Below are 144,179 nucleotides of genomic sequence, written 5' to 3'. Positions count from 1 at the left end.
ATGACGTTCATGATTCTGCCCAAGGTCTCAGGACCAGCAGGAATTTTGATTGGTGCACCAGAATCCAGGACTTTCTGGCCTTTAACCAAGCCTTCTGTACCATCCATGGCAATAGTCCTTACTGTGCTCTCTGGGCCACCTCCAAAACCAACCTGGTCTCCCTGCCTTGCACTTCCAGGGCATTTAGGATGGGTGGTAGTCCCTCATCAAACTGGACATCCACCACTGCACCAATGACCACCACGATACACCTGGTGGCAGCGCCTGCTTTCAGCGAAGGAGATGTTTAGGTGGCATAGTCTCTGGCAAGCTGGAGCGCTGCCGGGGTGGCCCGCAGTAAGACCTGGGCTTGGGGTAGCGGCGCTGAAGGGCCGAGTCCCCCCAAGGCCCCAGAGGCCAAAGTAGCGGCCACACGACCCACAAGACCCAACATGGTGGAGCCCGGGTGGAGACTCTTTCCTTTATTTCTCTATCTGAAGCCCCCATCAGTTAGATATTAGACATTTTAAAGGGTCTTTAAGACTCTGTTTCATTTAATCATGTCTTCTATTTGTCTTGTTGTTCTTGTATATTTGGGGAAATATCATTGACTCTCTTGTTAAATCAAGAGATTTAATTCTTGAAATCCAGAAATTCCAAAAATCATGTTTTTAATCTTTGAGAACTGTTTTATTTTAATATTCTGATTTTCTTTTCATGGAAGACTCTTCTTATTTAGGTATACTTTCAACTTCTCTGAATCTATCATTTGGAATTTTTAAAGTTCTTTTGTTTTGTTTTGTTTTATCTCTTTCCTCTGGGATCAGCTTTTCTGTAGATTTATCTTGGTCTTTTATGTTTTGGTGTTTTGGATATGCCTTATGATGCTACATTTTCCATTTATATTTAAGGAAGAAAGATTTGGGTCACTGCTTTGGCTCTCTGGACTGTTTTGTAAATCACTTTCATTTCTTCCAAGTCTTCGCTTGGAGTAGAAACTCTTGGAGCTCCATGTGAGACAAGATAAGGAATGTTAACTAAGGGGCTACTGGACTGGGAGATCCTCACATGTCAGAATTGAGAACAGCATCATGTCATATCTTAAATGTTATCCACCCCCAGGTTATCCCAGCCATCCATCCCTTTCTTTAGAAAGGATGCAGCTCCTATACTAAGGAGCCCATTGTTGCACAGGTGATAGAGGGAGGACAGCATGGCTGGTTGCTGTACGAGCTTCATGAACAGAGCTCCCATGAATCCCCTGGCTTTCTTCTCTACTTCTCATCCTCCATCTCTGTCCCATCTGCAGACTAGACACCTAACACCTCTCCAGCATCCATTACGGAAAGTCCCCTGGCTCCTCCAGGGTGCTCTCTGAGTGTATCTGGAGGGGCAGGTTTTCTTTGCATTTTCCTCCTATCAACGCATTCCCTTATATTTTGTTTCTCTCATAAATCTTTCGAAGTTTCTCCACTGTGTGTGCCCTTCATTTTCCTTTGCTTTACTGTCATAAGACTTATGTATTTTTGTATTTCCATACTTCAATTTCAGTGGCATCGTGGGTTTGATGAGAGGGTACACATGTACTCAGTCCATCATTGGGAACAAGAAACCCAATCTATTATTATTTAAAATGTGTTTGGGAAAATGATTCTCTAAAAATATGGCCCTAATTCAATATAAAATATATTTGCAGTTGGGGAGGTTTGCTCTGGTTATCTAATTGTATGCATGATACCAAACATCAAGTCAAAAGTAAAAAAAAAAAAAAAATCAAAATATATGCAGTTACAACCTCTGTTTTCAGAAATTGAAAATTATCAATAAACTGATCCTATGCAGTATGAAAAAATTATTAGCTGCTTAGGCTTAGTAATCGGACCACCTGGATTTTAATCTTGTATCTGCTACTTGCTTACTATGTAAGTGGCAAGTTTCTTAATTTCTTTGTGCATTGGTGTCCTAAACCGTAAAATAGGGATAATAATTCACATAAGATTGGCTTGTGTATTAAATTAGTTGAGGTGAGTGTTAAGAAAGAGCCTGACGCATGCTGAACACTCAGGTAAATATTAACTGTTACTATTAATTTCATCTGATGGTACAGGAAGTATAAACTCAGAAGATGAGTAAGTGAAGGAAATTAGTTTGCTGGATGCTTTTGGCAAGTTTGTTTGAGTTTTGTCTATAACAATAAATTGTCATCCTAGTCAGGATTATGATTATAAAGAGCCTTTCATTTGAAGTAAGCACTACTTAAACAACTGTTTATCTCCTATCATTTCAGGTGGTTTACTGGGTTCTTTTAGGCAGTGCTGGAAATGTAGGGGGAAATGACAGAATGGTTTGCTCAGAAGATAAGATCATGAGTATCCTGAGAAGCAAAATAAGAATAATTTATGACCAGATATGAACCCCTTTCATTAGCTGCCTATGAAACCTTGCCCAAAGTTTTATATTTTATTTTAACCCAGAGAGAAAAACAATGTAGCCTTAACAGGAGGGTGAAAATATTCTGACTCAGCAAAAAGTTCAGGAATCTTTGATATTTTCATTAATCCTTAAAGTTTACTGCTATGGTATTCTGTATATGTTAATTTGCCAGTTAATACATTAATTGATTGACAATTACAATAGTCATTAAGGGATAGCACTGTTTGCTATCTTACTGATATATTATTTCTATATTTAATCGAAAATACCAAAGTGAAATGTAAGTACTCAAGATTTACCCTCAAACCCTTGGAGCTTTTGACTCAGGACTCTGCTATTTCACAGGAATTTAGTAACTAAATCCTAGATGCATGGCAGCAGTTTTGAGCACAATCTGGAAACATTGAGTGAATATCTTTGAGAGTGTTGTGAAAAAAAAGTATATAGGAAAAGAGCTAGTTACAGTTTTTGAGAAACAAAAAGCTACTATGGAAATACCACTGAATAGTTTAAAAATATTTTTTAAATTTTAAAACAATTCTGAAAAGCATTATGCCTTTGCTCATAAAGCCATTTGTTTATTAGCATGAGTTTTAGAAGACCAAATCCTATTTCAAATACTTGTTTGGAGTTTGTGTTGAAGTTTTCCAAGGGCAGAGTTTAACCACAGCAAGAGATTATTACATCTTGCACTTCAGTTTGCATTCATTAAGATGCAGTTCTTAAAATGGTGGTAAGGGGGGATGTTTCATTAAGTTCTTTCCTGCTACCCATGATTTCATGTTCCTGCAAACATAATCTATACTTTTCTAGTCAAAGGAAAATAAAAGAGGATGGGTGACTCTCAGTCTACCCATGTGACTTCTAGATGAAGATTTGTGAAATAGTGAGAACCAGATTTCCCAGAATTGGCCCTGCCCCTACCCACCCCCATCAAGACTGAGTTTATGCACTACTTGATGTAGTTGTCATGGAGATGATTCTTGTTTGTTAAATAAATGAAATAAATAGTTACAGAAAAGCTAGACAATGTAAACTCTACATGTATAAATAAGTTATTTCCTTTCAAATGCCAAATGCTCTCTCTCTCTTTCTCTCGCTTTTGAGCTCTCTCTAATTATATAGACTCATAGTTTTCACTGACAATTTTACTCAGTAAACCTCTGGGCCATCTATTGTGTGTAAAACACTATGAAACATGTGGAAAGAAGTCATATGATCCATACGGGTGAGAACAAAAGGAGGTGATGGGGGGGTGGTCCTAGGTGAGATGACCCCAGAAGAAAGTTCTAGAAGCCAGAGTATTTTGCAACGTAACACGTGATAGTGAAGTCTAATTGAATAGATTTGCGTCATATCCTAGAGGACAGAGTTCTAGAAAATGATATATACTGGGAATCCTAAATTGAAAAATTGGTTAAAAAATTAAATTACCTCATTCTTTTATATGTTCCCTATTTAACTTAGACAAACATGGGACTAGACTAAAACTTCATTCTTCTTTGGTGTTTTAAGCCATTTGCCCTGGGCCATCTCTGTGATGAGAGTGAATTAAATACTTGAAATGGCATTAATTTTCTAATTCAATCACACCTTCTCAGTTTCCTGAGGTCAGCCACAGTCATCTCTTGCCTGGGCAGCAACCGCTTCTTAAATGTCCCCCTGACCACAATTTTGCCACCTCTATCCATTAGGCCCGTTGTATAATGCTTGATTTTTCTAAAATGTTAATCTGATGAGATTGATTCCCTGATCAAGAACCTCAGTGGGTTCTCAAACATCTTAAAGTCTACATGTTCCATAAGTTTTTACTCAGAACTGCTTTATTTTACCATTATTTCAGTCTGAGTCTTTCGATATCAAGGCAAAATTCAAGCATTATCTTTCGTTCTGAAATAAAAGCTTCCCTAACCCACTCTTCTAAGTGCCCATGCCCTACTTTAAACCCCGCCCTAACACTGCATATCTGTGCAGCACCTATAACACCTGACTGAGCCCAAATTCTTGTTTACATGTCTGTTTCCTATGAGAATGGGCCCTCCTTTTGGCCAAGGACCTCAAATTACTATCTTATTTTTAACTTTAGCGTGCACTAAGCATGATGAATGTTTACAAAATGAATGCCTGAGGGAGTGAGTAACTGAATGGATGATTGAATGAATGAATTGGGGAAGAACCTTCGTGTTAGTGTTCTTTAGCATCTACAGTTGAAGGTAGCTGCGGGAAGTAGCGCTAACAGTCATGGGTGACAATATGGCTACCAGTAAAGTAAGTGAAACTGTTGTTTAAAGGTGTCTCTAACACCAAGATCCACTCTTTGAAGTATAATCCACAGAAATTTTGAACTAGAACAATGACCAACAGGAAAGAATGTAACAATATTTTTTAACAGCACAGATTAAGACAGATCTGGATTTAAACATATCTCCACTACTTAAAAGCTTTGCTGGGTCCATTCTTTTACTTCTATTAACCTCATTTCTGCATACTTGAGATTAAAGAGATAAAGCCAGGGGCATGCCTATAGCTTTATAATAGGGGCCATGTGACTCACATATTCAGATAAAACTGATGAAATGTTTTGATTAGAAGTTGTTTTTGACCCTGAGATAAGTTAATAGAATCTCTCATCTCAGAGCCACTTACCTAAACATTCACATTTAAAATAATAAGTTTTTGGCAGTTTTCTATATAATCAACTAAAAAATGTTTTCAAAGGCAAGAAAACATTTTTTGTGGGTGAATACATTTATACTCCAAATTATTGAAGTCATTGGTACCTCCCTGTGGGATTTGAATACATGTGGATACTGCGGAAGCAGTCAAGATTTTTAATACCCATGACTTGATATTTGAGGATTTTAATGTCATGTTCAACCATTCTTTATAGGGGGGTGATATGGGATTCACCACCCTCAAGAATCAGTCCTAGTCACTGGTAATTGCAGGGAACAGGAGAAAAATAGAAAAGGCTCTTAAAACAGGTCTGGCTGTCATAATATCATCCTTGGATTTCTTCTTGGTCTGAGACCAGCTTGTTGTAGCTTTCAGACAAAGCAATGAACTCAAGACCTTTTGCCTAGATCTTGTCAAGCTCCATGATTTAGTGATGTCTCCAAGATAAGGCAGCAGCATCCCATGTTACCATGAAGGTAACTTCTTACTTCATGAGAGCCCAGCTCTTCAGTGTATTACCTAAGAATGAAGAAATATTTACTCACTAACATCAATAGGGAGAATTGAGAGATGGAATGTCTCCTTAGAGTTCCATGTTAACTTTTCCTGATTATTTTCTCTTAAACATATCATGATTGTATCTACAAAGAATCATAAGATCAGTATGAGAAATACACAAACCTCTCAAAATGCCTTTTGCAACAATTGGCAGTGATGTGAGCCCCCTCAGCCATTTAATATCCTCCCAGTTGATAGATGGGTCTATTAATTTATTTACATATGTAGCAAGTCCACTGTTGTCTCCAAAATTTTCCTTAGGAGAAAATGCTAAATCATTGGTTTCAAAATTTTTCATTCTGAAATAAAGAGATACATAAAATGAGAAACTTCTCAAAGTTAGAGATAATTTTACAATGACTCATTCAGTGAAAAATGAAATGTCACCCTTTTCAAATCAATTAGATGTTCCTCAACCATCTATAGGTTGGTTGCATGCATATTTCCTATGTTCTGGTGTAAGAGTCCAGGCTAAATGTGACAATCAAGTGGACTTAATTGGTCACTTAAAGTTTATTGTGCATCTTAGGCTATGTTTATATAAAATAAAACAGTTTCAAGGAAAAACATATGGGCAAGTTCCAATATCTCTACCTTTTTAAGCCAGTTTATGAATATAGACAACAGATTTGATGCTATTTTCAGCCAACAATGCATATTAATTATAACAATGGACATTTGTTTGGTACATTACAATTTACAAAGGACTTTCATAAACGAATATTATCAAAATTTTTAAGAAAACTTTTAGAAAATAAAATTGATACTTTATGATTCCCATTTTATATAGAAAATAAAAACAGAAGTGCAGAGTAAGATGTTCCCACAAATGAAATCAGCGTTTGGGCTCCAACCTGGGTCTCTGGACTCTTAATTACATTCTCTCTGCTCAGATCTCAGTTGCACCTTGGCGATTGCTTTTGACTTCAGGAAACTTTCCAATGTCCTTATACAAAATTCTAGAGGAGATTGGAACTGCAGTAACATCAGTTAATACCTTCTGTCTGCTGTGACTGTAGATGCTTTCTCCTGCCCTACTGTTATGGTGGTGGTGGTGGTGGGCACAGGGAGAAGTGGGAAGTGTTTCCCAGCAGATGAGTTGTCAGCTCTTGCTTTTCCCTCCACCATTTAGGTTGTTTTCTCTGAGGCTGTCTGCCTGCTGACTCAAACTTCCCAATCTTTCAGACAATCCTGGCCAGGGCTTGAGCTATCCAATTACTAAGATCTTCATTTCTTTGCCTGTGATATGACCGTTAATTTGTGTGCCAACTTGATTGGACTAAAGGATGCCTAGATAGTCAGTAAAACATTATTTCTAGGTGTGTCTGTGAGGATGTTTCTGGATGAGATTAAATCGTAGACTAAAGATGATAGGCCTCATTGATGTGGGTGGGCATCATCCAATCTGTTCAAGTCCTGAATACAACAAGAAAGTGGAGGAAGGACAAATTTGTTCTCTGTGCTTGAGCTGGGACATCCATCATCTCCTGACCTTGGACATTGAACCTACTGGTTGTCAAGCCTTCAGATTTAGACCAAGACTTACACTATCATCCCCTGGTTCCTGGGCCTTCAGACTCAGACTGGGACTTACACCATTGGCTCCCCTGCTTCTCAGGCCTTAGGCTTTAGACTAGAACTACACCACTGAATTTCCTGGGACTCCACTTATAGACAGCAGATTGTGGGACTTCTCAGACTCCATAATTGCAGAAGCAATCCTTCCAAATCTGTGTGTGTGTGTGTGTGTGTGTGTGTGTGTGTGTGTGTGTGTGTATACCCTATTGGTTCTGTTTCTCTGGCAAATCTAATACATGTGACTTTCTCCTGCTCCTGAAGTCTGAGTAACCACCCACACAACAGACTTGAAGTGTCAAGGATGTTGGCATATAAATACCCCAGCTCCCTCACCTCTATGAGGGCTAACTCTGAGATAGGTTATACCTCCTCTCCAGAATTTCCCATCAGATTTAAGGTTCAGTTGCCTGCAGTTGGAGCTGTCTTGGTAACATGCCCATTGTTTGCTGCCTTCCTTCCTTGCACCACTTCCTCACTCCTCTACCAGTATCCCCTTCATCTTCCAAAGGAACTGCTTGCCTTTAAATCACTGGCTCACAATTTCCTCCTAGGGGAACCCAAACTGAGACACAACCCCATTGAGTTGCTGCCTTTCCTGTGTCTAATTTTGTTGACCCAACTTAGACCAGGATTTCTCTAACTTACTTGTAAGATTCTGCTACTGGCTTACTCTACATCTGAAATCTTTTCTCTTGGCTTAATATCCTGATATCTTGACTAGATTTTGGCAGTTCCCTGAACTAAAAACAAAGTGTTTTCTGCTTGCACCTCTGATCACTAACTGGATAGATGACCATCTGGATACGCAATGGCATCAGCCCTGTGACTTAGCTGCCTACAGAAGCAAATCCAATTGCAAACTTCGTTTCTCTGAAATGCTGTCTTTGAATAATGACAGTGACCTGGATTCACCTTGCTTTTCTGCACATTATAAATTACTCTGCTAGCCAATCTCCAACTTGGGTAAAAGTACAGCTGTATATTAATCTCTGGTTTAGTCATAGGTCTTTCTTTGCTTCTACTAGCTCTGTCATTGAACGTATAAAGGATTTTGGAGTAATGACTATAACAATTCTTATATAAACCTGGAAGTACATAGGCACACTATTTTTAATTTTTTAAAGACTTACTTTAATACAAACTAGATTTAATGTTTTTAGTATACTTTCAGCTGACACAGCTGGTTGTGTACCTCAAGGGGCATATATTACCATAAGGGCATGACCATTCACATCCCACCAAATTCTATTCAAGCCATTGGCAAAGTTTTCTCAATAAGTATTGAAGGGATGCCTGGTGGCTCAGTCGTTAAGCGTCTGCCTTCAGCTAGGGTCAGGATCCCGGGGTCCTGGGGTCGAGCCCCGCATCGGGCTCCCTGCTCAGCGGGAAGCCTGCTTCTCTCTCTCCCACTCCCCCTGCTTGTGTTCCCTCTCTCGCTGTCTCTCTCTCTGTCAAATAAATAAATTCTTTAAAAAAAAATAAGGATCGAACAATTTGTCCTATAGTTTCATTGACTCGGGTGGCCATTAAAGATAATTCTAAGAAAATTCTAACTTCATGAAAGTCATACTGGTCCCCATCTATTTGTTAGCTTCAGTTCAGATTTTAGCTGAAATATTTGGGCATTTCTTTTTATCAAACCGTTTAGGCTTGTACATTTTATCACAGCCTTTGGTATTCTGTGGTCGTCTTAATTTGAATTAAGGTACGCTTTTGGTCAATAAACATATCTTTATTACCTATTCCATTACCTAGAAATGGTTTTAAGTGATATTAAATACCAAACTTTTAAATAATATTGTTAATAAGAAAAAGGTTCAGTCTGTCTATCCTATAGCAAGACCAGGGGGGCAAAGAAGAAAAACATCTGTATGTGTATATACTCTGCATGGCACCCCACCCCCATCCCAAACAAGCTACAGTGTTTCAGCAGGGGCGGGGTGGAAGGGTGAAATGGATAGGAAAAAACAGAAACATGGATAAAATTATATAAATAACTGTTGTTATTCTTGGATGGTGAAATGCAGATCAACACTTGAATGAATGTTGCCTTACAGAAATTTCAGTGCACAATGAAGCCTTGTTGTTACTCTAAAACGTCGTTCAAAGCCAGAAGCCAAGAGAAAGTTTTCAGATATCTTGACAGAGACCCACGATGGAGTGTTTTACCAGTGCTTCTGAAGGAAACCCCCATGAATACTATTTTTATTCGAATTATGACACATGCACAAAAACCCTTAAAGTGGCTGCTGATAACCAAAGTATTCCATTTCTTGAGGAAGGAAAAGAGCCACATCAAAATAATAACACAATGACTTGGGACTTAATGCTCCAAATCCCAAGCTGTTTAATAACCCAAAGGCAAGGAAAAGAACCGGCCTTGTAAGGACCTCATTGTGCCCTGAATGGCCCCCAAATATACTTTTTAATCTAATATAGAAATTATTTTAGCTTTTAGTAAGTTAGCATCATAAGAATAGTAACAACTACTAAAGAAAGTGAAACATCATTGAATAACCAATAGTAACACTAATGATAATGAATATTATTGAGAAATATATTTTATTTACTATAAGTATTGATGATACGACATTAAAGACAAAGCTATGTGTCTCCATAATGGGAAACAAAATATAAAACAATAACCAGTAGAGCCCATGATATCAACACAATACGAGAAAGGAGGAGAGAGAGAGAGATTCATAATACATACAGAAATTGGTGCGTGGGCCACCAGCCTTTAATGCTGATTAGAAAACACTTACATTGAGAACATAGCCCTGCTAATTTCTTCCTCAATGTTCTGGGCTGTTAGAAGAAATGGTCAGGGCATGGATTTTAAGTTTGAGCTCAAAATCTTGTTTAACATTTTAGTAGTCATGTTTTACTGGGTAAATCTCACGTGATCTGGTACATTTTTATCTACTGATTCAACATCACTTCTTGAGCACCTACCATGTGCCAGTGTTTTAGATGTTTAGGATATACCATTAAGTAAAACAATCAAAAATACCTGGCCACCTAGGGTTGACATTCTAGCAAGGGGAGACAGCAAATAAACAATAAACATAATAAATAACTTATGGAGCATGTTAGAACATAAGTGCTATATAAAATAAAGGAAAAAAGTAGAGCAGAATAAAAGGATGTGAGCCAGTAGAGGCTGAACTTGAAAGTTTAAGTATCATAATCAGACCAGCCCTCACTGAGAAGCTACCTTGTAGAGGAAATTAGCGGAGCATTGTTACCATATTTGTTTCCTGTTCCTGCTATAACAAATGACCACAACCTTTAAAATGACACAGATGAGGGCTTTAAAATGACACAGATTTATTATACTACAGTTCTGGAGGTCAAAAGTCCAAAATGTATCTCCCTGGACTAAACTCAAGGTGTTGATAGGACTGTTTTCCTTCCAGAGGCTCTAGGGAAAAATCCATTTCCTTGCCTTTTCCAGCTTGTAGAGACCTACATGCCCTGACTGCTGATGATATCCCTCCAACTTCTGCTTCCAGCATCATTATCTCCTCTGACTCTTGACACTCCTGCTTCCCTCGTCTAAGGACCCTTTTAATTACGTTAAGCCTACTGGGATAATCCAGGATAATCGCCCCATCTCAAGGCCCTTAACTTAATCACATGCAAAGTCCATTTTGCCACATAAAATAACATATTCATAGGTTCCGGGGATTAGGACATGAATGTCTTTGGGAGGTCGCTATTTCGTTTAACACAATTATATTGTGAATGTTTTCCTAAACCAAACAATTTAGAGGCTGTTGGCCCACGTACCCAGTTCTTCTTCACAAATCTCTCTCTCCCCGAAACCCCTGCCCAGGGTCCCCATACATATTGTATCTCTATTCTGATCTCTACTACTTATTTTTATTTCGGTTTCCCCCTAGAAATACACGTAGATCCATCCTTGAAGTCAAAGCCTAAAGGAAGGGAGGAAGTCAGTTGTGCATGGATTGGAGGAAAGACGTAAAAGGCAGAGGGAGGAGTCAGTTCTGAGGCTTTCAGGCACCAGCAAGCCTGGCATGTTGAAAGGAGCCTAGGGTAGCCCGTGCAGCTGGGAAGAGTGGATGGAGGTGAGGGTGCCAGGTGGTAAGGATAGAGAAATAACGGGGTCCTGCTCACAGAAAGCCCCACAGGCCACTTTTATCACCAGAACTCTGGGAAGACAATGGCCGTCTGATATTTTTCTGTGTGATCTGTTCTGGCTGTCATGATTAATGAATCATTTCAGGGCTATAGGGCTATAGGCACGCAAATAGTTTTTGGTGTCATGATTTACTTTGATCTTAGTCAATGATTGGAAATGCCTTTTCTTCCCTTTCAACTGCCCTGGTGCTCCACGAAAGACCCAAGTCTTTACCCAGGGTAAATGAACAATCTCCATGGGGTAGAGAGAGAGGAAAAAGGCCCCTGCCTCAAAGCCTGAGGAAATAAGTCTAGGGAACTGGCCTCACTCCTTGCTTCTTCCAAGAGCAGATGAGAATTTCCCTTACTCCCCCTCAGTTTCAGGAACCTCTGTGCCATTCATAATACACACATACATGTGTTTTGCATATAGACCAAGCAGAGACTACCACACTCCTGAACTCTGGCTGGTCCCCGATGCCGAGAGTCAGGACCCTCCCCCGCCCCGCTTTTCCCCCCTCTCCCCAACTCCCCTCTTTCCAGGCAGAGGAAGTAGCTAGGCCTGGAAGGAGCCACTGCTTTACAGACTCATTCTTCTCTGGATTTCCTGCCTCTCCCGCCTGCCAAACCTCACTTCTGAAAAGCCCGGCTTCACCTTCTATGAGTCAGGTCAGTTGCGGAAAAAAACCTGATTTCATATCAGGCTGTAACAGATGAGCTTTTTGGTTGTATGTGGCCTCAAGCGGAAGCCTGGGCCTCCCATTAGTGCGCTCTGCCTTCGGCTGCTGAATGTGGGCTGCTGAGGAGGGGACCAGAGGGCACTGGCCTGCCCTGAAGCCCATGAGGACAAACAAGGACAATGTGTGCTCCAGGGGCCCGGGACACCAGGCCGTGGGGTGTTTCCTGTGTTCCCTGTAACCTGGGTATGTTGCTCATTATTTGATCATCTTCAGATGGGAGATGTGACAAGCTGGGGAGTCAGGGCCACTCGTGAGCACATCGACAGCTGAAAAGGGCCTTTGTCTCCCTACTGGTCCTTCTCGTCATCTGGGCTGGAGCCCAGGAGCAAAGGAAAAGGGGAAAAAAGCAGATCAACCTTCCAGCTCCTGACTGAGTGACCTGGCACAGATGACCTGTGTCATCTCCCCTATCTGAGTAGATACCACTGTGAAACACAGTTTGTTATCCAGAACAAGAAAGTGCTTCTTAAGCCACAAAAAACCCTACTGTATTCTTTGTTATTGTTGTTGTCCAGAGTCGTAGTAATGAGAGGAGGAGAAAAAGGAATAGCAAATTCTCTTTCAAATGTCCAAAGGGAAATCATGAGGAATGTTTCCTGTCAGAAGCCTAAATAGTGTGAAACTAATTATTTTAGAAAGTCTAATAAATAAGGTAACCAAAATAGAGAAATAAGGTGAATACAGATTTCATATTAGGGAAATTTGAAGCCATCTACTTTGGATGAATTTGGCAAGAAGTAGGAATATGTCAGGACTTTTGTTTTTGTTTCTGTTCTCTGAGAAAGACAGGGTGTTTGGGTAACCCAGTGTCTGGGATACATGGAACAAGGTTATTGACAACTCTGTCAAGACAGCATTCTCTCTTTTGTCATTGGGTTATTGAAGGTACCACATACACAAATAATATCCTGAACCCACCTGGAAGAATCACAGAGATAGCCTCACACAACTAATTTACATATGGTTCAATGGCAAGATTTTATGCACAATAGTTTATACTCAAGTAGGTGTATACACAGCAGAGCTATATAATAGTTCTATGACACTCATATAAGACTGTATATGGACTTATGTGGTGGTTGAGATACATGTCACTCTATAATATACATGGAATTCCTATCTTCTAACAATCTTCTTGTCCTTATATGGAATGCTGATTTGCTTTTGAAATCTTTTGGATTTGGATCTTTTCACATATAGATAGAGTAAGCAATGGCCCATTGTAAAATGAGGTCCAGGATCCAAGGAAAGCATCCTTTATCATTTCACATACTCTGATGGATGCTTTGAAATCCCATCATCAAAATGTCCTTCACTAAAACTAAGATTTTGATTCTTATTCAGATAGTTTTATCCCTGAAAGCTATTAGTAACATACTGGCATGAAAAACTCAAGAGCAGATTTTGGGGGTAACTGGGGGAAGGCAAAAACAAAGGGGGAAAAATAGGGAGGTGAGGGTCTTTCTCAGTAAACTTCCTGAGTTCCTAGCTTTGACACAAGATGATTCTAGTCCTAAAATATTACAGGGAAAAGGATAGTTCCTTGCTAATGGACAGGCTGAATGACCTGATAAAACCATCACAGTTCCATTTTGATTACTAGATACGCTAAGGTAAGTGAGTGAATGAGTGAATGAATGAATCTTGACCCATGGATGAACCACAATGAAAGAGGAATATTGCTGAAAGAAGAAGATAGGGGATCAAACATGTGGCTTCTTTTGTCTCTATTCTTCCTAGACACAGTTGTTCCAAATACAATTAAAAATAAAACTAATAGGTGGCTCTTCGATTTCAACAAAGAAATGCACTTACCTCTAGAACCCAGAGCCTATTATTCCTAAACAAGGTCCCTGCCAATCACACTTCCAGACCAATGTTTTGTGAAGAATCTAATTCCCCATGGCACCCATGTGGAAACTGGGGGGAAAATAACCTTCGGAGCTGGTACACGACAAGAGTGAAGAGAATTAGAAGAAGAGCTCAGGGGCCCAGGTGATCAGAGACCCATGGTTACCTGAGTTGAGGTGGTAGCTTGAACCTATTACGCACATCGTCAAAGCGGTTCCCCAGGTAAGGAGTGTCCACCGTCAAAAATATGGCCTTGTAGCCCTTTCGCTCAGCACGTTGCACTAGTTGCTTAGTGATCTCACGGTCCTTGTAGATGTATAGTTGCAGCCATCGTAGTGTCTCGGGACTGGCCTCTGCCACTTCTTCAATGGAGGAGGTGGACCATGAACTCAGCATCATTCCAGTTCCCAGGGACCTGCAGGCTGAGGAAGGAAGGAGAAGATAAAGGCGAGCCTGGCATTTTCCCTACTCCAAAGCCTTCAGGTTGTGGTTCAAGGGGTAGAGACATCTACAAGGGCAATCAGGCAATAAGTAGTCAATTCTTGAAAAAGTTATAAATATGCATTCCTTTCTACACTCTGACTTGATCTTAGAGACAAAAGTGAGTCAAATAGCCAAAGATGTGCTGTGTGTAAGGATGAAAAAATTGGGAACAACCTGAATCTCCAACCTTAGGGGATTGCATACACTGTAGTTCATACACAAAATGAAAGATACACACCCGTTAAAGGTAATATTTTTGTGATGGTTAATTTTGTGCATCAACTTGGCTAGGTGATGGTTCCCAGAATTTGCTTGAATACACTGGATGTTGCTGTGAAGGTATTCTTCAAAGGAGATTAACATTTAAATAAGTAGATTTTGAGTAAGGTAGATTGCTTTTTGCAATGTGAATAGGACTCATCTGACCAACTGAAGGCCTTCCCTGAGGGTTCCGTTAGCAGATTGCCTTCAGACTCAAACCACATCAACTCTTCCCTAGGTCTCCAACCTGCCAGCTTACCCTTTAGATTTTTTTTTAAGATTTAATTTGTTTATTTGTCAGAGAGAGAGAGAGCACAAGCAGGGGGAGCAGCAGACAGAGGGAGAAGCAGGCTCCCTACTGAGCAGAGATCCTAACGCGGTATTCGATCCCAGGACCCTGGGATCATGTCGGAGCCGAAGGCAGACGCCCAACCGACTGAGCCACCCAGGCACCCCTACTCTTTAGATTATGGACTTGCCAGTCTCCACAACTGCATGAGCCAGTTCCCCAAATCAATCCCCCCACCCTCACCTCTCTTTCTCTCTCTCTCTCCCTCTCCATATATGTACATATTCTGCTTCCAATTATTACAGTTATAAAAGAATATTATTATTTGTGGACAAACAAAGATTTTCAAGATATATTAAAAAAAACAAAAAAGTCTACAAAATGACACATACAACATAATGCCACATTTGTACAAATGTGCTTATTGGTATATAACCCTAAACTGATTGCTAATGATAGGTCGGAGAATTATGGGTGAGTTAAATTTTTTTCTTCCTTTTTAACTTCTAAAATTTTATCTTTAAAAATTTTGTTCAAGGTGTATTCTACCATTTCTGTTGTATTTTTAAATTTTATAAAATACATATGCTAGATACCCCAAGTAGACAGCTGTTCCCTCACAATCTTTTGAGCAAGATATCAAAAAATGAGCGCAGTGAAAGTGAAAAATAAGTAATAAATTAGATTCACCCACGCATTGTCTTAGAGAACTTGAAAGAACATGGGTGATAGGCTTTTCACCAAAAATAGGTAAAAGGCCATAAAACTGGGGTCGGCTTTAGTGGAGGAGAAACTGATGTAATGTTTATATGCCAAATTCCAAATATGGCAAGAGACAATAATAAATATATAAAACTGACTAAATGACCCTGAGTCATTCAACTTAGCTGTTGCCTGACATATATCAAATGGCAGTAAAAACAGTTGTCCAAGTGACACTCATCAAGTGATGCTGAGAATATAGCGATGTGTTATTCAAGACACTACTTTGAGAAGCTAAAATGCTTCCTTGCTTCTCAGACTTTAAGGGACAGCCAGATCCCCCTGGAGCACTTTTGAAAACACAGTGTGCAGACATCCTCCCAGAATTTCTGATTCAGTGGGTCTGAGATATGACCTGAAAATTTGCCTTTCCACCTAGTTCCCAGGGGTGCTGATGCTGCCTGTCCCTTGTACCACACTTTGAAATTTAAATAGTAGCAGTATCATTTGGTAGTAATTCTCTAAGTTCACATGGCAATAAAATGGATTTTGTTTTTGATAAATGTTTCTATTCCTATGCATTTGAAGGTGTTTTTCATCCCTGTTGTTCAGGTGACAGTTCAGATAGAGAAGACCTAAACTGGGGATGATCTTGTCCACAGGTTGCTAATCTGTCCCCTCCGAGTGGGCCTTTGAGAAATTCTCTCAAGAGACTCGTGAATTACAAAATAGTGTCTAAAAAACCACATTTTATTAAGTAATAACACATATGAACATCTAGACCATTGTCTGATTTTCATTAAGACTTATAAACATGGAAAACAACTCCAGGTCATCTACTGCTGTTTGGAAGGAATACCAGGGGACATTGATCAGGTCAGGATTCCTTAACCAACAATTTATCGTAACGAAAATATGTCCCGAAGAGGATGTGACCTAACTAAGGTCCCACAGAAATGGAGAGCTGAGTGGGATGAGAACCCAGCATGTCTGACCATTCCTCCAAGGCAACAATCTTTCTAGAATGCTCAGATGCCCACAAGACTCCCTGGTATCAAGCATAGATAAATGCACTCCCTTAATCTTTTGGGGCCATGGCACCCAAAGGGAATAGGTTTGCAACATCCCTCAAGGATGCCCCCGTGCCAATAGCTCTGGGAAGGCAAGGAAACTGGGACCCTGTGGGTGGGACGTGCTACGTGCCGCCTGGGCAGGGTGTGGCTACACAACGGAGTTCAGCTAAGAGGACCATCAAGTGATGGGACATCTTTTTGTAGTTTACACAAAGGCATCCATCATGTAGATGAGCAGCTGTTCTGTCAATAAGGATCAAAAATCCTCAAAAAGATCTCCTTGTAGGGGTGCCTGGGTGGCTCAGTCGTTAAACGTCTGCCTTCGGCTCAGGTCATGATCCCAGGGTCCTGGGATCGAGCCCCACATCGGGCTCCTTGCTCCGCAGGAAGCCTGCTTCTCCCTCTCCCACTCCCCCTGCTTGTGTTCCCTCTCTCACTGTGTCTCTCTCTGTCAAATAAATAAATAAAATCTTAAAAAAGAAAGATCTCCTTGTGTTCATAAAAAACACTTACAGACACTCTACAAAGACCATTAAGATCCTTAAGCTATCACTCTTGCAGGAGGTGTCAACTTTCACAAACATTTTGCCCACTTCTCCTGGGTAGGCATGTCCAGAGAAAAGCAAGGCCAGCCGATGGCATCTATTTCCTGAGTCTCCTGGCTCTGGTACTAATGACTCCTGATGTTACTGGTGCTCAAGGTTTATTCTTCAATGATTAAATCATATGGGGCTGAAATTTTGAGTCAAGGATCCTCAAAAGCCTAAGTTACCAATGCTTCCAGTTGTAGGCATTTAGTAAATGTTTGGTGATTTAATGAATTTACTCCAAGAGAGTCTCCTAGATGCAAGAAGAATATCAGAGTCTGTGCTGACATTTTATGAGTTGAGGCTAAGATATTACTCTCAGGAGAGAACAGGAGCAAAACTTAGAAGGCTTCATGTTCCTTGGAACGTATATTCCTGACCACTGTGATCCCCACTCACTTGTGATTATGTGCCGTGATAAAGGCAAATTACTGATGAATTACATCCATGGTTTTCAACACAGCTTTATGTGAAAATGAGATGAGGGACCCTGGGATTTTGCAAGGACCATTCCGAGAGACAATCACAAATTTGCCTGTTAAAACACTGAAGCACTTCCATTCCAACTGGTAAATAACCATGGCTCTGAAGTAAATGACTCTCCTTTCTGAGTCCCTTCAATGTGGCATCACTCCCTTCTCTCCTCATGGAATCCCTGGACCCCCCTCCCCCACATGTACATTCCAGAAATTTAAAGGTCAATGCCTGGCAGAGCTGGGGGCATTCGGGATGCTGTTAGAGCACTAGAAATGAGCCTCTGAGCATCTGTTCTAATCGGTTAAAGGGCTTTGTTGTACTGGTTGCTAAATATTTCAAATGTCATTTTTGCCTGAGAAATAAACGTAATTCCCTTCTAGCTCACATTACTCTTCTAGGGACAAAAATTGCAGGCTTGATTTTATAAATGACTTGGCATAGTCAGACTTCGTTAAGAAAGTCTAAGTAGAGTTATCCTAGTCCAGTGCTTGAAAGCACAAATGTTTCTGAAGTCCATTTTCTCTCCCTATTCATTTTCCACAATGAAACTGACCTCTGGCTTTCAAAAGCAGCAACTCTCAGATTTCATTTTAAAGGGACAGCGGTGCACTTGCATGGTATGACGTAAGACTCCGGTGCATGCTGCTTTTCCACAGCTCCTAGCAAAATGGAGATCACATCTGAGGTAGCAAAGACAAGACCGGGCTCTTGCCCCTAATGTTGATCCAATTCTAAAAATCTTGGCTTTCATTATAGTCAGCTTATCCTAAAGATAAAGTATCCAGGAAGATACACCATCAAGTAAACACTGATCCCATACGACATCTCACAATTCTATTTCCTTATTTCCACTCCCTCCTTCTTTTATCATCCCTAAGATATATTTTCAAGAATAAACACCTAAGAGGTGCCCAGGGTGGCTCAGTTGGTTAAGTGTCTGTCTTCGGCTCAGGTCATGTTCCCAGGGTCCTGGGATCGAGCCCCGCATTGGGCTCCTTGCTCAGTGGGGAGTCTGCTTCTCCCTCTCCCTCTGCATGCGCTCTCTCTCTCTCTCTCTCTGTCTCAAATAAATAAATAAATAATCTTAAAAAAAAAAAAAAAATCTAAACTTTTAATGCTCTAGATGTATTCAGATTTTTTTTTCTCTTCTTTATTTAGGGACACTAGTAATACATTATTGCCATTGCTATAAAAAATGCATATGAGATACATGCACGCACCTTTCACTAAAAGAGACATGAGTAAGGTTGTGGACATTAAAGCATTGAAGATAAAGCCCTAGAAATGACCTAGGTGATAATACATATCTCTTGAATAGACAACACGATATAATGGGTTGAGTCAGAAGGCCTGAGCGCCTGCCCCAGCCTTGCCATCCGTGAGGCACATTTCATCTGCAAAATATCTATAACCACAGCTGCCTTCTTGTCCCCATCATGGCATTGCTGGACAGTCCACTGAGGCAAGGTTTGTGAACATTTTCTGCGTAAACTCTGAAGCCATGTAACTGTAAAGGGTTAAGTGAGAGAATGCCTAACACCATTTGGAAAAAGAAGTCCTAGATAGCCTTAGAAATTTAGAATTTTGCCAAGGACCTGGGTTTCTTATCATTGCTCATAATCTTCTACACACCCAGCCTTTCCCTGCGTTGGTTTTGATCAACATACCCATTCCTCTTTGCAGAGATAGCGTCAAATGCTCACTACCTTAAGCAAGAAAGCTCTCAAAAGAGAGCAGAACCTTCTCCAGGCCAAGGAACTCTGTGATAGGGCTGATATAGGAAGAGAATATCAAAGCAGAGAATCCCTACGTTCCCGGGGTACACATTCCTTTGGAAAGCCAGGGACAAGACAACAGCAAATAATCTAAGAGGTGCGACAAAAACATGCCTTTCCCCACCCCCCACCTCTACCCCTTATCTGTCTGCAGATTTCCAAGGAGGGTCTGCAGAGTAGATCTGAGTAGATCTGAGGGACTGACTGCATTTTCTTATCAGCCATCAACAATAATATCTGGGATAAAAATTTTTTAATTCTCACTACATTTTTTTTGTTTCTCTACTTTATTTGCAATAAACTGTAAGTATAATAATATGGATATAAATGAGTTTAATATCATTGTTTACTATCACCCACAATCCTGCCCTTCCCACACACCCCAGAACGGGCTATGGGTTACTGGAAAATATTGGTGCATTCTGTTTAACAGAATCCAAGTTATCCTGGGACGCACCCACGACAAAGTTTTTTATTAGAGTTAAATCACATGCGCTAGGGTGGGGAAATGCTACAAGGGTCTACAATAATCTGCCATCAGATTAAATGTAGTTCTGCCTCCCCAAACTGCCATTCAGTAGAGTTAACTCAATTTTCTACACTATGGAAACTGTAATCAACCACTGAGATTTACATCAACTCATCTTAGATATAAATGCAACCACCTCTGGAGTCAATATAAATCCTAAACTCCAATGCACAATGATTCAGCTGGGCTAGAACAGGTAAATAGGTTTGCAAAACAGCAGGAAATGGCAGAACGCCCCCTATGGCTAAGAAAGGCAATCGTGCCTCTAGATGTTGGCAGGGTCTCGTTTTCCATCAAGCCTTAATGAAAACATTTCTCTCTTTTTTTTTTTTAAGATTTTTTATTTATTTATTTATTTATTTATTTATTTGACAGAGAGAGAGACAGCGAGAGAGGGAACACAAGCAGGGGGAGTGGGAGAGGGAGAAGCAGGCTTCCCGCTGAGCAGGGAGCCCAATGCGGGTTTCGATCCCAGGACCCTGGGATCATGACCTGAGCCGAAGGCAGACGCTTAACGACTGAGCCACCCAGGCACCCAGAAAACCAGGACCTTATAGCAAATTGACCAGGGGCAGTAAGGTGGGGACTGACTGGCTCCCAGCTTGCCAATTGCCAGTCACCTCCTGCCGATGCCTCTGTCTGTCCTCTGCACTGGTGTCCCTTCGAGGAGGGCACAGGTAAATGTGCCACATTTTCTTCTGTATCAATTCTTGCTAGTTGTGAAGTCAAGGAATTAAATCGCATTATAGTAACAGCCCCCGGCACATTTCACCGTTAGCAGACGTATTTTATAACCTTGCTTATCTAGAATTTGCCCAGCTTCCTAGAGTTTAGGTTAGAAGCAAAAATAAACAGCAAAATAAAAATAAAATGGCAGAAGATGAGGGAGAGAGAAGTTTCTCAAAGCTGAGGCAGCGCAATTTACCGATTATGAAGTAGCTTCCAAATGTTTAATGTCCAGTCCAACACTCTCACACATATAAATAAGATGTCGAATCACCAAATAAAACTGAAGTTTATCATGCCAGGCTTGACAAGGAGGGGAATGATAATACATCTGAGAATGATATTCATCCACAGCTACCACCATCACCACCACAACAGAGGAAAATATAAACCCGTAGTTATCAGTGGGAGTAAATGTCTATTATTTGAAGCATTAATTCGTGTGGGTCAAATCATATTCCCAGATTAGAGCAGAACGATTAAGCAATGTGCTACTTTGGGCCCAAATTATTTCCTTGAAAATAGTTCTCCTTTATGGGAAAGGTGAGTTAAGTCTCCAAAATTGTGTGTTTAAAGGAAAAGGGGGCAGGCATGATGAAAGTGTCTAAAGTTATTTATAGGTGCCTTTGATTAAAAAACTCCTGCAAAACTTAGTCACCAAGACAGCTGTGCTGTCTTGTGAAAATTTTGTTGAGAAAATGCATTCTGTCCTCTGCACAGGAAGTCATTGTGCAATGGGGAAAATATGCAATGACAAAGTACCAAGCAGTTGTGTGGTTCGAAACTCAGCGTCTGACCCACTAAAGTGTTTGCATAAATGTGCACCCTAACGTCCACTGGCTGTATCATCCTTTCTTCACACAGGAACTGCCATTTACAGGCTTATTAAAGAGGCGGTGAATATCATGGTCTGCATGGCTAAAATCACTCTTGTGATTACTTAGAAAAATAATGTTGTGAAATTTCCACTACAATTCTGCGTGAAATACTTAGAAGCGGTCAAACAAATCTTAATTTATGATTTAGAGAACCAAAGCAATTTCAACACTTCCAAGAAAGACCAGGAAACCAGAGTTCATCTTTCTAGTGCTTTCGAGATGGTCCACTGTCTGAATCAGGAGCAGTTTAACCTTGAGGGATCACAGGGTCACTCACTTGCAGAGCTATTTTTGATTGTATGGAAAGATATGCAAGAAACAGTTAGTCCCAATGACATCTGTGTTCTCCCTTTCTTGCATCCACTTTGTTTCTGGGGCAGAACTCTGCGTTAGACTAAAATATCAGCTTTACTGTAATGATCCCCAGGTTATTATTCTGTCATTTTATTAAGTTGTCAGATCCTGGCATACCTGGCAGATCGCATGGAGACCACACCATAGTGAGATGTCTTTTATGATGGGTTCGAGGAAGATCAAGCCTGCCCTTGACCTCAATCAACCTCCCAAAGTATAACAACCTCAGTGTCAGGACGCACCAGGGAGCCTCTGACTTCTTGCTGTCATGCTTTAATGTCATCAGGCACACCGATCATTTGAGAAGAAGCGATCTCAAGCTCTCAAGATAGCTGCCCAAGAGCTTAAATTCTGGTGTGAGATACTAGAAATCGGACCATTTGATGTTGGGCTTCAATGTAGTAAGAGTCTGATTTTTTACTAGCTGTTTTTGATTGATGAAGTTTGTCTTAGTGTGAAGTGATTTCAACACTGAATCTATCATTTTTTGGAAAATTTTTAGATATAAGTGACCCATTTTTATATATATCTCTGCATATATACAAAGAAGGTCCATAATCCTTTAATATATGTGTATGTGTGTGTGTATATATATGTGTGTGTGTGTGTGTGTGTCTATGTATATGTACTGTATGTGAGTTGTGTATGCAGAAAGAGAGGGTCCACTGAATTTGAACTGCTGGAAAAGAACGTCCAAAACATAAAGTTGAGCTGAAATAGGTTGAAAATAAAGACGAAAATAAAAGAATTGATTCTTTTTTACTACAATGAAACCAAGAGGTATTCCTTTCCAAATGTTTAATGATGTAATTTGGACAAAGTTTTAGCAAACTGTCCTTTCTTCTTATTCCTCCTTAGCTTTGTTTCTTTTCAGTGAAAATGGATAAAATAATGGGATGAAGACAAATAACTGGATCAGACTCCAGAGTGAAACAGATCTTGGTTCACACCCCATCTTGATCATGTACCAGCCCTAGACTTTGGTCAAGGGCGTCCTTGTCCTCCATTGTCAAATGAGGAGAATGATAAACGATAATTACCTCACAGGTCTATTGTAAGGATTAATGACAGGAATGTAAAGTCCAGCATCTGGTGCATAAAAGGCACTCATTTCAGAAAAAATAAAAGTTTCATTTAAGGCAAATCTCATGCTTTTCCTGGATTTAGGTAAAATTGAGAATAATGGGGATATTTTCCTCATAGGTATGCTGAAATGTATATCTACTCGGTCACCTAGTACAACACATAAATATATAAATCAATAAAGCTTTCAGAAATACATCATTTGGGTCTGGAGCAAAGGAAATGACAATTTTTCTTGCTGAATGGTCTTTCACTCAATGTTAAAGTCGATCACTTAATCTTGGAAAATCCAGAAAATTCAACAGCTAAAGCTCTCACCTACACCCTAATTCAGTTCTATGGGGTCTGTAAGGCTCTTTGTGTTACTCTGCAGTCTGTTCCACCTGCACCTTAATAGGTGGTCAAGTCAGCCGAGTCCCAAAACTTCACTTTGGAATGTTCTGGCCTTTTAGGCTCAAAAAGAAAGTGTTTAGATTTAATGGTTTTATGGCCCATCAAATCCTGTGTGGTAGCCTCTAATTGCATCCAGGGGCAGGAATTTCTTTTAAAATCTTTTTTTTTTTTTTTTTTTTGACAGTTTACTAAGAATTTGCTAATACGCTGAGCATTCCTGGAACGCGTTAGGTGGGTTTTAATTTTTCTCTATTTGAGGTCCCGGCACTCCCTCGTGTGGCGCTTGCGCACATAACAGTCAGAAGCAAACGGATGAATTAACACTTAGTCTCTTCTCTTTCCTCTTGATTCCTCATGTTTAAATGAAGCAAAAGAGCTCATGTAGTTCCATGGAGGCTGAAATAAAATTTCATTACAGCCGCAGTGCCTAACACCAGAGAGATTTCCATGATAATGTCCTAAAAGCCTCTGTGGTATAATAAGCATTTTGTTTGTTCTTTGAGAAGTCAGCGATGCTTTACTTCTATTGCGAGATGGAAATTTCACCTAAGGATGCTACCTGCTTTATATGGCACTGGGGTTCATGCTTATCATTGATATTTCCTTCACCACGCTGAGTATTTGTAGACATGATTCTGTAGTCATCCCTGAAGCTCATAAGAATAAAACATAAATAAAAAAACAATCTAATAGAGTTTCAAATGGATGTGCCATTATAAGTAAAGGCATTTATATGGCTCCGTAGCTATTATAACAGTTGTCAATTATTAAAATGTTAACTAAATCATCTAGTACAATAAATGTCTTCTTATTCATAACATAGTACATGGCAAACTGCTCTCCACTCAGTGTTTCTCAGTTAGTTGCCTTCCATCTTTTTTTTTTTTAAGATTTTATTTATTCATTCTTGCAAGAGAGAGAGAGCATGAGCGGGGAGGAGAAACAAAGGGAGAAGCAGACTCCCCGCTGAGCAGGGAGCCTGATGTGGGGCTCGATCCCAAGACCCTGAGATCATGACCTGAGCCAAAGGCAGATGCTTAAACGACTGAGCCACCCAGGACCCCAGTTTCCTTCCATCTTAAAAGACTTTTAGGAGTTGTTTTTATTTTTTTATTTTATTTTTTTAAGATTCGTTTATTTTAGAGAAAAAGAGAGCGCAAGGGGGGGGAGGGGCAATAGGGGAGGGAGAGAGAATCTCAAGCAGACTCCCTGCTGAGCACAGAGCCCAACATGGGGCTCGATGGGGGGCTCAATCCCATGACCCCGAGATCATGAACTGATCTGAAACCAAGAGTCAGATGCTTAACCGACTGAGCCACCCAGGCATCCTTTTAGGAGTTTCAATTTTTGTTTAAAATTCAAACCCCTTTATTTATGCTCCTGAATTTTGCTCAAGGCCCATATTTCCTAATGAGTTTCATATTCTGTGGCTTATTCCATCCTCTCAAAACTAAAGGGATAAAACTATAAAAGCATAGAATGTTTGCAGTTAATATTCCAAGACTATAACATAGAATTTGCCTTAGGGTTCTTGCTGCAGTTAATGATACTTGGAAATATCAGTTACTGACCAGGACCTTATAAGCAGCATTGCACAAGTAATTAATAACCCAGAACAAGGTATTTATCTTCTGCAAGCCTCAGTTTCCACAAGCAAGGAGTTGGAAAAAGATCCTTAGGGCTTTGGATTCACGTTTCAAGATGGGTAAGACATAGATAAGTTAATAAATGTAAATTGCCTGACACACATTGATTGCCAAATAAATGTTGGCTATCATCATTTTTCATGAAAGTTAATTTGTGTGGCATAAACATCTATTTGTGTTTTCAGCAAGATCCAGAAATAAAAATGTCTTCTTGTTTTCCTCTATCCCAAGCATGCAGCTATGAGAAATGAAAATCAAAAGCATACAAATGTTCATTCCAGCATCTACACTCTCCAGGACTGGCATGGAAGGCAGGGGGTAGAGGAAAGGGGTGGGATCTCAGAAGGGCAGTTGTCTACCTTGAATGGTTTCTCTATTTAATTGGAATCTTAAATGGGGACAAAATCATTTATTTATACCCTGAAAAAAAATGGTAAAGATCATCTTCCTGTTGGAAATTTTCTGGTTTTGGTTTCCAACGTTTTCTCATTGTGGAGATTTGGTCTTTGTTCTTGCCTTTGTTAGCAGAACTCTTTCTTTAAAGAACTGTCCTGTCTGTCCTGCCGAACCCCAGCATGCAACAGGAGTAGCTCTGTGCTCAGGGACACACCTAGCTTCCCTGAGAGCCCTGGGGAACAATCCTGACCTCCTTAGGGCATGGTAAGTAAACCTCTGATCTTGCTTAAGCGGCTGACTTATCAGTGAGGAAACGTAATCCTCCTAGAGAGTGAAAATGACCTGCCACAGAAGTGAAACTAGTTAGTGGTGAATTTCCACATAAATCAGGTGTCCCAGCCTGACAGCCCCGGGGACACTTGTAGCCCACAAAAGTATTTGCTTTGGCCCACACATTGTTGCCCCAAACAGTGTTTTAGAGAATTTTTGATTTATTTGCCAACATTTAAAAACCAGGAGATTACACATAAAAATCAAGGTTTCTGGCTTCTCTTGAAATGTTGGAAGATTTGGCAACCCCACATCCTCATTCCCTCGGGGCTGCAGTTAGCTAGCGCTGAAATGCGGCTGCCCCCTTCCGCGGAACCTGCAATCTCCACCACGACCGTCTCACCACTGAGCCTGCATTGTTGTTTTCCTAACTTCATCCCTCTTTGGATATTTATGTTACCAGTCTGACCCTCAGAGCCATTTTTGAGGTTCCTGCATAAAGCTTAAAACAAAAATATCTTCAGCAAAGTAAAAAGGGTGACTTTCACTCCCATCAAAGTGTGAACAGAGTGTATTTTTCTGAAAGCAGTTTTTTAATATGTGGAAGAGATTTTTGGGACCCTGAGGGGCAAATAAAAAGTGCACCCCATTTTGAGAATTCACACCCTCAAAGCTTTGGTTAACAATTGTCAAATGATTTTCTAGAGATACGATTCCACTTTACGGTCTTCCTATCGGTATATGAAAATGCACATTTTCCTTCCACCCTCCACACACTGTATAATCTGAAAATAATAACTTGATATTCAGAAAATAAAATGTATAGTTATAACTTAACATTTATTTGACAGCTAGGGAAAATGAATACTTTTCATATGTCTATTGGCCGTTTTCAGGTGTCCATTTATGAATTTTCTATTTGTCTTTTTCCACTTACATCTTTTCATCTCTTTGGGGTTAGATGTTACTTCGTTATTCAAGTATAAGGGCTCTTCACACGGAAAGGTCCTTAACACTTTGCAGCCTCATAATTTTTCAATTTGTTTTGTTTGCCACTTGTTTTTTCAATTTTTATAGAACTTTGACAGCATGGAAGTTTCTGGGGTTTGTGTTGATTTGTTGGCTTTTGTTTTAATGGTTGTTATCTATGGAATGCTTGGGAAGGCCTCTCTCACCCCAACTGTAAATGGAAAGATACTGGTTTCCTTCTTCTTTTCCCCTTCTCCCTGCCCATATTTCAGGATTACCACAGACAAATGGCTGGGGCCCCAAGACCACTTCTCTGTGTGTGGTCCTAGAATTAAAAAAGTTCTAGACTCCAACCTAAGTCTGTCCAGCACAACCACTGGGTCATGCTGATATCCCTGGCAGAATTCTGTGGCAGACATTTCAAGAAGGGAAGTAAATCCTTAAGATCTGTGATACTTTGAACTAAAATGCTTTAAAATAGTATTTAGTTCCTGCTCTTTGGGCCTGAATTTCCTTCCCTGCTTAGCATCAAAAGAAGTCAGATAGAATTCATTACCAACTTTTATATGAGTTTCTGAAGCAGGGTGGGGAGATTTCTCACTGTGCATACCTTCAAATGTTCGTAGTTGCTAGGGGACTGGGAAGTTAATAAATTAGCCCTAATGAGGAATTTCTTTACATCATACTTGAATTTCTCATCTCTCTCTCCTAAGGCAGAAATACTCTATTGGGAATATAACCCATTCGTAAAACAGAATAGTGGTCCCAAACCATGACAGAAAACTCAACCAACCGGGTCTCTGCATCTGCTGTTTCCTTGAGAGAATCAAGTGGTTTGGGGAAGCAGGAAGGGCTTTGAAATCAGGTAGCTACGAAGTTGAATCCCATTTCGGCCACTACCAAGCTGTATGACCATGGGGGAGTCAATTTCTCAGACCTCCATTTTCTGAAATGTGGATATTAATACACATAATATAACTAAAAGCTATTGAACCACCACTCTGTGCAAGGCACTATTTTAAGCACTTTATATGTGTGAGCTCATTTAATCCTGGCAGTAACTCGGAGATGGGTACTCTTTTTATCCCCACTTTATAGCTGATAAAACTGAGGCACCAAGAGTATCTTGCTCAGAGTCCTAGAGGAGCAGAATGTGCAAGAACAGGTATTTGGACGGCAGCGTCAATGAGCTTAATTTTTGTGAGTGTAAAAATATCCAGGGAAGTGTTTGCTTGATGCATACAGAGAAAGAAGTCACTAAATGTTAGTCCTGTTCTGTCCCTTTGGGTGAGACTCTCTTCTTACCTCGCACGGTTGCAAGCTCCCCATCCTCATGAGCCATGCACTGCATGGCAGTAGCCCCAGCGCATATTGGCATGCTGACCCTCTGCCCCAAAATGGAAGTCGACAGGTCTACTTCGGCAACATTCCGGAGCATCCGTGGATATAGCTTCCATCTAGAATTTAAAAAAAAAAAAAAAAGTTTTAGAATTCTAAAATCATCACCAAAGCTTTGACATTTCATTTTAGTTAGAAAGAGAAAATATCCTTTTATTTCTCCCATTTGGCAAATTATTTTACAAGGTTAAAGAAAAGGGGCATTTTTAATGTTTGTGAAGATGGCAAGTTAGCCATAAGAGAATAACAGATTTCACAAGTTATTGTTCTTAGTGAGGTGTAATTAACATATGGTAGGATTTGACACACGCATGTGGTTGTGTAAGTGCCAAGACAGTCCAGAACAGATCACCATCTTGAAAAATGTCCCCATTTCCTTTTGCAGTGAAACCAATCCCCTAACCACCGCTGATACTTTTTCTGTCCATATACTTTTACTTCACAAGAATATACAAAAGGAATCATATATAATGTAGCATTTTGAGTCTGGCTTCTTTCACTGAAAGCATAGTGCTTTTGAGATTCACCCATGTAGCCAATTCGTCCATCATCGGTTCCTCTTGGTGGATGCATAGTATTCCGCTGTACAGAGGTCCCCCAGTCTGTTTGCCCATTCCCCAGCTAAGAGACATTTGTAACATTTCCAGTTTGAAGCAATTATGAATAAAGCCACTATAAACACTCACTTAAATGTTTTTGTGTGAACATAGCTTTCATTTCACTTCCTCCAAGTCATTCTGAAGATGGTATACAAAAACATGGAAGGCAGATATACTATGTCCAGTTTGTCTTTTTATATATATATACATAACAGACAGTAATTGGAAGTCGACAGTAATTCCTTAGGTAATTACTTTTAAAATTATAATGTGGTTGGGGCGCCTGGGTGGCTCAGTCGTTAAGCGTCTGCCTTCGGCTCAGGTCATGATCCCAGGGTCCTGGGATCGAGCCCCGCATCAGGCTCCCTGCTCCACGGGAAGCCTGCTTCTCCCTCTCCCACTCCCCCTGCTTGTGTTCCCTCTCTCGCTGTGTCTCTCTCTGTCAAATAAATAAATAAAATCTTTAAAAAAAAAAAAAATTATAATGTGGTTTCTTGGAAATCCTTAAACTGAAGTCAGTATTCATTGAAGTATGGTGATGAGGGGAGATAATTTTTTTTAGTTTAATTGAGCATTTTCCTCAAAAAAGTTATTTGGCAGAAACTGGAGTTTTGGCTTGAAGAATTTTTGACTCCTGAACATGATCTTAAATGACTCTTCCTGAAATTCTTTCGTGTTGCAATGAAAATGATCAATAAACCAAGAACCAAAATTTTAAGAGTAAAGTTTACAGGAGAACAAGTTTTCTTCCCTCTTAGCAAAATTTCTATGTCCTATTGGTTCAGGATTATTTCTCTCATTAGTCACTGATTAGAAGGGAAGGAAATACAGCCCTATTTCTAATGAGCACTAAGACAATAAACATGTGTATAAGACCCACATACATACCTAACCAGCCCTCAGCTTTCATTACCTAGATTGAGCTCTGCTTCCAGAGAAATTGAGATTTTTAGTTAATATAGCGAAGTGTGATTTAGAATTGGAGTAACCAAAATAAATCGAACCTCCAAAGTCTTAACTGCAACCGACTTCCTGTAGTGGATGAAGAAATTCTGCCTTCCTGTGGCTTTGGGTCTGTAATCTAACCCTTCTTCACATAATAAAGTAAATACATCCAGCCCTTGAAATGCATAATAAAGAAGTTTTATTGTGCGATTTCTCTGTAATTCCTTTGAACATCATAATTGTCATTATTTTTTGCCACACCATGTGCCTTGCTGCTGGAAGTCTTTTCTTTTGGACTGACCCTGACAACATGCTTCTTTGATCTCCATTTTGGGGTGGAGGAGGCAGAAGCCTTGAAGAGAGTTTTTATTACCAATCATCTCTAAGTGTATTATTAGAATGAGAGAAAAAGGTTTTAATAGCCGTTGGCAGGCTGGCCTTGGAAGGCATTAATATTTACTTAGAGCTGAGGAAACAATGAGCGCTTTTACAAAGGGCACACACAGAGCTGCAGGGCATCGGCTGTGTGTGTGTGTGTGTGTGTGAGAAAGAGAGAGAGAGAGAGAGAGAGAAAGGACATTGTTTAATGTTCAGTTCCTACATAGAAGGCAAGGCTCAGTCCTTCTATCTCCAAGCAGTAGCTTTACGCTTGTCCACGTGGTGGCGCAGTCCCTTTAATAACTGTGTGTTCTCCGCCCCCCCAACACTACTTTCTGTTCTGAGGGTGACACTACAGAGACTCACCAACCAGTGCACGAAATGCAATTTTCACACAAAATTAGGTAAGAACAATGGAGTGGAAAGTGTGGGCTCTCCAAAAAGTTCTCCACATTTTGATATTTTCTGAAGAGCCATTACAACTAACCTTGTCAGGTAATTCTAATAGCTTTCCAAATCCCACCTAACCCCACCCCCAATTTAAATGATTTTTTCCACAATCTTACATAAAATCGCAGCCGACTATAACCTTGGACTGTGCTCTTATAGGACCTCCACTTTGGAAAAAAGATATGAAGATCGGCAAAACAATTCAACCAATTGAATAATAAACCTCTTTCAAAGGATGGAAAATAAGATGCCTGAGCAATGGAAGTGGGGTAGAAGGGGCGATCCTTTCTTAGGGCTTTTGACCCACTCACATCCAACAAAAGTCTCACATTTAATTTTACAAAAAAATCTGGTGATGTCCACACTCTCCATGATGGGTTACTCTATTTGAAGGAAGACACTGAACACCCAGCTTTAAAGTCATGTGCTGTTACTGAATCCCATCAACTGAACACAGTGAATTAATGTTTCATAAGTCCTGTAAGACGATCTTATTGCATCCCAATTTCTCCACATTAATTTTTTACTCTAAGCATTTACATCAAATGAAATATATGTAAATACATATATCAAATATATAAAATAGCACAATTTTTGTAATCTCATTTTTTACCTTTCATTCTTAATATCGTGAGATCTTGAAAACATTTAATTGGATCACTCTCAACCTCTGAGGTATTGCGGTAAAGGAGTAAGGAGGGAAGGGATCTAAGTCTGAAGAAAACACTGCATAGCAAGCATATTTAAATAGTCAAGCCAGTTTTTGAATGCCTTGGTGTGTAAATGGGTTTTGGAAGGCCTGTGACCCTCCTGACAAGGTGTATAGTTGTGCTTGTGTGTGTGTGTGTGTGTGTGTGCACGTGCGTGTATAGATTTGCCAACACTTGTCTGGATGAAGAAGCCACAGCTCTGAGGTCCAAGATAGAAAGAGGAAGCAGAGGAGAAAGGGAGGACAAAGAAGAGGATAGGAGGAGGAGGAGGACAGAACAGAGCTGGGATGTGAGACCTTTTTCCACATGAATCTTCAAAAAGAAGAGGCAGTTAGCTACTTTGCATAACGCAAGAGCAAAAAGCAGCTTACTCTACTCAGCTGTCATGGAAACCATCTTGTGGCGTTTACACCTATGAGGAGAATACTTAAAATGCCGCAGGTGAGTTTAGACTGCTTCTCAAATATTTTTTTTTTTTAAAGGTTTTATTTATTTGACAGAGAGAAAGACAGCCAGAGAGGGAACACAAGCAGGGGGAGTGGGAGAGGGAGAAGCAGGCTTCCCGTGGAGCAGGGAGCCCGATGCGGGGCTTGATCCCAGGACCCTGGTATCATGACCTGAGCCGAAGGCAGACGCTTAACGACTGAGCCACCCAGGTGCCCCTGCTTCTCAAATATTAAAGTGAGAGAATGTTACCACTTGTCCATCTGTTATTTAAAAGAAAATCATGCCATTTTCAGTGTGAGGAAAGAAAGGAGCTTCATTTTCTAATATCATCGGGACTTCTAGATGCCCCAAATTGTAGAATTAGTTTCCACTAATGATAATTTCACAAGAAGCCACAAAGTGTGGACCATGATTGAGAAGGATACACTAAGTTCATTTGTAGGAGAAATAATGTACTGTGTTGTTCTTTGTTTTTTTTTTTTAACCCCAATCAGGTCAGGCCAAGCAAAATGTAGCAAGCTGACATCTGCTGTTCGCTTCATGTTCCCAATAGGAAATTATGCTCTTCAGTCTGGTTCCATCTATTTGACTTTATTTGTCCTTTTGCATTTTATTTTATTTTATTTTATTTTATTTTATTTTACTTTATTTTTATTATTTTTTGGTTACAATAACATCAGAGTCCCAAGTCTTACCCCAGAAATGTTTACAAGCAACTGCGAGGTCACATAAGTAAGCCAGGTCCCCAGAACTTCAAACCGCGGTTGTCAGAGAGGAGCACAGAGATAACAGCGGTCACCGTGAATGACACTTTGTTGTGCTTGTGGGAGGGGGAGGCGGATACCTTTCATAAATGTCTTTAAAATGCCCTGACACTGTGTCACAACGGGTTATCTGAGGTTTGGTTGTTTTGCAGTCTTCATTTGAATCAGAATGAGAGAACTCAGATTGATTTGCTTCATCCCATCAGCCCAAAGCCCCCAGGACCCTGGCAGGAAATCTATTCTGAGCTCTACATCATCAGCTCAATGCTAGAAGGTGAGGAATGAAGGGTCACAGGCAGTTACACGACAAAAGAGAAATTGAAGTAGGCGATGGCCCCTAACGTTTGTTGCAATATAAAAACTCCTCAAGCAGTTGATAATAGCATCAGCCGACGTCCAGAGTTGATTAATCCCCATTTTTTCCCTTTCAAGCTGAACAAAAGAGAAAGGTCAAGCTTCATGGAAAGGATGGCATTGCAAACTTGTTCTCATGATCTGTGTTCTGTCCTGAAGTTACTTAGTACATGCATAGCCCGGGAGTATTCAACTGGAGTACCATGTGACCCGCACAAGCACGAGGCACTCCTCCCCCCACAAACTGGGAGTCAACACTGTCTTCTACGCCTCACAAAGTTTCTAGAATTTCCCGGCTGCAGAGGTGTCTGTATTTGCTGCAGCCCTTTGCTCCCTCTTTAAGGCCTCTACTGGGTACATTCTGGGGACACTTTGCATCTATTCAACCCACCAGCGTTATGGAGGTCAAAGATCAATGTGAAGGTAAGCTCCCATGAATAGAACTTTGTCTGGTTCATTGCTCTATCTTCGGCACATAGTACAGAGTCTAGCCCACAGAGATTCCTAATAAATGTGAGTTAATTAACTAAGTAGCATGAGGTGAAGGGGGTTGAAGGGTGGGTCAGGAAATAGGTGGTCACCTGAGCATTATGACCTGAGAAATTCAACGTGACACCAACCTGTCAGAGGCCTGAGATTTCCTTGGTTAAAATGACCTATTTGGGTTAAAGTGTTGTTTTCAGGAGACTAGTAAGAGGTAAGCCATATTACCTGATGAATAGAACCACTATGGGCCTAGGAAGGGACATCTTCCAAGAGCAGAAAACTTTGAAGAGGCCCAAAACATTAAATGATTGAAAAAAGATCATACAGAATTTTAAGCCCCTCCGTTCTTAGTCAATTTTTCCTTTTCTTCCTCTTCCCGAATTTGTGAAGCTCATGTGGGTTCCAGGGAAGATCGGAGACAAAGTCAAGGCTTATGAAAGTTTGGGTGGGGGAATCCCATCCTTCACCCCATTCTCAGGTTCCTGGGGGGTGCATTGGTGCTGCTTGCCAGGGACCACTTTTGTTAGAATAATCTCCTCTCTCCTAATGTACATATAGAAAAGTGATTTCTGAGAGATTTTTCTCTAGACTGACGAAGCCAAGAAAGAAGGCAGAGTCTTTCCTCTGGATATTTTCTTCCTTTTTTCTTTAATTTATCACCATCAATGAACACCCGCAATATTCGCTGGCTTTTCTAAAGGCTATGATGTAAGATGGATGAGCCTGAAATCGTATAGTGTACCGAGGGCTCTCCTCCCCTACCCCAGCAAATAAACCATTTCATAACTGCTGAGAGAAAAACACTCCTCTAAAGTTATTTTGTTTCTTATTTTTATTACAAAGAGAAAACATAAACCATGACACCCACCATGTTGTGCTTTAAAATATGAAAGGCAAGGAAAACTAATTTGGGAATAGAGGTAGGTGAATCACTTTGGATGAGGGATGAAATAGCCAAGTTGAAAGATTAATGCTATGGAGACAAATTGAAATCTAAAGTGAAAGTTTAGACAACAGTAATCAAAATGAATGATAATGGAAAGGCGGCAGGATGGGAACATTTGAGGCAACAATCTGATCTGGTTCAACCAGATACGATGGCTTTCTTGCACTTAATGCTAACTGCTTCCTACACCATGAGCTATGACCCTCCCTCTTATACTCAGAGAAAAAGAATAGAGAGTCATCAGAATGCATCACTATTTTTATACACAGTTAAATTAAGTATCCACATAATTCCATGTGAGGCAAATTAGGGTTGGTTTTGTCAGTCAATTGTTTGAGATTCCCAGGCTTGGGATATTTTTAAAACAATTTAATAGCCCAAGACTTCTCATGGCCCCAAGAGTTTTTTATCTCTCTACTAAGCATCCATCTAGACAAATAATTTCACATCATCAACATTAAAACTTGGATATCTTATTTTGGTACGATGTCCTCATATAATTTTAAAATTATAAATAAATTTTCTTACCTGGAAAATGCCGCAACATTATCAGCCAACGTTTCCTGGTCATTTGCCCCGGAAATATAATAGTCATATATAGACTTCGGAAGTATTGATTTAGCATGTTGTTCATAATCGCTGATACAAACTAACCGCGTAAACATTTTCACAGGTTACTGTCACCCCAGGTTTGGGGGGTTTTTTCCCTGCCTAGGCTTCTACATCCTGATAATTCCACTATTTGTCAATTATTAATAGACTTTTTCCAAAGTTCAGATTTACTTCTCTGTTGCTTACATTAAGTGAGCAAATATATGCTTAGATTTTGCAATTTCACTTGCATCTGTCTGCCAAAGAACAGCTACACCTAAGCCGTGAGAAGGTGGGCTTGGGGAGGCAAGAGAAGGGGATTAGTTGTCTGTCACATCAAAAATTTAGGACGTAGAGAAGTACTTGCATGAATCCACTCTTGGCTCAGTTCTGGCTAAGGCTGCTTCTTCTGCACGGTATGTGCGTTTGCTTGAAACCCCGAATGGGCTGCCCACTCATTTTTCTTCCACATTTGGACCATGAACATATCATGTGACAGAGAGCTTATGGAATGAATGAGGCATCCAGTAAAAGCGGGGTCTCTATATAATATAAAATTCAGCTGATTATAAACATTTGGCTTTAACAAGGAACATTAAGCCCAAATTTACAGCTTATTCTTAAAGAGTCTTGTCTCACTCTGGGGAGAATATAGGGAGGTGCCATTCCAAAGACCTTGTGGTCTCAATCTAAAATTTCACTCAATCATGGAACACTTGGGGGAAGACTTGTATTATTAAGACATGATTCACAAAGCAATGGCTTTGACATCAGTCAGACCTGGGTTTCAGTCTAGGAGCCTCCACTTGAAGCTGCTCACCAGCCATTCGGCAGCTGAATTCTAACTGCCTACCTCTGTACGAGAATGTTCTCTTCAACTTGGACCCTGCTTGTCCATCCACTTGGCAGACCACAGTGCTAAGGAGTCAATGCTCCAGGGGACAGCCCTCCATCAAGTCCTCAACCAAGGACTCAAGGGAGTTGGTGCATAAATACGCCAAATCCCCCACTTCCCTAGTTCTCTCTTGCCACCTTCAGGTGCCCGCAGTGTTAGCTGGTTGGTAACCCAACCTGCGGGTTAGCTGCCTTCCCTTCCGATCTCACTTTCCTACCCTTTAATCAAAAAGCTTTAAGCTGTCAGGATTGGCATTGAATTAAACACAGGTTTATTCCAAAAGTTCACAAATGCTTACTTTTTTGCATCAGTGTGATAATAGGTAAAATGACATTAATATTGCTATTGGAATGTAAATATCTGTTAAAATATTCAGGGAATCTTAAAAGAAATAACTCAGTTTTACAGTTACCGAAATCACTGAGAAAGCTGATCTAAGGAATCTTAATTCTGTGGAGAACTAATTCAAAATTTGCAGATTAAAGCATGACATTTTCATTTGCAACTTTCATAATTGTTAAAACTGTCAGCACCTTGCAACTAATGTAATTTTGGTGCAGAGGCAACTTAATATTCTGTAATGAACCTTAAGCAGACCAAGTTCTGGTGAAACTAAGGAAGATAATAAGGCCCAGTGCTTCTCATAATGTGGCCCTGGACCAGCAGGACCAGCAGCGGCAGCCTCACCTGGTAACTTGTTAGAAACGCAAATTCTCAGGCCCCCACCCCAGTCCTGCCGAATCAGAAATTCTACAGCTATTGTACCGTAACAAGCCTTCCAAGTGACTCTGGATGCACAAGATTGTGTGAGAACCACTGCTTTGGCAAGATGGAGAATAAAGGAAGATTTTGTTTTTAAAGGCCTGAACGAAAACAAAAAAATCCACTCTCATTCTATGCAATGGCAGCCTGGCAGCTGATTTGGAGTACCACGTTCATGAATAAACTATAGTCCCCACTTTGCTTAATTAATCTCTTGGTGGAAAGAGCTAAAAGAAGTGGTTGGAGCTTAGAAAGCTTTTGTTAATTTGTGATAACTACATTGTTTCAATACCTTACATTCTCTGAGAGACACACACTCCTCTCTAAGCCTCTGTGAAGTGAGATGCTGAGGGTAGAAGGTGACAAAACAAATTCAGTCTTTGTTCAAGGTGTGACAGGCTGCACTTGCCCACGTGATACCCCCCTTCCCCCCCAGTCTGGGGTCAGGACTATAAATGCCATCGTAATAGCACCTGCTGGATTTGGGCAGTCTCGTTCACAATGGCCAAAAGATAGGGATTTTTTTTTCCTTGTACTAGACTCAGTGAAATCTTAATGTTCTTCCAGCTCTTCAGACTATCCCAGTAAAATGTGCAGCAGAACCATGCTCACCATCTCTACAACCCTTGGACACCTTCCAAATCATGCGGATCTTTTCTGCCTTCATTTCAAGGACAACTGCCTGAGCTGTAAAAAAGCGCCATATCCTCAACTGGGTCTTCACTCAGACAGAGGTCTTAAGGTGTGATTTAGACGATTGCTTGGAGAACGTCTTATTTCCTGTTTTTATCCTTTTTAGAGGCATTTCATCTTCCCTGAGGTGTAGGATTGGTGCAATCTCGGCCCCTCCACTACTTCTAGGCCCCAGGAGGGGCCGTGTTGGTGGCATCACAGGCAGCAATGCCGGCAAGAAACCAACCTGCCAGGAGGGCTGGAGAGAGTGCCTCTCACGACGGCAGAAACTATTTCATGGCGGTTGTACTTTGTGTTCTCCTGCCTACTAATGAGTTCGATAATCTTTTATAAGCATATTCATTGGCCTTTTATTTTTCTACTTTGTGAAACGTCTGCTTGTGTCTTTGGCAATTTTTTTTTTTGTATTAGATTTGTTATTGTGACCTAGTGGCAGAATTTCTTTATATACTTTGGAGACAGATCCTTTGTGGGTGTACGTATATAAGGTACATTTTTACTAAGTTCTTGGCTTTCTTTCCTACGGGAAGATGCCAATGTCAGTAACAAAGCTGTGTGATGGAAAGAACGTGGTTAGATATTCTCCAGTTCCTTTCTTTTTCTTCCTGCTTCACACTTTCTCTACACCCTTCCCTTCTCTCTTTCTTGATCTGTGTCATCTTCCACTCAGTTTCCTTTGTTGTCTTCTTCTTCTTCCCCTTCTTCCCCTTCTCCACTTCTTCCTCCTTCTCTTCCTCCTCCGTCTTCTTCCTCTTCCTCCTCTTCCTCTTCTTCTTCCTCTTCTCCTTCCTATTATTCTCCTTCCACTACCTCTTCTTCTTTTCTTCCCGTTCTTCCTCCTCCTCATTCTCTTATTATTATCCCTCTTTTATTTTTCTCTCCTTGTTCTAATTAGAGACGATTCCTAAACAGGCAAGTTACCTAGAGCTAGGTGGATTTTTTTTTGGGGGGGGGTTCATCCACTAAATGTGTTACCCCTTGAGGTCCTGGTTTTGAGCTGGGATGAAAGGGTGTGCAATCATTAGAAACTTTTGGAAAAGTTTCCTCTTTCATGCTATGCAGGAGGGCTGACCTTGCAAGCAGTCATATGGGGGCGGTCTGAAGATGGAAGTGAGGGGTGTGAAGATTTTACTTGTGCTTCTCTATTGCCCTGAGTCAACACCCTTTTGAGTGTCCACATTTTAAGTGGCATGGTTTGTTTGCTGTTCCCCAAGGTCCATGGGGTTCTTAAAATAGAGCTCCAATACAGGGATCAACATATACCTTTGGGGCATAAGTTGCTCTGCTTACTTCTCTGGGATCTTGCTTTCACCCAATATTTGGTCTGTTTATTCCTGATTATTTTATGAACATTTTTATACCATTAGAAATACCTGGATTATATTTAAAATAACTATAAATTATTTCCAGCAGGATGATTGAATTGACATGTTTTAGATCACTTAGTTAGTAGGAACCTGGGTGACAACTCATTTAACTACTAACTGGTAATCATGAATTATTAGGTCAGTTTTGTTTTTCCTACTTTACCTGGTCCAGGATGTGGAAACAGGGACTCCCCTCCCCTCCCTTCCCACCCCCCACCCCCTGACTCACCACCACTATCCTTTCACTGAGGGTGTGGCCCTTCAGGTTCCTATCTTAAAATGGGAGTCTCCGTGGCTCTGTGGCTTCACAGCTCCGTGGCTATTTGTCTCCTCACCCTGCACACTCAGACTCTCAGTGGACAGAGCTTCGCAGATGTCCTTTGGACAACCTTCAGCTTCAGTGTTGTTTACCAGACTGTTGGGCTTTTGCTTGGCTTTGAGTTTTTATCTTTGTGCTTGTTTTTGTGTTTGTTTACTTGTTTGGCTTCTCAAGGATATCCATTACTTTTTTGCCATTTCAGCAACACATTGTAAAATATGCTTTTAATATTTTCTCATATCTATAGGTGTTTTGTGAAAGACTTTTTCTTTAGAAAACCAAATCCACAGTATTTTCAAAAGCCGGAGTCTATGTTTTTTCTTTAATTATGGGTCTTTTATTGTACAGAAATTTAAATTTTATAATGTAATCAAATTTTTCATTAGTTTTACTGATGGTTTGGGCTCTTTAGTCTCATTTACAAAACTCCCCTAGAGGTCATCAAAGCATTCTCCTGTATTTTCTTCCATCTGGAATTGATCTTTGTGCACTGAGCTTGTCATTACTGCTCTTTGGCCAGTAGGTCTCTTTGTCTTCTAAGCCCATCTTGGGATTGCATGACCTGAAATGTCCTGGTGCAGTTGGGCCGCTAAGACCTGTTCTGGCCAAGGAATCATGGGTGGAAGTATAGTTTATCAACTGAGAATTTAATTGTTAACTGAGACCCTCTGGGACTACCTTTTCCTTTGCCACAGTAACTACGAATATTCCAAATTCCATCAGCCTGAGTTCCCAAATGTGAGTATCATACAGCATAACCTCCAGGCAGACCAAAATGACTACGTAGTGTGAGCAAGAATAAGCTTTTGTTGTTTTAAGATACTGAAACTTTGAAGTTTTTATTGCTGCAGTATAATCCAACACACTCTGACAAACTTAAACCATAGAATTAGAGAAAGAGTCACCAAAAAAGAAAAGAAAATTAAGTATTTGGTTAGGGTGAGTGGTAGGAAACCTGTTGAAGGGAAAAAGGATTAAAATTCATGTCATGCAGTGGCAAAGCCATTATTATTCATGTCATTTGCAGTAACTCGGAGGCAGATTATGTACTTAATGAACATGTACTATTAAGAGAAGGAGTTGGAAAGCACAATTTGCAACATGAATTGGCTACTATTGGCAGCATTGGGTGAATTATTACAAGAAAAATAAATAAACTCACAAAGGCTTGACTGCATTATAGACAGGGGGGAAAAAGATTCTCCAGTGGAAAAACACAAAAGAGTCTCCAAAGAGAGAGTTCAGAAATTTGGGGATTTGAAAAGCTTGGAGAGGCTAGTGGTTCCCAAACCCTGTCAATAAAATATAAAATTTAAAAGACGTTTGTGTATAAAGGCCAGTTCAAATTTAGTTCCGTGCAAGGATCAAATCTAGGACACTGTCCTCACGTTCCTTATTAATACAACTGAATATGTTAATCCATTTCAGAGCAAGACCCAAATAAGAATATGATACTCAATAAATCTTTTCATATGAATAAGACAGCTTGGGGAAAAGAGTAAAATCATGTGGCTGATATACCCAAGGTATGCTGCTCCAGATATCCAATGCTGCATGGCAAACCATTCCAAATTTAGTGACACAAGGCAAGATCCATTTTGTTATGCTCATGGATTCTGTACGTAAGGAATTTGGACAAGGCAAGCAAGGATGGTTTTACTCTGTTCTGTGCTGTGGGATTCAGTTGTATGACATGAATGGATGGGGTTAGAATCATCTAGAGGCTAATCATTCACGTATCTAACACCTTTGCTGGGATGTCTCAAAGGCTAGGGTCAGCTGGGACTGTCATCCAGAGCATCTGCTACACGAAGTTTCTTCACGTTGTTAGGACTTCCTCACAGCGTGGTAGCCTCAGGTGACTGGACTTCTTACATGATAGCTTAGCACTCCAAGAGTGAATGTGCTAGCAAATAAGGCATAAGCTACATAACTTTAATGACCCAGCATCAGCAGCCATGTAGCATCACTTCCTCTGCTTTTGGTCAAAGCAGTCTCAAGTCTACCCAGACTCAAAGGGATGGAGACAGAAACTTCAACTCTTAATGAAATGACTGTCTAAGAACTTGTGGCCACATTTTAATCAACATATACACACAATGAGGTCAAAAGAGATAGAACAGCATAGGGGGAAGAAAGTAAAGAAATGCTTCCTCTTAACTAGCAGGAATCCCTTCCTGAAAGTCAGAAATTCTGCATGAAAATAAAAATTGGAAGTCTACTTCCTATTATTTAAGTGGGGAAAATTTATGATACAATAAATGTCAACATTCAATCCTCAACTAATTTCCTAAAAGACAGAGTAGGACATCTATCTGTAAGTTCTAAGCTATGTCAGGATATAAAATGCTTAAAACATCATTTCCGATGATCAAACAATTTAAAATGTTGTTAAACAATTACTTCGTCTTCTCTAAGAAGGCCACACATCCCTGCAGACCCTCAGCACACGTTTCAAAGCATCCGCATGTGTTTCTGCCCTTTAACAAATGGTAATCAGAATGTAATGCAAGACTTACCCACATAATTTTATTTAAAATGTTCAGTTGCATTTGGGGGATAAAAATATACATTTTGACTTAGGAAAATTGTTCAAATAAAAAATTGAAATTATGTGTGTTTTAATTGTGAATATTAAGAACCAAAATGTGTTGTATCAAAAAGCAAGAGAGGACTTCAAAACTGCTATAGAGAAATGCCCACAGAAGGCACTCATTCTTCCTCCTTTATAGTGGTTATTCTGTTCCTGTTTTGTCTCTATACACTGTGTAGGATGGTGCTTTGTGATCTTTTATCACAATCACCTGGGGATTAACCATAAGTTCCTAGACTCATAACTAGCATTTCTGATTTCTGAGGTCTGAGAATTTGCATCTCAAATATTTGATAATGCTGGCCCACAATTTGAAGAATTCTTCTACAGAAGCTAGGAAACATTTTTTTTTTTAAGGTTATAAGTCTCCAGATAAAGAGAAGCCACATTCTGACCCAATGCAGAGACCCTACACATCATCTCTGATCTCAAAACTCCCACCCATCGAGGAGTGGGGAGCCTGGGCTCTGAGCTGAATGCCATTTTATTAAAGGAGATTTTCTATTCCTCTCTTATGGGGAAGGAATGAGTTCATTTTGCTTTAGGGGGCAAAGTGGGCCAAATATTTGATTTAACAGATACATCCAGTTCCTCCCTTCAAGGTTCATCATGGTGATAGTGCAGGTTTAGATTCCCTTGGGGAGGAGGTCCGCTAGTTCTGGAACATAGGATTAGCTCTAGTCAATGAATTGTTCATGGAAGTGATGACTGTCAGTTTGGGGTGGAAACATTTAATCACCCATGTAAGACCCTCCTTACCTCTTTTCCTTGTCACATCAGCCAGCGAAGTTCTAACAGTGGCTGCTTTGTCAAGCTGGCTCATGGACTTAAGGCAACGAAGAGCCCCAGGCAACACATAATGGGAACACGGTGTGATCACAAATTATACCGTTGTTGCTCTACGTCGTATACCGCATCCCAATCTTATGGATATATATAGGTAGGAATTAATTTATGTTTTCAAATAACTAATCAGTTGTCTCACTGTCACTTATCAATAGCTGATCTTTCTCCACTCTCAATAATATTCTGTAAGACAGAATATGTCATACTATGCATATAACCTAAAACTTATTCTTTTTTTAAAAAAGATTTTATTTGTTTTAGAGAAAGAGCGTGCGTGGGCGGGATGAGGTGCAGAGGGGGAGGGAGAGGGAAGGAAAAGAATCTCAAGCGGACTCCTGGGCGGGGAGCCCGAGGCAGGGCTGATCCCATGACCCTGAGATCATGACCTGAGCTAAAACCAAGAGTTAGATGCTTAACCGATTGAGCCATCCATACACCCCTAAAACTTGTTCTTTTGATTAACAAAAAACTAACTTGGGGTGCCTGGGTGGCTCAGTCGGTTAAGCGTCTGCCTTTGGCTCCGGTCATGATCCCAGGGTCCTGGGATCGAGTCCGACATCGGGCTCCCTGCTCAGCGGGGAGTCTGCTTCTCCCTCAGCAACCCCCTCCCCACTCGTGCTCTCTCTCTCTCTCTCAAATAAATAAATAAAATCTTAAAAAAAAAACTAATTTTATGCCACAAGTTTTTTCTGTAGCTGTAAAGATATTCCCAAGGTCAATGATGAAACAAGATGGATAGTAAGCGCTAGCAATTATGCTCTCCGTAAGCAGTGTACAGAAAGGTAAGCCAGCAATCTCTGGAGGGCACAGTTCTTAAAACACAGCAGCATGGGGGCTCCTGGGTGGCTCAGTCGTTAAGCATCTGCCTTTGGCTCAGGTCATGATCCCAGGGTCCTGGGATCGAGCCCCACATTGGGCTCCCTGCTCAGCGGGAAGCCTGCTTCTCCCTCTCCCACTCCCTCTGCTTGTGTTCCCTCTCTCGCTGTGTCTCTCTGTCAAATAAATAAATGAAATCTTTAAAAAAAAAAATATAGCAGCATGAGGAAGCGGTGAACGAGAGCAGACTGGCTAATAATGAGATGTCATGCTCTCTGATTTAGAGATTAAGAATCAGAATCGAAATGACCTGAACCAGTGCAGTTTTGTTTAAACTATCGTCTTGTTCTAGGAGAAAAAGCTCTGGATATTGAAAACACGACGTAATTTCTGCAAGGAGATAATTTGAAGCCAGACAGGAATGAAAGCTCTACCTACAAGCCCATGCTGAAAGGAGATTGCTGCACTTAGACTTGCATCCTGGAATAGAGTCTCATTCTGCAGGCACCTTGTCTAGAGGGTGAGACTGAGATGCCGGCAGTCCTCCTGCACCTGTTCAACTCTATGACTCTTAAGAGTGTTCCTGATAAATATTAATTAAGCATGCTTCATGTAAATCATTCCCAGTCACTAAAGGCTGAAAGTCACAAATCCGTGTACATGTCAAATGAAAAACTCCTGTTAGCATATTTGACAACTGGAAAATTGTTGGGGCCAACATCTTTTGGAAATTGCTAAAATGAGAGAATATTTTTACAAGAAATGTGTGTGGGAACCATGCAAATTTATTAAAAGCAAATGGATTTGGGGAAAGGAGCAGATTGAACGAATTTCCAACCTTCCTTCCTCGTTTTGTTGATAGTGGTAAGGGTGATGGATTTTTTAAAAAAATAATAATGACCCAATTTTTAAAAAGAATTATAAAGTGCTTTTGTATATTTTGATACTTCAACTCCGTAGGCTCTTCAACTCAATATTGCTGGCAATAACCCTTGGGGCAGGGTAGTCGCCCATCCACAAAGGACAGCATAGGAAGAAAGAACATTTGACTTCTAACATATTACTAGTGAGGAAATAGTTTGGCAGAAATGTCATGTCTCCTATCTGCTTTGGGATCGGGTACAGAACGGTGCAGTGTGAGGTTTCAGGCCAACATAGGTTAGTTACACGAGGATTGATTCTCAGCTTTTTCAAACTCTACTGGAAGTCATACATTGACCCATTAGGCTTTAGAAGCTACAATAATATAGTCTCTTTGCTTTTCACTATAAATATATTTGCTCAATATAATATTATATTGATGTGTATTGTATATCATCTACTATATTAACATGCATCATATGATATTATTTTATATAATATATATTATATAATATATAATATATATATTATTATGATAAACTTGTTGATCAAAAGTTATACAGATCTTAGGCTAAGGCAAAATTGGAAAACATTAATGATTACTTATGAAAGGCAATTTCTTTGTGGCAGTTACTTCTCTAGAAACACTGGGTCCCAGTGTGAAGGGGGCTAGAAAGAATCGATGAGGCCCCCTTTCCTCGGTTGCACAAAACCGGAAGTACTACACTGCTCTGTGTGGACAGTGGTTCAGCAATATCCTCCACTGTAATTCCACTTTTGGTACAGCACCAAGTAGTATTTGTTAATTAATATTAAATACAGGTGCCACAGGGACCTTTCAAGTATTTCTCTTTTTTAAAAAAAAGAATTTATTTATTTATTTGAGAGAGAGAGTGAATGAGAGGGAGAGAGAGAGCACGAGAGGGGGGAGAGTCAGAGGGAGACCCCCCTGAGTGGGGAGCCAGACATGGGGCTCGATCCCAGGACCCTGGGTTCATGACCTGAGCCGAAGGCAGATGCTTAACCGGCTGAGCCACCCAGGTGCCTCTATTTGTCTCTTGCTTATCAAAATTTACATGGTCAGGTTCTAGGAAACAGAAACGATGGGTAAATTTCATATCAGTACACTGTGCTGCCCAAGTGGTATGTGCTCTATGTGTTGAAAGAAAAACCTACCACCACCTTTCACCTTCCCCACGGCCTTCCCTTTTAAATACTCCTCTAGGGAAGATAACTCAGCTGCTGGATCCATTCTTTGCCGTCCCTACCTTTTCTCCTCTATTCTGCTTAGAAGTCTCCAGCAGCTTGGGCGCCTGGGTGGCTGAGTCAGTTGAGTGTCTGCCTTGGGAGTCCTGGGATCGAGCCCTGTGTGGGGCTCCCTGCTCAGCAGGGGAGTCTGCTTCTCTGTCTGCCCCTTCCCCACTTGTCCTCTCTCTCTCTCAAATAAATAAATAAAATGTTTAAAAAAAAAAAAAAAGGCTCCAGCAGTCATCTGGGGACAATGAGGTAACCCAAGGATGAAGACCAGAGCTAAAGGTGGCAGGGCAGAAAGAGGCAAGGAACCTGGGTCCTGAGGCCCACAGAGCCACCATGCCAATGCTAAACCATCTGCTTCCCAATGTCCTTCATATAATAGAACATAACTCTTTATCTTATTTAAGTTCTTTATATGCGGGGTATCTTTTGCTAGAATCAAAACACAGCTCCTTACTGACCAGGACTCAGTTCATCAGCATGCCCAGGAAAGGATGCAATAAGATAATAATAAGATATATAACATATTATATATACAAATATATACACACTTATACTATATGTATACACATACACAAATATTTTGTATGTATATAAATATATGAAATTGCAGTTTATATATATACAAGATTAACTGTAAGTTATAGTTAACTGAGAATTAAATGTAATTTAATACATAATCTACAGAACTCAAGATATTAGAAGTCATTACAATTAGTTTTACTGAGAACAATCCCAAAAACAATCATTAAAATGTTGGTTCTTGTTGTTTTCTAAAGATTTATTGGGTTGAACAAAGGTTCATATGTGTGTGTGTGTTGTGATTTTGACCTTCAACATTAACAGAAAAACCTCAGTTTGAAGATTCTCTTTTGGACCTTATCAACTAAAATTTTCCAATATAATCAAACACTATCAATGAGAATATTCATAGTGCCCAACTGTAGTTTCTAAAACCACAAGAGTAGAATGATTGATTCCTCTCCAGTGCCCTTTTAAACTACTTTTTAAAAAGCTATGTGCCCCTAATCTGGAGGACCTCTTCTTAGGTTGGAAATGGATAAATTATCTCAACAACCACTAAGCCAGGGCACTGGGCTTTTAGAAATCCCAACAGAAGTTTAGATTCACTCTGTATAAGAAGATAGATAAAAGACATATATTCTAAGCCTGAACCCTATCACCCAAGGTGGACATTAACCCTCAGAGCTGAGGCAGGGTAGCGCTAATGGGATTTTGTCCTGAGTAATGGCCCTTGTTTCTTTCTTTTTTTTTTTTAATTTAATTTTATTATGTTATGTTAATCACCATACATTACATCATTAGTTTTTGATGTAGTGTTCCATGATTCATTGTTTGCATATAAAACCCAGTGCTCCATTCAATACATGCCCTCTTTAATACCCATCACCGGGCTAACCCATTCCCCCACCCCTCCCCTCTAGAACCCTCAGTTTATTTCTCAGAGTCCATAGTCTCTCATGGTTCGTCTCCCCCTCTTCTAACAGACCAAAATATGCCCAAAATCTAATGTGTGTCATGATCTATTCACCAGCCTGATCATGTTTGATCATATTCTTTTTGTTTTTTCTTTTTCTTTTCTTTTTTTTTTTTCTCTTTTTTCTTTCTTTCCCTTTCTTTTTCCCCAGTTTTGGGTCTCTCATGGCCCTTGTTCCTTAATGAACCCTTCAACAACTGCCAAGCTCAGAGACTCTTCCAGTCTGTTGAAGGAGACCTTTACTATCTCAGCTCTCTCTTCAATAATAAACAACAGAATGTTCCCAAGGTTCTGAGGGTAATTACAAATTTACCTCATGCCAACAGCTTCATAATCGGGAAAACAAAGGCTGCTTTCAACCTCCATGCAGCCCCTGAGTGAAGTCTACCGGTCAGCCCGTTACAGAAAGTCAGCCTGTTATAGAAAGTAAAAGTGGAGAATTTTTTCAGGTGACCAAGGTGGCCAGCCCCTTGAGTGGAAAGACAAATCACAGGGGTTTTTTTATGGCTGGCTTTCCCCCCAAGCTAGAATGAGATAATAGTATAATGAAACCTTACAATTCTTTTTTTTTTTTTCTGAGCCATGCTTTATCCACTGAGGAATATCTCCTGAAGGTTAAATATATGTGTGTTTAAGAATCCTATTGTTACCCTTTGTTTGAGAGAAAAATCACAAAGAAGGTAGGAATTGTTGAAAAGAATATGGTGAATTTGTAGCAGAATGACAATTGAAAAAAATCTATCTAACATTTTCTCTGTCAAGTGGCTTTCACAGTTGTCCCCTGGGAGCACTTACGTCACTTCTGAACACAATAAGGATAAATTAGCCTGTGTTTTCTCACAAGTGCTCAGCACACCCATGTCTATCTACCTTTTTCTCCTCTGAGTATCCACAGTCATCCCTGCAGTTCAGTTAGACAACGGTGGGAACCGGGCCAGCTCCATAATTCTCAGCCCTTTATCTTAATAGGACTTCCGAGAAGACATGTGGATACGGATCATACAAATTATTCTGCCTTTTCGGCTCTCAGTAGCAGGAAAGTGTCTGCTAATGAGATTTCAGTATTGACAAACAATCAGCATTTTCCAGAAAGGAGATGGCATCATTTTCAATGTGCAGGAAACAATTTCTCAAGTTCAAAAAGCACAGGAAATGTAAAATGATGGATTTAAAATTATGGTCCTATGGGCAGGTTATTTATTTTTGGCCAATATTTCTCAATAGAAATAAAGTGTCTTTTTATTCTTTTTCCAATCTGGAGTCACTACTTACTGCTCCAAAAATCAGTATCTGATAATGTTAAATAATTCCTGCCTGTAGAGTAGCAGGACCTAAGTTCTCAAAATGTTTGGATACATACAAAATGAGCAGTACCTGGAATTCAAGTTCAACTAATGAAACACAATCTATCTTGTATTTGCCTTTTTTCATTTCCTGTGATCAACACGCAGAAAGGCAGCAGCTTCTAAAGTCATTTCCCAAAGTGGGTTCCGTTCATCCTTAGTAGAGAGTCCTGGACAGAAATACTCATAGGAACAAGTACGTGCCTCAGGGAAAACTATTAACTGTTTAGATCGCAACCTTCCAGGTTATTTGATTTTAGTCTCTCATTGTCTTTGAGCTGTTTTACAACACTGTAAGTCATAGGCATCTGATGGAAATGCTCTATCATTCTTGTCTATAGACAAGCAGACTCAGTCCTCTGCTGTAGAAGAGCAAGAGGCTTCCCTTCCTGTCTTGTAGAAACATCGGTATTGCTTCCATATGCACATTCCTCTTAACACTCCTGATCTAGAAATGCATCAACCTTTTCTGTCTGGTTCTTTCATTGATTATGAATTCAATAAAATCTTTAACAAGGGTGCCTGGGTGGCTCAGTCGTTAAGCGTCTGCCTTCGGCTCAGGTCATGATCTCAGGGGCCTGAAATCGAGCCCCGCATCGGGCTCCCTGCTCAGTGGAGAGCCTGCTTCTCCCCCCTCCCACTCCCCCTGCTTGTGTTCCCTCTCGCGCTGTGTCTTTCTCTCTCTCTTAAAGAAAATCTTTTTTTTTTAAGATTTTATTTATTTATTTGACAGAGAGAGGGAGAGAGACAGCGAGAGAGGGAACACAAGCAGGGGGAGTGGGAGAGGGAGAAGCAGGCGCACCGCCGAGCAAGGAGCCCAATGTGGGACTCCATCCCAGGACCCTGGGACCATGACCTGAGCCGAAGGCAGACGCTTAACGACTGAGCCACCCAGGTGCCCCTTAAATAAAATCTTAAAAAAAATCTTTAACATATATTCATTGTTATATCTGTCTGTGAGTCATTTTACCCCCTGGTGAAAATTATCTTTTGACATGTGTATATATTTTTTAGAAAAGATACTACAAGTTTGGGAAAGGCTAGTAACAGGACAGGCCACTGAGCGGAGACTCTGAGACCTGAGTCCCTTCCCAGACTGCCCTTAACAACAGGATGGCTATCTTTTAAGTTTCTATTGTGGAAAATTTCAAACAAATTCGAAAGTAGAACAGCGTGATGACGTTCCTTCCATCTAACCACTACACAGCTTTTGCAATTTCCAACTCATGGCCAATCTTCTCTTCCATTCTCTCCCCACAACCTCCCGTGGGATTATTTTGAAGCAAATTCTAGACATCATGCTATGTTGTGTATCTCTAAAAGATAAAGGCTCATTTTTAAAAAGTCATAGCCACAATACCATTATCATACATAAAATCTAACAAAAACTGCTGTAAGTCATCAAATATTCAGTTGTCATTCAAATTGCAACTTTCTGACAAGTCATCTTCTGGCATCTTCTGTTGATCTCTGTTATACTATTTGAAGGTGCATTTTTAGGGGTACAGGTTTCCTCCACTATCCAAAATGATGGTGTTCCCATGAAATCTTCGAAAACCAAAAGGCCATAAAGCGAAGATGCAATTACCATTTTATATGGAAACATTTTTGAGTGTTTTCAGAACCCAAACATAACTTCTTTTAGGTTTTTCTGATACCTTAGGACCTTGCTGAGGGATACACAAAATCAGTCAAGTACAGATGCTCACATGCACTTCAAAGCTATGGCAGCTTGATGCTGAGATGCTGAGTGTAGGTCCCCGGGGGGAGGAGCTTGGCGGGGCCACTCTCAGTGCTTGGAGAATGAGCTGCCTTTACAAGAGCTTGCTGCAAGACAAACACTAGAAGCGATTTGTGCATTCCACATTTTTTTAAAGCAAAAATCATCTTTGAATTTCTTTTGGTTAGAGAAAACAGGTATTAATGTAGGTCTTTCATAAATGCACCTCTGCTCTCTGGGTTCCACTGCTCTAGACCAGGGCATCCCCATTCTTGCACCCACCCATGGCCGGGAGGGCCAAGGCTCCGTGCTGTATATTTAAGTTTAGGGGCCAGACTCTTGGGCACATAGGTAAATAAATACTCTGTCTGCATAAAAAATGAATAAATAAATAAATGCCAAGTGGCTTAAGGTAGACTTCCAAAAAGGTGGGGGATATCTGTATCTTGCTGAAATATGGCACCTCTGAAATATTGAGCACCTCTGAAATATTGAAATTTTAGAAATTCAGACCCTTGTTCAAATGCACCACTTTGAATTACTACTTCAAGAAATTGAGCAGTAAATAGTTTTGAACGAGCCTCTCCCATTAAGGTGTTTGTGTGTATAGATTTTTAAGTATCAGGTTTCTTAAAATGAGCCATTCCTTCACTATTTATCTACTTCAACAAGTCTTACAAAATGATGATACGGCTGACCATTGAACAGCGTGGGGCTTAGGGGAGCTGAGCCCCTGCACAGTTGAAAATCTGAGGGTAACTTTTGACTCCCTAAAAACTTAACTACTAGTAGCCTACTGTTGACCAGAAGCCTTACTGATAATGTAAACAGTTGATCAACACATAAAAGCATAAGCAATTACTAAATAAGGTCTCTGAATTTCTCTACACGTTCATGAATGTAAGAGGCGTTCATTTCATATCTTTAGATTTGCCTCTAACATATAAGCTAGTAGAAAGCACTCTGGAATTAAAAGTTAATTGTCTTCACTATTAATGATTGGGAGGTGTCTTAGTCAACTTGGGGTGTTATAACAAAATATCACAGATTGGTGGCTTCAACAACAGAAATTTATTTTTTCACTGGGGCTGAGGACTTTAAGATCAAGGTCCTGGCTGCTTTGGCCCCTGGGAGAGCTCTTTTTCTGGTCTGCAAATAGCTCTCTTCACTGTGTCCTCCCATGGCAGAGAGAGGGGAGGGGACAGTGTTCTGGTGTCTCTTCCTCTTCTTCTAAGGGCACTAGCCCTATCAGATTAGGGCCCCCCATCCCTATGAAGTCATCTAACCATATCACCTCCTCACAGGTCCCTTTCTCTAAATACATTCACACCACGGGTTAAGGCTTCAGCATATGAGTTTGGGGGTAGGGGACACAAATATTCAGTCTATAACTATAGTTTAATCCAAAAATTTCATCTTTCATGAATCATTCATTCATTCAAGTGCTCAGGCCAAACACCTAGGAAACGTTATTAATTCTTCTCTTTCCCTTTCACCTTCCACATCCAATCTAGTAGCAACTCCTACTGGCTTCATATTAAATTATATCCCAGTTCCCATCACTAACCAACACCTGTGTTTCAATCACTATGGTCTAAGCTACCATCTTTTCTCACTGGACCTGATGACCTGAAGATGAATTTAATAACAAGTCAAATCATGTCACTCCTCTGCTTTCAACCCTGCAATGACTTTCCATCCACTTGGAAGAAGATCCATACTTCTTTCCAGGTGGTCTTCAGGGTGCTACATGATTTGCCCACTCCCACCACACACACACCGACTGCTTCATCTCCCAACTATTCACCCTGTATTTATGTTTACTTAAAGACATCATGCTTATTCTAGCTCCAGAGCCTTTGTAATTGCTCTTCTTCTCCAAGAAACAGTTATCTTCTAGATTTTTCTAAAGCTGGCTCCTTTTCCTTATTGAAGAAATCATTCCAACGGTGCATTTTCAGAGCAGACTTCCTTGATCCTATTTAATTGCACCCTCCTTCCCTAACCCTGCCCCTTATCCTGCTTTATTTTCTTCCTAGGACTTACGAGAATCTGAAATTAAGTCTTTTGCCATTTATTAGTATTGGTGCCCCCACTAGAATGTAAACTCCTTGAAGTCACAGGCTCATCTCTCTTTTCCACAGTGGAGTCTCCTGTGTCCAGAATGGAGCGTGCCGTATAGGATGCTATGGTAGGCTGAATGACTCCCCCCCAACCCCCTTCAACATGTTCACATCCTTATTCCTGGAACCTGTGCATGTGTTACCTTGAATGGCAGACGGACTTTACAGATGTGGTTAAATTAAGAATCTTAAAATGGGAAGGTTATTCTGGATTATCTGTTGTGGGTCCAAATGTAATCGTGAGTTTTTATAAGAGAAAGGTAACAAGGCCAATAGAGGAGAAGGTTGATGTGGTGGCAAAAGCAGAGATTGGAATGATGTGGCCAGGAACTAAAGAATGCTGGCAGCTTCCAGAAGCTGGAAGAGTCAGGGAAATGGATCCTCTCCTGGAGCCTGTAGAAGGAAGCATCTGGCTGACACCTTGATTTTAGCCCCTTGAGACCCATTTTGCACTTTTAACTTCCAGAACTGTAAGAGAATAAATTTGTGTTGTTTTAAGCCACTAAATGTGTAGTAATTTGTTACAGCAGCTGTAGGAAATGGATATAGACGTGTTTAATAGGTATTTGCTTCAGGAGTCAATTCCTTGCAGACATGATTGAGAGCACAAGCTGTAAACGAATACTCTTTCTGTTCATATCTAATCTCTTAGATTAATGAGTGCATGTAAAGCACTTTATACAATCACTCAATAAATGGAAACTGTCGTATTATTATTGTTTTTGGTCCAAAGAGAAACCCTAGCCTTGTGCTCCTTAATCCACTTCATGTTAAAATCACTCAAAGAGGTTTAAAATGCTTGTGCTTTATCTCCCAAAGGCAGGCCAGCTACATAATTTGCAGGACCACTTATTCATACATTATTAAGAATTTCAAAACAGCAGCAGCATGACATTTAAAGATTTTTATTTATTTCAGAAAAAGAGTGAGTGTGCAAACGGGGGGAGGGCAGAAGAGGAGGAGGAGGGACAAGCAGACTCAGCACTGAGCACAGAGCTGCTCTTGGTGCTCGATCTCAGGACCTGAGCAGAAACCAAGAGTCAGGCGCTCCACCCAGGCACCCCAACAAGGTGACATTTAAACTGAGCTTTGGGCCCTTCTAAGCATGGGGCCCTGTACGACTGTACAAGATGGATCCCCATGGAGCCCACCTTGTACGAAGACTGAAAGAATTTATCTAGGGCAGTGTTCTGTTGTCTGTAGTATTGAAAAGCCAAATCATTCTAGTATAAACCCACAGTTGAGAGCCTCTGATATAGTCCAACAATATCATTTAGTAAATCAAGCATGCTGGGGCCCATGTCCAGAACATAACTAAAACAACCTCTTGATAAGACAAAGTTGAGTTCATTGCTTACTCTGGTAAGGCAGAGCACTACCTCAGCAGATTCTTAGTGACATCTCGGTGGGGGAAGGATAAACTTGAGCTATTAATTCAAATTTGGAAGTCCTGTTTAAGGTAGTTTTTTCTCATGAGTGAAGGCAGGCTTGGTTGGAACTGGGTAAGAATCAGAATACAGTAGTTCAGGGTCAGTGAACACAGTAAGCCAAAAAGACTTGTAACGTACCATCTGATACCTTCTACTGAAAAGTCTGATGGGCCTTTTAGAAAGTTTCTGGAAATAGCATAAAGTTATTTGTAACTTCTAACTTCCTGTGCAAGTGTTTCCAGGAGTAGTAAAGTTAAATTGATGAAGACAATAGAATAATAGTCATATTAATGTAGACAATAAACTGTGTAGTCTGAATCCTTACCCAAAAGTGTTAAATGATTTGCATAATATCACATAAGGAGTGAGTCGAAGCTAGAACTTAAAGGTTCTGATTCCACAGATAGTGCTCATACCACTTTTTTACAGGCTGCTTCTACAGAACACATGGGAGGTACAATCATTTAATTAAAACCTCCCGAGTTACACTCAGAATTCTCACAAAACATATTTCAAAGACAGTATCTGCTATAATAGGTATTAAATGTCCAGGAAAACTGTAAAATAATAACTTCCAATTAGGTTTTATTTTTTTAAAAGATTTATTTATTTTGAGAGAGAGTGAGAGAACAAGTGGGCAGGACAGAGGAAGAGGGAAAAGGAGAGAATCTCAAGTCGACTCCATGCTGAGCGCACAGCCTGAGACGGGCTCGATCTAATGACCCTGAAATCACGACGCTGAGATCAATCATGACCTGAGCTGAAACCAGGAGTTGGACGCTTAACCAACTGCATCACCCTGGCAGGTGCCCCCTCCAATTAGGTTTTATAACAGAAAAGCCTGAAGTATTAACTTTTCGTCATTAAGAAGATAATATTTTTAAATTTAAAGGTAAATTATGAGAATGATTTTTGAGGATTTTGACATTGTTATGCACATATGAAATGTATCTGTAAATCTCCTAGTTAAGTGTGTATCAGGGAATACTGAGTTGGTTCAGGAATCAGATTTGAGCAGGTACTATTTCATGGCTGTTACTGTAAATGGAAATATATCCCGGTCTTTTAGTCTAATTGCCTTCCTTTTCTTCATATGATGAAGTGATGGATGTTTTAGTAACTTTTATGAGAAATCCCCATCTTTCCATGATCACTGAGTTAGGTCAATAATAGAAGTCTGTTGAATTTTACCTAAATTAGAGAAGTTTTTGCAAGCTTTCACAATAAATTCTAATTTCCTGTTGGGGTTATTTTTCTAAAAGAAAACTAATTAATAATACTTCCTTTGATGGAGAGCCTGTTTCCTTGAGTTGACAATGGTGTCATGCTGAGAACTATGTAGCCCTCTGGAGAGGTTTTTACATATAAAATTAAATTGCATACAGAAAAACAAACAAACAAACATTAGCATTGCACACTCTTTGCTGGGAAATTATGATGGTGACAGGGAGGGAAGGAGAGAGGCAGAGGCAAAATTTTTCCCACGCTTGAGGCAGCAAATATGAGATTCTCTTTTTCTACAGCCTAATTTACTTCTGAGCAAACGAAAAGAACTGAATTGAATTACTACCACTAACTTGGAACTCATTAAAACATCTTTCACTCAAATGTGAAAATTGCTATAAGTAAATGTTGGGGAAGAAAGAACAATTGTTTTATTTCTAGTTTTAGATTGAAGACTCAAAGTGTCAAGCTCAGAGAGAAAAAAGGGGGGGTGGGGAGGAGGTGGGGGGTGAAAATACGGTCCATAGAGGAAACAAATTATATCAGCTGTAATTTATTATTATCTCATTGTAATGTGACAGGGATAACGTATTAATTTATGAGTATTTGATGATTTCCCCTCAGCAAGGACCAGCTTAGCTATATCCCATTTCTTCCATTGTCTTACTCCTTCCCCCTAGACTTTATTATACAAATTCAAAGCAGTCAGGTGAAGAGAGGGGCCAAAGGAAAATAAGAGATAAAAAGAGAAAAAAAATGAGATTTGTGAAAAGTGAAAAAAAAAAAAGAGACATGGAAGGAAAAGGGAAAGTGGAGTTAAAAAACAAGAGTTTATATAAAAGGAGTCCAGGGAGAGGTTTGTGGGGAAGAGAACGAGCAAAGGGGTAGAAGGTGAAGAGTAGTCAAAACAAAGAGATGGAGTGGGGTTTTTAAAAAATATTATGGATAATGAATTGGACTCTCCTTAGTATTTTTCCAGAGATAGAATTATTTGTGTTTCTGGTTCCTGGGCTGTGTTGTGTTGGCTGGAAAGACTGAACCATGTAGAGTCACTAAATTTAGCTGTGTTACATTTTTGGAGTGAATCTCCAAGTCTTTGGATTTTGTAATGTGCTATCCAACTGCACCTTGATTTAAATTGTCACCTGAGTCAATGGTGCATTTTGGTATGAAAGCCAGACTTTTGGAACAATGAAATAAAGGAGAGGGACCTGAAGAGTGGGTTTTTGAAGTAACTCCAGAGAGCACAGCAATGTGGTTGAGGCTTTGCTGAAATGAAAACTGCAATTGGGAGGGCAAGAAGGGAAAGTAGCTCCAGTTTGGAAATCAGATTTGTGAAGCAAATATAATGGATTAAATTGAGATTGTCTTAAAACAAAACAAAACAAAACAAAACAAAAAAACAAAAAACTTCCCCTATGAAATTGCAAACTGGACTTTGGTTTTAAGACAGATTCAATGGACATCTAACTTCTTAAGAAATTATATTCCTTTCTCAATAGAAAAAGAAGGCCTGCTTCAGTCCTGCTTGGAGCTGTCAAAACCTGCCCTGCTCCACTGGTGGTGAAGATTCATCTCCCCAGGGGGATCTGGCTGCTGCCATGGAAGTTTGGAACAAATGGAACAGAATAATAGCTCCCAGAAACTTGAGAAATTTATGGGAAATGCCATGCAAAGAAAGGGCCAAATAAAAAACCATGAGTTGATGTGATCATCCACCAAAATGATACAAAGATGCACAGACACAAAAATAGAGATGCTAGCATCTACCATCCTCCACCAGGGATGATTTACAAAGTCAAAGCTTAAAAAAGCCGCCATTAATGTTATGGATGGTTTTGAAAGGATGTGCCCATTAGAAGTAAGTGGCTGGAAGAATTCCTAAAGTGGAATTATGGAATGATGGAATGAGGCTTGGCAAATCTACTGGTTGGAGCAAGTAGTTGAGTGAGCTATGGTTTGCTGGGTTTTAATCCCAAAGCAAGAGCCTCATGAATTCTCACTACTGGTGAAGCAGACCTAGGTGGAGGAGGATAAAGAATGAATTGTAATGGCCTTCAGGATCACCTAATGGGGCTGGCACAAGAAGTGTTGAGCAGATATAGGAAACTAGAAGTTATAGCAAGGATACTCCATTTTATTCAATTCTTCCCAGGTTTGAGCTAAATAGGTTCCAAATCCTAATCAGGGATGCTGAGAGACAGCTCTTTTTGCAGATTGGGCACCAAATTGCAAGTAGGTTTCCTATGGTGAAAGGAGATTTGAAAGAACCCAGCAAGGGTGAGTCCATGTAGGGATCACTCTTAGCCTGCCTGGTCAGACTCAGAGGACTGGACATAGCCAATATTTGCTTCTGTTGTGAAACATCTCATGGTAGTCTCTACCTCAAGGTGTCTATTAGATGAATAATGTTTCATTATATGAGAAAGGGGAACTGGAGGAGAGGAGGGGAGATTCTCAGGGGCTGTTAAATACTACATCTGACATGTTGGCCATCAGGGAGTTTTCCCACTCTCTGCCTCCAATGTTTGTGGAAAGGACAATGATTAGTTTTGGCAGAGGCAGCTGAACCTGACAGTTCCTCCTGTCAGAGATACCTGACAGGGATTTTGTTCTGCCCAGAATAAACTAGAGAAGTTGGGGGCAACAGATGGAAAGTGTCATAGGCACATAGGCACAATTTCTTTTGACACATGGGCATTCATGGCCTCCCTCCCACCTCTCCTCCCAATCAAGGAGAATTCTGGCAATGTCATTTTGGTATTTATTACTTTCCTAGAGCTCTGTGGCCTAACTGTGCAGTGAAAGAAACTTGTGAGCCAAGATGGGTTAACTGTATTGGAAAGGATCTGTGGAGGAAGGGTCCTACTCCAGAAAGGGCAAGAATGGAGAGGTAGTAGGTAAGAGGAAAACGGAGAGGGAAAGGCAGCAATTAATGCCCACATTTTGGAGATACCATGGATAATTTTTCAGGCATATATAAAGAATAAAACAGGCAGGTAGTGCTGGCTTGGGGAAGGGATTGCTTTGGGGCCTAAAAGAGGCAGATAGTGAAAGGAATATAAGGAAATCAATGTTTATTTTTGATTGCTCGATGATGGTCTTTTGGATGCAACAACCCACAAAGACAAGGCTATATAAGCCCAGGATTTATTTAGACTATGGAATCCCACCTTGCAGCAAAGTAAAAGAGGCAAGAGAACTCACCAGTTAAGAAGAACTCAATCATTACCAAATTACTTCCTCCCAGCATTAGCACTTGCTTCCAGGTTCACCTCCTCCTGTTTTCAGGAGCTGGGCAGATCATAGCTGAGCTGTGGGGCCTGCCTATTCCTGGTTCATCCTGATTTCTAGTGTGAGTTCTTTCAGAGATCCAACCCAAACAAGGAGTTTCATAGGCCTCCCACCCTCAGACAATCCCTGTTCCCTCAGCCAGCCAAAGTTGTCAAAAGCAACACTCAGCCTCTCAGCACACTCTCTACCCCTGCCCCTAGAAACAGCAAATGCCCCCAGAAAAGCAGCCCTGAACACCAGCATGGCATTTCTACCTTTCTATCTCCCCTAGATTCTGGCCTGGTAATCCTTCACGGTCTTGTAAATGCTGATGCCTTCAAGCACTCTGTGTGTGTGTGTGTGTGTGTGTGTGTGTGTGTGGTGTCTAAAATTTATAATATATTAATATCTTAACATACACACACACATATATATAAATATATAATAAATATATATTTTAGAGTAGCTTTTCTAGTTGTCCTATTTAGGAGGGTTGGTTAAAATTGTCTAGAATTTCATTAATGGATGTGGAAGTCCCTTACCTCCCCACTATAAAGATGAGGTACAGAGAAGTTAGGTAACTTGCTCAAGTTCACACCACTGGCAAATGGTGGACCTGGAATTCAACCCAGGAAGACCTGAACCAGCCTCTGTTTTCTCAAGCATCTGCTCCCTACAAGGGTGATATACATTGCTTGCTGGTGATATGAGAACAAATCTTGGAAAATCCTGAGGAATAAATTTCTAACATTCACTCCAGTAGTTCTACCAAAGGTTATGAGAAAGTAGTTCTGGGAATGCCTCATAAGCAGCAGATTCAAAGGGCCAGCCAAAACTGGAAACACTCTATATGGATAAACGATGTGTTACATATTCATATGAGATACTATATGTCAGTAAAAAGGATTGAACTACTGATACATGTGGCACAGATGAACCTAAAACACATTATTCTTTTTTTAAAGATTTTATTTATTTTAGAGAAAGAGAGCGAGAGGGCGGGGGGGGGGGGGGCAGAGAGGGAGAGGGAGAGAGAATCCCAAGCAGACTTAGCGCTGAGTGCAGAGCCAGACACAGGGCTCGATCTCACAACCCTGAGATCATGGCCTGAGCCAAAACCAGGAATCAGAGGCTTAACTGATTGAGCCAGCCATGTGCCCCTAAAATACATTATTCTGAGGGAAAAAAGTGCCTTATTCTTTTGTGTTTTATGTTCTTTCTTTTATTTTTTTTTTTAATCATTTTTAAAAGTTTAAAGTTTTTATCTGATATGATTTCAAGGATTAGGGCAAATCTAATTCTGCTGATTAATAGTTTCCTAGTGTAATTTGTAATTTTGGATTGTGAGATCATCTTCAGCAGGCTTTATCTATGAGAATCTGATGGCCAGGTTGAGGGTGTTCCCAAGAGCACTTAGTTTAGTGCCTGCTTCTGCTAGTATGCCCCCTTCCCCCATTAGCCTTTTTATTAGAATCTCTTGGTTTGGGGACTTTTGAGACTATGAAACTAGTGTAAATTCAAACTTCAATATGTAAACATTAGGCCCGTGGTTATGCTTTCTCAGACAAGTCTAGTTTGGAACACATAGACCAGGTTGAGACAGATAAGCTTTACAGCAGTTTCCCTGTGCTAGTGAGCAGATTGTTTTTTGCACTGAGGATGTAGCTGGGAAGTTTACTCAGTTTCAGTTCCAACTTCCAGCCTTGCTATAGTCAAGACCTTATATCCTAGACCTATGTGGCCAGTAAAGTCCACGCCCTGCGGTTACATAGGTCAAAGGCTCTCCCCCATCACCACCGTCACCCCCACCCAGGCAGTCCCGCTACCACGTCACTTTATTTACCTCATGGCTTTGGATCCCCATGAATTCTTTCTTTTGCGGTCAGCTCTGCCTTTAAAAAGAGGTCAGTTATATTTTAGCCAACATTTTGAATTTTTATAGTGGGAGGGTTTTCAAATTTTCTGTTCTACAACACTACTTGTCAAATAAGTCTTAGAAATGTTAAACTCCTTGGAGAGTCACATCCTCAGCCTGGTAAAGGACAACAACTTAACCCTTTTTGGAACAATGTACACTAAGATCTCTCTTGATATGGGTTTGCTCCTATCACTACTTTGCAGATTATGAATGAGGCAGTTCTTCCCACTCAAGAATAGTGATGGGCTTCATTGTTTCTTGAGGCCATTATTTTAGCCTGTCACTGGGATTGTGTTATACTCAGGACAAGGGGCCTGTCTTTGTAGCATAAGAGCAGAACTGCCATTTTAAAACAAATGCCAATACCATCCATATATATTAAAAAGATAGAAGAGAAAGTATTGGTGGCGGGGCACAAGTGGCTCATTCAGTTGAGTGTCCAGCTCTTGGTTTCGGCTCAGGTTATGATCTCAGGGTCCTGGAATCGAGCCCCATATCAGGCTCTCTGCTTGGTGGGGAGCCTGTTTGAGGATTTTCTCCCTCTGTCCCTCCCCCAACTCCCTCTCTCACTCTCTAAAAAAAAAAAAAAATAAATCTAAGGAAAAAAAAGTCACCCTATTCCATGCCATTTAATAGGACAATTTTCGCTGCTCCCGGTGACGTCAAAGCAGGAGCGGTGCTGTCGAGCCGGGTGCTTTCTAGGCGGACAGGCCTGGTCCCGCGCCTGCGCTCCATGGCCCCCGCAGTTTCCTTCGGAGTGACGAGGATGTGCCTGGGCTGCAGGATTTTTTTTTCCTTCTCAAGACGATTTCCATAGTAACCTGGTCAAGTGGCTCAGTCTGATTTCGAGGGAAGGAAAGATGGCGGAGGAGTAGGGGACCCTATTTCAACGGGTCCCCGGAATTGAGCTGGGTATCTACCAGACCACTCTGAGCACCCACGAAACCAGCCTGAGACGTAAGAAGATCTGGATCTCTACAAACAGAATATCGCAGATGGTTGGTTTTGAGGTACAAAGCGGGGAGCCGTGATTCTGAGGGCAGATATCGGAGGATAAATGACAGTGGGAGGGTGCCTGGCCGTGGGGATCCTACACCACCGGTGAGTGACAGCCTCGTGCGCTGTGGACAGGCACAGACTCGCAGACTGGTAGCTGCAGGGAAAGGACTCTAGGGCAGCCCCCGGGGTGGAAACCTGGAGCGGTGGGGTCATGGGCGAACTGCAGCCCCCGGGGCGGAAACCCTGAGCAGCAGGGTCGTGTGGGCGAACTGGGAGCGGCTGGTGGTTTTAGAAGCACAAAGGGCAGAGACGGCCCCGACCTGGAGGCAGGACTGGGAGCGCTGCGGAGGGGTGCACAACCCAGGACGCTGCAGTTTATAGCAGCACGGACAGAAACGGAGACAGTGTGGCCTGCAGAGCTCACTGAAGAACAGATTGCGGTCTCTCTGCTCTGAGGCAGAGGGTTGGAAATGGTCTCTTCTGCTCTGACTCACGGAAGAGATACGGGAAGCCACCAGGGAAAGCCACAGAGAACAAAAGCCCCAAAGACTGATTCCCACTGAGCCCATCCCCCGCCACAGGGGGGCAGGGCAATGACCAAACAGGGTTGCCTGAGTAACAGCGCGGCAGGCCCCTCCAGCAGAAAACAGGCTGGGAAAACAAGAGGCCAGCAACCCTAAGGTCCCAAGAAAACAGGTGCATCTTGCTTGGGTTCTGGTCAATAACTTGGACTCTATATATTCCCTCAAACACCCATCAACAGAATGAGTAGGAGGAGGAACCCCCAAAATAGAAAAGACTCAGAGATTATGACTTAAGCTGCAGATTTACAAATGGATGCAGATATAACCAAGATGTCGGAGATGGAATTCAGGCTAGCAATTGTGAAGACAATGGCTAGAATGGAGAAATCAATTAATGGCAACATAGAGTCTCTAAGGGCAGAAATGAAAACTGAACTGGCAGAATTTAAAAATGCTATCAATGAGATCCAATCTAATCTAGATAATCTAACAGCTAGGGTAAGTGAGGCAGAACGAATAAGTGACCTGGAAGACAATATAATAGATAAAAAGGGAAAAGAGGAGGCCAGGGAAAAACAACTCAGAATCCATGAAAATAGAATCAGAGAAATAAGTGACATCATGAAGCGTTCCAATGTCAGAATAATTGGAATCCCGGAGGGAGTGGAGAGAGAGAGAGGACTAGAGGATGTATTTGAGCAAATCGTAGCTGAGAACTTCCCTAATCTGGAGAATGAAACAAACATTTGTGTCCTAGAGGCAGAGAGGACCCCTCCCAAGATCAAGGAAAACAGGCTAACACCCCGGCATGTAATAGTAAAACTTGCAAATCTTAGAACAGGGAAACCATCTTAAGGGCAGTTAGGGAGAAGAGATTTCTTACGTACAGAGGGAGAAACATCAGAATAACGTCAGACCTATCCACAGAGACCTGGCAAGCCAGAAAGGCCTGGCAAGACATATTCAGGGTGCTAAATGAGAAGAACATGCAGCCAAGAATACTTTATCTGGCAAGGCGTCATTTAGAATGGATGGAGAGCTGCAGAGCTTCCACGACCGGCAGAAGTTGAAAGAATATGTGACCACTAAGCCGGCCCTGCAAGAAATATTAAGGGGGGTTCTATAAAAGGAGAAAGACCCCAAGAGTGATATATAACAGAAATTTACAGGGACAATCTATAAAAACAACATCTTCACAGGCAACATGATGACAATTAATTCATATCTTTCAATAATCACTCTCAACGTGAATGGCCTAAATGCTCCCATAAAACGGCACAGGGTTGCAGATTGGATAAAAAGACAGGACGCATCCATATGCTGCCTACAAGAGACTCATTTTGAACCTAAAGATACATCCAGACTGAAAGTGAAGGGATGGAGATCCATCTTCCATGCCAGCGGACCTCAAAAGAAAGCTGGGGTAGCAATTCTTATATCAGACAAATTAAATTTTAAACTAAAGTCTGTAATTAGAGACACAGAAGGACACTATATCATTCTTAAAGGGTCTATCCAACAAGAAGATCTAACAATTGTAAATATCTATGCCCCCAACATGGGAGCAGCCATCTACATAAGGCAACTGTTAACCAAAATAAAGAGTCATATTGATAACAATACGTTAATTGTAGGAGACCTCAATACTCCACTCTCAGCAATGGACAGATCATCTAAGCAGAAAATCAACAAGGAAACAAGAGCTTTGAATGATACATTGGACCAGATGGACCACATAGATATTTACAGAACATTCCACCCTAAAACAACAGAATGCTCATTCTTCTTGAGTGCACATGGAACTTTCTCCAGAATAGACCACATACTGGGTCCACAAATTGGTCTCAACTGATACCAAAAGATTGAGATTATTCCCTGCATATTCTCGGACCACAATGCTTTAAAACTGGAACTCAATCACAAGAAAAAATTTGGCAGAAATTCAAACACTTGGAAGCTAAAGACCACTCTGCTCAAGAATGTTTGGGTCAACCAGGAAATCAAAGAAGAACTTAAAACAATTCATGGAAATCAATGAGAACGAAAACACATTGGTCCAAAACCCATAGGATACTGCAAAGGCGGTCCTAAGGGGGAAATACATAGCCATCCAAGCCTCACTCAAAAAAATAGAAAATCCCGAATTCACCAACTAACTCTACACCTTAAAGAACTAGAGAAAAAGCAGCAAACAATGCCTAAGCCACGCATTAGAAGAGAAATAATTAAGATTAGAGCAGAGATTAATGAATTAGAAACCAGAAACGCAGTAGATCAGCCCAACGAAACTAGAAGTTGGTTCTTTGAAACAATAAGATCGATAAACCACTGGCCAGACTTATCCAAAAGAATAGAGAAAGGACCCAAATTAATAAAATTATGAATGAAAGGGGAGAGATCACGACTAACACCAAGGAAATAGAAACAATTATTAGAATTATTATCAACAACTATATGCCAATAAACTGAGCAATCTGGATGAAATGGAGGCCTTCCTGGAAACCTATAAGCTGCCAAGACTGAAACAGGAAGAAATCGACAACCTGAATAGACCAATAACCAGTGATGAGACTGAAGCAGTGATCAAAAGCCTCCCAAAAAACAAGAGTCCAGGGCCTGATGGATTCCCTGGGGAATTCTACCAAACATTCAAAGAAGAAATAATACCTATTCTGCTGAAGCTGTTTCAAAAAATAGAAACAGAAGTAAAACTTCCAAACTCATTCTATGAGGCCAGCATTACCTTAATCCCCAAACCAGGCAAAGACCCCATCAAAAAGGAGAATTTCAGACCAATATCCCTGATGAATATGGATTCCAAAATCCTCAACAAAATCCTAGCTAATAGGGTCCAACAATATATTAAAAGGATCATCCTCCACGACAAAGTGGAATTTATCCCCGGGATGCAAGGGTGGTTCAAGATTCACAAATCAATCAATGTGATAGAACACATTAATAAGAGGAGGGAGAAGAACCATATGGTCCTCTCAATTGATGCAGAAAAAGCATTTGACAAAATACAACATCCTTTCCTGATTAAAACTCTCCAGAGTATAGGGATAGAGGGAACATTCCTCAAGCTCATAAAATCCAACTATGAAAAACCCACAGTGAATATCATCCTCAATGGGGAAAAGCAGAGAGCCTTTCCCTTAAGATCAGGAACACGTCAAGGATGCCCACTCTCGCCACTATTGTTCAACATAGTACTAGAAGTCCTAGCAACAGCAATCAGACAACAAAAAGAAATAAAAGGTATTCAAATTGACAAAGAAGAAGTAAAACTCTCTCTTTTCGCAGATGACATGATACTTTATGTGGAAAACCCAAAGACTCCACCCCCAAGTTACTAGAACTCATCCAGCAATTCAGTAATGTGGCAGGATACAAAATCAATGCACAGAAATCAGTTGCTTTCTTATACACTAACAACACAACTGTAGAAATAGAAATTAGAGAAACGATTCCATTTACAATAGCACCAAAAACCATAAGATACCTCGGAATAAACCTAACCAAAGAGGTAAAGGATCTATATTCTAGGAACTACAGAACACTCATGAAAGAAATTGAAGAGGACACAAAAAGATGGGAAAATATTCCATGCTCATGGATCGGAAGAATAAACATTGTTAAAATGTCTATGCTACCCAGAGTAATCTATACCTTCAATGCCATCCCGATCAAAATTCCAATGACATTTTTCAAAGTGCGGGAACAAACAATCCTAAAATTTGTATGGAATCAGAAAAGACCGCAAATCGCCAAGGAAATGTTGAAAAAGAAAAACAAAGCTGGAGGCATCATGTTGCCCTATTTCAAGCTATATTACAAAGCTGTGATCACCAAGACAGCAAGGTACTGGCACAAAAACAGACATATAGACCAATGGAACAGAACAGAGAACCCAGATATGGACCCTCAACTCTATGGTCAAATAATCTTCGACAAAGCAGGAAAAAACATGCAATGGAAAAAAGACAGTCTCTTCAATAAATGGTGCTGGGAAAATTGGACAGCCACATGCAGAAGAATGAAACTCGACCATTCTCTAACACCATTCACAAAGATAAACTCAAAGTGGATGAAAGACCTCAATGTGAGACAGGAATCCATCAAAATCCAAGAGGAGAACATAGGCACTAACCTCTTTGACATCGGCCACAGCAACTTCTTTCAAGATACATCTCCAAAAGCTAGTGAAACAAAAGCAACAATGAACTTTTGGGACTTCATCAAGATCAAAAGCTTCTGCACAGCAAAGGAAACAGTCAACAAAACAAAGAGGCAACCCACAGAATGGGAGAAGATATTTGCAAATGACACTACAGATAAAGGGCTGGTATGCAAGATCTATAAAGAACTTCTCAAACTCAACACCCAAAAAACAAATAATCAAGTCAAAAAGTGGGCAGAAGATATGAAAAGACACTTCTCTGAAGAAGACATACAAATGGCTAACAGACACATGAAAAAATGTTCATCATCATTAGCCATCAGGGAAATCCAAATCAAAACCACATTGAGATACCACCTTACACCAGTTAGAATGGCAAAAATGGACAGGGAGAGAAACAACAAATGTTGGAGAGGTTGTGGAGAAAGGGGAACCCTCTTACACTGTTGGTGGGAATGCAAGTTGGTACAGCCACTTTGGAAAACAGTGTGGAGGTTCCTCAAAAATTTAAAAATAGAGCTACCCTATGACCCAGCAATTGCACTCCTGGGTATTTACCCCAAAGACACAGATGTAGTGAAAAGAAGGGCCATATGCACTCCAATGTTCATAGCAGCAATGTCTGCAATAGCCAAATTGTGGAAAGAGCCGAGATGCCCTTCAACTGATGAATGGATAAAGAAGATGTGGTCCATATATACAATGGAATATTACTCAGCCATCAGAAAGGATGAATACCCAACTTTTACATCAACATGGATGGGACTGGAGGAGATTATGCTAAGTGAAATAAGTCAAGCAGAGAAAGTCAATTATCATATGGTTTCACTTATTTGTGGAACATAAGGAATAGCATGGAGGACACTAGGAGAAGGAAGGGAAAAATGGTGGGGGGGAATTGGCGGGAGACATGAACCATGAGAGACTATGGACTCTGAGAAACAAACAGGGTTTTAGAGGGGAGGGGAGAGGGGGGATTGGTTAGCAAGGTGATGGGTATTAAGGAGGGCACGTACTGCATGGAGCACTGGGTGTTATACGAAAACAATGGATCGTGGATCACCACATCAAAAACTAATGGTGTATTGTATGGTGACTAACATAATAAAATTAAAAAAAAATAATAGGACAATTTTCTGTTAGGAGGTAATTTTTACTTTTTCAGTGCCAATAGAACAAAGGCTCTGTAGGAGGGCCACATGACTTGATGCCACACTATAATCACATGACTTTGCCCACAGCTGGTTCCCATCTATGGAGTGTCAAGGATTTGAAAAGTTTTAGAATACTCTCTACAAAATTTGCTATTAGTAAACTATTTAAAAGTTAATAGCCAACCCATTTTTTAATGGGTTTTTAACACTATTTACTGGATTGAAACTCATGCCTAGAATTGATTACACAGAGAGCTAGAATTTGAACACAATCCCATAGAGTGACAACTGTAATTTTGTGAGTCTTGCAGGTTATCCCTTTGGAACACAAATGTGTTCTGGGTCTATCCTAAGTATTCTACCAGAGTAACTATTAAGAAGTAATTTTAGGAATTATATGCCCCGCCAGTAACAACAGAACACAAAGAATTTTAATAGTATCAATTTTCTAAAGTATAATTTTTAGGTTAACATGATTAAGCCGATGTCTATTAACTAGAATCCCATTCAGGGAGATTTATGGAGTTTATAAATTACTGATTGGATATTAAAGATATCAAAATGGGAGAAACAGTTCATGCAAAGATGAGTAAGAAACTGTTTCTCTATCACTCCCTCATACAAAAGGAAAACCGAGACCCAGAATCCATCTCGATGGCTCAGCAAAGAACCTCCCATTGAGATAAATGCTGGTCCTATTTTTCTACATGTGCAGCTTAAGCATTGTGTGCATGTCCCAGAGGGGTCTCAGATCCATCTCTGCCTCAGCAACCCCTCATCATGCTTCCTGGTTCCGTGTACCACTTAAACTCTCACCTAGATCAGGTTCCTTTTTTATAAACTTATATAGCATCTCTTAACTTTTCCCTTTGTAATTCTTATCCCACTTATTCATGTCCATCTTCCCAAATAAAATATAAACTCTCTGAGAACACCCCACTCATCGTTTGAAAAGCCTGGTATCTTGAAGATCAAATATAGCAAAGTCCAGAAGGAAGCCAAGCAGCACGAAGCCATGTGCATTCCTCCCTCTCCTGCTACCTGCACGTTCACATGACTGACATTTCTCGGGTGCTTACTCTTTGTGAGACACGCAGGTGGCACAGGTAGGTAGAATAAAGTGCCTGTGGCAGAGAGGCCAGCTCTCTAATCTCACTTTGTTCTTCAGCACATGGCAAGATGACATATCTGAGCCTCCCTTTTGGTTAGGCGTGACCCCGTGACTAGGTCCTCTCGTAGGAATGAGAAAGAAGAAACGCGCGTCTGTGCCTCTTTGCAGCCTGGCTTTAAAATCTCCCAGAAACACTCTTCCATATTCTTTTCCCTTCAGACTGGTGGGATGAAAATGGCCATAGCCACCTTCAAAGCCACCATGTTAGGCAGCAAAATCTTTCTTCACTTGGGTCCCAGAAAAATCCGCATGAAGTAGAGCTACTGTTATCTGGGATGGCTAACCTGACCTAAGCGAAGCAGAAATTCTTGTTCTTAAAGCCTCTGAGGTTTGGGAGTCTGTTAACACAGCCTAGACTACCTAATACAGTTATCAATCTTGAGAAATTTGCATGTTCTAAGAAAGAATTCCTATTATTTTGGAATATGTTCCAGAATATCAAGTCTTCAAGACTTCAATCCCAGTCTTCAAGATTGGGACAAAGCAGGGGATTGCATTTTGCAATTCAGTGTTTTTGACTTCAAAAGCTGCAAGTTTTGCTCCCACCAAGGATGCATGACCAAGTTCACATAGGCTGAGACACTGCATAATGGATATTTTCTATATAGACAAATGAGCCTACTGAGCCAGTTTCTCTGAGGGAATGACTTGGTGGTATGGAAGTTTAATCATTTTCTTCTTACTACATTTCCTTCTACCATCTTTCCAAAGTGAAATATCCAATATTCATGGTTCAGTCCCTTAGGGGGTTTAAGAGAGTCACCTCATCTCCTTTGTATCTTTCCAATGCTACGGTGATAGGAAGGATTAGGTGTAGACCAGAGTCTTCTGAATGCCCTAGGAGACCAGATCAGTCCACGATGTCTTGAAGGATTAGCAGCATCCTTTGCCATCTGCGCCAGCCCTGACCACCTCCAGACCTCAGGACCAAGGGAAACCTGAGAAGTGAGTGAAATGAGTTTCTATAGGCAACACAATGACTATAACAAAGAGGAAGTCTTGGATCTTTGCACTTGTTCTTGCTTTGATGCACCTTTCAGAGTAGCTAAAAGGCACATGATTTGCATTTCACCAAGTTAAAGAGAAGAAAGAAAGAAAGAGAGAGAGAAAGGGAGGGAGGGAGGGAAGGAGGAAGGAAAGGAAGGGAAAGGAAGGGAAAGGAAGGGAAAGGAAGGGAAAGGAAGGAAGGAAGGAAGGAAGGAAGGAAGGAAGGAAGGAAGGAAGAAAGAAAGAAAGAAAGAAAGAAAGAAAGAAAGAAAGAAAGAAAGAAAGAAAGAAAGAAAGAAAGAAAAGAAAGAAAGAAAGAAAGAAAGAAAGAAAGAAAGAAAGAAAGAAAGAAAGAAAAAGAAATTAAGAAAGAAAAAGAAAGAAATTAAGGAAGAAAAAGAAAGAGAAAGAAAGAAAGAAGGAAGGAAGAAAAGGAAGAAAAAGAAAGAAAGATGGGGGAGCAAACAGATTGGATAGAGGATGGGCACAGGAAAATTATTTTTTTTAACAAAGCAGTACTTTTCACTGCCTAGGCAAATGACTTTTGTGAAAATGCTTTTATGAAAAGCAATACACTATTTTGATTTTACTTAGCACTATCATTAGGTTTGGATGCAAATAGAAGTTCACAATAAAATAAAAACATATGATCAAAGATTATATACAATTTTGTGACGCTTGAGACTCATATCTTGATTCCCCATTCCAGATGCTGCAGATGCTATCTGAGGAAGGAGAGAACACATGGATGAAGAGAAAAATAATTAAATATCACTGAGCTAAATAATTAAGACTATTACAAAAAAATATAAATAACAAATTTATAATGTATTACAATACAAATAAACAGTATTTTTAGCGTAAAAACTGCATTTGCACAAAGAAGCTATTTAGTAACAAATACATGAAACTACATCAGAAACATGTGAAAATGATCTGAGTCACACATATACAGGGGCGCAGTTCCCATGAAACTTGACCGAGAAGAAGCCATCTGAAAGCCATGTCTGAAACCACCAAAGGCCTTCTAACTAAATCTCCTGGTTCAGAAAAGCTGCTCAAAAAGCTGCCCCATCAAGGTTCATTATTTGGTTTTTCAAGAGAAACTGATCTTCTGAAGAGGATCAAAACGTAGGACTAAGGTAAAGATACTGAACAAGAAGGAACTTTTCTGTTGGCACAAAAGATTCACATGAATACTTTTCAAAACACTGTATTTGATGGGATGGGTCTGTCACACATTTATAATACTGGTAGAAATAACACTTCAATACTGAGCTGGACAGAGATAAGTTGATACACATTAGCAAAAGCACCAATCTTTCCCTTCTTTCTCTCACTTCATGTCAATTGAACATTTTATACTGAAATCTTAGGTGGACCCTATTGTTTCTATCCTTTTTTTTTTTTTTTTTTTTGGGGACTCTTTAATGTTTGCCATCCTGGAAAGCAGCATACAAGCTCCACTCTTAAAGACTTGGTTGTAAAAGTTATAAAGGCTAAGTGCTCAGCTAGAAGATGTTTTTATCATCCTTCCCCCAGAGGTGTTACAGAATGCCAGTTCTGCAGGCTTACATATCCTCAAATCACGTAGCAATGCCATGGTTATCAACAAGGATTTTGGCCATAAAAAAAGTCAAAATTTGGCCTTCTCCACTGTCAAAAGCCAACCTGGCTAACGCTTGTTTACTTTTTATTACAGTCGTTATTTTGGATTTCTTTTTGTAGTTAAAGAAGCCTGTGGCTAACAGGGCTCACACACCAGAAGAGGTTGTAAGTATGCACCCATGAGGTTCAGGGACCTGTGAAGTGAATGAGTCCTGCCTGTCACCCCATTCTGTGCTGAGACTTCAAAGAGAAAGAAAGAAGTGGGATTGCCTATCTGTAGCTCCAATAGGAGATCTCTAAGTAAGTTGGGGTGGTAGAGCAGATCTAGCAAGAGATGAATGATAAAAGAAACTAAAAAAAACGTAGCTAGAAGTTTCAGACTTTCCCTCTCATCAGAGAAACTACTCACATATAACGCACTGCACCCCCATTCTCAAATCTACCGTCACTTTTATTTAATTTTCCTAATTTTGATTTACAGAAAATACTATTCTGTAATTAGATAACTGATATTGCAACATAGGAAGCATGATTATTTTTTATTTTTTATATCAAAATCATGTTTCCACAGATTTGACTTCTGGATTAAATAGATTATCTCCAGAAAAAATCCATAAAAGCCTACTGAAATGTTAATCTAATTTCAAATTATTTTAGACTGACTTTTTTCCCCTTAGTTTTATATTCAGTAAATACTGAAAACCTAAAGGCCTCAAGTGGAAAGAAATCAAATTAGATGTGTACTTATCAGTCCATTTAGTAAAAACCCCACCTTTTGCCAGGATGTTAAAAAAAAATGGTTCCTATAGCCACAGAGGCTTCAACTCTCAATGAATCTTCTTCTCCAAACTGGTTTCCCCTCTTCCTCCAATTTTTTAAAAGTATTGTTGAGAAAGAACATACATTTCTCTTGTTATATAATTAGGTATTATCTGGGGTCCAATTGGAAATTGGCCTTACATTTATAAAAAGCGAAAGTGGATTTTATTTCTTCATTCCTTCCCTTCTGGTCAAACGCTCCACTTAAAAAAAAAAAAAAAGTTTTAATATAAAGAGTGTAAAGGGGGTAGGTATTATACAGAAAAGCCAAACTATGAAACCTTTCTTATTCCATACCTCTGAATTTAAACTTACTGATCTTTGAAAATTGTTTCAGCTGATTATAAGAGAAAGAAATCCAGTGACAGAAGGGCAGGCCCCGCTCAGCAATGATCCAGAAAAGCTTCCTAGGATCAGGGAGAGGGAGTTGCCACCATCAGGACCATGGTGCTTGGGCTGAGGCTGTGTTAGAGACGTACATGGCAGGAGGGGCAGGAAATGAGCAAAGTCAAGGTTTTCCCAGTCTGTCAGTTCTGTGATGGCCTCAAACTCAAGGTGCTGTTGCCGTCTGAAGAGAAAAACTATTGGCGACTCCTCGTGAACCTCACAGTACGGGGGGATGAGACTGTCAGGTAACTGAGTTGGAAAGATGAGAAATAACCATCTCTAAAAATTGGATTCTGTCAGAATAAAAACTCCCTTTGTGTGAGGCTTGCAACAGGCCCATCCAACCACTCAAGGGTAGAGGATCTCAGCACCTCCCCCTCCTCCAAGGACCCTGTGTGCAAAGTTAATACAAGGTAAGGGTTATCAAAACAGCCAGACAGGAGTATACTGCATATTTCTTTATAAAGATGACAGAAACTTTTCGAATTTCATAAACGTGTATTACTTGTTTTTCTGTCAGGACCCAAAGGGTGTAGGATCAACTTCAGACATCTTTCATAAGCTTGGAATCTAATTTTATGAATTTATTCGAAGACATAAATCAGGTAAGGCAGAAGTAGATGGATGGATTCTTTAAAAGAAATTGGGCCCCCTGGGTACTTTTAGTAGATTGAGTATTGAGAGATTTACAGGGATAAAATTCTTTACAAGATTAAGGAAGAAGGAAAGGAAACCAAATCTTTCATTTCCAGATATTCACTTTCATTAATTCTTTCACCAAAAGCACATCACTGAAAGAAAACCAGAAATGGTTTTGCACTTAATATTAAAGTGGTTCAAGAGCCAGAGAACCCCTTGAGATGGAAGCAAAACAACAAAGTATTCAAGTTCTCTTCACAAGACAACCTTGCACTGGCAACACTTAGGGCACTTCTGGCTTCAAAAAGAATATTGCTAAAGGATCCTTTTGGAAAAAAAAAAAAATTACTACATCTTGGCAAACAACAACAACAAAAATCTGTCCTGTAAAATCCCTACTTCCTTTTGAATCTCCAAAGGTTACAACATTTCATTCAAGATGCTTGGCAGTCACAGCTCCGTGGGCTTTGGTTCTGGATTATGTAAACCCTTCAGTCAGAACGAAGGCGGCTGATGTGTAGCAGCCGCTGTCGGAGGCCTCTCACTGAGGAAGTATTGTGAAGAGTGTGGGGCGCCTGCAGGCCCGTGTTGGGAAGTTGGAAATACTAAAGGTAAGAAATAAATCCTAACAAAGGAGATTTAGAGAATTGGGATGACGTCCAAGCTCTTTTCTACCACAATAACCAGGGCCCTCTCAATTTCTCTCTCTGAAAAAGTGTCTCTGTACCGTGGTGGCTGATGTCTCTTACAGTTTGACAAAAACAAATACTTAACACAAGAAGACTTCTGCAAGACCTCCCATGCACTGTGCGGATGTTGTCGTGTGGCTTGGCTTGCGTTTTATGGCGCCTGCGGGGTGCTTTCTCTGGTCAAAACTCTCTAGCCTCAAGCTAATGAATGTGTGCCCATGCCAAGTCCCCAAACAGATGCTAACACCCTGTTTTTCTGTTTCCTGATTGTCGTGTCTGAAACACTCTCATCAACATACATGAGACTTCATGCCAGAGACTACATGACTAGAGATTGTTTTTTAAGAGAAGCTTGCTCATTCAGAAAAAAAATAAGGATTTGATTTACACTGCAGACCAGAAGGAAGCTGACTACTCCTTTGGTCTGAATTCTCAGAAATACTGTCATTAGACCTGTGGGCCCTTATCGGCGTGCTGACTTCTGCGCTGCCTCAGGGTGTCTTCTGACACCTCTGTGTGGGCTGGGCTGGCCTGCTCGGGCACGTCTTCTCCAGGCTCGGCTTCTCCCCCGTCCTGGACCTCTCTCAGGGGCCCTTGGTCCTGGGCGTCATTCCTCTCTTCGTCCGCACGAGCAGCCGGGCTGTCCTCCTCCTCGTCCTCCTCTGCTTCATCCTCATCACCAAGGTCTTCTTTCTCTTCTTCCTCATCTACAAGGCTGTCCTTGTTTTCTTCTTCATTTGAATCGTCTTTTTCCTCCTCTGCATCCTGCGGCTGTTCAGCTTTGTGGGCCTCCTCTGACCTCCGAGTCTGCTCTGTGGAGGGAACAGAAGGGAACAGCCTCTCAATAAACTGATCATTCAGCAGGCAGTCGAGTGTGTCTAGCCGTGAAATGAAGTGGGGGGGGGGGGGCACGTGACAGTTTTCTCCAATCTGAAGCTATTTTATCACACAGCCCCTAGCTCCATCCGGGGCTTCCCCATTCCTCTCGGAAAATTTCACTGACCCTGCTGACTTTGGTAGAGCACAGGGCCAGGGAGGGCAAAGGTTCTTTCATGCTTTATATTTGGTACCTTACAGAACACTCAGCGACCCACTCACTCACTGGTCAGGTGATTGGTTGAGAAATGTGACTTAAGTCACAGGACTTCCCAGGAGCTTTTGGCCAGAGGCAAAAGGAAAAGCCTTCTCTCTTTCTACAGGAATTGTTCAACTGATAATATGTGAGTTAGGGCTGTTGAGAGCCCCCGAATCAGCCACAGAGAAGCAGAAACCTAACATCCCTTGTGCTGTGCTTGAAGCCAGAACATCCCTGGGTCTTCCAGTTATGTGAGTTAATTTAAAATTTCCTTTTTTTCCTAAGTTACTTTAAACTGGGTTTCTGTGATTTTTAACAATTCTAAGGAACATAATATATTATCTAATTATCTAAGGAAGTCTCCAAGCCTTGAAAATTTCAAGAACTTAAAAGAAATAGAAGTTTATTTAAACTCCCACATAAAATGCAACAATTTTAAAGTCTCATAAAAGTCTTCATGCAAAGTCTCAAAACTAGGAATAAAAGCATGCAAATCCAGGGCTGTTGAATCCCACAAATGGTGTGGGGCAGTGCAAGGATTTGGGGAGACTGTTCTTACAGGACTTAGGATAGTTAATGATACATAGTTGAGGCTCAATAAATACGAGTTGCCCGCCTTCATTCCAGTTTGAATGAAAGAAAAGGTATCAACTAATTGATGAAGGGCATACACTTAAAGGGAAAAAATAATTGCCAAAATGAAGTATTCCCTAATTTAAGGGGAAAAAAAAGAATTTTTGTTCAAATCTGATCTAGAGAACATATTTCAAAGAATTTGGTAAGTGGTGATGGTTTGGCCACCTAATGAATTGGCGGGGGGAAGAATCTAGTATCTCTGTGAGCACAAAAGGGCACACCACAGAATTCCAAAAATACTCTATCACATGAGTTTATCATACTTACCAGTACGTTCAGATAAATGCCTTGGAAGTGGTATATAGAAACATTCTGATATTACCACCAGGACCTGGAGGGAAAAAAGTGATTTTACTGTGACTAGATATGACATTTAATACCAAAGAACCTCAAATGTAGGCCTTGGTTCTATAACCAGATATTCACAGACAATTAATTAGCAGTTGGTCAAAAGTCCTCAAAAAAGACATGGATACAATTAAGAATCTCCTATTTTTCAAATGTAACAATGTAGGAGAATATTACAAATATTTAACAGGAGTCAGGGGTCACAAAGTCAAATGTCTATAGAGAGCCCATTACAAACAGGTAAATCAAGCAGGTATAAGAAAATAGATACTCTGAGCCAAGTCTAAAATGGCCTTTTTATTTTTATTTTTTTTTTAAATTTTACTATGTTATGTTAGTCACCATACAATACATCATTAGTTTTTGATGTCATGATCCACGATCCATTGTTTTCGTATAACACCCAGTGCTCCATGCAGTACGTGCCCTCCTTAATACCCATCACTGGGCTAGCCAATCCCCCTTACCCTCTAAAACCCTATTTGTTTCTCAGAGTCCATAGTCTCTCATGGTTCATGTCTCCCACCAATTCCCCCCCCCCTCATTTTTCCCTTCCTTCTCCTAGTGTCCTCCATGCTATTCCTTATGTTCCACAAATAAGTGAAACCATATGATAATTGACTTTCTCTGCTTGACTTATTTCACTTAGCATAATCTCCTCCAGTCCCATCCATGTTGATGTAAAAGTTGGGTATTCATCCTTTCTGATGGCTGAGTAATATTCCATTGTATATATGGACCACATCTTCTTTATCCATTCATCAGTTGAAGGGCATCTTGGCTCTTTCCACAATTTGGCTATTGCGGACACTGCTGCTATGAACATTGGAGTGCATATGGCCCTTCTTTTCACTACATCTGTGTCTTTGGGGTAAATACCCAGGAGTGCAATTGCTGGGTCATAGGGTAGCTCTATTTTTAAATTTTTGAGGAACCTCCACACTGTTTTCCAAAGTGGCTGTACCAACTTGCATTCCCACCAACAGTGTAAGAGGGTTCCCCTTTCTCCACAACCTCTCCAACATTTGTTGTTTCTCTCCCTGTCCATTTTTGCCATTCTAACTGGTGTAAGGTGGTATCTCAATGTGGTTTTGATTTGGATTTCCCTGATGGCTAATGATGATGAACATTTTTTCATGTGTCTGTTAGCCATTTGTATGTCTTCTTCAGAGAAGTGTCTTTTCATATCTTCTGCCCACTTTTTGACTTGATTATTTGTTTTTTGGGTGTTGAGTTTGAGAAGTTCTTTATAGATCTTGGATACTAACACCATTCACAAAGATAAACTCAAAGTGGATGAAAGACCTCAATGTGAGACAGGAATCCATCAAAATCCTAGAGGAGAACATAGGCAGTAACCTCTTTGACATCGCCCACAGCAACTTCTTTCAAGATACATCTCCAAAAGTGAGTGAAACAAAAGCAAAAATGAACTTTTGGGACTTCATCAAGATAAAAAGCTTCTGCACAGCAAAGGAAACAGTCAACAAAACAAAGAGGCAACCCACAGAATGGGAGAAGATATTTGCAAATGACACTACAGATAAAGGGCTGGTATCTAAAATGGCCTTTTTAAAAACACTCCTCTGGCCAAACAAAATTAGTCTGCATATGGCTGCCTCTCACCAATGGGTAACCACTGACAGTAAAAGACGATGTCAAGGTCTAGAATTCTTAAGAGTACCATAAGAAATTTCTACAGAAATAAATTGTGAGAAAAGTCATTAATGATATGAACTAAACCCTATTTTAGACGGTAACTGCCTTGGCTTCATCTCCGACCTTACTGCAGCATGAACCAGTTTCTATTTACCCTATAAACATCCCTCTCCCTTCATAAACTACAAGCTCCTTAGGGGCAGGTTCGTCCCAGTCCCTGTTGCACGCCCGGACTGGCATGGACCATGAAGCTACAGGTTGTGTCATGAACGGCACAGTTCCCTGACCGGGAATAAGCTGCAGTCATTCTTACACGTTCCCCTACAGCACCCCACACTGCAAACGTCCACCCAGGGAGAAGCTGCCCGCTTAGAAGGGCAATCCACTTCTTGTACCCAGCTAACTCCTGGACTTTGCCTTTACTTTGAATAATTGCCCAGGCTTTAAAATAGTAATACTACTTCTTACATTAGTGTTTTAAAGGTGCTCTAAAATTTTAAAGAACCTAAGAAGTCATAGTACTTTTGATTCAATTTCATAAACATCAAATGAGTACCCTACTTTATGTTCAGAATTATTACCAATCTGTATATTCATTTATTACTTTACTCAAAATTTGGTTCATTAGGTTCAAGGTATCATGTTAACCTCTGCGGGGAGGAGTTCCAAAAAAGGGAAAAAAATGGCAGTTTAATTATAAAGCAATATGGAGCATGAATTCCATAAGAAAAATGAATAAAGCACTTTGACAGATATTTACAAGATAACAAATACGACAACCAGTTATAGGTTTGGGAAGGATCAAGAATGGCCACTTGAAGCAGCATTTAAGGCCCTGGGCATAGTCCTGAGTGGATGGGTAGCACCAGCTGCCTGGCTCCTCTAAGCTACACCAAACTGGACTATGGGGGCTCCTGGATCCAGAGAAAGCCCTGAATGCCAGGCTGGGGAGACCCATGTGGTAGGGCAATGGGATGCATGAAGCTCTGTGGGTTGGAGAGGAACAAGCTCCAATCCACTCAATTGATTTGAACAGTAAAGAGGAAAACATTTCCATCTGAAAAGACTGAGGTTGAAAAATTTCATTTTCATGTGATAGTCCCTAGGGAAGATGGCAGAAGAGTAGGGGACCTGCGTTTCATCTGGTCCCTTGAATTCAGCTAGATTATCTATCAACTCATTTTGAACACCTGTGAATTCAACCTGAGATCTAAGAAAGGAATTGATGCAACTCTATAAGTAAAGAAGTGACCACTTTTTTGCAAGGTAAGAGGTGCAGAGAAGTGAATCTGAGGGGATATATCGGAAGATAAATCACAAGGGGAGGCAACCTCCATAAGCCGGCTACCAGAAAGTAATATAGCAGCAAAGCACAAAATCAGAACTTTTAGAAGTCTGCTCCTCTAAGGGATGTCCCTCCCTGAAAGATGCGCAGGTGGCGAAGCAGGGCAGAATCCTAGGTGGGAAGTGTGGTCTCAGGATCCCCGGGGTGACCGAAAGAACGGGGTTGCCCGAAAGAACGGGGTTGCCTGAGTGCAGCAGAATTCCCAGGCATTGGCGTGGGAAGGCAGCTACAATTAGTGAGCTTGGGAATGGCCTCTCAGCTAGGTGTTGCCATACATCACAAACTGCAGCATGATCAGGGCGACCGCTCACCAAGCAGGGGCCCAGCAAGTGACAACCGCTGCGAGATCTGGCTCCTTCCCCCAGGAGGAGCGGTGTGGGTGCGCACCATCAGGCAAACGCTCCAGAGCAGGGGCCCAGAGAGTGGCGGGGCCTCCAGGAGACACTCCTCTGCAGCTGGGAGGACTGGTGCGCGTGTGCACCGCAGGAGTCTGCGGGGTTCAGCGCACACAAAAGGGATTGACTACCTTTCCCTGAGGGTGTGCTGGAGAGAGGGGGCCGTGATCATTCAGCTCTGGGGCTGGAGATCAGGGCTCTGCTGCCATTTTTTACTTTTGTTTCATGCCTTAAAATGGTGTGAAAAGGCTTCAGGGAACAAAAATCACACGGAGCAATGCGAAGCAGCTTCCAATGAGCCGGGCCAGGAGTGGTGCAACTCCACAAAGGTAAAGACACCTGAGTATCGGTGCAACAGGGCCCTCCCCCAGAAGACCAGCAGGATCCTCGGGCAAATACCAAGTGTATAGATCACTCAGAACTGAAAAACTCCCGCGCTGGGGGAAAATAGTATATAGAATTAGAGGTTGAGCCCTTTGTTTACAGGTGAAAAATAACGTTTACTAATGTAATTTGGTCATCACAAGGCTCAATCAAGAAAACAAACAAAAATCTAAACTAGCAGCCTTGTTTTGACTTACCATCTTTTAAAATTAGGAAAAAGTAGGAAACATAATCGTTAGGCTTATGGGGAACAGTAATTTGACCAGGAAATCACTTCTATGGAAAATATCGTGTTCCTCCTGGCCATTGTAAAAGTTGAATCTTCTATATGTATGAATCTAGAAAGATTAATAGAGGGAAGAACTTCCAGGGACACCAGGACCGAGCTTCACAGGACTGCAGGCCTGGGCTCTGCTTTCAGCCCTCAGTTAAAGGCAAAGGTGCCACAGAACATGGAATGCACAGCTGCAGACCTCCTTGAAGGCAAAAATTCTAGCTGTTGTGTACTTTTTTTTTAATACATATTATGGTTGTAGAAAAGGAATCAGAGATACGTGTTTGGTATTTATGGAAATTTATTACCAGAAAATGTAGTATTCTTTTGTTAAATAAAGTTCTCCTCCCAACTTCTTATAAAGGAATAATATTCTATATCATTGAATCACTTGAACAGTCTAGAATCAACTCTCTTCTTCCTTCAGTCCAAACCTTAATAATCTTCCTGGACCGATTATTTGAATCTAAGTTTCCAAATGAACTTAGGGCATAGGCAGGCCTGGCCTGATTTTTTGAACTTAACATTAACATCAAAGATAAAATTCAGAAACTCTTTATGCTGAGTAGAGTTTCCAGCGGTCTTTCAATAGGCTCACACTCAACCTACATTCTCCATAACACCACTTGAGAACCACCCAGGATCTCATGGTGTTCCCCCTACAAAAGCCTCACACTCGTGTGGCTCTAAAATACACCGCTAGAAAGATCTAGCACTAGATAGTAGATGGGAGAAGCATATTTATATCCAGTCAAATTTATATCCAAAGTCAAATCTTTTATGCCAGACCATCAGAGCCATGTTGATTAGCAGTAAGATTAATGCGACCTAATGAATGACATATCTGAGTTCCAGCCCCATCTGTGGAATTAACACCAGTGGTCAGATCTCAAATATAAGCCATAGCATGAATTAAGCATGTCTGCAGCAAAATAAAATCAAGCCTCCTTGGCTTCTTGGAGTATGGCTTTGTCATAGCAAGTTATTTATTAATATATATAAAAGCAATTGCTAACATTTTAAGCTTATTTTTAAAAAGGACTTACTAAAGAGCTGAAATGCATTATACAATATAAGGATAGACTTTAAGATAATCTAACCTCAACGTCTGTCCTTTTTATATAAATTTTTAGTAATCATCAATTATCCCTATCATAAAGTGTTTAGAAGCTTTGTGATTAATATATAACACAATGGCTTTTAAGAACTTCTTAATTAGAGTTTAAAGCTTAATCAAATTGATCAAATGTGAGTATAAAAAGAAAGATTTAAAAATTATGTAAAAGAGTAAAACATTGCCAAAACACTTATAGTTGCTTATGTAGTTAAGTAAATAAATTTATTATTTCAATTCTTACCTAAAACATCTAGGGAGAAAACACACAGATACCTACTAGATACTAATTTTCATACCTAAAGAAGACATAGTAATGTGCTTTGCATCTTATTTTTTTTCCCATAATAATGACTGTGTTTTTTTATCTACACTATCTCACAAAATCCACCTTAGGATAACCAGAATATATGTATAAGTAGCAGGTCAGAATTAGAGGTTCAGTTGGAGGATGTGAACAAGAAAAAATCTTGTTCACTTTGTTCAAGGAACAAATTCACAGGTTTGGCCTTATCACCACAGTGTCCAATCAAGTAGGCGATGTATGAAATCACAGCTGACTTGGTTGTCTTAGAAAGTGACTATGAATTCATGTAAGGTCTCCAATTCTTCTTTCATTACTACCTATATTCTAGGTAGCACACATCTTCAGAATATTTAAGGTTAGGATTAGGAGATAATAATTTAATGAACTTTCCATTATATCTCAAATTACCACTGAAAGTAGTATCAAAAAAGTAACTGCTTAGATTATACACAAAATGATACTTGTTTATGCAACTTTTCTTTCTTGGCTGCTATCTAGTTTTGCATAAAACCCATGTGGCTTTAAAGAAAGGAGGGAAAATGGCATTATCTCTTACCAGACCCATGAAAAGGCCAAAAATCAAGGTGGCCATGACGAAAAAGACATAAGAACACCAAGCAGGAATTCCAAGGGTCACTGTGAAATAGTTGTGAAGATGCTGTAATCAGAAGAAAAAAATAAAATATTTACTTATTACCAAACATGTTTGAATCTCCCTCTCTTGCTAGAACTCAAGTCTGCAAACTGTTTCTACATGTATGAGTTCCCACAAAGTTCACCCAATCTGCATTTATGTGATTCTTCAAGGACAAGTCAAATTTTACAACACTGAAAATCAGAGAGTAATAATCAAGGTCATATCTAGTAAGAGTTATATTTTTTTGTTCATGATCTGGTAGAACTCTGGCAGAATTGTTTTTCTAGCCCCTTCTTTCATCATGACAGACTCTTTTGGGTCATTCTCCCCTATAATTCCACATACCTCAATTTTTACTCATCATGTGGCATCCATAAAAAATTAAACTTCTTGGGCCTTTGTCAATTTTTAAGTGGAACTAAATTACTACTTATAGAACATCAATCATTAAAAATGTCCCATACCGGGGTGCCTGGGTGACTCGGTTAAGCGTCTGACTCTTGATTTTGGCTTAGGTCACAATCTTAGGATTGTGAGATGGAGCCCTGTTCCAGGCTCTGTGCTGGGTGTGGAGGCTGCTTATGATTCTCTCTCCCTCTCCCTCTGCCCCCCTTCACCCCCACTCCGTCTCTCTTTGAATGACTGAATGAAGTAATTAATTAATTAAAATAAAATGTCCCCATATTTCCTTTTCCTAATCAGACCATTACTCTACCCTACCCATCCTCAATAACTTGCCTAAATCACCATAAAACTGAAAATATAATATTAGAAGAAAGTTTTTCTAGTTAATTCATTATGAGTAAGTGAGATTCCATCAGTCTTTGAGTAGAGCCCTCATCCCTTCATGCTTACTGTTCCCTGGCACTAGCTTTGATATCAAACATTTAAAAAATGAGTGAAGAGATAACCATTTTTGCTAAAAATTGTTTACATGCTAAGTCATGCAGGTATGAACCTACCAGTTTGAAGTCAAGGCCCACTTAAATGTGGACCTGCAGCAGCCACGCTTCACCATGATGGCTTAGTGATCATCTGTGTTAGGCCCTTACAGCTCCAAAACTTTGTGATTAATATATAACACAATGGCTTTTAAGAACTTCTTTTGTAGGGGGAACACCATGAGATCCTGGGTGGTTCTCAAGTGGTGTTATGGAGAATGTAGGTTGAGTGTGAGCCTATTGAAAGACCGCTGGAAACTCTACTCAGCATAAAGAGTTTCTGAATTTTATCTTTGATGTTAATGTTAAGTTCCAAGCATTTACTGGGCACATGATGAAATCGTTCCAAGCTAAGTGCCACCAGCAAGCAGAGATAACAACTGAATGACTTGCCTAGAACTGATGAGGTGGATGAAAATGACTCCTAGTTTCTATTTTAATTTAGTATTTCTCAAAATCCAAATTACTCAAGTATCTCCCATTGATTTCTCAGCTTATAAATGTCAATTCAATTAAATACTATCTTTTATTCTGGCTTAATTCTGAATGATAAACCAACAAACAAAAAAGCTTGTTAATGGTCTAGAATAATCTGAGATCTCCTCTCTCCAATTTCATATTCAGTAGAAGAGATAGATCCAAAGACTCAGCAAATATTTTACATACTTATATATGCAAAGTGTTCAATAAATATTTATTGAATTAAAAAAAGATACTAGCATATCCTTCAATTATTCATAGGAAATGCAAACAACTCGTGATTTGTAAAACTATCATTCATCCTCTGTTATGGCATTGGTCATCATTTTATCTTTAGCTGGGGCAATTATTTATTAAGAGTAATCTAACGTTCTGCAGCCCAGTAGGCAAAGAGGTATTTGGGATATCAACAGGTTGCTTCATTCAAACTCTGTTCAATTAAGTTCTAAAATATATCATACAGTTCTCCAGTTTAGAAAATTCTATGTATTCATAGTTTACGCTTTACTTGATGACTCAGTGCCACCATCAGAATTAAACTCTGAAATGTGCCAAAGAATTAGAAGATATGGAAAGCCAGTCTGGTTTTGTGTCGACCCAGAGAGGTGTGTATTCTGGAACTTGTTTTATAAATAATATCCATCCGTATGGCTGGAATGAATAATGTCCAGTTATAAGTCCTTCTGCATAGTGTCTTACACCCTTTCTGCAAAATAAATGATTAAAGTAACCCTTAAGAAATTTTCTAAGTTATTTTCTGGAATTCAATAAGTTATATGACTTTGAATCATTGCATTCTGGGTCACACACTTCTTAGTGCATTCAAAATATCCTCTTATTGTAGCAAGCTCCGCTTCAATTTTCTCTATCAACTTACTATTTATTTATTTATTTATTTTCTAATAAATGTTAGCTGTTATTATTATCAATACTAATTTGATAATAAAGCATTTATTGTTCATACATGATGAAGAATACAGTTTTTTTTTTTGGAAACCCTAATACATATGCATTTATTTTTTTTTCAACTTACTCTTTAAAGGATTTATTTGAGCCTCTTAGAGAAACCCTGCCATCTTGTGGTCTTTTAGTTGATTAATACTAAAGTCTTATTAACCAAGTTGTGTTTTCACAACTGCAGACATAAATCTTTATCTGTTTACTTTGTCTGAGTTCACAATGGTTTTAGAACACCTTAAGAGTGTCGGGGTTTTCACTGATATGAGGAATTCTTAATCTCAGGAAACAAACTGAGGGTTGCTGGAGTGGGGGGGTGGGGTGGGAGGGATGGGGTGACTGGGTGATGGACACTGGGGAGGGTATGTGTTCTGGTAAGCGCTGTGAATTGTGCAAGACTGTTGAATCTCAGATCTGTACCTCTGAAACAAATAATGCAATATATGTTAAGAAAGAAAAAAAAGAAGAAGAAGAATGTAGCAGGAGGGGAAGAATGAAGGGGGGGAAATCGGAGGGGGAGAAGAACCATGAGAGACGATGGACTCTGAAAAACAAACTGAGGGTTCTAGAGGGGAGGGGGGTGGGAGGATGGGTTAGCCTGGTGATGGGTATTGAGGAGGGCACGTTCTGTATGGAGCACTGGGTGTTATGCACAAACAATGAATCATGGAACACTACATCTAAAACTAATGATGTAATGTATGGGGATTAACATAACAATAAAAAAAATTTAAAAAAAAAAGAGTGTTGGGGTTTGTGGCATTAGGTACTTGAAGTCTTGCTGTATGTATGCTTTCAAGTAATAACTGACTCATACTGATTTAACTCAGTTTTAGATTCCTGTGTTTCTGTTTCTTTAACTGTCAGGCAAAGTGACAGTTCTCACTTGTGGAAAATACTGATCCTTGTTCAATATTATATGTGCTCATTATAAGGAAGCATCTTACTCTGTTTCCTAAAAATGCACAAAAATATCACCTAACGGGGCTGACAACTTCTACAGTACTATTGTAATAGATAATGGAGTTACAGCTAGTTTTTGGCTACATACAGATTTGAGTGAGAGACTAAATGAAGACACCACTACAGTAGAATAAATGAGAACATTCTACCCAGTGGTCAGATGGATTTAAGGAATGGAGCAAGGCCAAAGCATCCATGGATAAGGTAGAGCCTTTTCTCTCCAGAGAGAAAGAAAAGTACTCCCTCTGGGGACTGACCTACTACAGGTCAGATTCAATGCTGCCCAAGGGCACCCACTTAGCGAGCCCAGTGCTGCATAGTCTCAGTCAGAGCTGGGTAGGCCCTGAATGACACAGAACCCTTTGGATTTAGATACCACCAATGTCACAGGATATACTCTGAGGAGTTTTGGGACAAACCCAATATCCCTTTCAAGCACAGATCAGAATCCTCAAAACATCTTCCCTGTGTGGGAGCAGCTCAGAAAGACTTTCTCTAGTAATGGCCAAGGGTTCAGTTCACCTTCGATGTTTTACCCTTTCAACACTTGCAACAAAACACAACCTTGCAGCTCTTGTAGGCATTAAGAGAGGTATTTTGTGGGTGTACACCATCTCACTGTAATATGGTTCTAGATCATTTTACAAGGAAAAAAAAACTCAAAACAGTAAGAGGAGACATACTACTATCTAAAACACGGTGACATTTGGGGAGTTTTAAAATATATTCTTATTAAGTGCTGGTGTAGATGTGGAGAAAAAGGAACCCTCATGCACTGTTGGTGGGAATGCAAACTGGTGCAGTCAGTGTGAAAAACACTATGGAGGGTCCTCAAAAAGTTAAAAATGGAATTACCATGTGATCCAGTAATTTCATTATGGGGTATTTACCCAAAGAATATGAAAACACTAATTGGAAAAGATATATACACCCTATGTTTATTGCAGCATTATTGACAATAGCCAAATTATGGAAGAAACCTAAGTGCTCATCGACAGATGAATGGATAAAGAAGATATGGTATATATGCACAATGGAATATTACTCAGCCATAAAAAATGAAATCTTGCTATTTGCAATAAGGTGAATGGATCTAGAGTGTATAGTGCTAGGTGAAATAAGTTAATCAAAGACAAATATCATATGATTTCACTCATGAAGAATTCAAGAAACAAAACAAACAAACAAAAAAGAGACAAACCAAAAAATAGACTCTTAACTGTAGAGAATAATGGTTAACAGAGCAGAGTTGGGTTAGGGGATGGGTGAAATAGGTGAGGGGGATTAAGAGAACACTCGTCATAATGAGTACTCAGTAATGTATAGAGTTGTTGGGTCACTATATTGTACACTTAAACTAATATAACACTGTTATTTACTGGAATTAAAATTTTTAAAAAAGTATTCCCACTTTGAAAAAAACACTCTCTTGTTATTCTCCAGTCTAAACACTCATGGCCTTAAATTCTCATTGTGAGGTATTTATAAAGCCTTAAATCTTCTCCATCATACAGACTGTCCTCCCAAGGATGCAGCCTACCTTATTGCCTGCATCCTTGCATAACGACGGTGGCACTGAGGTGAGGGAAGTTACATACTATATTAGCTCAGTGAGCAGTACAAATTCACCAAATCAAATCAAATAACATTGAAATGCATTCAGATGCTAAACCTAGTTAGCAAAAATACTCATTGTACAACTGCCATAGAACCTTATTTTAATCCTGCTATCAGCCTGGATTAAAAAAATAAATGAATAAAAAGAGAAAGCATTCCTTATTGACTAGTGAGAGGTAAAAAGTAAAATAATGATGACAAAAATGATTAATGAATACAACTAACAAGAAACAGTTGGCGAGTACTGACTAGGTGCCAGGTTCTATGCTAAGCACTCAAAGTGTTCTAGTGACAACAGTTTATGGCAAGGGAAACTCATGAGCTCAGAGATACACACACAGGGTAGAGAACAATGAGTTGTCTCTCTGGAAGAGAGAAAGGTAATACCTCCTTACACCACTGTCGTCAACTGTGAAAAGAGATGAGAAGACAGGAAGGCTGGAAAGTCTCTCCATACATGGGGTACAGACAACATGTCAGCCCCAGGATCCCGAACCCTGACTGTGGCACCTGACTCAGTGACAGTGCTTCCCAAGTTCAATCTCCTGTGCATTGCTTCCATGGCATGAACCTCACCTTGTACTATTCTTTAGATTATTAACATTTCTCATTAAGTTGCATAACTTCTTTTAAGCTGAATTTCAAAGACATTTTATATTGCTACTATAAATATAAAATCAGTACCAATTCCATAGCTAGAAGATGTCTATCCACTCTTTGAGGAACTCCTTGAGTTGTACATCTTCCAGGCACCCGTGACTCTTATGGGGTAGGCAAATGTCAAGACTATATATGAGGATGGGTGTTATAGCTAGAGTGGCAATGACTTCCATGAGTTTATATAAAAATTAAAATACATTGGTGGATACCATCATGACTGGATTGAAAAGACAATCTGAATTTTAGTGATGGATAGAACATTTGAGATTATCCACCCTTCCCCCACACTGTGGTACAAATTACCTACTAAGGATCCCTTGGATTCCAGGTGACAGCAGGAAGCTCACAGGATCTGGCTTATAACACTATTCAAGGAACTTCTTCACCTCAAGGGATTAGTCAAGCAAGAACATATGGGAGGTTGGTGTAGAATTAAGAAAGCCAAATGCAGAACACAACAAAACCCCTGAGTTCATGGGAGCTCAGCTGTGTGGGTGTCTCCTCACCAAGCAATTCTGACATCCTGAGGACAAGCTCTTATTTCCAGAATGCCAGATCCAGCAAGCTGACTTCATTCCTAAAGCAGAAACTCAAGGACTTTAAGGACTAGTTCAGTAGGCTCATCTTATAGATACTGTTCTTGTTTTTACTTTATCTTTTTCATTACAGAAAAAAAATTAATACAGAGAAAGATAAGAGATTTTTTAAAAATCAGCCATAATTTCAGTATCAGAGATAGCTATTGCTGACATCTGATTAATCTCCTTCCAGGCATTTTCCGGTATACACATAAAAACTCCACACGAACATAACATTACACACACTGTTTTGTTATCTTTTCCCCCACTTAATAACATGCAATTTTTCCTATAGAAGTATTATACCTAACCAGCCACTCATCCAGGGGAGACTGTTGATGAAGAAACACTGACTTCTATCTGTCTATGTATCCACGACATCACAGTAGGATAAAAGAGATTGTGGATGGATGTCAATAACCTCACCTCACTGGCATTAGCCACTCTGTGTCTTTCCTTCTTCCCTTGTTTGATCTTTCTTGGAGACCTCTTACACTCACTTAGTTCTAGCCATGTTCTTTCCCTCTCTCTCTCTCTCTCACCACACACTATGTTCCTTTTGTTCACTGTTAATATGGTTGCACTATAGTTTTATATTGTTTAGACATGAGTTATAAACAGATTATGTTCCCCACAATTATGCATTCAACATTGAAGAAAGGATCCTGGACAAGGGAGAAGGGCTGGCTAAATACGCTGAGTGAGCTGGGTAGTCAGCTAGGAGGACTTGCTCATTAAATGGTTCTTTAGGTGCAACCAGGCAAGACTGCACCTCAAAGTTGAAGTGGAAACCTGACAGATAGCCAAGGATTGGGTCTCACCAGGCTGGAAATTATGTCCTCTGTAAGAGGACAAGGGCTAGATTATAGAAACCGGTTGTGAGAGCCTTTCCCAAAGATTTCATGGAAGGCTGAAAACTTGTTTCTAACTACAAAAGTTGTCAAGAGGCTTGGGGAAGCTAGATGCTGATACAGAGGGTGATACCAGATTTCTCTCACAGATTTTTAAAGTAATGAATACACACACATGGAGAGATCAAAATAATCTACAAACCTCCCACTTATGTTCTTTTAGTCATATTACCCCCTGCTACACACACACACACACACACACACACAGTAAGGGCAAATACATTAGTGATGCCAATAAATATAAATGGACTAAATTTACCATTTAAAAGAATTACTTGTTGCTATATGCTTTTTACAAGACTCATTTAAAACATAACAACAAGAAAAAGGCTGAAAGTGGAAAAACATTCCAGGCAAAACTGACCAAAAAGAAAAAAAATATGGTATTAATATTAGATAAAAGTGACTCTACAGAATGTAAAATGTAATTGTGTGTCAAATTTAACAATTTATCCTATAAAACTATCTTCTTTTGTTCCCTGTTTAGATATCTGGAAAGACATTCTAAGTATACATATATATATATAAATATCATATATACTCTACTTTTCAGTCACTAAGAAGAACATTTTCATTGGGGTATCTGGGTGGCTCAGTTGGTTAAGCATCTGCCTTTGGCTCAGGTCATGATCCCAGGGTCCTGGGATCAAAGCCTGAGTCTTGTCCCTGCTCAGTGGGAAGTCTGCTTCTCCCTTCTCCCTCTGTCTCTCCCCCCATTCATGCTCTCTCTCTCTCACTCACTCTCTCTCAAATAAATAAAATCTTAAAAAAAAGGAAGAACATCTTCATTGGTTATTCAGAAATGGATCATATTCTCTTCTCCAAGTTGCCCTTTCTTTGTAGTCTGATGCACACACAGATCTGTTCATGCTGCCCATGGCTGGAGCACTGTGCATATAAAGATAAAACACCCACTCCTGGCCTTGACATGACAATGCCACACATTGTAATTATTTGCATGATAAAATGAAAAACTGTAACTCCTTATCTAAAGTCTTGTTTATCGAAGCACAAAATGCCAAGTTATATGAGGTCAAAGCAATTATTTTTCTCCCCAGATACTATATTTGAAAATACACCTTTTTAACAGTGCGTGAAAGTCATGACCAACTTCCATCTAAGCTCTTCTTAAACCACTAAACAAATTCATCTCTTGATTTGCACTTATTGTAGGTTCTATGACAAGATCTTGCTCTTACGATTCCTGACATCCATCTATTATGACTATCCTGTTGAATTAGACATTATAAGGCTACAAGGTTCTCCAATGGCTATCAGAATATATGACTCTGTCAACCTTTAGTGTCAACATACTGCAAAAGGCAAAATCCTTACTCTCAATTCCCAATTGGCAATTCATAATTCTCAAACCCTGAATAAACTTCTCATCAGTGTTAAGAAATATAAAACTCATATGATCTGGAGAGAGGGAAAATCCCAGTTATTGTTTAATATCATACACAAGTGCCAAAAAAACAGTTAACAAACTTTAAGAAGTACTGAATCCAAGTGGCAAACTTAGTTTCTGTTGTTAAGAAATTCTGAAGTTAGTATTCCATCTCACAAGGCAGAAAATAAAATATAACTGAAAAACTGGGACACAAAAGATTGTTCTTAAATTTCCCTAAACATATATCAATGTGCATGAGAAACAGAAGAAGATTCTTCATGAATTTCTTGAATATTAAGTTCCAAATATGACATCATGACTTAGAATCATAGCCTTGAAAAGAAAAACGTAAGGACTCACTTCTAAAGATTTTTTGAAATACTTTAAGGATATATATTTAATTCCACAGCAAGTTTGTTAAATTTGGCAGAATTTAGCCCACCCTACACATAAAGGGAAGTAAAAGATTATGTAACACATTCAAGATTATATAACTGTTCAACATTTTAACCTAAGTAACAGTTCTAACTCACTGAAATGACTCAGTGAAACGATAAAATTGCTTATAGTAGGGGCGCTCAAACTTTCTTAAAGGGCCAGAGAGTAAATATCTTAGGCTTGTGGGCCACATGGTCTCAGTCACAGCTACTCAACTCTACCACTGTAGCATGAAAGCACTTCTAGATAATAGGTAATGAATGAACATGGTTGTGTTCCAATAAAACTTTACTTATAAAAACAGGTGGCCAGCCCCCACGCTATAGTTTGCGGATCCCTGACACACCGTATCACTTTCAGGGTTAGATAATCTTTGACCTATAGGGAGATTCTGACAATGGGAAAATAAGATGAAGTAAAACCACATAAGCCCTTTCAGCTTTAATAAAGGGATCCATCACTGGTCTAAGAAAATATGACTGACACAGTAGTTACAGGTCTTTGTTCAATTTATGCCCTTCTACACAGGGACACAATTCTACTGGGGACCCCCCATGAGAGCAGTTGTGTGGCTTTAGAAGAAAAGTGACATTATAAAAGTATTTGTAAGTGTTTACTTTCCTATTGTTTAGAAGCTACATTTTTACTCTTTAAAAACCTCTCTGTAAAGATAATCACAAAAAGTATATTTAAGATTACTCACCCATATCTTGCCAGAGATGCTAAAAAGACCAGCCATTCCAGACATCCTAAAAGAAAAATGAATAATTGAAGAGAAGGAGAACCACTGGTGATGTATACTATGAAAAAACAAGGGGCGCCTGGGTGGCTCAGTTGGTTAAGCATCTGGCTCTTGATCTCAGCTCAGGTCTCGATCTCATAGCTGTGAGCTCAAGCTCTGTGTTGGGCTCCATGCTGGGCATGAAGCCTACTTTAAAAAAAACAAAACAAAACAAAACAAAAAAAACCTCAGTTCACAGGGATCTGCCCCTCCACTTTTTGCAATATGTTGTCCTCTCTCCTGGATTCACTTCCATTCACATAAAGCTTAGATTCCATAGCCTTCATTTCAATTCTTCTGTTATAAACACATTCAAACTCCTGGGCCTTTCTCCCTCCATTGTACATACCTGGCAAAAACCCCTACTCTGGGTAGCTGCATGTCTCCGGGGAAAACCACATGACCAGCTGATTGCTCTCCCTTCCCAGTCACAAACCTCAGGAAGCACTCAATACTGCACTGTTTTAGGCTCTACCCAAGATGATAGCTCATGTCTTTTCCCTCTCTTCAGACCTTCCACACCCTCCCCTTCCCATGCACGCTCAGCTAACAAATACTCCTTGTACGTCACTGCAAAATCAGAAGCCATTATGTGATCTCTCTTATCTTCCCACCACCAAATCTGAGTCTGCCGTACACCTGATCCACCTCCTCCTGTTACGACAGAGAAAGTAGATCTGACCTACCGTAGCCTAATTCCTCCACTTGTGCCACAGATCCCATCCCTTTGGTCTTGTTAATGACTTGGTTCTTTCTGCCATCCCTCTTCCTGCATTAGCAATTTCTCCCTTTCTGCGGGATCATTTTCTTCTGCATGAAAACATGTTCTACCCTCTCTTATCTTTTAAAAAGTGCATTCTTGGACTTCACAGGGCTCTCCAGCTTCACAAACTTCTCCAAAGAGTAGTCTATGCTTACTATTTCTTCTTCCTCACCGTACCTTTAACCATTCAAATCTGGCCTCTGTCCTCACTACTGTACTATCACTATTTGTGATAAGGCCATGATGACCTTGCATTGCTTCATCCAACATCCATGTCTCAGACTCAATCTTCCTTCACCCCTTGGTAACATGGGACACAAGTGACTACTTCCCTTTCTTGAGCACCCTTTGCTTAGCTTCTAGGAAATTGCATACCCCTGATGGTCCTCCTGACTCATTGGTACCCATTTTCAGTTTCCTTTTGTTGAGTCCTTCCCTACCCATCTTCTAAATTTTGGGGTGTCTCTTGTCTCAGTCCCAAACACTTTCCTCTTTTTCCCTCTCTCTAGGTGATTCCTTCCCTTCTAAGGTTTAAATACCATCTACGTGCTTTGTATTTGTGTTCCTGAATTCTCCATGGAGACCCATCTCCATATATCCAACCTGACATCTCTAGAAGGAACTCTGCCTCTCAAACTCTCAAGCCCTTGCTTTTCCCTTGTTCAAATCAGTAACTGACACCAAGGCCCACCAAGTACTTAAAACAGAAACCCAGGATATTTTCTGTGAATCTTCCCTCTCTTGCACGTTAGCCAAGTCGACCTTCAAAGCATATTTCAAATTCTCTCAATGCCCACTTCTGCCACCCTGTTAGGCACACTACCGCCACCCTTAGGCTGGACACTGCAACTGTCTCACCTCATCCATTTGTGCCCTCTCCAACCTCTCCTCCTAAGAGCCATCGTTTTTGTTTTTTTTTTTAAGATTTTATTTATTTATTTGACAGAGAGATAGATAGAGAGCACAAGTAGGCAGAGAGGCAGGCAGAGGGAGAGGGAGAAGCAGGCTCTCCGCTGAGCGGGGAGCCCGATGCAGGGCTCGATCCCAGGACTCTGGGATCATGACCTGAGCCGAAGGCGCCTGACTGAGCCACCCAGGCGCCCTAAGAGCCATCTTCTAATTGTATGCACTGACATCCAAGTTCCAAACCGAGGCTGCAGACCTGTATGATCTGGCTCCTCCCTGCCTCTCTTTCTTAGTGTATACCGCTCCCCCTCCCTTTCTCTGTGCTCAACCTTGGCTATCTTTCTGCTCCTCAGTAACATGAGCTCTTTCCAGATGGTGGGCTATAGCCATGCTATACCCATTGTTGGGAATACTCTCTCCATGCTCTTTGCCCAGCTAGGTCATTCTATCCTTCAGCTCTCTCTGCTGCTCCACCTCTCATCCGATGGAGGCCCATGCCCCCCCAGTTAGTCTTGTCTTAGTAAAGATTTGTTTGTTTTTAAAGGTAGCTATCCAGATTAAGATTCTTTATATCCCTAGTTTTTTTTTTTTTTTCCTTAATCTGTCTTACTTTAAGTTACCTAAAGAGAGCAGCTCTGTCTTGCTCACTGTTTAATATCTAGCACCTAGAACAGCATCTGGCATAAAATCAGTGCTCAAATATTTGTAGAATGAAACGCCAGAGGCGAGGGGCTTTTACTTTTTTAAGATTTTATTTATTTGAGAGAGAGACAGAGCACAAGCAGGGTGAGGGGCAGAGGGAGAAGCTGACTCCCTGCTGAGCAGGGAGCCCAATGCGGGGTTCAATCCCAGGACCCCGGGATCATGACCTGAGCTGAAGGCAGAAGTTTAACTGACTGAGCCACCCAGGCGCCCCAGTGAACTGCTTTTAGAGTAAGCTCTGTATTTCCTGGATAGTATATAAATGCTACTGGATGATTTATTCCTGAAATATTGCATAATTTAATTCTATTTCAACAGTGATATTCCTTATTCTTATATATACTAACATAAATTTAACTACAATTATGACAATTCATTCAAAATTAAAACAACTGTGGAAAAAGTTAGTATGGTTTGGCCTTAATTTACTTCACCAAGAATTACACAGTTTGACATTATGGACAAAAGTTACCCCCATCTGTGTTCCACTAGGCAGCTAAAGACACCATAGGTTTTATTTTCCACATAGATACAATAGCAATTCCTTCATAAACTATAATTCAAGAAAGCGTTAACTCTTCTATTTTATCAATAATTTAAACAGAAGAAAGAACAGTAAATGATATTCAATATCATATTTTGTAAAGAGAAAATAGTTGATATGGCTCAGTGCAACAGTCAGAGGAAAGGCTTTTGTAACCCACGTGAATTTACGATACTTAATTCCCAGTATGCTAAAAACTAGTTGAAACATTTGGGTCATAAAACTAGAAACACAACATTGGCCAAGTATGGTCATGTGTAGTCAGGGTAATCAGAACTGAATATGAAGAAAAATGTAGACTTGCAGGGTCTATGGCCTGTTTAACTTAATACCTCCTGCTTTATAAATAACACCTTGTTATAAGAAAAATAACAAGTTACGTCAGAGAAGCTGGGGATTTCCAGCCAGTCAGAGGCTCCACTGATTGCCATTTTTTCTCTAAGATATAATTCTGCAGGTCTTCATAGACTCCTGGGCCACGGTAACGGCGGAATATCCCATCCTTTGCACTATAAATTAGAAAAACAAACAGAAAATAAATCTATTAAAATAACAAGTGTTACAGATAATAAAAATCAAAATAAATACTAGTTTTACATGTGAACTCCACTTTGAATTTTAACTTGACTCAAATGAAGAAAAAATTATAGTTAGGCATAAATATTAATCTATTAGAGATTAAAAATTCCAAAACAGCAAGCATTACACATTCTATTTTATCACTGCACAATTTGAGACCATAAGCAAAGTTCTTGGCAGTGTCTAATCTACCAAGTTATTTTTATCATTTTTGCTACCAATTATTTCAATTTTTCTCTTACAATGGCAAAACAGTAATTGTTATCAAGCTTCAAAAACTTGTATCCAGCTTTCCAAACTTATGTCATTCAACCCCCCCACAAAAAAAAATTAACAAAACACCTGTATTCTCACAGGCCCCTCAGTCTTTCTCTTTCTTGCCACAGTCCCCTTCCTGAGGGAAGAGTCTGCACTGGCCATTTTCTCCCCATGTATTACTCATTCAGCATTCATGTGATTGGTGGTTCTGCTTCCACAACTCCATAGAAATTGCTCCTATTGGGGGTTTCCAATGACTCTTCAATGCCATATGCATAGAGCACTTTTCTGTCATTTTTCCCTGTCTGTCATCGGCACTGTCCACTACTGACCATCCCTTCCTTCCTCCTTTCCATTGGCTTTTTTCACATGAGCTTCCTTGGCTTCTTTTTACTACTCTGACCACCCCTGTTCAGTTCCTCACTCCCTGTCCTCCCTTGCAAATGTCCTAATGTTGGTCAACCCCAGGTTCTATCCTTGACCTACTTCTCGTCCCATTGTGTATGTTCTCCCTAGATACATTGCAATGTTTGTCTACCTCGATGCTGAGGAATCTCCAATACATGTCTCCAGTCTAGATCTTTCTTCTGAGCTTTAGATCCTGAAATCAAACTATTACCTAAACTTCTCCATTTGGAATTAACAGGCACTTCACACTGTCTTCTCCATTCTGGCCTCTATCTTCCAAACTTCATCTTATTCTAATGGCTCCTCAATAGCTTTTATGAGTTCTACATGGTCCATTGGTAGTCATCACAGGCTCTTCCTTCCTTATCGCTAAATAGTCACCATGTCCCAATGATCCCACCTCCTAAGTATCTTCCCCTTTCCCTTCCCCTATCACTACCTGAGCCTCTCTAGCCTTATCACCCAAGATGATCCAACTGCATCCTATGGGTCAGAACCAGTTACAGTCCTCAAAAGGTATCTCATTTTCTCCCAGGCTTTCCATGATATCTCCTGTATCTGGAAAGGCCTTCTCCACCCTGTCTGCTTAACCCAATTCCTACCTTTCATATTATTGGAGAAATCTTCTTTGACACCCCCTGCCCCCTCCTACTCACTGTCTGACATTAGGTGCCTTTCCCCTGCTGTAGTCTGGGCACCCCTCTCTTCTACCAGCTATCATTCAATGCACACCAGTCTTTCTCTCTTCAAACGTTAAGCTGAATGAGCAATGGTTATGGAAAACAACTTAGAATTCCTGATATACATGTACTGCTTTTGAATCTTTTCTAATGTTTCTAAGTTTCTAATCAGAAAATTATTTAAACTTACTGAAAAAATGCTGGGAGAGTAGTGACAAAGAAGCGGCCACTCAAACCTATAAGAGGCATAAACAAAAAAAGTTACAAGTCAAATTCAAACTACCCCAAGCACCTGACTTAACATTGTAAGAACTAGCAGCCTTGAGCTTGTTTTCATAGCCACATTATTAAAATTGTTCCAATTATTTAATCACATTTACCTTTTTTCTTTTTACTTAAAGAAATCATATTTTTATCCATTTTTATTTACCTACCACTTTCTGGTCAGTGACATACAATTTGCTTATCTTTGATGTATTACACTAAAGTTTTCTGGCTTGTGCATTGCTTGGAATAGTATGGTGGCTGAAAGGACAGGTTGTAGAGTCACGCAATCTGGGTTAAATACTAAATTCTCCAGTTACTAGCTTTGTGACCTTAAATAAATTACTTAACCTTTCTGTAAAATGGGTATATTAAAGCCTGACTGAATTGTTCTGAAGTGAGATTAGACTGGTGCATTAAGTGCTTAGCACATACTAAGGACTAAGTAAATTATAGATATCATTGTATGTTATAGGCTTAAAAAGAATAAAGAATATGAAATAATAAGATCATGTATAATCTTTTCACATTTATAAAATTTGTAATTTCTGTCAAGGAAGTCTATGTACTTTAAACAGATTTTTTTCAATTTGTCTCAGCAAACATTTACTGAACAATAACCACATATCAAGTGCTATGCTAGGTACATGTGAAGATAAAGATAAATAAAACCCTTAGTCACTCATCAAATATTTACTAAGCAACTTCTTTGTTCCAGGGACTGTGATAATGGCTCAAGACACATAGATAAGCAAAAACACAGTCTTTGTTTTCACAGAAGTTACAATCTAGTGGCAGAGGGAGAGAATTTAATCAAATAATCATGACCAGAAACAGAGATGGATGACATCAAGGAAAACGGCATGCAACAAAAACCTGCATGACGCTAGGAGTAAAGAACAGATCCCTGCTCTTTATTATTAACTAAATAATATTTATGTGGGCACGAAGAGTGAGTAAGGCCAGTTCTGGCAAAGAGAAGGAAAGCTAAAGGATCCTCCTGGCCTGCATGATAACATGGCACAGATATCATTTTCACATTTCTCATCATTTCTGACTTTCCCACTGAAGAACAATCTGGACAAAATCAAATCCCTAGTTTAATAAAGTGGCTCAAATTTTACATCTCTGTGATGACTTGCAGTTTGAAATACTGAAGGTGTATTTTTAATAACAAGGGATATTTGCTTCTACTCATTTTATAAACTAAATCCATACTCAGCAAAATAATTTATTGACTGATGATGATGAGTCTTCCCAAAGAAGACTCATATCCAAGCAAGTAACTCTAAAACACCTGTATGGCACTTAAAAGCAAACACAGTATTCTGAAGGCAGTAAAAGTCAGTGTTACAAAAAGAAACATAAACTTCATACATTTATGATTGTACATTTTTTTAAAGGTTGTACTGGCAGGAACAGAAACAAAAGTGACCTGAGAAGTCAGCTGAGGATTGGAATAAGCATCTCTGTCTACAGGACATTCTCACCTCTAACAGGCTTGGAACTCCACTCTACCAAGGAACAAAGACATATTTTAGTAGAGTTCCAAATCTAAATTGCCAAGGGAAAAAGGACTGGTAATCCTAAAGGCTTGAAAATTATTATATGTTTTGCTTATTACAAAGTTTCATATCTCACTTCTTTCCTAGCTACAGATTTTTATGACTACCCCAAATCTTATATAAGGACAGTCACAGTGTTAGGGAATTATGCTTTATTTACATGGTCTTTTAAAATGGAATGCACAGGGGCGCCTGGGTGGCACAGTCAGTTAAGCATCCGATTCTTGGTTTTGGCTTAGGTTGTGATCTCAGGGTTGTGAGATTGAGCCCCACATCTGGCTATGCACTCAGTGTGGAGTCTGCTGGATTTTCTCCCTCTCCCTCTGCCCCTCTCCCCAGTCAAGCTCTCAAATAAATAAATAAATAAATTTTTTTTTTTTTTTTAGATTTTATTTATTTATTTGACAGAGAGAGACACAGCGAGAGAGGGAATACAAGCAGGGGGAATGGGAGAGGGAGAAGCAGGCTTCCCATGGAGCAGGGAGCCCGATGCGGGGCTCGATCTCAGGACCCTGGGATCATGACCCGAGCCGAAGGCAGACACAATGACTGAGCCACCCAGGCGCCCCTAAAATATTTTTTAAAAAATTAAAAATCCTTCATATGTTCTTGGTCATCACTGGCCATGGCAATAGATTAAAAGTAAATAAATATAAAAAATATTTCATAGAACATATGAACTTACACAGTATATATAACAATATTTCCAGATTCACAGGCCAGCTTGCCTGAAGTCAAACCCCACTTCTGCATCTTATTAGGTTTTAATCTGGGACAGTAAATTTAAACCATCAGTTTTCTCATAAATGGGCATCATAATATCTATCTCAGTATTTTTCAGTATTAAGTGATTTTATATTTATAAAGCACATAGAATACAGTATTTAACATAGAATAAGTACTAAATACATGCTAGCAAATATGTTCTATATTTAAATCTCTGATTCAAAGTTAGAATAAAGTAGGATGCAATAAACTAATTTAGTGTTAAGTGCTTTGGAAATCATACATTATTTTGGATAATGTGTCTTTACAAATAAATGTGCCCATGAAAAAAATGAATACAGAAGAAATAAGAAAAACAACACAGTGAAAGATGAGTCTCTGAGAGTTTTCTTTACCTTTCTGGTTCAGACTAAAAGTACGCTCATCCCCAAAACTGTTAGAATAAAGGGTATGAGAACTTTATGGCTCTTGATATGAATTGCTGTGCTTTTTTCCATAACTATTGTACCAATTTACAAGACCACCAATTAAAGTTCATTTAAAATAAAGATTAATAATAAATTCTAACACCTCAAAACTGCTGTCATTTATGTTTGTCAATATTTCTTCAAATGACAACCCATGCAGGATACTAATAATAAGATCACAGCATCTAACACAGATATGAGTTCAGTTTGATGTCTGGAATAATACCCTGTCACTGAAGATGTCTTCAGGACAATTAACAACAAAATCAAGAACAACCAAAGTAGCCCTTAGATCATGACACACTACTAAGTCCTTGAAGAACTGACACCATAGGAAACTTACCTCAAATAAATGTCATTTCTGAGAGGCTAACAAATGTCAGAAAGGTTTGGGTTTCATGTCATTGCCCCAAAAATGTCTTCTAACCTTTAATACTGATGCTATCAAATATCAAGGGAGCCTCTCATTACCTGAAAAGTTAAAACATGACCAACTTGGAACAGATAAGCATCATCTGAGGTTGTGGGCTTTAAGGTCTAAAAACAAGGCAAGCATGATCTTAACAAAGGATTACAACAGCAGGGCAGCAACTCATTACAAAGGTTGGCATCATGATTCACTGCAAGAAACCTCAGAAAGTGTAGAAGAAACAAGTGCACTCTTAAACTTTAACTGAAAGAGATAAAGTTTGACCACAAGGTCTCCCAACATTTCTGCATGTCTTTTTTACTTTATGGGGAACTTTACTTTAAAATGAAGACTGCAACACAAAAAGGGCATTAATCCAAAATGCAGGACAAAATTTAATTTCTTATTATTAAGCTTATCTTAAACATGTATATCAAAAGAAAGAAAAGAATTAAAAGATTAGAGAAAGAAAAATTATACCAGGGAACTATATTTTGATATGCAAAAACACAATAGAAATGATTTAAGTTCAATACTTAAAAAATGGGGATAGCTGTTAGCTTTGGTTCTACCATTATTAGCTGTGTTACTTTGGGCATGTTACTTAACCTCTCTGAGCCTCAGTTTTCTGAGTAATATAGAGATAAACAGTTCTTCCTAGGGTTGAATGAAGCTAAAATGTATGTAAGTGCCTAACACAACTATAGGCTGAAGTAAATGCTTAACTAAATGTTAGTTATTATCACCAAAAGAGTAGCAGAAGGAAAGTAATGAAAAAAAAAAAAGTAGAACTAACCTTACCTTTGAGACTGAAATAAAGTTGTCAGTATAATACAAAAGACTAATTTTTACAATTATAAAATTAAAATATGAACACTAACTGAAGCACAGTAAACTAAGTTGGCTTTTGCAACTGATTAGTGGTTTAAACACAATGCTTATTCTTGGCTGTGGTAGGAGTCTGGTTTACCTCTAGTCTAGTGAACTAGCCATCACCCATGGGTACTCTATGAGCAGCTGCTGTTTTCCTGTCCTTGACAACTAAGCTCATCTGCATGGAACAGAAGGTTCAAGTGCATGCTCATTGCATTTAATTTCCCAAAGAACATGCAACTGATACATCACCTGGTCTATGCAGTATTAAGCAGGCAATGCCATGTAATATAATCTAAGGCCTTTCCTTTCCTTGACTTCTACATCTCAGCTGTAAAATACAATGTATAATCCCTAATCTTTATAATTCTGAAAACTTATTTTCTGTTCAAAATTCCTAAGAAAATCTCTTGTGAGATGTACCAATGGAAGAGTTATAGGCATAACTAAAGATTATGCAGAAACACTTCAAAAACTCTTGCTTTTTTACAAAAAACTTCTTTTTAAATTTTACTTGCAGGGAAAAGAAATGAAATGATGCCTTATTAGCACTCCTGGCAAGGCAGCCCTAATGAAAGAATAGATGAATGGAGATCTGTAACCAAATATAAATCTGTACACAGAAATATCCAGTAAAGTACTCAATTTGAGGAAAAGTAGTATTATTTCAATTATTTCCCACTGCTCATTCAGGCTGTTAGATTTTGTAAAAGTGAAGTAAATACCTAAAGAGCTTTCAAGAATAGGGACAAGCCGCCTCGGAGGCTTGCCAGTGAGTTAGTACCATATTCTTCATTTGGCTTCCAGGACCCCCTAGCCCTCCACCTCCTTCCTACCTCACCTGCTTCTCTCTTTCCTCTGTTGGAACTATATCTTTCCCTCGAAATGTTAGAGTGCTCAGGTTTTTGATCCTCAAAGCACGTCTCTGGCACACCCTCCCTAGGTGATCTCAATTCCTCCCCTCCTTTCAAATACCATCTACAGGTATGATCCTCAAATGTACATCTCCAGCTCGGCTCTACTTGGTTTTCTACTGAACATCTTGAACTTCAACTTTGTTCCAGATGTGCTCTTCCTTCAGTCTTCTCCACCTTCTTTCTTTCCATCAAATGCTACAGCCAATCTATCAGGAAATCCTTTTGGATATTCCAGCCAAATGCAATATCTCAAATCCAGTCCCTCAGCACTGCTGCTACCAGTCCGAGCCACCATAGCCTCCATGCGGGACTACTGCATTAACCTCTTTTCTTGCTTGTACTTCCAACCTCCTACAGAAAAGCTTTCATGTAGCAGTCAAAGCAATCCTTTTAGAATATAAGCCATATCATGTCACTCCCTTGCTCAAAACCTTCCAGTAGGTTCCTTCCTATCATACTAAGATCCAAATTCCTTGTCATGGCCAATCAGACCCCCATGGTGTAGTTCCTAGCGGCCTCTCCAGCTCTGTTTCTCTTGAGTACCTCACTGGCTGTCACATGGTTCCTCAAATCAGCCGAGTCCACCCCTGCCTGCACATGCTGCTTGCTCTGCCTGGACTGTTCCTCCCTACAGCTTCTTGGAATTCACTCCCTCAATCTGTCAAGGCATCTAGTCGAACAGTCCTTCCCTGGACATCCTATTGAAAATAGTGGCTCCCACCATTTTCTACATTTTTATCCTGCTTTCTTCTTCTTCATAGTCCTTATGGCCACCAGACAGTGTTTTCCATTTTACTCTTGTTACTATTTCTCTCCTTCACTAAAATATAAGCTCAATGGAGAGCCAGGTCTTTATCTTCCTTACTCGCTTGTATCATTTATCTCTATCACTGCTATCTAGAACAAGACCTGGTACATGGTAGAAATGCAAACGTTTGTTGAATAAGTACATTATTCTTAAACCCTTTTAAAAGATTAATTGACAGCATTATAATTTGAAATAAAGTATAAAATAAAATAGTATAATCTGAAGTGAAATATTCTTTAGGCCACTCAGTTGTGTGTGTGGAATTTTGTCTCATAATTTTTATTTATGAATTACAGTTTTTAAATTTTTATTATTTAAAAGACTTCTAGAACTTATACTTTAAAAATTATTCTAATACATAAAACAATCATTTTTCCTTTTTTGGACTTTGTTTCTTCACTATTCCTAAAAAATACTGGACCAAAGACTTTTTTTCCTTCTTTTTTGATAAAAGTTCAAATATATATAGTTTACATTTGCATAATTAGTATGAGTCAATGATAAATTTGTTTTTAAAATATTTCATTATAATAAATTTCTCTCTACATTATCAAAAAAAGCACTCAATCCATTAACAATGGAAAAAATAGCTGTAAATCTACATTTTAGACGGAAAGACTGTATTCAGTTAGCCTCTAGATCTGTGAATCCATCACAAAGCTAATTGTTTAATTCTTTTCATTCAAATCGTGCTGTGAACTCACGGCAGGTATACCAAATGACTAAAATGTGAATAGGCCAGCTGCATTTCTAAGAAACTCATCATAAAATGTGCTTGGTGCTCACTAATTAGCAAGGCTTACACCTGATTTCGTTGGACTCGAACTACTAGAAGACAAAAACAAGTTTACAGCAAAAATATAATTGCCATCACTTGATGTCCAAACAGAATAACTCACTCTAACAGCCCAAACCACAAACTAATAAGTATAATTGTCCTTCTCTAAATAGCAGATGGGCAGAAGTGGCTTTGATTCAAATGATTAGAAAGGCGGAAGCTTGAGGACTAATGGCTTTAACCGAAATCTCTCTCCAAGGGTTTGTCAACACATCCATCTTAACAGACACCATCCATTTTGTTGTCCAAGTAATTGGTAATGCATTACTTTGTGTTTTTGCACTCACAGTTATTACAGAAAAGTAATAGGTACACCTCCATGCCTTCTTTTTTCTCTTGTAAAAGGATACAGTAGATAGAAATTGAATGTAGACAGGAAAAAATTAACAAAGTTTCAAAACAGTCAAGTTTGAAATTTGAATCATAAAAGCCCAACTTTTCTTCTCATTTTATATATAATACACAGTTATTTTTTTAAAAGATTTTATTTATTTATTTGTCAGAGAGAGAGAGCATGCACAAGCAGGGAGAGGGGCAGGCAGAGGGAAAAGCAGGCTCCCCGCTGAGCAAGGAGCCTGATACAGGACTCAATCCCAGGACCCTGGGATCATGACCTGAGCTGAAGGCAGACACTTAACCAGCTGAGCCACCCAGTCATCCCTACACAGTACACAGTTATTTTAAAACTACAAATACAAATTGTATCTTTTCTGAATTTAAAAGTTTCCTTTATTTTCCTCTTTCTTTTGAAAAATTACATCATTAACAGCTAATAAATGTAGATGGAACAGCAGAATTAGAAATTCACCATTCTGGAAACCACTATGAAATATTTGATTCAGGTAAGATCATCATGGATCTTAAATCCCCAAAATATCACCCCACAGATTATGTCCTAATCACAAATGGGGTCTTTTCTTTATAATAGAGATGTTTGTTGTCATCACCTTAACCAAGTGCTCAAACTCAACAGCATTAATGGTGATAATATGTGTCTTCTGATGGAATACAATTTAAGTCACAGGATCACCTATAAAGTACTCTTGCCATAAGCATTTAACCTGAATCAGGCTTCTAGACCAAAATTCAAGTTACAAGAATAAATTAAATGTTACCATAAAGAAACACCTAGCCAAAACCCTGGCCTGTTCTCTTCAGAGTGTCAATGTCATGAAAAATATGGGGGGACTATCTTCTAGGTCGAGGGAAACTAAAAAGATGTAACTACTAAATTCAGTTGGTGAACCTTGATTAGATCCTGGTTCAAAAAACTGTAAAAAACATGGGAAATAATTAGAAAGATTTTAATATGCTGAAGTATTGATGGGTAAGTATAATGGGGTCTATGACTGATTTTCAAATGATTCAGCAAATTAATAATAACAATATAAATATATATATACATATATATGTAAACACAAATATACATAGACATTCCCAGATATGCTAAAATGTTATCTGTTGATTCTAGGTGGTCAGTTCATGGGTACTCAATATCCTAGTCTTTCAACTTTTCTATATGCTTGAAAAAACTCAAAATAAAAAGTAACAAACTTTTGCATTTAATGTTCAACATGTACAGTACCTGGTTCTTGAATGACATCTACTTTTCCCACACTGATCTGAAGTATTTCACCATTCTTTGCAAATGTCTCCCATTCTGAATCAGTCTGCTGGCAGGATGGACACCAAGGAGCGTAACTGTAAAAGAAAAATAGCTAGTCAATATAAACATATGAAAAAAAATCTATAAAACAAACTAGAAAAATAGAGCATTTAAATTTAAAAAATAAATTCTTAACTAAAGGGAAAAACAAAAGCAAGCTTTTCCAAAGTTGCTTGATATAGAAAAACAGAAGCATATTCCCCCCTCCTAGAATTTAATGTATGAATATCACTTCCCTGGGGAAAAAATAGCTAAAGTTTAAGAAGATTTTCACAAATTATTGTAATATATAAAGTATCTTATTTCAGTGTTATTCTTACAATGGACCCAAATTTTACTATTTACCAGATAGCTTTTGATTTTTGAGGGTGAAAAGGCTTTGAGTGTCCCACTAAAGGTGGATAATTTTCACAAGGGTGCCTTTAAACTAGCCAAACTAGTTTCAGATTCATCAAAGTGAGATCTGATGGGTAGAGACCAGAAGATGTATTGCTATTGGGTCCCCCAAAATGCAAGTCATTTCCAAAGATATGTGGTAGTTCTGACCCATTTGAAGGAAGTAGAAGCTACAGACTAAGCCTGCTCCACAGACACTTTCTTAAGTAGAAGAGGGGTTAGAAATAAATAGTTGGGCCTTCAACCAGAACTCTGCTGTTTTAGATTGTTTTTTTCATTCAATAAACATGATCTAAGCACCATGCTAAAAACTGAGGCTACCCCTGTGAACAAGACAGACATGGTGCCTCCTTCCTCCTTGTGGCTTCTATCATCTACAGATGAAAAGAGGTAAGCCCAGGGGGTAATGACAATCCATGTGGCAAATGCCATGACTGAGAATGTGGAACAGATGCTATAGGACACTCAGAAGCTGGATGATCTCAGAAGGGCCCACAGAGAAAGGAGCATCTGTGCTAAGATCTAAAGTAAGAGTAACAGCCAGAGAGGGTCAAGGAATGTTCTAACCCAAGCAGAGAGAACAGGAAGTGTGAAGACAAAGTATTGACAGGACAGGATGAAAACATCATTCACAGCCTTTAAAAATGTTGTATAAGGAGTTAGGACTTTATTCCAAGCTCCATGACTGATACCTTAAAAAAAGTAAGAATCATGATCAGATTTACATTTTTGGAAAAGTCATCTGGCAGCTCTGCGGAAAATGGATCAGGGAAGGATAAGACGGAAGCAAACTGGAAGGCTGTACTGTCCTCCTGGCAGTACGCTAATGGCCTCACTTTGCCTCCCATGATGCTAGAAAACATCATAAATGGGCCATAAAGCTTTAATGTGCTCCAGGATTTCACATGCAGATGTTAAAACAGGAATCCAGAGAAAACTGCTGTTTAGAAAGTATAGTGGATTGAACAGCATCTCTTAAAGAGTCTTAACCCCTCATACCTGTGCATATGATCTTATTTGGAATAAGGGTCTTTACACATATAATTAAAGTAAGGATCTTGATGTGAGATTATCCTGGATTTAGAGTAAGTTCTCATAAAAGAAAGAAGAGCAAAGTGTGACACAGAGACACAGGAGGAAGGCCATGTGAAGATGCAGTCAGAGATGGGTGGTCTGTAGCTACAGGCCAAAGAATGCCAAGAACTGCTGGAAAGGCACGGAACAGACACTCTCCTAGAGCCTCCAGAGAGAGTCAACTTTGCCAACATGGTGATTTGGGAAGTTGGGTCTCCAGAATTGTGAGAGAATAAATTGCCACTGTTTTAAGCTACTAAGTTTGTGGTAATTTGCAGTAGTCCAAGGAAACTAATGCAGAAAGGAAGATATTATTTGAAATTGGGAGGAACTGAGATCAAATATGCCTTACGGAGACTTAAAGAGTTGGTAGAGCTATGCTTAACATAAAATACTGTGAACAAACAATAACATACACTGGAAATCGATTTTAAAATACTAACATAGGACACAATTAAAAGGAAAATTAACATTTACAGAACAATGTCACAAAAATACATGAATACAAATGAAGAGACATTCTGTTTTGCTTAATAATACCCAGAAGAAAAAAATCAGTAAATAAAATTAATTAATCAATGCTCACAAAATAGGACAGGATACTCCGGAAAAAAAACATCACCAGACACTTTGAATAATATTTCGGGATGCCATCAACTAGACATGATATTTTAAAAATCTGCTTAAATCTGTTTAAATTATATTTTAACAAAACCCTCAACTTAAGTCAAAATGCTGAGGGAATAAATGCAATAGATACTTTTAAAAGACTTGGTATCACTGAATGGTGTATGTACAATGGGTGAATTTTATAGTATGTAAATTATGCCACCCAGGGGTAGAGGGCAGGAGACATGGATGAACCGAGATTGGCAATATGTTGATACAACTACTGAATCTGGATGATGGATGATGGGAGTTCATTATACTACTATTTTTGTTTATGTTTGAAATTTTCCTAATAAATAGTTTTTGTTTGTTTTTTTTTTATTGAGGTATAACTGACATATAACATTACATAAGTTTTAGGTACAACATAATGATCAAATATATTTTTCTTAAAGATTTGATTAAATGGAAAGAGCCAACAAGTTCTGGATGGGCAGGCTCAGCATTGTGAAAATGTTAATTCCCCCCAATTTATTTTCCATTCCTGAATTATTTTTATAAAATGTGGCATCTATTATTTCTACATTAAGAGAAGAAAGGGGTGAGGGGAAAAAGAGGTAGGAAAGAATGTCTGCCAAAAGAATAAAACAAACACACACAGGAAAAAATGTCTTAGGAAAGGAAATAAAGGGGAAAAATGTTAAATGATCAAATTCTATAAAAAGATTTAGGCTCAAAGGTGCTGTCAGGTCATCATTTACGAACCTTTTATCTTGACCTAAGCAGAAGCATGTGTGTAAGTGCCATGTAACACTCAAGGCAATGATGCATACAAACCAACTTTCCTGAAAAACAACAATAACAAACATTTCTGAAATAGGGCAATATTTTGATCTTTCACATTATGAAAGGGTATGGGGGGTTAAAAAGTCAACATGATGGGGAGGTTGCATGTACTTTGAGACAAGTATTGAGATTGGGCACAGCCCAGGAGAGAAAGGATACCCAAAGCAAGGCATGCATTTCTCTCTCCAGCCAGGCCCCAGAAGCAGCCAGACTTAAGCACATTTGTTCATCCTAAGGATTGTTCATCCATCTCTAAAAGGGTCTAGTATAGCCAATTCCAAGATAATTCTAAAAAAAGTCATTAATCTTCTCATTACAGCTCACTGTCCAATCCCTGAGACACCAGAGACATGGACCAGAGAACAGGGACCAGGAACAATCTGCTGACATCTTTGACCATGGCTGATTTAAACACATGTATCTCTACATTTCCAGGGCAAAGTATATCCCTGGTACAGTAAGTGCTCAATAAATATGTGCTGAATAAGTAAATGAACAAACTTTAAAGAAAATTATAGTCTTTGAGAAATTCATTTTTTACATATTTTAAAAATATCCATATGGCAGATGATACTGGGACAAGCAGTTGTTTGGTAAACTTTAGGGAAAAAGAGAACATTTTATTATTTAGTACGTCAATGGGCATTTCAGTGTATTAGATAAGAGTTCTGCCAAAGAACTCAACAAGACCAACCACAAATTAACCATGTGACTTTGGGCAGGTTAGTAATCGCTCCATGCCTCAGCTTCCTCAACTGCAAAATGGGACTAACAGCAGCTACCTTAGAAGGTTATTGGGAGATTAGATGACTTATATAAAGCAGGCACATATTAAGAACAATACCAATTACATTTGTAATATACTGCAAGCAGTATATTTCCAAGACACTTTTATGATGCGTTAGAGCTCATCTGAACCTTACAACATCACTGTCAAACAGACAAGGCAGGTTTAAAGGACCTTGCTTAAGGTCACCTAAGACCACACAGAACAAGAACCCAGATGGAGGTATTCATGTGATAAAACTTCCAAGGAAAATAAGACCCAACATTGAGAGAGAGAACCACAGAAGGAAGAAATTACCAAATATAAGGAAGAAATCTTGCAGTACAATTAAACAAATTCTAGATCCTTTTTGCTTTGTTTCCCTAGGCCTGTGCCTTTGCATTTAACTCAAAGACATATTTACTACATCAGTAATTATTAAATCATGCAAATTTCATCTTTTATTTTTTAAAATCCCAGTCCCTAATCTCTAGACAGGCCATTATATAAATTGGGATTTTGGTGATACTGATCTCAAGATATAAAAATGCCATTGAGGTCACTTTAGATATTCCATTTTTTTTATGTAGCTGCCACCCAGTGGAGACTATGAATGCTATTATTTCTGAGATTTATTCAGAGCTATTTGTGTTGGGAGTGCACAAACATCATTCACTAACTTAGTGTGTTCTTTTGGTGGTAGAAATAAGTCAGCTCTGAGTCTCTGGTGTGGGAAATGGTCCACTGTTGTTTCAGTTTTTTAAATTATTAGTATTCTTTTGGACCTAAACGACTGTGATTTAGACAGTAATTTAGAACCTACTAAAGGAAAATACCTTCAGGGGCTAAAGGAATACAAATAAGGAAACTCATGACTTTCATGTACTCATGCACACTCTGTCTCTCTCTCTCTCTCTGTGTATGTATGTAGATATAAATATAATTTTTATGCACATATGCATGACAAAAATCAGCAGAAAGGACTGAATATGATCTTCATTTATATTATTTAAGACTAGTTCATAATGTCAGTCTTCTAAGAACTATAAAAGAGTTGACCTGCCATAACTTTGTCTTTTACATTCAAATTAATCCTTCTTTCATTTAAGAGCCTCCAAGAGGAATTAGAAGCTTTATAGTCTTGGAAACTATACAATAGTATCTTTTCTATTTAAACTTTTCCCAGGCATCAGTGGTATATAAAGTTAGTAAGCTTCAAAAAGACATTTGAAATACATTCCAGGTAGCTAAAACACTGTTAAATTACATCAACTTGGATATCAGTCCAATGTTTTTAACCACTTCTGGGAAACAAAATTCAAAAGCATGTTTTTGTCATCCATGTCCATATTTATGCATATATTATACTTAGTTTCTGCTATATGCAAGGTGGTTGAAAGCCCTTGATTACTTTGCATAAACCAACTGAATTTGGTATGAGATTTCATTAAGTGTACAAGAAAGGAGTTACTTAAAAACATTTCCTAGAAATAAAATTTTACTAAAAATACATTTTTATTCCCCAATAATGGACAATTTTTCTTCTTCTATCTTGGCTCAAATTTCATACACTCTCTTCAGGAGAGAGTGCGCACTCCTGTATTCTCTTTTCTTATCCTTGCAGAACAGAGATGGACAATGACTGATACGGTCAATTTTCACTTAGAACTTACTTTGACCAAAGTGCTCAAAAGAATATGTGACAATGAAGATGAAAGAGGTATCATCTTTCTATGACTTAATACATGAAACTAAATCAAAATGTCAACAGATGATCTCCATCAAGTGCTATTCCTCTCTCTGGAAAATATGGAAAAACTCTTAATGATCCAAGAGTTGGAAGGCTTATGTTTGATTTTATTTCTTTAGAAGATCATTTCTAGGACATTTTGTCATAAAATGTAGAGGAAAAATAAAACTTGACAACTCCACAAAAACCATGATACCTGCTAGAGAAAATGGAATTCACTACTTTCTTTAGAATGAAAACTCCATGGAGGCAGGGACCTCCACTGTACTGCCCTTGTACTGTACAGAACATTGTACAGAACAGAGCCTGGCAGGTCCCAGGCCACAGTAAATATTTATTACATTAATGAACAAATGGGAGATGACAGTGACTATCCTTAGTACCTACGAAAATATATACAGATAGATGTTTCCTTCAGTGATGTACATGAGGAAGCTCTTCATTAAAGGAACACCTTCAGTGATGTACATGAGGAAGCTCTTCATTAAAGGAACAACTAGTCTATTAGTCATTCATTCACTTAGTCAAAGTATTTATTGAACACTTAGTACTTGTTATCAAGGCTCTGGAGATAAATAGAAAGAAGAAAGACTTTCGTCCTCTACTGAAAAGCTGATTGTCTAGAAGAGGAATTAGACAAAAACCTAGTGTAGAAGCATAAAAAATTAATTTATAATTACAAGTTGTGATAAGGGCCATGACAGATACAAACAAGACCAAGTGAGAATTTTCCTGGGTGGTTTGTGTGCATAGAAGACAGAGCACCTGTTTGAGTGGTGAAGAGTGTCAGGAATGAGGATATAGCAATAATGCTCTTCATTTGGAGATTCTACAGATGATAAAACTATGGGTGGGCTTCTGAATCCCACAGGCTTCAAAGAAAAGGCTTTCTTTCAGGTGGCTCATGGTGCTAGCTAGCTGACAGCCTAAGCCTGAATAAACCAGGCTCCCCCACTACCCAGCTATTCTAGGCTTGCATCAGGAACTGCAAAGCTCAGGCCTGCATTCTAGTTCTGGCCTTGCCTAAAGCTTTAACCTTTTCCAGTTTTAATCTCCTCTAGGAAATGAGAATGAGAATGAAAGTTCTGTACCTGATTGCTGGGATGATCAAATAAGAGAGCATTGATGAATAAGAGGACATGTGATGTAAACAATGTAACGGTTTACTGTGACTGAGATGATGAGGATCATGGAGGTGATGTGGATAGCCCTTGTGGAAACAGTCTGAAATCATATACTTATATATAGTTCACTTATGAGCTATTTTTTGTATGTTTTTAAATACCCATAACAGTACCCAGGGCAGTGGTTTTCAATCAGAGACATCTGGAAATATGCATAAGAGATGGAGATTGCTAAATTTTTTTGGTGTCACATGAATGCTAGAATGTAATTGGCAGGGGCAGCAATACTTAAGGTTCAGCAATGGGCAGGCCATCCCCACATATCAAAGAACTGTCCAAACCAAGATGACAATAGTGCCTGATGAGAACCACTGCTGAGTGCCTGAAAGAGAAGCATTCAGTAAACATTTGCTAAATAAATGAGTGCTATGTCTGCTACTTATTTCCTTCAGAGCACAGGAGACTGACAGTCCCTAGAAAGCAAAGAATGTAGCTCGTTCATTTTCATCTTCCCAGATCCCTAACTCTAAACTTGAAACATATTAAGCATTTAATGACTACCTCTTAAACATTCAATCAGCACATCAAGATAATCTATTAAACTGCAAAAAAAATGATATTTGACAGGGACAAGCTAAGGCGATGATGTTGAAGATGTTCTCTTCAGGAATAAGAAGGATTTGGGGGGAAAAAAATTACTAAAACTTAGAGGTCCTAGGGAAATAAATGAGACTTCCCTCTATCACTGTGACTGTTTTCAATTTTGAAACATGATTGTCCCAAGAACAAAGTCAGAAAAGGTAGTGTTTTATAAAGATCTATACGCTTTACAAAGGTAAATTAACCTAAAGACATACTTTGTCTCTGGATATCAGTTTAAAAGTAGGCAGGTCAAAATTAAGCAGCTTGGATAGCTACTTTTTTCTCTGGGGAAAAAAAAACACCAGAAAAGTGTATAGAATGCATGCTGTTGTTTGTCAAAAGAACAAAAGTAGTATTCTCAAGGACTGATACAATGGGAACCAAAAAAGTTTAAAATAGCAAAAGGTTACAAAGTAACGGAATGAAGGCTAGTACAAAACAATGGAAATAGAGAAAAGAAAACATCAGAAGATATTTTAAAGATTATATAATCTTTTCTAACCCTGAGAAAGGGGAAACTTTTCATCAGAGGTTAAGATGAGAAAAGCACAGCAAGCCAATTTTAGAGACATGGCAGAAATGGGCATAAAATTATAAAACAATGTACAAAAGCAAACAAGAAGAGAAAAACTGAATATACAATGAGCATTAATGAAAATGTAAATAGTAATGGGATAATTTTTCAGATTTTAAAAAAGGTTCAGAATTGAAATGGTGAATTACTACAAATATATTTTTAACTGATATTTCTCCTTAACAGAGAAGTGCTTTTTTTAAAACTGAAAATTCAGGGGCACCTCGTGGCTCAGTTGGTTGAATGACTGACTCTTGGTTTGGGCTCAGGTCATGATCTCAGGGTGCTGAGATAGAGCCAGGAATTGGGCTCCACACTCAGTGGGGAGTCTGCTCAAATATTCTCTCCCTCTTCCCCTCCCCCACATGCACACCCTCTCTCCCTCTCTCTCTCTAAAATAAATAAATAAATCTTTTTAAAAAACTGAAAATTCAATTGCAAGTTGCCAAAATAATTGACTGTTTTAAAGACAAAGAAAATATAACAAATTAGGTTTTACAATAGGAGCAGAAAACACTGCTAGGTCCTTAAAAATAAGTTAAATTATCAATCCCAATATGACCAGGAATTGTATTGTAGGAGCTTTGTATGAAGTGGGATATGAAAGAAAAAATTCCCTGAAGAGAAGCTGCATATAAGCAAATGAACAAATAAAGAACTGTCATTCAAAGTAATGTCAAAATTTTAATACTATCAGAAAGCCTCCTAAGTTGCTTCTGTAGGACAGTTAAATGCATCATCTGTGGACCCCTAACAATCTGTTTATTATGATCAGTTCACTTGAAAAAGGGGTTGACATGGTAGTATTAACACATTTGGCTTTTCTCTGTTATATACACCAAGAAAAAAATCTGATAAATTATTGGCTATTTGAGTTAATTCTTAGAAATTTATAGGCCTATCCTGGTAGAGAATACAATGAACTTTATATTTTTTAAGTGTTGGGTTTCTGTCAAAGGGAGGAGACGGAGTATTACAGAAAGACAAGAGCCACAATATTTCTTCAGGACTTCGGTTCTGGTATACAGAAGAAAGTTGGATATAAGGGTTTAAATCTTCTTTCCTTTATAGCCTCCCTTCACATTGAACTCTTCTGAAGTGGACTCGATGAAAAGGGAACTTCTACTAAAATGATCTCAAGGGCAGCTTACTTCTGGGTTACAAATCTCATCTTGTATCACAGCCCAAACATATTCCATGCAATGGACGCATGGCAAGTTTAAAGCAATTGGTTACCACGTCTGGGCTTGTACATTTATGAAGAGTATAATTTGAACAGTCGACATGTCCAAACACAGGAATTGTTGGCTGTTGCTGTTTATGAGCTTAATGTGGCTTACGCTCACCTTTAGTTTGCTTAGTTCTTTTACTTAAAAAAAAAAAAAAAGCTATTCCAAAAAGGAGCTATAAAGGTGTTGAGGCCTTTCTGCTTTGACCTTCATCATGTACATACGCAAAGTCAGATTTATTCTGAAAATTGACATCTAGAAAGCTCCATTGTGTAAGCACCTATTTTAAAAAAGAACTTTCCGTAGTACTAGCTGACAAAATGCAGTCTAAAATTCTTACAATTATTACAAACATGACAGTCTTGAATAAGTCTCCACTTACTTAAAAGTTTCTCTCTTAAATGGAAAATGACCTCCTCATCATCATCCAAAGTGGTTAAGCAGTTTAATAAGTCTTTCATGTCTACAGATTTCTTTAATCATTTCATTGGCTCATTATGATACCAAAGGCATTTTACCTAGAGGTCTAAAAAATCCCCTTCTTTGTGACCAAAAGGTATATGCATGTTTGAAGGGGTAATGGTTTTCTGAACAATGTAATCTGCTAAGGGAGCTGTAACTTTTGGCCCTGATCTCTCAAGTGACGTTTTCACTCCATAGGCATCTGTTTGCAATCTAAACTGAAAGAATCAAAATTTGGTCTTGGACAAAGAAAGGGAAGATCCAATTCTGTGTGTCTGTGTCCTCAAGGTAAGATTAATCAGCAAATAGTAGTGATCAAGTATGTATATTACCTGAAACTACAGTCTAAAGAGATAAGGTCTCAGTGATCATTTCTCCAGAGGTTCTTCATTTTCCCCGGGCAAGCCCACCATGATGGTCTCTGAAGCCTGTTCAGACATCTGCCCATTGTCTACCTCAAGGCTTTTTTCCAAATGATCACTTTCTTCCTAGAAGTTATTTTAAGCTACTTCCCTGTTCCTAACTCAAAATTATATTGTTCCCATCTCCTTCAAGCAAAGGCACTATGCACAATTACCTTCTGTTGTTCAAAAGGGGCAATCTAGGAATGTCCTTTTCTTTATTACACTAGCACAACTAAGATATCTACCCAGAAATCTCTACCTCTAAAAATGATAACAAATATCAACATTTGTTTGAAATCTTGTTCTAAAACTTCAAAAACACTCCCATCTTCTTGTTTTATTTTTCACAATGACATCCCGGGGTCTTTAAAATGAAAACCAAACTACTTTGCACAAACTGGTCTGCCCTTCACCGTGCTGAAATTATTCATTCAACAAATACCTTGCCTAGCCCGTGCTACGTATTTGTACTATACGTAAATGTCATTCAATGGCAGCCCTTCTCTACGTACACGCCTATATCAAAAGCACGCGATTTTTTCACAGATTTTCTCCATTTACCCCTCCTTCCCTTGGTAAGCTGCTCACCCCATGCCTAAAACTCTTTCCCCCAAATCAGGGGGCTAACAAGGCAGGGGGATGGGGTGGGGGGGGTGGAGAGCGATGCTCGGCACCCGCAGCTGTCACCGCGGAGGGCCTGGCGCGCATGCGCAGCGTGAGCAGCCCGGCCCCGGCGCCGCAGGTCGCCCAGCGAGCAGTGGTCGAGCTCGACGGGCAGTGCAGGATCCACAGACGCCCGCGCGGCTCTGGGAGGGCGGCGCCCACAAGGGCAGTGTGGCGTGCGGGGCGGGCGGGCACACTCACAATTTCAGCATCCACTCGCCCTCCATCACCAGCGTCCAGTTGGAGGCGGTCATGGGCCGCACCCAGCTCCGCTCCTCCGGTAGCGCGGCCTGCTCGGGGCCGCCCTCCGTCGCCGTCGCGACTCGGGCGGCCAGGAGCGCCGTCAGCAGCGGACCCCAGTGCCCGCCCGCCATGTTGGGGCGCGGAGGGAGGCTCCTCGGCAGGGGGTGTGGGGACAGGAAGCGGCGGGCCCGGGGCCTCGCTAGCCCGCCAGCCCAGGCCTTCCCAGGTAGTCGGAGGTGGTGCCGGGCAGCCCCGCCTCCGCCCGGCCGCACGAACTGTACCAGCTTCGGAAGCGGGCAAGCCAGCGCCGCCTCTTATCCGCCTGGGCCCGCTGAGGCCACGCCCCCTCCCGCCTCGCCTTGCAGTTGCCCGGGGTGTCGGTTGCCTGGGCAACGCCCGCCCTTTCTTTCTGACGCCCTTCCTCCCCTTCCCCCTTCCCGAAAATAAACAGATGACCCAATGTTGCTTAAGTTAGAACTGGCACCTCGTGTGCCCAGGCTCCAATACGGGGGTTGGCGCGCGTGGGGATTTCTAAAGAGAAACACGGCCACTAATTTAAAAATTCATCCCCTATTCAATGGTAGTGAAAGTAACAATGGACTGCAGAGTAAACCTATTTACAATGAGAAAACAGAAGGATGCTTGGCCATCTCTCGCTGAAAGGGAGAGGAAAATTTAAATACTGCGTGTGTATATTGAAGTATCACTGCCTAATTGGAGATAATAGTGAAACTAGATTCTGCAATTGTATTTTTTAATAATTGTAATTTTATAAAGAACTTCTAAAACATGAGTACTAACATAAAACGAGTCAGTGAATAAAAGAATATTGGCAGTTGCAATTAAATGGATCTCGCACTTCTCTTGGCTACAGTGCGTCAGATCTAAAATGAAAGTAGCCTAAATGATTTCCAAATCTCTCTCCAGATACACATTAGATGCATCTGTACCTTGAGATAACCACACCCTGAGTTTGTATGGCTGAAATACAATTAGAAGGTGACTGAGCTTTTTCAAAGTGTGCTTTATAAAAATTTGTTAGCTGTGCAAAGCATAAAACTAGGTAATATGGTCAATACATGATGAAAAAGTGTGATTTCTGTCCTGGGCTTAAAACAAAGACAGCTATAAACCTAACAGTATTGCTGGGCACATGAGATCGATCTCTAATCCTGTAGGAGAGAAAGATTAATTTTGCCTCCAGAGAAGATCTTACTTGCGTTAGGCGTTAATTAGTAGTAGCTCCACGCTATGTGGAGCCAGCCCTTATAAAAATATAAGACTCACATTTACAGATTATTGTAAATTTGGAAAATGTCCTTGCAATAAGTGTTACTAAGAATCACTGTTATTGCATACAAATCAATCCTATAAACTCAATAGAAAACACTTTATTTTGCTTATAAAAAATATCATACACAGGAATTCTATCATTCTTTTTGGTGCAGCTTTTGTATATGATACGTGATTGGTAGAAAAAATTCTTTAAAATAGATTCTGCTATTAAGAAATAACTACTAATTTTGTTGGGGGTGTGATAATGGTCTTATAACTATATTTTTAAAAAGTCTTTATTGGTTACAGATATGTGTGTGTGTGTGTGAAATAATATGGTGTCTAGAATTCACTTGATAATACTCCAGAAATAAAATTTAGGGAGTGCAGAGAGGATGGATAAACATAAGCGACACAACGTCAAGCAGTGCTGAAGCTAAGTTCATTTTCGCTTTTTTCTACTTTTGTGTATGCTGGAAAATTTGCAAAATGAAGCGTTAAAAAGAGAGAGTATCTGAGGCACAACAGAAACTCATTGCTGAAGCTCTTCCTCTTTCTAACACAAAACGTGTGTTCAAGGATTGCATTTCCTGGCCTTCAGAGTAAGGTCAGTAGGAAGGACCATAGCAAGAATGTATGGGAGCAAACGAGTAGCACGATGGCACAGAGCCAGGTAAGGGGGCAATTGCTGTCCAATGATCAGTATCTGAGCCCTGGCACTTCTTACCTATGTGACTTGGGGCTAAAACTAGTTCACACCAAGGTTCTGTTTAAATGCAGGTAATAATAGAACCAACTGCGTAAGAGGGCTGTGAAGATTAAATGGGATAAATATAATGCCTTACACATGGTATGATTAAAAATCTTATGTCTTATTATCTGGAGGCAACAACATGCTATAATGCTTCTAAGACTCTCTAATTTTCCTAGATTAAAGTCAAATTTGCTTTTCTTGGTACACAAAATCCTTCACAATACTGCTTCCGTTTTGCCTGTTTTCCACGCTGCCATTTCCACAATCCCCTATACTCCAGTAACTCTACTCCCGTTCCTCAAGCACATTAGGAACCCTGGTGAAGTCTTTGAGAGTGTGCCTTGAGGTCAGGTTGACAATAGGTCCTGCCCTGCTTCCCCTTTTCCTCTATGGTTGAAGAGGGAGTTAAAAGCCAAATGTCCTTTTTCCTCTATCCCCAGATCTGCATGTTTCTCACTGATACATCACATGCGGTAGATGTACACCCAGCACCCTTCTCTTTCCCAGCCCACAAAGGAGTACACTTCTACATCCCCTATGAAGTTAGGCCAACAGTGTAAAAGTTCTGCAAGTAGAAAGGATGTGTATATACCACTTGAAGATTGAAGCATTTAATCACTGATGTGAGACCCTCCAGTGGAAGCAGGAAGCAGGAAGCTCCTATGATGAAACTTTTAGAGAAAAGACATGGTCTAGGATTACACAAGACCAGAGAGAAGCTTAAGTTGCTAAGATGCTTCCTGGAGAACAGTTCCCCTAGATGGTCCCTGGATTCTCAGGGGATTTTACCTAGGCAAGAAATACATTTTCATTATGATAAACCTATTCAGGTTAACTATTACTACCTAACTACCACAATATCAAGTCTCATGGTTCTGGGGGCTGAAGGGTTTGGCTGGGCTGTCTTTGCTTGGATTCCTGCATATGGTGGAAGACACTTGTCACATCCACTACATTCTACTGGTTAAACAGATCACTAAAGGCCAGCCCAGATTAAAAAGAAGAGGAATTAGACTTTACCCCTTAGAAAGAAACAGCCAAAATAAATTGTGGCCATCTTTCATCTATCAAAAAGTCACCCTGAAAATTTGGAATTGTTTGTCACTGAAGGATCATCTAACCCATTCTGACTAACCCAGTGTTTTCTTTTTATGACTTTGTCAAGAATAGCTTAGGTGTTATTTTGCGGTGACATTTCCAGAAAGCAGCATGGGAACTACCTCTCCCCTTTTACCTTTTATGAGTAGATCTGCCCTATTAGGTGCTTGTTTGGGCAAAAAGTATTGGGAAAAATGGTTTTCAAGCCTTTGGGAAGCTACACGCTTTGATGCCATAGTATTTAAGTACTCATGGGACTTCACAGGATTTTTGTTAAACTTATTCCAAAAAGACTCAAAAAAATGCGGTAAGATTTATATAAACATACTCATATGAGTAAGATATCTTTTGTACTCTGAACACTTTTTACTCATTGAATAATCAATTTAAGAAAACAATTTACCAAGTGAGGTAAGAACATATATTCCAACCCATATATTCCATAAATTTAGAAACTTTTAACACATAGTAACAAGAAAAGACCTTGCTAAAATTGATAACTCAGGACTTGATATTAAGAGGATAATCAAGGAGAGGTAAAGAGATTATATTCAGGTTACAAACTCCATAGTAAGAAGGTAAATAAACAATATGTAATAGTTTTCCTATTGAGGATGGTGAAACCAATACAGAAATGTTAAATAAGCTAGGTAGTGCTATAAAATTAGTCCATAGAGTAATAATAGTACAGGAATTTAATTACACAAACAGATTTGCTAAATGCCTTACAGGAACAAGAGGTAGAGGGAGAATTTAAATAGGACACTTCCTAGAACAGATAGTAGGAGAAACCATGAGGAATGGAAATACACTGAATTGTCCCAGGTTAGTGACTAGAAACAAATTCAGAAGAAGGATTAAGTCTCTAAGAAATAACAATCCCAGGACCCTCTTTAGGGGAAAGAGAATCAACCAATTCTTTTCAAAACTAGGGAGCTCAGGAAGGCTACATAAAAGAGAAATATACACACACCAATTCTCTTCCTATACACCAGTAAGAATAATTTTAAAATGTAATATGGACAAAGATCTTATTGAAGAGCAAAAATCTATCAGGAAAAAAAAAAAAAAAGAAAAGCTGAAGAAACATGCAAGACATATGGAAAAAGCAGGATGGCCTCATATGGTAGAGATGTCAATTTTCCCAAATTAATCTGTAAATCTAATGCAATATGATGCAAAGTACAGCCAAGATCTTTTATACAGAGTTCTAAAAATCTGCCTTAAAAAGTTAATGCTTATGACTAGGCAAGGATTTTTAAAAAGCTCAATGATGTAAATCTTGCCCCCTCAGGCATTAAAATATGATATAAAGTAAAAATATATATATATATTTATAGCATACATATATGCTATAAAGTGACAATAAAATTGAGGAATTAGTATAAGGAGAAGCAAATAGGTAAATGGATCAGAGTGATGACTCAAGAAACAAAACTATATGTTTATGGATATGTATGTGAAAGGTGGTGTTTTAGTCAGGAAAAGGTAGACTTAGGCTGCAGTAACAAACAGCCCCGCAAATATCAAAGGCTTAACTCAGAAAGCTCATGTCTCCACCATGCAAATTCCACCTTGGACCTAGGAGACTCTAGAGAAGCTGAAGCCTGGGCAGGGTCTACACAATATAGGCTTCTTCAATCTTATGGCCTTCCATCTCAACATGAGGCCTCCTCCATGATCATAGCAGAGAAAGAGAAAAACAAAAGGCTTCAAGAGCTTTTTTTGGCTTCCTGGGGCTCCTGGCTGGTTTAGCTGGTAAAGCATGCGATTCTTGACCTCAGAGTTGTAAGTATAAGCCCCAAGTTGGTTGTAGAGATTACTTAAGAATAAAATCTTTTTGTTTTATTTTATTTATTCATTTGAGATAGAGAGATACAGAGAGAGAGAAAGAGAGCCTGAGCAGGGGGAGTGGCAGAGGGAGAGGGAGGAGCAGATTCCCGCTGAACCAGGAGTCCGACGTGGAGCTTGATCCCAGGACCCTGGGATCATGACCTGAGCCAAAGGCAGATGCTAACCATCTGAACCACCCAGGGGCCCAATGAAAATAAAATCTTAAAAGCAAAAAAAGAAGAAGAAGCTTTTTTGGCCTCCTTAGTCCAGAAGTAACACGTACCAGTTCAGCTCATAGTCCATTGGCCGGAACGAATCTTAAGACAGCCCAATTTCTAGGAATGGTGGTTGTCCTTAGGAACTGAAAATTGATGTACACTTATAATGCCCAGTAGTGTTAGGACAATTTCCTCTTCATCAAGAAAAATATATATATCTCTACCTTAATTTATACACCAAATAGATTTCAAATGAAAAAAGCACAAAATAACAAACGTTCTTTAAAAAGTTTTGGGAGAATACTTTTATAATCTTCTGGTGGGCAAAGCTTTTTTAAGTAACACATGAAACACTGAGGCCATAAAAGGATTCTGGTAAGTTTGCCACACAGTGAAAATAAAATTAAGCCAAACCGGGCAAAATGACCTGAAATTTACATAATGCACAAAGTTTTCATATCCGTAAAATTCAAGAAGTTCTACTAATAATTAAGAAAAAGACATACAATCCAATAGGAAAATAGAAAAGATTATAAATATCCATAGAAGAAGAAATAAAAATGGAGGGTGAAAATGGAAATTTGCTTGAGTCTAACGCTGATCAGGAAAGTATATTTTATTTTATTTTTTTTTTAAAGATTTTATTTATTTTTTTGACAGAGAGAGACATAGCGAGAGCAGGAACACAAGCAGGGGGAGTGGGAGAGGGTCAAGGTCTGTTCTGTAAGAGAAAATGTAACTAAAATGTAACTAAAACAAAAGTCTATATTTCACAAAGTCACTAATACAATTTACTACTAACGAATAAACAGAATACTTCAAAATTATAAATAAAGTAAGATAGAGTCTATGTAACATCCTTTTAGGCTAAGCTCAGTGGTGTGGTGGTAGATGTTTAAGAATCGACCTCCCTGAGGCTGGGAAGCCCTGATCTGTTGAGTTTGCTAATTTCTGTGTTCTACGTTCTGCCACCATGGCTGAATTCAGATTACCAAGTTGATGTCCACCAGCTGGTAAAATTTCTGAAAACATATTATTAGGCTTGTAAAATCTGATACAAGATGACTCCAGGACCCCACTGCGAACACTGATAAATAATACTGTCCTACCACTTAATAAAATGTGTCCCCTTAACAATATTCTAAATACTAAAGACACAGATTTAAAAACTCTAAAATACTTTAGGGCGCCTGGGTGGCTCAGTTGGTTAAGCGACTGCCTTCGGCTCAGGTCATGATCCTGGAGTCCCGGGATCGAGTCCCGCATCGGGCTCCCTGCTCAACGGGGGGTCTGCTTCTCCCTCTGACCCTCCTCCCTCTCATGCTCTCTGTCTCTCATTCTCTCTCTCAAATAAATAAATAAAATCTTTAAAAAAAAATAAAAATAAAAAAAATAAAAACTCTAAAATACTTTAAAATATATGATCATAAGTGGCTGTGTATGTGTTTTGCATATTTATGAACTTAAAATACTACACTTGATTTAATCCTGTGCTTTTAGGCACTTACTAAATTTCTTTTGTTTGAAGGTTTTTGTTTTTGTTTTTTGAAATATAACCAAAGGACATATATATGCTTTGAAGTGAATTCTTACATGTAAGTGTAACTGGTGTTGAGTTACTGTCTGCATCCGCTGCTGCACATGCACGCGCTCACGCACACCCTTCAGTTTTTAAGTGTGTGGATTTGGTACAGGTGTTGGGCTGTGGCAACAATCTTCTTTCCAACGTAAGTAAATGACGTTTTCCATATGTTCCATGACAGATTTATGACACTGCCTAAACCCTCGTGAATTACAACACTAATTTTTTTCTCAAAATGCACTTATATAAAAGACAACACGTACTTGAAAACATTTAATATAAAACATGCACTGCTGTCAAGTTTTCAGCTTCTTTTTTCACCTTTTTTTACCAATAAAAATGGAAATAAATCTAAGTAACACTTAAAAATGCTTGTTTTTCCCATACTAACAGGCCCGAAATAGTAAACTAGCTTTATTTTTGGATGTTTAATTGGAAAGTATAAGACTTCCTCCGTTGATCTTATTCTATGTAACACAAAAGAGAGAATTCAATCGCGCCATTGAAGGTAATTAAAAGTCCTCTTCAGAATGCAAATTGATACAACCCCTGTGGAAAACTGTATGGAGGCTCCTCAAAAAGTTAAAAATAGAACTAACCTATGATCCAATAGTCGCACTACTGGGTATTTACTCAAAAAAATATGAAAGCACTAATTCAAAAGGATACATGCATCCCTATATTTATAGCAGCATTATTTACCATAGCCAAACTACGGAAGCAGCCCAAGTGTCCATCCATTGATGAATGGATAAAGAAGATGTGGTATATTTACACTGGAATATTATTCAACAACAAAAAAGAATGAAATCTTGCCATTTGCACCAAGATGGATGGAGCTAGAGTATAATGCTAAGTGAAATAAGTCTGTCAGAGAAAGACAAATACCATATGATTTCGTTCATATGTGGAATTTAAGAAACAAATAAGCAAAGGGAAAAACAGAGCGAAGAACCAAGAATCAGACTCTTGACTATAGAGAACAAACTGATGGTTACCAAAGGGGAGGAGGGGATGGGTTAAACATGTGATGGGGATTAAGGAGTGCACTTGTCACGATGAGAACAGGGTGGTGTATGGAACTGTTGAATCACTATATTGTAGATCTGAAACTAGTATAACACTGTGTGTTAACTATACTGGAATTTTAAAAAATAAAATAAAATAAATAAAAAGTCCTATTCTATGAACTATGGGATAACGAAACAAAGAAATAAAAGCAACCTCAAACCCAGGATTTGGAAGGGTGACAGAAAACACTCCTCCTAGGAGAAGGTGCAACAAACACCCCACCACTTTTCACTTAGGTTGAAAGGGGGCTGGTTCAAGTAAAAATTGTGTGGGTTATTATGAAGGAATAAACAAGCACTCTTCTGGTAGTGGAGATTTTTAGCAGAAAATTACTAGGATAGTGGTTGTCAATGGAGAATGGAGGTGACTTTGTCCCCTAGAGGGCAGTAGGCAGTGTCAGGAGACACTGGTCGTCACCACTTGTGGGGGGGAGATGTTACTGGTACCTACCTAGTGGGCAAAGACCTGGAGTGCTGCTAAATATTCTACAATGCACATGACAGCCTCCCACAATAAAGCCCCAAAATGTCATAGAAGCCTTTCACTACACCCAAACATTTACACACATATAAATGCACAAGAAATGGAACATTGCCAGTATCTTCTTCGATCTTAATTTATGAAATAGAGTATATTTTGTTGATTTAAAACTTTCGAGGGCCCCTGGGTGGCTCAGTTGGTTAAGCGTCTGCCTTCGGCTCAGGTCATGATCTCAGGGTTCTGGGATCGATCCCCGCGTTGGGCTCCCTGATCAGTGGTGAGTCTGCTTCTTCCTCTCCCCTTTGCCCCTTGCACCCTCCTGCTCATGCTCTCTCTTTCTCTCTCTCAAATAAATAAAATCTTTAAACAAACAAACTTTCAGTCAAGATCCAAGAGAAAGAATTAATACAGTATAGTGTTTCATATACACTATATCTTGGATGATATGACAAACATAAGCTGAATTTAAATATTAAATTGGCAAAGATTTGTTAGTTAATGCTACATATATAGTAAATCTCAGCTTTGCAATTCATGATTTGCGTAAAGTTATAAACCACATGGTTCAGGTATGAAGCAAGAGCACAGTGCCACGCCCAAAAGTAATGTCAAAATAACCCTGTTCGTATTTCTCAAGTCTTATGAAAGGGAAACTTAAGACACATAATGCTTCTTAAAAAAGTAAAAATAAAAATAAAATTTAATTTCTCCTCCCACCCAATTCCTCATACATCAAAGTCCCTCCCAAGTCTTTGGCACACACGTACCTGAAAGACATATCTTCCTTTCTTAGATTCAGCCCCTTACTCCTCTCTTCCTTCACAAGTGCCGGTAAAGTTACAGACTCACTCAAAGATGGGAGAGAAAACAAGACTGGGGGAGACAAGCCCAAGTTCACCTCAGCAGGCAAGGTGAAGGCTGGAACCTCACTGACAAGCCAAGGACTCTGTGGGCTTTCTCCTATGCACTGACAAAACACACCAGTCATAAACTTCAATTACAACACGCTAACAAGAGCACTTACATGTATGTATTTGTAATTATCACTTACATTTGTGAATATAATTACTTATATTTGAGAAGATCTTTCAGGAAAAAATTTTCCTATTTTTGATTTTTTCTTCCAATAATACACTTATATATTTATAGAATACTAAATTTTTAAGAAATACAATTTTCACCACCGGTTTTTAAAGCATCGTTTAATATTTAAATGCTTCCTTATTCATTTCTTTCACATTGCATATGTCCTTGTTGAAAGCCTATTTAATGATAAAGTTGGTAGATAATAGCTCAGCATAACCATAGAAAAGATATTCAGAAATCATGGTCCTTAATTCCTTAAAGACCTTTATCACTTGTAGCCTTGTGAGTTTATATGAATAGTTTCAGCATCAGATGTATCATCCCATCATAGACCCTTCACATGCTCAGATTTGTAAATGATCTAGTGATGTTTTAATAAGAAGGCCACTGTAAAATGTGTTCCAGTTGATTCGTCAGAAATTAAAGTCATAGCTGGCCCTATATTTCTAATGGAAACTATTTTGCGATCTCTGAAATACTAAGTTTGTAATATATAGATAACACGTCCATTTGTTAAAATGGGATTTTATTCCAAAAAGGCTATGAATTCATGAACAAGTCAGGAGAGTATAAGTAGAGATGTAGGTGTTCAGAAGTGGGTTTGTTCATTTGGGGATAACTCATTAAACCATACACTTGCAGTTTGTAGGCTTTTCCATATGTGTATGTTACTTGAAATAAAGCACTTGAAAATGCCTTATTTCTGAAATTTATTTAAAATAAATTAATGTTGATCATATTAGAAAATGTAATAAATAAGGTAGGTTATAAAATAGCACACATAGTAGGATATCGTTTTAGAAAAATACGTGTGTGGTCATTCACACACACAAAAACCCCTTGAAATATGTATACAACAATTTCCTAGCAGTCAATAAAGAAATCTTGCTGTCTGTGGCTGTCACTAATATAGTTTATAGATAACTCTATAGCAGTGTATAAAGAGCTTCCTCATTTTTTTTTTACAGCTTTGGTATTATGCAAATTTAATCGGTTTTCTGTTGATGGCATTTAGATTGTTTCTAAACTTACTTTCTTAAACTGTGTTGCCGTGAATAATCTTGTACCCATAATGTGCTGTGCATATGCAAGTACATCTGTAGGATAGTTCGCTGGAAGCAGAAATGCTGACTTAAAGGAAATATGTGTTTGTGACTTTGACAGCCGTGGCCCGAAGGTCGTTCACAGAGATTGTCTCAGCTTATGCTCCCCTAAGTGATGTATGAAAACACCTGTTTCCACCCACCCCTGTCAACACAGCTTGTGTTTACTCCATTCTCTTCCCCAAGACTTGCTTAATGCAGAAAATGTAAAAACCACACAACAAACAGATTTCGCTGCTATTATAAGTGATCCCCTCCCCTTTTGTCATTGTTTTTGGTTTCTTGTTTGTCTGTTGCTTGCTTTTTTTTTTTTTTTTTTTTTGGTGGGGGGATTTTCAAATGAACAGGAAAACATCAAGTTACAGAACAGTATGTATCAAATACTACCAATGAAGTAAAAAAGACGTTAGAATAGAGGTGTGTATTATATGTATGCATAGAAGTTCTTTAGAAGGTGAGGTAACCCACAGACGGCCATGAATCACAGAGATATTTCTCAGCGTCAAGCTTTATTAAGAATGGCAGGGGGCGGGAGGTGTCTGGGTGGCTCAGTCAGTTAAGCATCCGACTCTCGATTTCAGCTCAGGTCGTGGGATCCAGCCCTGAGTCGGCCTCCGCACCCAGTGAGGAATCTGCTTGGGATTCTCTCTCTCCCTCTGCACCCCCCCCCAACATGTGCTCTCTCTCTCTAAAATAAAAAAAGAAATAAATCTTTTTTTTTAAAAAAAGGGCCCACACAATCAAAATGCTCAGATGAAGCCGAGAGAGGTGTGTGAAGTCATGGAGGCTGACACTCCATCATCTAGAAATGCTCTCTCTATGTGTGGTTCACAGAATCACCTCCCACAGTGGGAGCATTTCATTATGAAACATCTCTATTTTATACCCAGGTATAGCCTACCTGACATTCTCCCAGGAGAGCCACCTCAGGGACTCAGGGCTCTGCTTCCCATAGGCTGTCCTTAGCCAGGGACTACATGCTAAGAACCTTTTCAAGACAATGCCTCTTCCTCCTAAAAATATCAGTAGGTCTATTTACTTGCAGGTCCAGATAATAGAAGTTAGACCAAGTCCCCTGCCTTTTCCATGTCCTCTGTAAGGGACTAAGCAGATTTCGAGCAGTTAATTTAACTTCTTCCTCCCAGAAGGACACACTACAGTGTCTTAGGGAAGTTAGATAGCTTGGAATGGAGTAAGATGGAGATTTTAAACTGAATGTCCTTTTGGTCCATATGAATGTATCACCCATTAAAAATGATTATATAAACACAAATAGCAAAAGTGATAAATGAGAAGCTGCGGTTTATAACTAGTACAATATAATATATATGGATTCTTATTTTGTCCACATTCATAGAAAAATGCTTTTATGCTATACTTAAACATTGCCAGTTTAATTTTTGTAATGGACCATTTGGCACAGGGAAGATTGGGACCCAGCAAGAGAGTAAAACAAGATTAAAATCCTTTGGCTAGGAACAGTACAGATCCTTGTGTTTGGTTTTGGAGTTCTGCCTAATAACAGCCTATTTTCTTTTTCCTTCTGAGATGTGTTAGTGGATTTTATGTTCTTTCGGAATGTATTAATGACATTTCCATTTTTAAGTTCAACCATTGTATTTTACTGTGCTTTCTGGAGATGGCTAGGTTTCAGGACATTATCATACTAGGCCTGTCTTTGTCAATTTACTGCCTTTGCAAGACGTAACTAATTTGTCTTCGATGCAGATCAGATGTAGTATGTTACAGACCTAGGATTTGGGCTGGACATGGCCTGCCACTTGCTATTTATGTGACTTCAAAGTTGTTCAACTTCTCTGAGTTTTACTAATATTATCCTCATCTTAAAATGGGAATATCAATGCCAACCATTTCAGCCCAGATTCCCTAGAAAACAGAGCCTGAGGCCAGGATGAAAGCAATGATACTTAATTTGGGGGTAGTGAAAATCTAGAGCAGTAAGGGTAAGGGAAAGAAGGGACATGAGGTACAAGGAGGTACAGAACCATGGTAATCAGCAGATGCATCTAGCTGGCATGGGATATCCTGGATTGCCAAAGAAAAGATATTCCATGCATCAGACCAGTCCCTCAGAGGGAGGAAAAAAAGAAAATACATAGGCAGGGCTTCACACATCTCTTCCCCACTGTTAAAGTTTGCCTCAGTGGAATATAACCCCCCATGCTGCCAAGTGGCATCATTTGGCTCTTTCAGCTGCCTCTTGGGATGCCATAATCCAAGCCCTGTGGTGTGATGTTTTATTGAAATCTTCAGGTGGCTGCAGGAGTCAGAACTCCTGATGAGCCTGCTTGGCTGTTTTATGGTGGCCATGAGGAAGGTTCCAGCATTCATGGGACAAGTGACTGTCGGCCCCAGGAAAGGGGCATGAACTGGAGCAGACTTGGATGGCATGGAAGGTGCCTGAGATTTCTGGAGGTGAAGCTCGTACATCTGTTTTGTGCTGACAACAGGGTTCTTTTATTCTTGCACAAGCAGAGCAGACAATGACCCATGTGATACAATGTAGGGACATTAAACAAGGTGTTTTAACCTAACATAGTGCCTGACATTCTAACATTACTCACTTGTTTGGTCTTAAAGGGGCTTTGGTCTTCAAGGTTCTCAAATTAAAATTCAAATACTCCTATATGATGAAATATCTTGAGAATCACCAAAGAACACACACATTTTTTTTTTATCACAATTTATTTTTATTGGAGATATGTATGCTCAATCTTGGGGCACTGAGTTAGATAAGATATGGAATTCAATCTTTTATAAAATATTATTTGATTGTACCAAGAAACCCCTCTATAGTTTTACCATCGTAATTGTGGCCAATATCTATCCATTTTCCCATCGCAGCTGTGTTATAAAAAAAAATAAGCTATCAAATTAATAATGAAAATGTCTTCCAAATCTTTCCATAAGTCTTTGATGTAGTTCTTTCAATTATTCCTCTATTAACTTACTTATCTCTGAAGGATAAGAAAGGTCTGCTATGGTTTGTTTTTAAATATTAAAATTATTTAAAAATAATAATTCCCAGAAATTCATAAATGCTTTGATATATTTGCAGATAACTTTGAAATATCCAATTGTGTACACATTTTCCTTATTTCTGTAAAATATATACATCCCATTAGAATGTTGAAAATGTTTTCTCTGCGTGTGTATAATACATATTATATATAATATGTGTGTAAAATATATATTATATAATATGTGTGTTATATGTATTTGTGTGTGTATATATATATATATATTCATATGACCCAGAAATTACACTCATAGGTATATACCCAAAAGAATTTAAAACGGGGACTAAAACAGATACTTCTATGTGAATGATTCAAATAGCCAAAAAGGTGGAAACAACCCAACTCTCCATCAATAGATGAATGGATAAGTCCAATGTGGTACCTCCACATTTATTATTCAGCCATAAAAGGAATGAAGTTCTGATACATGGAACAACGTAGATGAACCTTAAAAACATTAACCTAAGTAAAATAAGCCAGACACAGAAGGACAAATATTGTAAGATTCCACTTTTATGAAATATGGACAAGAGGCAAATTTGTAGGGACAGAAAGTAGATTAGAGATTTACCAGGGCCTGGGGAGGGAGGGATCGATATTATTACTTAATGCGTAGAGATTCTGGTTGGGGATGACAGAAAAATTTTGGCTAAAGATAATGGTGATGGTTGCACAGCCTTGTGGGTGTAATTAAGAGCACTGAGTCATACACCTTAAAATGATTCAAAAAGGGAACTTTCGTTATGTCTATCTTACCACAATTAAAAAATGAATGTTAAAAACAACAAACAAAAAAAGCGCCCTTACTGAGATTTTAAAAATCGGTTTTAGGAAGCAGGAAGGAATCTGTGGGCCCTCTAAACTTTCCTGGGCTGTGAGGCTACTGGTGTTATCAAAAGGAGCACCGAGGGAGAAGGGGGAGGGCCTGTGGGAACTGTTCACTGGTTTCTGATGTTGTTGAACATGAGAGAGTTAATACGATTCTGAACCACGAGGAAATGTGTTTGGAAATCATTAGCATTTAGCGGTAGCTGGAAAAGACGGCCTGATGAAAATTAAAACAAGACAATTTTAGGAAAATGTAAGTTCCTCTTCCCGTCTAATAAATACAGCTGTATTATATTTACAACAAAACAGAACAGAAAATAGCTTCCTTCTTAATAGTCATAATTTTTTTCTTAACTTTTCTTAAAATGGGAAAAATCAAAGAGTAAACATTGTTGTGTCTCTTCATAGCAACAACCTGATTTGATTTTCTTTTGCTGACTGCCAAAAATTTAATTAGATACCGAATCCAGGGTCATTAATAGTTTGTCTATTTACTCCAGGGGACTTAGAAGGCTGGTTCTGAGAATCAGCTAACTTACTTATTTACCTCTGTGTCTTCTGTGGGAGCACGGATCATTGCTAAGACCTCCTAGTTCCGTGAATTTATATTACCAGACAAGATTAATGGGCTTTACGCTGGAATGACCTCACTGTGATAGCATCCCAAGCCAAGGTTCAAATGGGGCAATACATGGGAAAAGCTTGATATAGTTTAAAGCTCTATATAAATATTATTTATTATAATTGTTATGGTGAAATAAGGCTGAATCAATGGATCAGCTTGCATTATTAACGCAAACATGTTAAAACGGAAATTAGCAGTGTGGTGACGTGTGTGTGTGTGTGAGTGTGTGTGTGTGTGATACTAGATACTAGCTGATTTAGGACTAGAGAACTCTGATACCGTTCTTTACCTAGTTCCTAAAAACAAACAAACAAACCTGTGTCATTAGGGTATTCAACAATACTGACATTTTGGACCAGATAATCCTTTTTGTGGGGGGATGTGCTGTGCCTTGTAGGAAGCTTATCAACGTCCCTGGTCTCTTCCCACTAGATGTGGGTACCACCTCCTCAGTGCTAACAATCCAAATATTGTCAAATATTCCCTGGGGCGGGGCAGGGGATGGTGGTCAAAATTGCCCACGCTGAGAACCTCTTCGGGTAAATATGTAGGTATTTACATCTTGACTCATTTATAACAAAGATAAATAGTATTCAAGAGCAGTGGTCTGACTGTCACCCAATTGGACTACTGCCCTCAGGAGATGCTAACTAAGTGAGAGATGCTTAATTATTTAGTCAAAGCACAATAGTAAGTATGAGCCAGAACTGAAGAGCACAGAGGGCTTTTGGAGCAGCCAAGTGGAGCTCCCAAATAGGATGATTAGGTGAAGATTTCCCCCCCTTCCCCAGAGGCTTCTGTCCTCTCTTCAACTCTTATTTCACTCTCTTAGTCCCGTCCCTCTCCCAACACAGCCCTTCACACAACAGCACCACCATCACAGGATGGAGACCTCCAGAGAAAGGCTGGAGTTTGCCCCACTTAGGGAGAGATGGGTAATGGGTTTCATTACTTTTTAAATCAGTTTCGGAAAAATTGATAGAACATCAAGGCAGCCATAAAAACTCTAAACCATAACCTCCCTCTTCGTTCTCTGGTGTGGGCGGAAAATAAACTACATGCTTCTGGATAATACATATTTAGAAGGTCTCGGTGTTTTCTTGCTGTTGTTGTTCTTCAAGTACAAATGTGGAGCTTAGCTTAAGGGGCATAAAAAAATGAGGGGCCTTTTCCTTCCTGGTAAGTAGAAATAATAAGAGCTAACACAAGTACATGATGTAACTCCAAGAGAGAGAAAACTAATGTTTGATGCGTACACATACTTACATATACTTATAAATACAAACTTTTTATTTTGAAATAATTTTAGATTTATAGAAAAATTATAAAAATAATACAGAGAGCTCTCATTTGCCCCTCATTCAGATTTTTCTAATGTTAACAGCTAAAATTACCAAAACCAGGAGAGGAATCTTGATACAGTATCATTAACTAAGCTGCCTCATTTGACATTGACCAGCATTTCCACTAATGTCCATTTTTTTGTTGTTTCAAGATCTAATTCAAGGTCCTACATTGCATTTAACTGTCATGCCTGCTTGGTCCTCTTCAATCTGTAACAGTTCTTCAGTCTTTCCTTGTTTTCTATAACCTTGGCAGGTAGACTATTCCTTGATTTGAGCTTGTGCGATGTTTTCCCATGATAAGACCGAGGTTCTGCATTTTTGGCAAGAACATCCCACAAGTGATGCCATGCCCTTCTCAGAGCATCCTGTATCAGGCGGTTTGTGATGAAAATATGTCCTGTGGTTAAGGTGATGTCTGCCAGGTTTCTGCTCCATAAAGTTACTGTTTTTCCTCTTACAATTAATTAATATCTTGGGGCGGACACTTTGAGACTGTGCAGAAACCTGCTTCTCAAATTTTGCCTTCTACTTCTAGCATGTATCAGTGGGTCCTGCCTGCAATAGTTATTTCTCTGGTGTTTTCCTAGTCGTGATTTTCTATTCCCTCATTTCTTCTACATTTATTAGTTAGAATTTTCCTCTAGGTAGAGCTTTCCATTTTCCCTCACCGATTCATTTATTCAACTATTTTTCTATCGGCGTGGAGATGTCATATTCTCTGGGATATAATCCAATACTGTAACTCTTTATTTATTTGCTCCAGTTGACCTAGCTTTGGTGGTTGGGAGCCTCTTCAAGTTGGTGCCTGCGTCTCTACAACATGACCACATCCTCCTTTGGGCATTTCCTTACTTTTTGGTGCCACACAAGAGATGCAGGCACATTTCATATTTTTAAAATAAATTTTTCATGCAGTTAATTAAAAAAGACTAGAATTTACAAGAGCCAAATAATTATCCTAAAGGAAAAAAGATTTAATCTCTTAAGACTGAAAAAGATTTTTCAGATTAAGATTCATCTTTTTTAAAGAGATTTAATCTCTTAAGGTAGATGGTAGATTTTGGAGGAAAATATGAAAGGCACATACAGAAGAGCAACAGAAAGGACACTTAAAGGGAACAGATGAGTTTGAGAAGAGAAACAAAGGAAGTGGGAGCAAAGAGTAAGACTTGCTTAATTTAAACGCCTCTAAAGCACAGTAAATGGAAAAATGAAAACTCATGGAAAAAGAGAAGTGCAATGAAGATTTTAAATGAAGAGTAATTCACATTTGAGTTTACATGACATCTGGACACTTTATAATATTAAAATTAAATAATGCACTTGCACTATAAAATACTTATGAAAATTTGAGAAATATAAAAATGTCCAATCTTTTATTGCTTGGGTTCTTTGGGTTATAGAATCTGTTAAATTAGTAGATGGCTCCCTTCTCTGAAATAAAACATACTTTGATTACTTTTTTTTTAATAATGGAAGAGACATATTGATCATAGGATTTCTTAAGCCCTTTCTTTATCATCAATTGCAAGGCCAAGCATTGGTCAGCCTGCACTTACTCTGCTTTTGGTCCTCTCCCTAAAGGTAGTAATCTTAACTTCGAGTTTTGGGCTCCAGGGCTGGTGTTGATCCCCCAGTCATTGAGAACCGATGGCACAGGGGTGGGTTTTGCCTTCCCAGCTTTGGGTCTGCTGCCTCTCTGTTCTAGACCAGACTTTTCTCTCTATAGGGGTAGCAACTCTGGGCTCTAGGTGTAATACAATCCCGTATTCTTTCTGTATCACTTGGAATATAAAAGGACAAGTTCCTCTTTACTCTACTCAGAGAGAAAACAAATATAAAAAACGATCAAACTAGTAAAGCCTGTTGGCCCCATTCCCCAACTCAAACCTGGGCATGGCAGAGAGCAAGACCAGTGAATTTGAAAACTGATCTCACATCTCAGAGATCTCTGAAATAAACAAAGTACGTCAGTTGTCTTTTGGTGTGTAATACACAGCTGTTTAGTATTGCTTGTGAGTATGTGGGTAAGCTGGGAAATTCTGCAATCTTTTGCTGGTCAGCTGGGGTTGGCCTACCATTGCCTCATCTGACTACTGGTGTTGGCTATCCGTGGAGGCAATGGGGTGAGGTGGCCAAATGCTTCTCATCGTCCAGCAGGCTTCTAAATTGATACATGACTGGAAAAAATACAAAATGCCACAACTAGCACAAACAGAAAACTGGGCTAGAAAAAATAACCACTAAGAAATACTGAACATGCCCCATAGCTTTCAGATGAGTTGTATGCATTCTGAGTGAAGAGATAATCTCTTTCTTTAAAAAAAAAAAAAAAAAAGCTCAATATTTTTTAAATGTTTGTCTCCCCTAACTCACTCTAAAATCTCAAAGAAGTTCCAATCAAATCCCCATGGGCTATTTTAAGAAACTAAAAAACTTAGTCTTAAATTTACATGAGAAAATTGACACACACAAACGATTATGTAAATTTTAAAAAAGAAGAGATAAGAGGGAGAACATGCGTAACTAGTTGTGTGTCTGCCACCTCAAAAGAGTCTGTGTTCTAGCTACCATATGACCCATAATTGCACTACTGGGTATTTACCCCAAAGATACAAATGTAGGGATCCGAAGGGATATGTGCACCCTGATGTTTATAGCAGCAATGTCCACCATAGCCAAACTATGGAAAGAGCCAAGATGTCCATCGACAGATGATTGGATAAAGAAGATGTGGTATATATATACAATGGAATATTATGCAGCCATCAAAAGGAATGAGATCTTGCCATTTGCAACGACGTGGATGGAACTGGAGGGTATTATGCTGAGTGAAATAAGTCAAACAGAGAAAGACATGTATCATATGACCTCACTGATATGAGGAATTCTTAATCTCAGGAAACAAACTAAGGGTTGCTGGAGTGGTGGGGGGTGGGAGGGATGGAGTGGCTGGGTGATGGACATTGGGGAGGGTATGGGCTATGGTGAGTGCTGGGAATTGTGTAAGACTGTTGAATCACAGACCTGTACCTCTAAAACAAATAATACATTATATGTTAAAAAAAAGAAGAAGATAGTAGGAAGGGAAAAATGAAGGGGGGGAAATCGGAGGGGGAGATGAACCATAAGAGATTATGGACTCTCAGAAACAAACTGAGGGTTCTAGAGGGGAGAGGGGTGGGTTAGCCTGGTGATGGGTATTAAAGAGGGCATGTATTGAATGGAGCACTGGGTGTTATATGCAAACAGTGAATCATGGAACACTACATCAAAAACTAATGATGTAATGTATGGTGATTAACATAACATGATAAAATTAAAAAATGCAAAAAAAAAAAAAAAGTCTCTGTTCTAGGCAAGAATACTCCCGAGGGCAAGAACCCTAGGCTTTAGGTGAAATTCCATTTCACCAGAAATAAAGACATGCTATAAAGTCATAATAATAAGAACAATGTTTTGGAACCATATAGAAATCTCCAAAAACAGATTTGTGTATGTATGGGAATGTGGCATAGGATAGAGGTGGCACCTCAAATCAGTAGGGAAATGATGACTTGTTTACTAGAAGGCATAGTGTTAGGAAAAATGGATAAGCATGTGGAAATAAAGTTGGATCCCTTCCTTACGCTACATCTTCAAAAAGTCTGGTGTAGGACATCATCGACAAAGTTTGGGAGAAATTTAAATGCCCTGTCAAAAATCTATAAGATATTAATATCAATAATATAAAAGGATAAAGGAAAGAGTGGACAATCAATAGAAAAATAGGCAAGATATATGAGTAAGCCATGCATAGTCAAAACAGAACATCTAGCAAAAATATGAAGAGATATTTTACCACACTAGAAATCAGATTAATGGCATGCAACAATAATGACCCTACCCTTTTGGCAAAAACAAAACAAAACAAAACAAAAAAAACAACACAACAAAACAGTGGTATTATATCACCTTTAGCAAGGCTCTGGGGAAATGGGAGCCTTCATGTACTCCATATACAAGTTTGGACAGTGTGCATTTAAAAGATAAATGATTCATTACATTATGAAATTATATCTGTAAAATCCCTATAAATTACTCCTGAGAATATAAACCAAGGACAGGACGCCTGGGTGGCTCATTTGGTTAAGTATCTGCCTTCAGCTCTGGTTATTATCTCAGGGTCTTGGGATCAAGTTCCGCATCAGTCTCCTTGCTCAGAAGGGAGCCTGCTTCTCCCTCTGCCTGCCACTCCCCCTGTTTGTGTTCTCTCTTTCTCTGACAAATAAATAAATAAAATCTTAAAAAAAAAAAAAAAAACAGGGTAATTTCTGCCTGAGGGTCACATGCAAGTGTGATTATCTAAGTACTACTTGTGGTACCGAGAGTAAGGGGCAATCTGGTGGTCTATCACTAGGAAAAAATGGAAACCAAAAAGATGATGGATACCATGTAATATTAGACACAAAGAACTAGAAGTAGAAACAGCAAAGGGAGGGTCCTGAAGAGAGTTTGGAGTTAAAATAAGAAGTAGAAGGAGATCTAGAGCAAAATATTGGCCACGATGGGGATGGGGAGGGTGGATAAAGGAAGATGAAATAAGAGAGGGGCTTTGTACAAAATCGTGAGTGTCCCCAGAATTGGGTACATGATTATTTTATTTCTGCATCCAGCTAAACCAAACCAAGCTAAACATTTCTGCATTTTTCTCCACGACAGATAGCCTACCTGTCTTACCTAACCTACCCTTGAGTCCAGTATTTACATAATAGATGAACGTTAAGGCCAAGGCCAAAACAAGTTTATATCCTATACATCTGTTTTGATACTCAGAAAAATTTTTAAGCCATTTTTGATTAAAATCATCAACACATATGTTTGTAATTTTAACTTAAGAAACCCAAGTATAAACATATTCATTCATGTACATGGCCTTCCCGATAACATTGAGTTATAGGTCTTCCAAAGCTTAATTGGTGTGTCTTCTTCATATGATGTCAAAATAACCTTTAAAAAAAAATTTACTTCTCCTTATTTTTTAGGTCAGTGGTTTTCACTGAATCTGATGATCATTCTTCTAATTGCTATTAAAATCAGGAAAACGACGCTTAGAAAAAACGTCCTATATCTTCAAATCATTTAAATAAAAGTCATTGATAATTTTCATATAAAAGAAAATATTGTAAACATTATTTCTGAAGTAACTAATAGCATTCGTGTGCTAAGAGGAAAATCAAGTTTTCCTGAAATGATAACTTAGTGTTTTTCACCATGTGAAACAATAGACATTGTGACATGATTTCCTTTCACTCCCTTCTTTTAGAGTCTAAATAAGGAATCCTTCAACGAACATTAACACCCCACACCACCCACTCTACTGCATACTGTCCAAGAACAAAGAAAGAAAATCACATTCTGTGGCATTTGGGTCCTGAGAATGAATGAAGCTGAAGGCACTCAGGCAGGTGGGGTTCTAAGACTGCTCTGCTCAATGGTTCAACTGATTTTTAAGATTTGTGCCACTAGATGGCGATAGAGATTATAACTACACAGCTGTAGGCTGTGGGATCTTTTCAGTGCTCCATGATTGATGCTTTTAATCTATTTAAATTCTTTATTATATAAATATAATTATTGCTCAGATAACTGCCAGATAGTATGAGTTTATAGAGTCTTGTTTCTGTCTTTTGTGTAACCCTTAATACCTGAGGTATTATAGATATATTAAATGATATATATCTAAAATAAGTTATATAAAATGTATAAATAAAAATACAACACGCACTGCATGGAGCACTGGGTGTTATACGCAAACAATGAATCATGGAACACTACATCAAAAACTAATGATGTAATGTATGGTGATTAGCATAACATAATAATAAAAAAAAATCCATGACTTAAAAAAAGAAAAATACAACATAAAGTTAAGTTTTAAACAGCAACACATGCACTTTTTTCCGAAGTCTTATAGTTTGACCCCAGGAATTGCTGACCTTCACACATGAAGAAGCAATTTTTAGTTTACTCATTAGTAGAGTTTGACAAACAGCAAGAACCTCATAAATATTTGTCAAATGAAGGGATGCAATCACTTGGCTCTTGTCTTCTCCATTCTACTGTAGCTAATAATCGTCATTTCAAAAATATCCTATTTTTTAAAAATCAGAATGAAATTACTTGAATTTGACAGTTGTAATGGTATCAAATTCAACTATTACACTGAATTGAAACTTTGTTGCATCTACTAAAAGAAGCGTATTTTCCTACACTTATTTTGAAAGTTGCCCTGTCATAGTCATCAAACACACAGGGAGAAGAAAAGAAACTATAGTTCTTCAAGTGTCTAACATCAGATGAAACTGATTTGGACCCGTGATTATAAATGAGAGGCAAAGTTAATTCCACATCTGCTTGGCTCTTGTGACTTCCTGTGTAACTTGGAAAAGTCACTCAACATTACTTAATAACCATATAACAAAAGAGGCTTTCTTAATTACGTGGGGGGGGGGGGCGGTGTATAGAATACTTCTGTCAATGGCTATATATTTCCCATACTGTCCTCTCCTGCCCAGAGAGTAAGCCATTTCTCACCTAGTCTGGAATTTTGGAGTGAACTTTTAATACATGCCCAAGTTCCTCTCACTCCAAGGGGCCCCTCCTCTGAGCCCAGAGACACCAGCACCAGCTGCTATGGTCCTCCTCAGAGGTCCGGATGCCAGCCCCCATCATCCAAGTTCATCTGGCCAGCACCCCCTCTGTAGAGGTCTGAGGTTCACCACCACAGAATCCTTCTCTAAACTGCTCATTTTAATGAGTCCAACACTTTCCCTTTGTGCCCTTAGCCCCTGCTGGGCTGGTTGCTTCCTGCGATTGCTAATTTAATGATACCTTTTTTTCTTTTCTTTTCTTTTCTTTTCTTTTTTTTTTATATATTATTTCTTTAGTGCTGGGGTTAACAATTCTTTGTATTGAATTCTCACTGTCCACAAAACTGGTGTGGCTTCTCTCCTCTGAGTAGACACAGACTGATAAACCCTTCTGTTGGCTTAAGTGCTCTTAGAATCTTCTGTTAAAATCTTGGTAAATTTCTCAGCCAGGAGAATAAGAAGTGAACTAAGACTTAGTAAACATTCATCGTGCTTCTGAAATTAAAAATGAGAGAGACTAAACAATAAAAAAATTAAAAAAAAATTAAAAAAAAATGAGAGAGACTAGGGGCGCCTGGGTGGCTCAGTCGTTAAGCATCTGCCTTCGGCTCAGGTCATGATCCCAGGGTCCTGGGATCGAGTCCCACATTGGGCTCCCTGCTCTGCGGTAAGCCTGCTTCTCCCTCTCCCACTCCCCCTGATTGTGTTCCCTCTCTCGCTGTGTCTCTCTCTGTCAAATAAATAAAATCTTTAAAAAAAAAAATAAGAGAGACTCCTGGGGACAGGATATCAAAACACAAAGGGAGATTGCACAAGCCTGCCAGTTATTTTGGCAAAGTATATACCTTGCTTCTACAGTAAAGGCATATCGTTACAAATGTTATTGCTTAAACTGACTGGAAAAATACCATTCAACGACTTCAAAAATGGGGGGACACACTTTGACCTTAAAACTGGAAGGATCAGCATCCCATAAAATCATGAAAGAAAACTGGATATATTTAAGGAATTCTATTACATTGTCCATAAAGTTAGCAAGAACTTGTGTTTTATGGAAGTTCTTGCTCTCAGAAAAGAAGGAAACCATTTGGACATTTCATTCTTATGCAAAAGCATGACTTTCTCAAAGGGGAAGGTTTAATTGGGAAGGAGTTCTGTCAGAGGAAAATTAAATTAGCTGGGAATAAGATTCAAGGATTATGATTTCTTATCTATTTTGATAGCTGTTCTTTATCTGTAACGTATCCCAGATAATGGACTAGGATGGATGGCTCAGTTTTATTTTTTGTTTTGTTTAATGAGATGTCCTAGCTTGCTTTTCTTATTACAGAATACGTTACCATAGCTACTGTATTTCTGAGGTTTCAACTTTTTTTTCATGATGAACATACCTTTATTGAGTTTTTTTCCCCAGATTACAAATATAATACTTGCAAAAAAATGTGGGACTCCTCCAGTGGGCAGTCTTTGCTCCAGAACTTCCCATTGGGCTGGCCAAGATTTTGCCAGAGCTGAAGCATGATCTACGGTTTGTTGCAACCTATTTGCCTCTCCCCTTTTATCTTTCACAGGTGCTAGTCACCCCTCTAAACTTCTCTCACTCTTAAGCCCATGTGAACATCTGCTTCCCAGAGGACCCATCTGAAACATCTACTTTCTCCAATTGACCTAATTATATAAAATGAATACATTAGAAGATTTAACATTTGTTCACTTTACAAAACTGTGATAATATCACATACAATTCCATTTGTTTTGCTTTTGTCACTTAACATAGTGTTGCTCTGGATCCCAGGCCACCTTAGAGATCTAACTTACTATTTTAATGGCTATTGATGTCCTTAGGTTTGTCAGTTTCCCCATTGATGAGAATATTTGATTTTAATCTTTTTGCTGCAGTAAACGATCTTGGGCTTACATTCTTATATACTGGACGTTTTTATTTCAGTGGGATAGATTTTCAAAAGTAGGATTTCAGGAGCTACGAATATGTGTAGTTTGAATTTGAATAAACATTGGCAGATTGCTTTCCAAAAGGCCCTAAACAGTATACATCCACATCAGCCAAGTGAGAGGACACCCTTTCTCCCCACCCCTGCCAGTAGCAGGTGTAATCACACTCACATATTTTTACAGTCTGAGAGTTATAAAGTGGTACCACTGTTACCTATATTTCAATTCCCTAACTGTTGGAATAATTGAGCATTTATTCACTGTTTATCGTTCATTTGTACTTGCTCTTCTATACATTACCTCTTTATATCACCAGTCTATTTTTCCTATGAATTGTTTATTAATTTGTAAGAGCTCTTTGAATATTATGTAGTATAATTACATAGATTTTAAATTTGTATATAGTCAAATATGTTTATTTTTTCTTCTATAGCTCCTTGGGTTTCCTATTTAAAATTTCTGCATTTAATCCAACTGGGATTGATTGGGCTACATGATGTGAGGTTGAAGTTTAGTCTGTCATTTCTCAGATATATTAATAAATATCACATGATCATAATTTAAAAGCACCATGTTTTCCCCTCCATTATTTTCAGTATCACTTTTGTCATTTATCAAATTCTTAGGTATATAGTGATGTATTTGGGAGACTTCTAGTCTATTCTAGGCTATATGTTATTTTGATTATAGTGGCTTTGGAGTAGGTTTTATTATTTGAAGAATCACATTCTGAATCATTGGGGGCTTTTTTGTAGTTTCCTGTCTGGTGTTAATATTCATTCTGTCACATGAATTTATATCTTTCAATATTTTATAATTTTCTTCACACAGGTCCTTTGCCTTTCTTTTCAAAATTTTTCGTAAGTATTTTATTGATTTTTGCCCCTAATATGCATGTAGCATTTTCCTCACTTCTATTTCTAGTCGGCTATTTCTATTGATTATCATAAATTTATCTTCTAATTAGCTCTCTAATTTCCTTAGTAATCCTGTTAATTTCTAATAAGATCTCTTTTGCTTTGTAGATAAGAAGAAATCATTGTACATATTTTTTATTATTTTTTTAAGATTTTATTTATTTATTTGAGAGAGAGAAAACGAAAGAGAGAGAGAGAGCGTGCGAGTGCACTGGGGGGAGGGGCAGAGGCAGAGGGAGAAGCTCCCTTAGCAGGGAGCCTGACACGGGGCTGGATTCCAGGGCAGACGCTTAACTGACTGAGTCACCTGGGCGCCCCTCATTGTACATATTTTTTAAAATAACATCTTAGTTTATTGTTTTTTTGAATTAACTGGAATTCTCAAGCAATGGTGAATAACGACAGTGCAGCCATCTCTGTCTTATTATTTTAATAGTGATGGATTTAGTGCTTCATTAATCAGAGTGGTGGTCATTAGTTTTTGAAGCTTGAGAGTATTAGCTTCTTTTTCTATGGTGTTTAAAGTTTTTATTGTCAATGGCTGCTGATTCTCTCAAATCTCTTTTTAATATCTATGTGATATGTTTGTGCTTTCTCTTTAATTTGTTGACTTAATATAATAAATGGAGAGATTTTTCTGATACTGTACTGTCCAAGTATTCCTGAAACCCACCCTATTTTTTGTTAGTGTATTATTTTTGATGTCCTAACTTCATATAATGAAGAGGGGTAGCTTTTCAAGTTTTTTCCTTTATTAAGGAGTTAACATTAAGATTATTCTGAAAATCATAGTGCTCATTTAGTTTTGGTATTATTTTCATGTTTTTTAAAAATTTTTTTATTTTCATGTTTTTTAAAGAACAATTTTGCTTTCAATCTCTTCTTAGGCCATTCATCTCTTCATATGTTTTACACACTTGGGGAATCAATGTCAGTAATTTTTATTTTTCTAAGAAAGCATGCATTTTCTATAAATTTTCAAATTTTATCACAGAATTACATAAGATCATTTCTTTCCATTTATTTCATCTCATTACACCTACAAAACTTCTTTATCATTATTGCTGAATATTTTTTACTTCTTTTTTATCTACTAATCATATTTATTTTACATATTTTCAATATTTTATAGGTATTAAAATTTGAAAGTACATGTATATTTTCAATACTTTAGGTCTACAATTTGTTTATTCGTTCTGTTATATTTTTTATTTTCTGTTTTTTAAATTTCACTTTATATCTTTTTTCATCCCCTCTTTCCATTTTCATTGATGTCTGTGTTCTTCCAAATTCTTTTTTTTTTAATTTTAATTCCAATGTAGTAAACACACAGTGTTATATTAGTTTCAGGTGTACATATAGTGATTCAACAGTTCCATACACCCTATGCTCATCATGACAGGTGCTTCCTTCATCCCCAACACCTATTTCCACCAACCCCCCACCTGCCTCCCCTCTAGTAACCATCAGTTTGTTCTCTACAGTTAAGAGCCTGGTTTTTGGTTTGTCTCTTTTTTACTTCGTTTATCTTGTTTCTCGAAGTCCACACATAAGTGAAATCACATGGTATTTATTTTTCTCTGACTGATTTATTTCACTTGCCATTCTACCCTCTAGATCCATCCATGGTGTTGCAAATGGCAAGATTTCACTCTTTTTGATGGCTGAGTTATGTGTTCTTCCAACTTCTTAAGATGAGTTTAACATAGTGGGTAAGAGTGTATATTGGAACCAGACTTCGCTGGTTTTAAAGACTGGTGTCACCACTTGCTAGCTGTGTGTGTATTCGTCAAGCTGTTTAACCATTCTGTGCCTTGGTTTTCTCATCTAAAGAATAGGGATAATAATATTTACCTCATAAGATTTTTGTGAGAATTAAATAATTTAATATACATAAAGAACATAGAACATTATCTAGCATACACTAAGCATTCTGAAGTACAGAATTTTTTTCTCTATTCCCTTCTTCTTTTGATAATATAGGCATTTCAGAGTATATGTTTTCTTCTGGTCAGACTTTAGTTATGTCTCAACCGATGTGAAGTATTCTTTTTATGGCCCTTTATAAGTCAATTTTCACATTAACTTTGTTTTCCTAATTAACTCAAAGTTCATTTGGTATTATGTTTAATAATTTTAATTATTCAATTTTTGGATTTTTTTTATGTTTAGAGATTCAGAAGATGTGGCTTATAAAATTGATCTTTTCAGTTTTGGGTAGTCAACTATATGATTAATTTTTTTGCCTGAACTCAGGACCCTGCGATCAAGACCCAAAATGAGATCAAGAGTCAGACACTAAACTTATTGAGCCACCCAGTCTCCCCCATATGATTAATTTTTATAAATGTCCCATGCATATGAAAAAATTATACATACACTACCTGTAAATATTTTCTATATCATGAAATTAATTTTTTTTTTCATGAAATCAGTTTTTGATTGTGTTACTCACTTCCCGCTCAAGGACTTGCTGATTCTTTTTTTTTTTTTTTAAGATTTTATTCATTTATTCAACAGAGAGAGACACAGCGAGAGAGGGGACACAAGCAGGGGGAGTGGGAGAGGGAGAAGCAGGCTTCATGTGGAGCAGGGAGCCTGATGCGGGGCTCGATCCCAGGACCCCGGGACCATGACCTGAGCTGAAGGCAGACGCTTAACGACTGAGCCACCCAGGCGCCCTTTATTTATTTATTTTTAAGATTTATTTATTCATTTGACAGAGAGAGAGAGTGCACAAGCAGAGTAGCAGGTAGAAGGAGAGGGGGAAGCAGGCTCCCCGCTGAGCAAGGAACCCGACGTGGGGCTTGATCCCAGGACCCTGGGATCACGACCGGAGCCGAAGGCAGTCACTTAACTGCCTGAACCACCCAGGCGCCCCGGCTTATAATCTTTATATCTTCCTCAGTAATTGTGCCTTTTATCTTACATAATGTTCCTTTATCCTGTTAGTGCTTTGAATCTTAAATTCTTCTTCTTTACTTTGATATCGTAAAACTATGTTCCTTATATTTTTGTTTGCCTTGGAGCTACAGTGCCAAAATGAATATCTCTCTTTTTCTTAAAAGAGTTTTTCTTGGGGCTCCTGGGTGGCTCAGTCTGTTGGGCCATCCGGCTTTTGGTTTCAGCTTAGGTCATGATCTCAGGGTCTTGGGATCGAATCCCCTGACAGGCACCACGCTGAGCTCACTGGGTGGGGAATCTGCTTGAGGATTTCTCTCCCTCTCCCTCTGCCCCTCCACTCCGCCCATGTGCTCTCTCTCAAATAAATAAATAAATCCTT

General features: G+C 39.2%; 2 protein-coding genes, 1 long non-coding RNA gene and 1 pseudogene across 3 annotated transcripts in view; 1 reads left to right on the top strand and 3 right to left on the bottom strand.

The window, feature by feature from the left end:
- The window catches only part of LOC118554638 (ATP synthase F(1) complex catalytic subunit beta, mitochondrial pseudogene), a 1,775-nt pseudogene extending 1,326 nt beyond the window's left edge, over positions 1-449 (bottom strand).
- The window catches only part of HAO1 (hydroxyacid oxidase 1), a 48,923-nt gene extending 13,925 nt beyond the window's left edge, over positions 1-34,998 (bottom strand). The window contains exons 1-4 of the mRNA XM_036122367.2: positions 34,855-34,998; positions 28,155-28,306; positions 14,125-14,380; positions 5,770-5,945 (exon numbers count right to left, since the gene is read on the bottom strand). Of these exons, the coding sequence (XP_035978260.1) occupies positions 5,770-5,945; positions 14,125-14,380; positions 28,155-28,306; positions 34,855-34,991 (721 nt within the window). The 5' untranslated portion in view covers positions 34,992-34,998. The remainder of the gene's footprint in view (positions 1-5,769; positions 5,946-14,124; positions 14,381-28,154; positions 28,307-34,854) is intronic.
- On the top strand, positions 33,198-44,103 carry LOC118554642 (uncharacterized). The gene is made up of 3 exons (XR_013441955.1): positions 33,198-33,317; positions 43,088-43,174; positions 43,561-44,103. It is a non-coding gene; the product is annotated as an uncharacterized LOC118554642 (long non-coding RNA).
- Positions 44,104-69,674: 25,571 nt separating this feature from the next.
- On the bottom strand, positions 69,675-115,383 carry TMX4 (thioredoxin related transmembrane protein 4). The gene is made up of 8 exons (XM_036122368.2): positions 115,013-115,383; positions 104,192-104,307; positions 95,930-95,975; positions 94,195-94,323; positions 90,822-90,867; positions 81,103-81,204; positions 74,988-75,051; positions 69,675-73,821 (listed from the first exon to the last, which is right to left on the bottom strand). Exons 1-8 carry the CDS (start codon positions 115,183-115,185, stop codon positions 73,457-73,459), a joined length of 1,041 nt encoding a protein of 346 aa, XP_035978261.1. The 5' UTR covers positions 115,186-115,383; the 3' UTR covers positions 69,675-73,456.
- Positions 115,384-144,179: the final 28,796 nt, after the last annotated feature.

The sequence above is a fragment of the Halichoerus grypus genome, chromosome 10 (assembly GCF_964656455.1).
Source record: "Halichoerus grypus chromosome 10, mHalGry1.hap1.1, whole genome shotgun sequence".
In the NCBI taxonomy this organism is placed as follows: domain Eukaryota; kingdom Metazoa; phylum Chordata; class Mammalia; order Carnivora; family Phocidae; genus Halichoerus; species Halichoerus grypus.
The sequence above is the reverse complement of the archived record's forward strand: the minus strand, read 5'-3'. Positions and strand labels throughout refer to the sequence as shown.

Coding starts and splice junctions, on each gene's coding strand:
- TMX4 (XM_036122368.2), bottom strand. CDS start 115,185: ATGGCGGGCGGGCACTGGGGTCCGCTGCTGACGGCGCTCCTGGCCGCC. Junction 94,324..95,929: donor ACTCTCCCAGCATTTTTTCA/GTAAGTTTAAAT, acceptor TCTAATTTATAG/TGCAAAGGATGGGATATTCC. Junction 90,868..94,194: donor AAATCCCCAGCTTCTCTGAC/GTAACTTGTTAT, acceptor TTTTTCTTTTAG/GATGTCTGGAATGGCTGGTC.